This window comes from Sebastes fasciatus, chromosome 19 (assembly GCF_043250625.1).
Source record: "Sebastes fasciatus isolate fSebFas1 chromosome 19, fSebFas1.pri, whole genome shotgun sequence".
Lineage (NCBI taxonomy): Eukaryota > Metazoa > Chordata > Actinopteri > Perciformes > Sebastidae > Sebastes > Sebastes fasciatus.
The window spans coordinates 13429844-13570625 of NC_133813.1; the positions used below are offsets into that span (position 1 = coordinate 13429844).

Here is a 140782-nt window from a genome sequence, read left to right on the forward strand (position 1 = left end):
CGCAAAAACAGACCTACTTTGAATTTGTGGCAAGACTAATCCTGTCCTGACAAGTCTGCCACCGCTTAGGAGTTCATTGTCTTCCCTGTGTGACTTTATCATAGCCTCAGGGAAGGTATTCCACTCCTTCCACTCCTTCCACTCCTTCCACTCCTTCCCCTCCGCCACTCACGCCCACACATTCTCACTAGTGTGCACACAAACACACACAAACGCACATACGGAAAGCACTTCGCACTTGCGCTATGGGTGTGGTTTTTGCTGTGCAAGCAAGAGCACAAGGGAGCAGCCATAATGACAGCCAGTGTAAATATGAACCCTCGATTCCCGAGGCCCGGGTTTGATAACTGATTAAATACAGGTGATGATGAGGTAAGCTGCACAAGGCTGTCTAACAATATGCAATGAACTCCTTATCTCAGTATTTTTAATACATGCCTCTCCTTTCGCGAGCGCTTTGCAAGCGTACAAGCTGACCCAGATCACTCAGAGAATGTAGATCATTTCAGTCAGATCAATTATTCATAAAAAGATGACAGGGCATGCTTGCTTCGTCTTGATATGCCGGAGACATAATCGAGATGGTTGCTCCTTAATGGCCCAGGATAATGTGCAGCGCTGAATAGGCAAAAGCAATAGTCAGCAGTTTACTGAAAATCAGGGTTAAATCAGAAGTCATCCTCCCTCCTCTGTTCTGCTTAACTCCTTTCATTTTCCTGTCATAAGAACAAGTTGTATTAGGGGAGTGGTAGGTAGGAGACTGACTGAAGAGTAAAGGTTCAGTATGCCCAATAGGGGGCTCTGTGCTTCCATTTAAGCTCTATTTGGCCAAAGTCACACTAAACTTAAAAATGAACCACTGTACAGTATTTCCAGAAACTATTATTTTTCATTAAAATATCAATATTTGCAACTAACTTTTTCAACAGCCGATTAGACTGTTGTCAGGCTATTAAATATCAGTCGCTATAAGCCCCATAGATGTGGGTCAATAGGGGCCTATCACCCATTAGTAGGTTTTATCATCTATTCACATGGTAGATCACCGAAAGAAGGTATAAAACAGCATGACACCGACCTCTAGCGACTGTAGTAATTGTGAAAGGAGCAGAAGCAGAAGTCCGGCATGACACTCCCTATGAGGTGGAGGTTAAAGGTGATGGATGTGACACAAAACACAGGGTTTTCACCCAGGAGACTGGGGTTTGCGTCCCATGAGAAACCAAGAAAGTGTAGTTGTCTTTGTGATCACAAGCCTTAAGTTTCACTTTTACGTATAGTTATTTTAAGCCAAAACACAATGTTTTTCCCTAAACTTAACTAAGTGATTTTGTTGCCTAAACCTAAAGAAGCCTTTTTATTTTTATGTTTCATTCAGTTTTACAATATAAGTGTTGCTTCTTAAGATTCGCTTTTACTTTTACAACGTAGTAGGCGTAGTAGGCCCCTAATGACCCACATCTATGGTGCTTATAGCGACTGATAACGCCTATTTAATAGCCTGATAACAGTCTAATCAGGTACCCACAAGTTACAAGATGTGAAAACGTGTGAACAACACAGATATGAACATGTCAGTGACTACAGCTTTAAAACCAGACTATAGTGATGAAATATCAGGAATACATTATTTTGTAGAAGTCTGCCAAGCCTTGGAAACGTACGTTGTTTCAGGAGGAAATGGAGAAGAGATACATTAACAAATATATAGATGAGGCTGTTCAGACTCCCCTAACTACATTAATAGAGAATGTAACCTTGAAAATGGCATCTTTAGAGTTTACTGTGAAGCTTATTATTGATACATATATGCATATTCTTAATTGCTGAATGCAAACCAGTGTTGTTGAGCATTAATCTGTATTTTTAGTCTGTTGTCTCTTTTGGCCATGCCGTGATGGCTGCTACAGTTTAGTTTCTGAACAGTTGAATAGGCTCGGTCATTTAATTAGCCTGGTGCTGCTGAGATCGATGACCACCAGATCAGAAAGGATTGTGTGATGGCAGCTTTTAACTGGGTCATATAACACCCATTCAAGCTGTCCCACAGTGGTTTCTTCTTCTTTATTTATTTATTTTTTTCTTTTATGTGTTATTTATCATCTGTCAGTATGCACTAAAACACTCTGAGATTTGATATTGCTTACTGATGCCTTCTTTGCACCAATGTATAGATAGATAGATAAGTCAAGTCAGTTTATTTATAGCACATTTATTGCTTCAGTACAGGTATACATAATTATAGAAATAAAAATGCATAAAATATTATTATTATTAATAATAATAATAATAATAATAATAATAATAATAAACTTTATTTGTAGAGCACTTTTCTTAACAAAGTGTTTCACAAAAGAAAAGAAAACCAAACAATGCAGGTAAAATGAGAATCAGACCGAAGGACATGAGCCCAGAGGAAGTAAAAACATGACTACGATCAGATAAATAGGAATGAGACAGAAAAGGCAATAATACATAATGCAATACACAATAAAGCAATAGATAGATAGATAGATAGATAGATAGATAGATAGAGATGTATCTATGTGGAAACTATACATTCTGCACAAACTACTCGATTTTAATGTTAAGTGAGTTTCTATAGTTGGAAAGAGAGATAACTGGTTGCTCGGTGTGTTCAATCATAAGGCAAACGTGTCGGGTGCTCTTGGAAAACGGGGGAAAAAATCTGGATAAACAGGAAGGCAATGCAGGCATATCAAAAAAGTAGCAACGAGGAAGAGAATATATTGAAAAGCCTTTATTGTAGTGGCTAAATCATATAAAAAGCCAACATGTTTCGACCACTAAGGTTTGTTTGTAAGCCCTGACGAAGACCTACAGTGGTCGAAACATGTTGGCTTTTTAAATAATTATTTATTATCCTGAGTTTCTATAGTGTCATGCTTGCAAAAGACAGATAATTAAGTGAATCAATGACATTTTAAATCACTTCTCAAAACTTTTTTATTATTAATGTGATTGACTGTATTTATTTTTCTCTTATTCACTTATAGGGGATTTTATAGTTGTTGTTTTTTCTCAATTTCATTTTCCTAATTTTAAGTCCTTAAATGTTTTAATCCTGGTTCTACAATGTAAAGCATTTGGTAACTTTGTTTTGCTGTATAAATAAAGTTAATTATTATTATCTTCCATGGCCCCCCCCACAAATGCACCATACTTTGTATCTATCTATCCCTGCTGAAAAACACAACCAGCTCTCCAAGTGTTTGAATAGAAATAGAAACACGCCCATCCTCTTGTTGACAGATTGATGTGTGTAATTCCTCCCGCAGGAGGTCGCTGCTCTCCTGGATGAGAGGACTCTCTCCCACAGCCCGAGTCTGGCTGGGTTCAACACATTCACCGTGTGGATCCAGAGAAAATCACCACCACGGACAGACACGGACTAGGAGACAGTTTTTTTTTTGTGACCGTGTACCAATGTGTAAATATGTTCTATTGTTAAACCCGGCGGAATCATCTCATGGACACAACAACAGTGGATCGAGAATGAGGGAATAATTTGTTGGAGGAGGAGGAACACTGGCGAGGCTCGTCTAACGTTTTTGTGTTGAACTGCCGAGTGGGATCACACAGCTGCTGCTGCTGGCTACGAAAAATGTCGGGAAAAATAGAGAGCAAGCAAGGTAAGTCCTGCCACACTGCTGCTCCACCTTGGGATATAACGGTACTCCTCACACCGGGAGCTAGTGGATCAAATGTAGGGTGAACAAATACATAAACGTGGCTCCAGATACTGTGGAGGAATATGTTTATGGAGGTTTAATTGGGCCTTTATGGAGTCTTTTCTCTCGGCTATCCAGTTAAAATTAATCAGCTAGCTGGACTAAATGGGTTTTTTATGTACCATTTCAACCTCAACCCCACTATACATAACTAAACATTAAATATTATTAAGTGTATTTACTATAAAGATGTTAAACTAGCTTAGTAAACACATTATAAACGTGCTATCATTGTATAGCTCAACCGGCATATATCACCATTCACTCTAAATATCTCTCTAAAAACCCTGGTTTTATTGCTTTAGTAGCATTGATAACATTAGTGAAGAAATATTTCCACTTTTAAACATTTAAAACAATTATATTAATGAGCAATATGGTGTTTTAAATGATTTATTGTGCTTCTTAGTTGGTCGTTAAGCTGACATTTCAGATGGGTTTCTAACGGTGGCTAGCAACGGTTAGCTTTTCACCAAGGCGTATGGAAGGAGGTAAAGACACTGGTGTTGTTGTTATGGGTACAGCGCATGCGCGGTGTAACTCAATTTCGACGACTAAAGGCGCAGATTTGACTGCGCATGTGCAGTACCCCCCGGAGTTATAACGCGTTGATGACGCATGATCCATCTTCTTTCCACAGGCCGTGCTTTTCTCTAAGCTAACTCTAGCTACGTTGTACCTAGTAGTCTACACTGGAGGAGTTGCGTTCACGCCCAAAGACTTGTCGTGGTTTTTTTTTGTGATGTTGTGTTGATTTTTCAGCATTGTGCACGTGTCATTTTTCGTTGCTTTTATGTCTACGAAATGGGCCAAAATACATTTCTGATCTTCTGCTATGTTATGAACCTTCCAGACCTCTCAGGTCATCTGGATCAGGTCTGCTTAGTGTCCCCAGAGTCAGATCTAAACATGCAGAAGAAGCAGTGTTCAGTTTTTATGCACCAAATATCTGGAACAAGCTCCCAGAAAACTGCAGGACCAACTCCAACTCTGAGTTATTTTAAATCAAAGCTTAAAACTTTCCTGTTTGCTGCTGCTGCCTTTTATTAAACCAGATGATGATCTTATATACTGCACTAGAGCTTTTACTCTGGTGTGTTATACTCTATTTTAGCTTCTATCCTAGCTTTTATTTTTAGCTTCTTTTTTTTTCCTAATCTTTAATGTTTTTATTACTGCTTTAATTATGTCTTAATGTTCTTTTGCACTTTGTTGCAATGTTCTTGAATGTTTATGTAAAGCACTTTGAATTGCCCTGTTGCTGAAATGTGCAATACAGATAAAGCTGCCTTGCCTAGCCTTGCCATACTAGTACTGTTAATTTAGTATGCAGCTTTAAAGACAAAGCAGTGCAATGAGTATGCGAGAGGAAACAGGGTGGTCTCGGGTATGCCTTTTGCAAGGAAACTTTATACCCACTTTGCATCCCACTCCACCAGCTGTCTCCCCTGCTTCGCTCCACATAACAGTCCTGTCCCGGTGATGCCTGCAGTAAATGGACACACCAACCAGCACAGACACACACTCAGCTCCCAGTTATAACAGGCGGGGAGGGGAGTGTCATCCACCACTAGCTCAGTCATTCTTCATAGGCGTAAAAGTTTCCGATTCCTTTCAGTGTCTTGCAGACAGATGACTACATATGGTCACAGCTAAATGAAAACTCAGAGGCAGTGTAGACTAGGGATGTCACGGTACCAGAAATTTAGTAGTCGATACCAATACCAGTGAATTTACACGATTCCCGATACCACGGTAAAAAAAACAATAAATCCCCTGTAATTCAACATGCATTTCTTTTATTAAAACATTTGAACACAAGAAAAACAGAGGCATGTAGCCTTTAAGTAATAAATAAAAAGAAACGTCTATTAACATTGCGAAACAGAACAGTGGCATGTAGCCTTCAAGTATTTAAAACAAACAATATTGTCTGGATGTCTGTCTTTGAGGTGCTTTGCTAAATTTAAAAGTTTCCTCCTTTGGAAAGAAAAGTACGACGGCACCGTTACTGCACCGCATACTAGTTTTTGCGAATCTATTATAACTCCTTGTAAATCCGCCTCGAACGCAAAGTATTTCCATACCATGTCTCGTGTTGTTGTTTTTTTCCGTACTGTTACGGCGTTCTTCTTCTTCCTTCATTTCATGGCAGATGAGAACACTTGTAAGCGTATACTGCCCCCATTAGATCCGGAAGAATCGCATCTCCAGTACCTCGGCTCCGGTACCAAAGAAAACGAGTACCATCAAATTTTTTTTAATTCTGGTACCGAGTTGGTACTGAAGTATCGGTTCTCGTGACATCCCTAGTGTAGACTATGGGGCTGGCACGATACACCTATCTCGATACTTGGGAGCCGATTCAATATGTACTTCGATTTTTAAGTATTGCGATTCTACAAGCACTGCAATTCGATATTACGATTTATTGCGATTAACTTTTTTAACACTAGAAGATGGGAATATCGTATTCACGCGGATCAGAATAAACAGAGCACTACTTTCCTGCTAATGTCCAAATCTTTGCATCAAAATAAGACTGGTTCTTATTCACAGTGCATCTCCTACTTGCAAAATAAAACAGGACCAAAACGTTTTACCCCCAAGAAAAAATCAACAGAGCACTGCTTTCCCTTTCACGTTGTGCTACATTCCTGTTAATTAACAAATCTTTGCATCAAAATAAGATTCAAAATAAGGTTCTTCTTCACCTGAATTCAGTGCATTTTCATTTTGCCCATCTGATTTACAGTATATTACTTTTCTATTCTGGACTGCAGCCGCAACATTCAAGAAGGTTTTTCACAGGCTGTTTGACATGTGGTTTGGGTGAGCTTGAGTTACTACAAAATATCTCGGGTTCGGGCGGGGGAGAAAGTGACAAAGCAGCGTTCTGAGTAAGTTATTAATAACTTACAGAAACATTGCGAACAATAATCCACCTTCTCTTCCCCTCTTTCTGTCCCTCTCAAACAAACACACATTAAACAGGCACATCATTTTTCCGTGCCACCACCACGTAATGCGCTGTCAAGAGGTCGTGGTCATTTCACGTATGTCTGTGAGATCACGTTGTCTAGGAAGCGCTTGATTGGATGAGTAGCAGAGCTTTCTATGAGTGGAGCACACATTTTAAATGTCAATATCGCAGTCGATCATGTACATTTATTTGTGGGAAGCCAAAATCGTGATCACGATTAATATTCAATTAATTGTGCAGCCCTAGTTCCTAGTTGTGTTTTTACCAGGTCATTTGCTGGCCTGCAGTCTGTGCTCTCTTCCACATGTACCCATCGATCCCGAATATTTACCCAGAGACACACTTATGCTGGATGGCAGTGAAATGGAAAGAGGGGGCAAGGCTGGGGGCCACTAAAAAACTGTGCAGCAGGCATAGCTTCAGTGTCAGCTTGTTAAGCCTTTTCCTCTGAGAGAGAGAATGTGTGTAAGGATTGGAGGAAATAGATGGTGTTAAAAGGAGACGGTTGTCTATGTGGGCTTAGGCTGTGGAGATTCGAACAGAAAGGGGACCAGTTTTAGACCTCGACAGAAGGAGATTAATTCACTGGTGCCTCGAGGAGCAAATTAAAAGGGAAAAGATTTGGATAAAGTGAAATAAAGTTCTTGGCTTTAAGTAGGGATTCCTACACATGGGTAATGCTTAAATAGTGATGATGCAAATGGTTACCATAGGACACAGACCATGCAGGACTATCAATGCACACATGGGACACCAAGCTCCAGCAGGAGACTTATGGCCAGCATTTCTTCCAGAGTCACTAGCTGCATCAACGTACTCCCTTATCACCATGGATACTGTGTCCTGCTGTCACCAACTTGTCCTCTCTTGGGCTGTAAACACACTGTTACCTGTTTAGAGCCTCTTCTCCCGCTTTGTGTGGAGCTTTTAGTCAGGATGTCATCACCTAGAGAGTCACGTGGGCGGTTCTTGTGTCTGTTTCAACACCGAACCCCATTCTGTGTAAACGCACCCACATGACTTCATCACTCAGGCAGCCTGAATTGTAATCCATAAACACATTCAGAGTCTGGGGTGGTGTTGCCCAGAAGAGCAGCAGCAGAACTCATCTCCAATGCTTTTTCCTCAGAGAAAATGAACTGGGTGGAGAAGACTAAAAATATGTGCAGTTTTATTTGTAAGTTCCCACTTGTGTACTGTGTTTGGACTTGTTTAAATGGACTCACAAAAGGGGGCCGTCAGGTGAATTAGATTGTAAAATGAAAAGAATAAGGAAGGGTTTTACACATGTACTGTACATAAGGTGTGTTAAAGGTTCTCTATACCAGTGGTTTCCAATCTTTTTTGTAGAGGACCCCTTTTCTATCATTGAGTAAACTGACAACCCCTGACTAAGTGACATTTAATAGATAGTTCATATTATATTCATTGCATAACAATAATGGTACAGAACAACTGATAAACTGTACAATTGACCCAAATAGTGAATGCAATAGGAAGTTTGAGTAAAGCAAGTGACTTGGATGAATTTTGAGCAGATTATTTCCCGTGAATATTGCATCAGAGATTAGTTTTCCTGTTATTTATTATGTATTTTTTATTTATTTTTAACAATCATACAAACTTAATAGGCTTCCTTTTTGACAAATTCAGTGTTTTCTTCTCCCTTACGCTTGGCCATTGTTCTATTAATGGCATACTTTTCTAATTTTTAAGTGTATATTTATAACAACAACAAAAATCGGGGAATCTCTAAAAGTTATATTCGTTATTCTTTTTTTTCTGCTCATCCGATCCGTGACTGAAAACCGCGATACGATCTGAACTGCGAGGTTTGTGATCTGTTGCACCATGCTAACATGCTGCACATGACTCTCCCACTGAGTTATTCAGACTGAAATCAGTAAAATTGCTCATTGTTTATTACGTGTTTTTGTCTAATGCGATGCTTTTAAACAACTAGACACTCTGGAATGATTCCACTGTTGGAGTTCTAGTTGGCAGGGATATTTTGAATGCAACACCCTCGAAACAAGCTGTGACACAGCATTTAAGTAAAGCAAACACTTTTAGCTTCACAGAATAAACCCTGCATGTAGTTTACAGGAAAACATTGCTGTAGAAAACTACAGTAGTGATTAGCGATGCACATCTGTTGTGACTTTACTTTTTTGTGCTGAGACAAGTGTGTGTGTGTCCCGTGTATGAACTCTTCATTCACATGAATAATTCTAAAATTGAATAACTTGACTACAACTTATAACAAGCTGCTCCTCGTTGCCAGAATATGTGCACTTTGCTCATTTTACAGACTATGAAATCTGTTTTATTCTCAAGATAAGTAAAAGCTTTAAAACTCAAATTTCTGGTGCCATCTTCCATGTTGAAAAATATATATTTATAAACCCATGTGTAGGGGCTTATGCATGAATGTTGTGCACATGTTCGTCTCTAAGGCCCTGTCTGCACGTATACAGATATTTTTAAAGACATATTTTCTACATGACCGTTTTACAAAATATCTCCGTCCACACTCAGACGTGAAAAACGACTCCAAACGCTCGCCATAATATTTACATGTCACCACAAGTGAGATCACAAGTTAAGGTTCAAGGAATTAAATAACGCCACCGACAACCCCACACTCACCGCCGCCACACACACACACACGGTCTGTCAGGCACTCAATAAAGTTACGCCAGGCAGACACACAGCGACAACCTGCTAAACTAAACTAAATGTGTGGTGGAGAGTTACTGGGAAAAAGGCTGCATTGGTCTGCTAACTCTCCTGGACGGGTGAACTGGGGACTCAGTTGTCTGCTTTGCTTATACACTGCAGCTGGCGCACCTCTGCATGCGAGGCATTAATCTTGTCGGTTAACGGTTAATAATCGGTCAACGAGGGTCGGTTATCGGTACTTTTTTTCCCTCCAAATTAGCATCCCTACTCTGCTGTCATCAACTGTCTCTTTGCGTGTGGACAGGGCCTTAGTAGGATGCTTGTGTTGCTGTTCACAGTTACATTTCTATCAACGAAAACGTCTTTGAGTGTTGTTTTCTCTGTTTGACCAACTTTACAGCAAGAAACGCACAACTCCTAAAAGAAAAACAAACCATAATTAAGACTTTATGTTTCTATTATTGCAATTTTTGCAGTTGCAAAACCTGTCCTTATTCTCCCCACAGAGACTGGGGTTGTGACATAACAGTTTTGGCGAGTCAGTGTTGGTAACAACGTTGTGGCAGTAGCACAATGTTTTATTATTAGCCTGCAGACTCCTCTCTTACTGGACAGTCAATGGTAGTAGCCAGCCACAGCGGAACTGATCCATCAGTTCCTTATTTTAGACTCCCTGCCCCCCGCCTGCACAGTGTGGGAGTGTGTGTGTCTGCGTATTTGCCTTTGAAAGGGTTCAGCCGTAATGCAAAGAGTTTACTCTCGAGCATTCCTGGAGTTAACACTAAAGTGTAAGTCATTTTGATGGCTTTGTGTTTGCTAAGTGGTTACTGCATCACTTCAGACTGAAATATCTTCTTCTTCTTCTTCTTCTTCTGATGTACAGAAATAGCAACCCCTGCATGCCTTAGTCACCAAAACTTTGAGCAATAGCTGAAGCAGTCGTGATTACAAAAGGGTTCCCCGGGTGATTAGGTTTACGCACATTGCTGATGAGTGATCACCCAGGGCAAAGCTATGGGTCTCGGTTTGACATGCTGCAATTTTGAGGTTTGATGGCAGAAAGCATTTCACCCTCCCTCTCCCACAGAATGAGAGGCTTGCTGTTCCCATATAGGTTTAGCTGTGTTGTAATTAGTTTGTGAGTGTGTGCTGTGTATGGGAAAGCAAAAAAAAGAGGGAGGGAATAGAGCTTAGGGAGAGAAAGAAAGAGGGTGGAGGAAGGTTGATGGGAATCGAGTCTCTGCACAGAAAAAGAAACAGGGAGAGAAATGGATGGATTACATATTTGGTAACGACTGCACCGAGGATATCAATGAGCAATGGAAGGCTTGTGTCTGTGAAGGCAATCGGCTCTTCGTAACATGAATATTTCCAAGGCCGTTCTTCCAAGGAGCTAAAGATGTCATTTTTCTGAGATCTCATATGTAATTCAATACGACATTCCATTTACAGGTCGCACTCTATGCTCTTGAGACTTCTTTCTCAGCGGGGTTCGTCTTATAAGATGACGCTTCACTTGATTTCTCCGCTGTGTGTTGGCCTGCAAGCCAGAGAGCAGGTCATTTATTCCCGCAGGTGGCCTGCTCAGGTCCTTGTGACTCTTCAGCACATCCCCACCTCCAGATAACTGTGGGTTTGGACCCTCTCCAGGCGGCTTAGACGGCCTCGCTCAGACATTCTGTGCAGGATTATGTGATTCTAGACATATTTACAAGAAGAATTATTTAATCGACTCTGGTAAAGCTTTTCAATTCCTCTCGCCTTCTCTCCGTGCTATTTGTGGATCTTTCCTCTGCTGCGTAGAGTGTCTGAGTCAAGACAGGATGATCATGCGGACCAGTCAGTTTGTGACTAACTCTCAGCAGTGCTATTGAGTGATAGCTGTGAAAATGCCAGCCTGACCAGCAAGTCACACAAAACGTATAGCCGTCAGTATCACTCCAGGACCAGTAGCTGTGTGTGGACTCAGGCCTCTTGGATGGGCAATATAAGCTGGAGGAGCCAGGCCTCCTCAGAGGACACAGACTCCTCTCTACAGGGGGATCTAGATGAGGACACAGGTAAAGACACACACACATATATACAGTTCTTCTCCTGAGGCATGCATGGTGGACTGTACTCGCTGTTTTCTCAATAGTGTTGACATTAGTCCATAGCTATAGAGTAAACGGGGTCGGAGCACTGGAGAAACGGCTGACCAAAAAGGTTACATTCCTTGCTTTTTATTTTGGGTATTTAAACGATAAGAATAACAATGAAGAAAATGGATATAGCTTTTTGCAGTGTTAAGTTAGATAACGAAAACTATGACGAAATATGTTCGTCAACGACCTTTTTTTCCATGACTAAGACGAGACGCCACTAACGGTGACGATATCAAACACGCGATATCGTTGACGAAAAAAGACGAGACTAAAATGTAGTTTAAAAACATAAAAAACTTTACCAAAACCTCTCTTTATTTTTGTAACTGAACTGCGCATCATTAACAAGCGCAGTCAGGAGGACCCAAACTAACTGCAAAGCTGCATTCTTCTCAATCATACAACCCGTGTCTGTCATCATGTAATAATAACTAAAGAAAAGTAGTAAACTTAAGTTTTGAGTTGCCGTTGACTAAAACTATGAAGGATAAAAATGACTAAAATGGAACTAACTTACATTTTTGTTTTAGGACTAAGATGCAAGCTAAAATAGCTGCCAAATTGAACACTGACTTTTTGATATTCTCCGTTTTTCCACAATTCCAACGACACAGCGCTGAAATAAGTCAGAAGAATATTTTAAATGTAAATGAACAGACTCTATTCGCTGCTAAAACTCATTCTCAAGCACAGGGTTCTGTCACAGGAGGAGCTGGTTACAGAAGTTTCATCGCATGCACACTGCATTTATTCAGCAGGTTTTTTTTGTGAAATAAATGCATACTTGTATTGTTTTTTTTGGGATGTTCTTTGTTTAAGGCTGCTGTAGCCAGTTTTGGAGCTTTAATGTAAAATCGGCTCGCTGGCAGAATGAAATGCAGGGGACATTCCTCGCTGTGCTTTTTGTGTCGTGTGGCTTTATAGAAGGTGCTCATTTGCCTCGCTGAAGTCTTGGGTGGACCCAGCCCGACGAGGCTGCTCTGCAGGGCCACAGCCTTCCATCACAGGCTGCCTCTCTCCACAGTTTGTAGACAGCGTCTTTAATCTGTTGCTCATCAGGTGAGGATCTGCCAGGTGCTGTGGTCTTAATCCAGTTACACAATATTAAAAATTGGCATTTGGTTACACAGTGGGAGCTGTAATCTTGGCATCTTAAATCCAGCCTGCCTGCCTTGCTTCACCATGGCAGCTGAGCCTGTTTGTTCACCCACATGTTGGGGTTAACACGGTTTGATTTGTTAATGTTCGCAGTGAGTTTGTGTTGCTCCTGTTAAGCTGCGTGAACAGATCCACCCTGGTGAGCCGGTAGCACATAGAGGCTCCATAATTAAGGTAGTTGAGTCCATCATTGTGTAATTGCACAGTGCAGAGTGCCATAATACCTTGTTTTGAAAACACACAGTCTGTAGTGCGCTCAGCCTAATAAATCTGTGCATTTCAGCCCAGCGGGCAGTAAGAATCAGTGTTTGTATAGGTGTGTGTGTCTTGGCTGTCTACCCTGACCTGACCTGCCGGGTCTCTGTCGCTGTGATGGCCCTCTTTGGGGACGGCCAGAGTGAGTGATGTGTTTCAAACTGACGGACTGCATGGTGCTACGGCTGAGGAGGTCTCATTTAAGCCACAGCTGAGTCGGCCCATGCTGCAGGGATGCAACTGATGTTTTGAAGTATACAGTAAGGCTCAGCAAGAGGTAGATTCCACTTTCCAATGTCATATATAAGCGTAATCGGCTGATATCAATCTCAATTAGGGGTGTAAGAATATCTAAGGATGTAGGTGTGTTAAGGTGGTAAGTGGCTCAGAGGGGTAGGGCAGGTCATCCACCAATCGGAAGGTCAGCGGTTTGATCCCCGGCTCCTCCAGTCCAGTCCTTGAGCAAGACACTTAACCCCAAATGCTCCCAAAGGCTGAGCCATCGGTGTATTTAGATTAAATCCCGATGGGCAAAGTTGGCACCTTGCATGACAGCCTCTGCCATCAATGTATGAATGTGTGTGTGAATAAGTGAATGCTGACATGTAGTGTAAAGAGCATCGAGTGGTCGGAAGACTAGAAAAGCGCTATATAAATGCAAGTCCATTTGCCATAACTACACCCTTTCCAATGTCTCTTAATCTAAATATATACTGCTTAGACATCCAGATTGAAGAATCACTTTTCCAACCCAAGGTCTCCGCAGTGTGTGTTCATTCTGATACATTATAAAGTTCAATAAATCTAAGGGACGAACACTGTAACTCAGTGATTCTAAGTCCTGGACATGCTCTGGGTGTTTCTGCCTTTTTTATCCTGCAACATCTTCATTACATCAATTGAATCCAACAAGTTGATAGGTTTAAAAATAATCCTTGATGAGATGCTAGAACTAAAACCAGCAGGACTGAGAACCACTGACACTCATAATGACCTTTCTTTCAGTTCTTGTTTTGCAGTGAGATTTCAAGAATTGAGTTTATGTTTCAGCTTGCTGAGATTTGTGTTTCCCTAACATTTCGTGCAGAGCTACAACTTATGGATACATTATATTTCCATTTTAAACCAGAGCCAGTTACCGGAATGTATTTGTCCAAAGGAGGGCAGACTGTCGCCAGTGATAGCATGTTGATTTGAATGGAAAAACACAGTATATTACATGGTTATTTAATGCACTTGCTGACTATCATGTATACGTCAGATGCAGTATAGCCACCACTAAGTATGGAGAAAAGAAATCCCTGTCTGCATGCCATTTTCTAAGCAGCCAAAGTGAGCAGCAGAGAGAGTCAGAAATAGTGGCCTTGGTGCGACTGAGAACAACAATCTCACTGGCTGAGGGACAATGTGGAGATCCTGAAAAGAGGTTTTGTGTCAAGTTGTGCCTCAGTGTGTGTGCTTGTGTTGAGTGTGTCAAATCATTCAGACCCCAGGGTGGCATGGCTGGGTCAGGGAGCTGGCATACAATGAAGGGGACGTCCCACAGTTGCTGACAGTTTCCGACGCCAGTCTAAATCAGGAATGGAGAGAGAGAGAAGTTGACATTGCTTGCAAGCAAGTCACTGTTGTTGTCAGGGCACATGTGGGCGCGTATTTGCGTGCGTGTGTGTGTGTGTGTGTGTGTGTGCACGCTTGTCTGGGTACATAAATGGTTCTGAATCATTGGTTTGATATCTTTTTATCATACCCAAACAATGTATGACACACTTTCATTCAGACACACGCACTGTTTATTCCATCGGTGACTATTTTCTGTTTGAGTGTGTCTACCTTCACTGACCCACTTTCCCTTGGATGTTCCTCCTCATGCAACCTGAATGAGAGAATTTGTTTTTAGAATAGCAAATAATGCATGCATCACATGCAACACTGTGAATGTATGAGCTTCTAAGGAAGTTGTAAAATACTTTGCTAGAGTGAATACAGTTTGCTGCTGCTATCAGTGAACTTTGGTCTGAGGAAGTCAGACAGAAGACTTCATTCATACATTTTGACCTTTTTGCTCTGCATATATCGTCCAGTTGAAATGAATGAATGAATGAATGAATGAATTAAGCACATGCTCGGGCTGTTTACATCGAAGATTCATTCTTCCTTCTGTTAAGATCCTTGTGTTCTTCTTTTTTCCTCATGCTTCATTATTGTCTCAATATTTTGTATAATTATTATAGCTGTGAGTCGACATCTAGTTTGCACAAGCATAGCCATTATAACAAGCATTCCAACATATTTTATACGGACAAGCTAAAACAAATGAGGAAAAGGAAAAATACACATAAAACAAAACAACAGTCATAAAGGAAACCCCCCACCTCAAACCTTTTTTAGAGTTACCCACAAAAAATGAGGCACTTCCTGAATGTGCCAAGATGAACAAAAACTGTTTGCGTATTGATTTCGTTCTAATTAAGTGAGGAAGGGATAACAAGTTTCCTCCTGTTTATCTTTCAAAGCATATCTGATTCTTTCCACATGAAGTGTACTGGGAAGCTACTGCTTCACTGTAGCCACCCAGCTTGTTTGCACAGTTGGATAAGGAGTTTTTATGTAGGTGTAATTAATCCATAATAAACTATTTGTTTAAATGGATCTCCAGCAGCACCTTATATTGTTCACTTACAGCTGGAGTTAAAGATGTGGATACTTCGCAATTAGCTGATCATCAAAATGCTTTTGTTTATAGACCTTTATAGTCCTTAATGATTCCTCCACCCGTGGCATTGAAAGAAGCATCCCTGTTTTTAGTCATATCTTGCACAATCAGACTTTTTCTTCATGAAAACATAGAAATGAGGCCACTGGAATACACTGAACGGATGATTTTATAGTACCATATTCAGTTGTGTATGTAAATGCACACACGTGTTGGAGTCTTTTAACGTAGACTTTGTGCAGCTGTGATTTAAAAACAAATGTTGTAGTCTCTGTTGTCCAGTCTGTCTGCTGCCGTGTGTCTGCATTCAGAGGAAGACCAGAGGACAAAACGTCGATTGATCAATAAATCACTGGAAGATGATATGCAGTTATGTACACGCAACTTTCTGCTTCATAATTTAATATGTGTAGCCTTTTTTAGACATCATCAAAGTACTACATCTACATTTTTATGCGATTTTCGAAAAATGGTCGACTAGTTCCCAGTGATTATCGAATAGTGTTTTTGCTTGGAATGCATATCCCTAGTGTGAAAATGGTCGGCAGACGCTGCTATATTTCATGTATGTATCATAACAACAGCGTTGTATATCCCCAGTCCTCGGTCTTCCGGTTTCCCTTTTTGAATGACGAATACTGACTACCGCGACCTGCTGGTATGGAGAGTTATTTCATCTCACGCAGGTGCAGAACGAACGTGGTAGTTGGCTCTCGGCTGTAGTCTTTGCAGTGTGTTCGAGTGCAACTTTTTGGCCAAGACAAAGGCAACGTGAGATAGAAATCTGAAAATGGAGAGCACTTGGGAATATTCATATAAACTGCCAGACGTATGTAGGCAGAGAGTGAAAAACGCACATTGTTTTGCTTGTGTGCGTGATGATTAAAAGAATTTAAGCAGAAGCAGTAAAGTTATTTCAGTGCGTGTTGGATTATTCATCGCTGACATAGTTTAAACAAACCACTGCCTAATTATAAGTGGCTGTGCGAGTCTTGTTCTTTGTGGCCGACACATCTGTCATCTGAGCCTATTTTTAAGATGCTGCTGTGAAACAATCCGAATGCAAAGAGTTTGGTTTGCCACAGTTCCCTAGAACTGCAAGATGAATGTGTATTATTTGGCATCTGTCTGTCAGTCCGATACAGTGTGCGTGCACAAAGTGTCAAGAGGATGACAAGTAGGCCGCTGTACAGACAAGATGAGCTTTGTGCAGCACTCTAACGCGGGGCGAATGGTACCACTCCTCGCTGTTTGAGGCCATTTACTCACAAGAGCGCTGTTGCTTATGTTTCTCTGTATCTGTCTCTGTCTTGTACTATGGCAGTGAAGTGATTGGCTCTCTGGTAGCTGTTTGTCTCTGTGTAGGATCAGTCTCGTATCTCGAGTGCTTTATAGTTTGCTGTCTGCATCGTGCTCTCTTGCGAAACAGCTGCCGTTCACTGAGATCTCTGGATTCATCTCAGTAGATCACAGGGTTTTTAGCTGTCGCAGTGTCTGTGTTCTGGTGCTGCTTGATGTTACAGATACTGACAAGCCGGGTATTTATAGCACTTTGTGGTTCTTTAGTCTATTGGTTTCACCCAAGGTGAACCTGCTGCCTGTCTGTCTCCGCCGAAACACTCGGCTCAGAAAGCGAGCTTTAAATGGTATTCTGCAAAACGCAGTAAACCGCTCTAGCCAGAAGGTCATTTGAAGGATCAGCCCGCTTCGAGCGTGTTCCTGTCGGGTGGGTGTGTGGCGCAGTGAGCTTTCTTTGTCTCGTGGGAGTTTCAGGCCTAGTCTGTTTAGGTGAGGTAAGTTGTTGTAGAAGCAGACGTTCGGAGTCCAGGCTGCTCTGGACTGTGAAGCTTGTCCAGAAAAAAGAGGGAGCGGCGCTCAGCGAGGGAGACAAGGGACAGGAAATGGTGCCAGTGGCCTCGGCGTCAGGGGGGAAGGAACAGGAGGGGTACCCAGGATTGTGTGTATGTGTGTGTGTGCTGCGTGATTTCCCGCTTTCAACACCTCGCATGTGCTTACCCTCTCCTCTAATATAACAGTAAATGTACTGTATGTGACTGTCTGTAGCCTCATTCATTCTATGCATCAGTGTAGGGCAGGGTAATATGACGATATAAAAAAAAATGTCTCGTATATATCTGTATTGTTTCAATTGTGATTTAGACTAGGTCTATATTTATTTTCTTTTTATTATTTTATTATTTATTTCACTTTGAACTGTTCTACAACCAGCGTTGAACTGTATGTTGAACTCGCTTCGTAGTACAGGCCTCTGTTCTGGTCCTCATACAGTTTACATTTCCCGAGGTTTATTTGCAGATATTGAGTGATTTCTTCCCGTCCTGCAGCGGGACTCTCAAGTTAATTGTGTTTTTTGAATCTTCCTCGAGGCCAGTAGATTTATAGCCTGTAACTTCTGTGATATAAGTTCCCCTCTGATATTTTCACTTTGTAGTTTCCTCAACCCTTTTGTCACTGTGCCAGTGTGTGTGCAGCTTTTCATTTTACAGTTGGGGGTCATCACAAGCCTCCTGCTCGTGTGGACTGTGGACTGTGGACTATTTTCCATTAGTTGTCGATGCTGTTGAAAACCTAGCCCTGTGGCATACCCTCTGCAACCTTTCACTTTTGGTTCAGCAGTTTAGAGGCACTCTTTGTGTACTCATTTGTTTCTGTCTGTGTGTATGTGTGTGTCTGTTGTACATAGGACAATTGAGTGACCTAGACCTCGGGGCTCCCTCCATAACTTTCAGTACAACCCCACTGAACTGCTGTGCCAAGTGCTCCCATTAACTGGTCCCGTTAGCTCGTCCAGTGTCCACTATGAGACCTCAACCCATATTGAAGCCATACAGAAAGAGTTACTGCCAGGGAGTAGGGATTATTTGAATAGTCATAATAACTTAATAGTCTGTCACAGCCCACAGTCAGTGCAGTGTGGTATGATGCGGTACAGTGTGTGCTCGCTGTAACACTAAAGCTGCCACATGCTGCATCACTAATACATCGCTGTTAATTTAGTTGCAATTACACACATACTGATATAAAAGGGAGGGTGTGAAAGAGTGGCCATCAAAAGCAGTGGAGCGGAGGAATGAATGAGTAATAATAATAAAAGTAGCTTGGGGGGTGGGGGTTAATATGGCAACGAGCCACCAGCAGTTCCAACAGTGGGTTTGGTTAAACTTCTTTTTTTCTTCTCAGAACCGCACAGTGATGTGCAAATGTGGACAAACAATGTGGTCAAAGTAGAAAGAAGGAAATGTGTGGGTTTCCTACCAGCCACGGTGCCAGTAAGAATGAACCACCAGTCAGGTAGGAAGGCACGGAGGAGCATAAAGAACTATTAACTCTGCTCAGAGAGCGCTTTAGAAGAAGGACTTTTGTTGGCTTCATAGTTAAACAGAGGAGGCATTGAGGCTAGAGACTTGTAAATGTTTATGCCACCACACAATACACAGGCCTAATAGTTCCACCCTCTTCCACAACACCATCATCCAAGACTGGCCTACATTTGTCACAGTATAGAGCTCTGCACCTGAGTCATACCATGTGTCGTATTGGATTGAAAATGTACCGATCTGATTGAGCGGTTTTCTGTTCCAGAGAAAATTTTAATTTTCCCCAAGAAATTTCTCCTTAATAATTAACTACTTGACCAGAGCAGTTCACGGAATGACTCACCTTGGATTTAATACTGTGATAATATTTCTAGTTACCTGCTGAAAACATTCTCTTTGTGAGCTTTGAATTAGGGCTGTCAAAGTTAACGCGATAACTCTTCAACGGCACTAATTTCTTTAATGCATTAGCGCAACTGGCGAGGTTGAGGTTGTAGAGGGCTCCGTTTTAAAGCTAGAGTGAAGTTACTGGCATCATATGAAACTAGAAAACCTAAAGAATCCATAGGTACCAACCATGGCATACTAGCGTGTCGTGAAGGAGGCTAAATAACGCTCAAAACTTGCGCAAAATTGTCAAGGGAAAAATGGCATGGCAGTTTTCAATGGGGTCCCTTGACCTCTGATCTCAAGATATGTGAATGAAAATGGGTTTTATGGGTACCCACGAGTCTCCCTTTTACAGACATGCCCACTTTATGATAAAAATGTGTCATTAATTTGCAATTAATTGTGATTAAGTATGGACAATCATGCAATTAATCACAATTAAATAATTGAATCATATGACAGTCTACTTTGAATACAACCGCAGCAGGTAAAGTCAGCTTTCCTGTGTCTTAGTGGAATTCCTTATTCCTCATTGCATCTAATGAGACAGTATAAGGCCTGAGCTGTATATAATAGACACCATTTAAACAAAATGCAAACATTCCAGCATTTCTCCCTGTAAGGAGACATCATTCCTCCTTTTAGAAAAACTTAAATGTTAGTGAACTTACTAACTTCCAGAGGCTCCACATTGACCCACTACCCCCAATATGTACACATCATCCACCACATCCCATCTGCAGGCTGGAACTGTGCATAGTCTGTCCTAACCTCAGTCGCCCTAGTGGTTTATTTTAAGCTATGTTATGAATATAACACAATATATTTGTTTCCCCCTCACTGTTCTGCCATGTTGCTACAGCAAGTATAACCTTGTGACTTTCTGTTTTGCAAAATATTGTTGCAAAACGTAGCTTTAAACCCACGGCTTTATCGCTGACAGAAGATTCAGATAATAGATCGTGCTTCGTCAGATTGCTCTGTTTTGCAAAGCGAGAGACGTGTGTGTCTTGATAAATGGTGGATTTGTCCCCTTAAACTCCTCTGTAGGTGTGATGGAAATATTTGGATGATGTGTCTCTGACTCCAGCCGTTTATCCTGAGTAATAAGAAGACGACACAAATAAACAGACTCAAGAATGCAAGGTGTGTCACCAAGAGATTAGGCTGGATTTTGTTGTTATGTGCCTCTACATGCTGCTTAGTTATTATGTCTTAATGCAACATATTTTCATCACTTTGTAGATGCGTCACAGTATTGAGTGAGGATACTTTTTATGAGAGATTGTACAATCAGGAATCAGAACGCATTTGCATGTTGAATGTTATTCTCCCCCCCTTTCTCACACGGTGAGGGTATTTTAGATATTGTTTTTTATCTCAGAGTGTGATCTCATGACTCATAGAGGTAATGACGTGTTGTTCTCAGAGCAGGAGTTTCCCCGTATAGATGTTTTCTCCATCATCAGCCACTCAGTCTACTGTGTCACCTCTGTGGTTAGATCCGAGAGCAGATGGCACTCTCGGAGAAAGACACTGATCTTTAGTGTCTTTCGTTCACTTTCTCATCTTCATGTCGCACTGCAGGCGGAACATCGGTGACCAAACACCATCTCGCTAAGCAGTTATAGATCTGTTTTTTGTGCTGTTTTGTGATATGGATCTGGGGTTAATATAGATCGCCTGTGTTGTGTGGCTACGCTCTGTTAGCCATGGTTGACCGAGCCGTCTGTTCCCATGCAACCCAGCACGCCTCCATCGCCACATGCTGATCATTGACCCATGGTTGGTGGGGCTGCTTTACAGGTCACTGACACACTGTTTGTGTAAGTTATTAATAGCGTACAATCTAAGGGTGTAACGATTCATCGATCTGGAACGATTCAATGATCCAATATCATCGCAAAGTGAAAACATCGATACGTATCGTCATTTTATAAGTCTTTATTTTGAAATTCTTAACTTGCACTGAAACATGAGAAATGTGGCACTTAATAGTGAACAGTTGAGGTATATTTTTTATTCTTTATTAAAAAGAATAGATTGTAAAAACAAACCATGTATAAATCAGTCTACAGAAAGTTAAATGCGAAAAACACATCTGGGTTTCTAATTTTGAAAAGTAATTGTATGTTTTAATACAAATGAGCTAAGAGTGAGCTATTTTCTATTACTTTAGTGGAGTATTCATTTCAGTCAGTCGTTCCAGTTAGAGATGACTAGTAGTTTATTGTAATCCCTGATGTAATTACACAGATGCCAAGTCACAAATGATTTGCCCATTATGTTTATTTTGGGACTTCCGAAGTCATTGGGAAGTGAGTGGCTGCCGAAATCCAGTATTTGGATGTGTCAGTTTGCATTGATGATTTGATTTGCCTCCTGAAAACCATCTTCTGTGTCTCATTTACTCATTTCTTAAGTGAAATACAATAGATGGTGAGTGTACTGAATACTTAAGCATCCACTGCATCTCATTTAGTTACTCGGTAGGTAGACTGGATGCTCTCAGTCCTCCTGTGGCTCGTTGTTGAACGGCTCAGCAGGAAAACTGTAAAACCTACCGCTGGACTTCTTCCTCCATTGCTTCTGAAATCAACCATTAACCAGGGCCACGTTCCATACCAGGGCTTCCTCTCCTCCCTGCCATCCTGGAGCAGTAGCTCGGCTTGCAGCACACACTCTACCCAGCCTGCTGTGCCCTATAGTGCTGCTTGTAGATAACTGACAACATAAAGAGGAGTCCTATTGAAAATTGAACACAGCCAGCAGGAAGCCAACCACTACAATGGGGAGGATAAATAATTCACCAAGCACTTAACTATTTCCTGTTGAATTTTTCTCCATTTTCTCCCCGCTGTTCGTCTCCCATGCCTTCAGGCTCGCATTCCACACTCTTGCTCCACAGCAGGTCTTGCCTGTGGAGATATGATACTTCTTGGCGCGGCACCTTTGCGGTTTTTGTTTTTACAGTGTTAGCAGACAGTAATTCACTCACTATGTTGTCGTTTTTATAGACATATAAGGCTTCCTTGCAGGCATGCACGGTTGCTTATAAACAATGCGCTGTCTACATTGCACTATTTACACGTATCCCAGGGTGGGGTTTCTCTCATTTTCACAAGTTCTACTTAAGTGTGTCAAGAGTGAATGGATTGTGTGTTTTAAAAGTACAGTTAATAGTGTAGCGCCAGCGGTGAATCGATACAGCATAGTATCGCGATATTATGTGCGGCAATATTGCATCGATAGACAGATGCCAAGTATTTATATTTTATTATATAAACTATTAACCTCTAAACAATCCGAAGGCCCGGTCGCTATTCTGTCTTTCAGAGGTTGTAGCGGTCTCAGCATAGATATAAAACAGTAGATGCGACATTACGTCATAACTAATGGGATACCTGACTACCATTTTACCTGAGTATTGTCTACAATCGACACCTATGGGCAGCAACTGGTTGTCAGCTGTTCAGAACCTAACTGCTTTACTAAAAGGACTAAAGAGACCAGGGAGGCTGGCATCACTTTCCACACGTCAGTATAGAGTAGATGAGAGATATATTTATATACGTCATGTTAGCCTGTCGGGGAGAAACGCTAAATAACACTCCGAAGTTACGCTGAATTTTGGTGAGGAAAAACTGCCATTTCAAAGGAGTGCCTTGACCTCTGACCTCAAGATATGTGAATGAAAACCCTGAGATGAACAGAGTGAAAACTGTATTTTTATTGGACAAAGCAGGTGTTGACAAACTGCATAATTTTCAGTTGCAAAAAAGGTAATAAACCGCAATATATCTTATCGCAAATTGTTTCAAATCGCAATAGGATCGTATCGTGACTTTAGTATCGTGGGGCCTTTGGTGATTCCCACCCCTAAGTTATAGCCAATGCTTAAAAGAGAGGTGGAATCAATCTGCATCCTTGTGTTAATCTCCATCCTACGTGTGTGCGCACACTCATAGATTTTCGTTTTCTCAGTAGAGAGCAGGAGCAGATTACATTTCATCTAGATAGTCCATTCAGTCTCCACGCATCAGTTCAATGAATATTAACTACCCTGTCCCGCGCTGTTGAGAAGATCATTCATACTATCTGCTGTACGCACACTTTGAGATGAGTTTTTCCCCTAGCCCCCTTCCTTCCTTCCTCAACAGCTGGCACGGTGACCTTTCCGACTCTTGCTTCAATCTTCTAGCACGCTCAACAAGTCCGAATACGCAGGACTAGCACACTTTCATTGAGCGGGAGTTCAGTGGGAGGTGACAGCTGTGTCTGTAACCTTACGCACAGCCTCCTCCCCTGTATCCCTCCACCCAGATTTCATCCTATTCCTAGAGTGGGGGGGGGTCAGCAAGGGGCCGACCAGCTGTCCTGTATAGATCACACCTGTACTGAACAAGAACCAAATCAATCTGCCAGCCTGTCAGTTCCTCAGTCAGATCTGAACAAGATCATGTGTCGACGGTCATCAGTTGAGCTTTAGGGATCACTACCAGCAACTGAAGTATTTTACTGTATATCCTCTGACCAGACGTTTGGTCAGGCAACATTGTATTCATTTAAATGGGAAGCTGAATGTGTTGGTCATTGCATTGGTTAGGTACATCCCAAAACACATCATTTAAAGCAAATCCCACAGTAAAAGTAGAACCAAGGCATAAATCCAATATTTTGATGCTAACTGAACTGAATATATGGATATGTGTCAGTGTGTCATGGTCTGTGTTGTCCATTAAACTGTAACCAATCTGGCACCGTTTACATCAACCTTCTCGTGCTCACAGAGACAGTCCTATAAATAGAAAGGAGCACACACTGTTTACACTCATAAAATGTAGTTTATTAGAAGACAGTGTTTCAAAAACCTTCAAGGATGTCTCTGTCAGACAGGTGGGCTGAGCTTTATTTCACGTTTTTGTGAAAACAAAAAATCTAATTTGCCTCACGCCAAAAGACATTTATCAATTTATTTATTAATCTGTTTTAATCTGCAATGAAAATAATCGTTAGTCGCAGCCCTAGGTGAGTCTGTGTTGTGGTTGGGAAAACCCCAGATTGGTTAAATTTCTATGGAAGATACTAGACGTACCATGACGATGAGTATTGATATAAAGCGTTTCTGCAAAACAGAATTAAATGTGGAGGTCTAGGACCCACAGTTAACTCTGCAAATGAGAAAATACGTGAAATATACCCCCTTGGTGTGTGTGCGTGTTTGTATTTACTTATTGTGCAATGAGGCTTTGAGACAATCCAGCAGCTAGGAAGGCTCCTGGGGACTCCACTATACCGCAGAGTTGAGTGTGAACCCTCCCAGGCTTTGTTCAAGAGTCGTTCAGATTGTTTGTTTTAAATGTCCCCAAGGCCTTTCAAAGCAGCACAGTATTTAAGCAATTTAAATGCCTCCAAAGGATATTTACTTGCTAAATCCTTCACTATTTACCATCAACAATCTGATATTAAGGATTTCTTTTTCATATATCCTTCATAGCATCATGAAAAAAATTTCACTGATTTGATAGACTTTTGCCAAATAGAAAGAAAAACGAACATTAATTGTTTATCATGTGTTTTATCGCTATGATATATATGTATATATACATATACGTGAGCCTTAACCGCAGGACTCATCGCACTGTGCTGTGTGAGGTTGCAGTGTAATATAATGAGGCTCAGGGGAGTTGTGTGTGTGTGTTCAGTTCTCTGTGGGCCTGTTGCAGTTTACAACAGAGGAGTCAAACCTCCTCACCCTTTATGGAAGTGTAAGCACACTTTACTGTTTATCAGGCCGGCTCTGCTGCTGTGTTGCAGTGTATTTTAAATTTGGGAGGTACTACCAGGAATCAACAAAGAAAGTGGTGTGAATGAACTGGTCCCTTCTGGGAATTTTGAAGTTTCCACTCCTTCTCTGTTCACTACTTCTCTAAAAGCAGCCTCAAGGCAGTAAAAATCCAAATAATGGCTATAAAGTATATAATGGTGTTTCGCAGGTGTACTAGCAGCCCAGTCCCACAGCAGTTTGTGAAATAGTCACGAAATCTAATGTGTTGATTTGTGTACAATACATAGACACAAATTTCAAATTCTTTTCTTGATGGTCAGCACAAAATCAATTCATATGTAATCCACGTAGTTGTGAACCGGGAAGTATAGAGAGCGGCAAACGCCACGTAGGGAGGAGGTCTGGTGGCTGGGATGGGTCAAAAAATACTGTTTTTTTTCGCCCAGGAGACCAGTGTTTGTGTCTCTTGTGAAACCACAAGTCAAGGCTTTGTCACGTAACTTCCGTACTTAAGTTACAGCACTTCCGGAGTTATTTTAACCCAAACCACGATCTTTTCCTAAAGCTAAGTAGTTTTTGTCACGTAACTTCCGTACTTAAGTTACGCCACTTCCGGAGTTATTTTAACCCAAACTGTGATCTTTACCTAAAGCTAACTAAGTAGTTTTTGTCACATAACTTCCGTACTTAAGTTGCAGCACTTCTGGAGTTATTTTAAACCAACAGCAATCTTTTCCTAAGCCTAACTAAGTAGTTTGTTGCCTAAACCTAACCAAGTCAATCATTTCCTAAGCCTAACTAAGTAGTTTGTTGCCTAAACCTAACCAAGTCAATCATTTCCTAAGCCTAACTAAGTAGTTTGTTGCCTAAACCTAACCAAGTCAATCATTTCCTAAGCCTAACTAAGTAGTTTGTTGCCTAAACCTAACCAAGTCAATCATTTCCTAAGCCTAACTAAGTAGTTTGTTGCCTAAACCTAACCAAGTCTAAATTTTCCTAAGCCTAACTAAGTAGTTTTATTTTGAAAAGACTGGAGCAAAAATGAACACGTGTTGCTGGACATTCTTAGGAAAACGCACAAAAATACATTGTTGAAAGTTGTGCTGAGCATCACGGAAAAAAAGGGAAATTCGTGTCTATGTACACGGATCAAATAGATAAAATTCCGCGACTATTTCACAAACTACCATGTGACTGAGTTGATACTAGAGTACAGAGAGTTTAGGAGGCACACCAGCAGAAAGGCATGTTGAGTCCTGGGCAAAAAATTAAGGAAAAAAAACTGTTTTCACTGTGAGGTTTCTTTCAGTCTTTTATTTAGCCCATGACTAGTGGATTCAGTGTAATAGACATTACAACCAATGACATCATCACCTCATAACTCTGGACAGCAGCGGCAGGCAGGCAGCTGGGGAGAGCGGGAGGGATGGCGGGGCCCGTCTCTGGTGGAGGAGTGGACGATGAGAGGCGTACATGACTGTAACAGAGCACTTCACTGTATTCACTGTATTCTCCCTCTTCTCTCTTTCACCCTGTTCATCTCTTTCTGTTGATGATGTCATTTCCACGCCGAGCCAGACTTCCAGTGAACTCTAGAGGGGGAGGGCCCTCCCTTCTCAGAACTGAAGAGAGCGAGAGGGAGGGAGGTGGGGGTGGTAGAGAAATGAATTGGGAGCAGACAGGAGACGGGGAACCGGCCCAGTGTGCGTGATAAACAGCTGAGCCACGGGGGCTGGGATGGTGTCTGAGGGACCAGCTGTATCGATCATGGCGGTGACTCATTGTGCTGATGTCACTGCTTCTCAACTCTGGGCTGCAGCTGTAAACTCACACGTAGTCCTTCTGGGCCTGTTCAAGCTGGGATTGATCGAGAGGGTCCAGCATATTGTGATGTAGTGTTGCACGGTATACCAATACTAGAAAGGTATCGCAATACCCTGCCGTTAAAAAGGATACCCCGTTTTATAATACAGGTACTTTTAAGAATGACAGTGTTTAAATCAGAGCCATGGGTTGCGTCGATGTGTGACCGCGAGGCCGTGCGTGTGCAGCGCTCTGCTTTAGAGGACGCAATCAGGATTGGGATCCCGCGGGAGCAGGGAGTTAGAACTTCAAGCGGTCAAACACTAAACTGTAGTGATAACCAGAAGGATGGAGTCAATAAGTGAAGATTAAAGCAGGTCATGAACCGCTCAGCGGCTGCACAGTCTCGCTCTGAGCTGGTGTCTGTATCAGCAGAACACCCCTAAAAAAACATAGAAAATAACAGCGCGGCTCTAATTATCGATCAAATGTACTGATAATATTAGATTCACCATCTTTTCTGAATCCGTCCAAGCATCTCCTGTAAATCAGCAAACACATCAACCACCAAAGAGCATGTGTTAAAATATTATATCACCGTGTTTCTCAGTAATGTGATGGACAGAGAGGAAAAGCAGTCCGGTGAGAGGGACTCTTCTCTCTCTTCACGCCACTTCGACACGACACAGCTCTTTCTACAGTTACTGTGGTGTCTTCCCGATTTTAGCAGCTTTTCTCTCATCAACTTCTCACAGAACTTCATCTGAATTTGTTATCAGTTTGTGGGTTTTAGTTTAGGAAGCCTCTCGCCGTCTACCAGTACCACTCTCCGCCTTGACGGACATTTGAAATGCAAATATAAAAGTTAACTATCAAGGAAATCACAAACTGAAGTATAGGGGACATCAGATTACTGTATACCATTTCATTTGTTTAATTAATACATTTTAAAATAATTTAAGTTCCATGTTATGCTACTTATCACTTTCCTAATGTTTTAGATTTTTCCCATGATATTGTTTCTGTATTGGTTTCAAGATATTTAGGCGGGGTTGTCATATCGAAGTCAGAATTTCTGTATCGTGACAACTCTATTGTGATGTCAGCCACATCACCTGCACTCATGCCAGGAATATGGGAGAAACCAGGTCAAACAGGTTTATGTGAGACTAAATTCATATGGAGGCTGCTGTTCGATCAAAGGGCCGCTCTATACTCTGCCATAGAGTGCCAGGATAGCACCCTGGCTTGCGGCAAAACTGGCTAACACACTTATGTACTGTATAGCCTCAGGGTGCAAAAAAACCCTCACACACTGTCAGCTCTAGCTGTGATATTCAGGCTCTATTTAGGTGCACTGATTCAGCACAACATCCCATGTGGCTAAGCTACACAGTATTGATCCAGACAGCTGTGTCGAGATGAGCAGGTTGTCACCCTCTGCAGGGTCTTCAGTGTGCTTAGTCACCAGTCTGTGTCTGATAAACTCAAACACTTTGGCTGTATTCTCAACTGCATACTATACTTTTTGTCCAGTGCTTTAAGAGCTGGTTTAAAGGCAAATCACTTTAACAGTTTCATACTACATACTACTGAGGAGAGCAGTATGTAGTATGTACTGTATACTGCGTTTGTCTGTAGTACGTAGTAGGCGGTTTTGAAGACAGCATTTGTCTTCTTTCTCTCTCCCTCCATCCTGCCTAGATGACTAACTGATGTTTTATCTGTTTCCTCCACTGAATAAAGAGAATGCTATCTCTGTTATATCGTTGTGGTTTTTCCTTTGTAGTGACAGAACTGGGCTACTAATGAAATTCGCAAATGTTCTATATTTGTCTCGTACGTGTCTTCTAATATTTAGAGTTATGTTGTCTTTGAATAAAGCTGACATATTTATGTAGGACAATAAATTTGCCTGTCATGTACATGTGAGTGACTTGTTTGGATGTTAGGAATGAGGTCAAATGCAGATTAAAGGTGACACAACGCCGGTCATGCGATACATTTCCAGTAGTTTATTGAATCAGCCATGCACCATTAGTAACTCACTAACGCCTGCACAACAGCCAGTTTATTTTTGCACAACTTGTTGGAGATAAGATTTTCTTTTAGACGCAGTGTAAATCCTGAGGGGTCACGCATGCCTCTTCACATGCATTTGTATCGGAAGGAAGGAAGGAAGCTCCACTGGAAGCGTTCTCATCAACATTTTTAATGAGACACACAGTCGTCCTCGGCTTGCTCAGCAAACTTTGGCTTTTGCTCGGAGTAAGGGATGATGAGGATTAGGGGTGGGGAGAAAGAACAGTAGGGTGGATATGTGCCGTGGCATGTGGATCGATGGTGCAGATGAAAGCACTGCCCGGCTGGACGTCTAGTTTGTGGTGTTTTCCTGCTGCTGCTCGCTATTCGGCATTCAGCGTTTTTACGCTGATGGCCGTGGAATGTCAGATCCCGCTGTTGTCGAGCTTTGGGGAGATTACGCCAGATAGAGGTGTAATTTTGTCGCTGATAAAAAAAAGCCACCCTTCCTGCCAGCTCCCACCTAGTATTTATCTCCTGATTCAGTTTGGTGGATATAGAAGGATGGGGCAGAAAAGTGAAGGGAGACACCGACTACATTAACATGCACCAAATATCCTTTTTTTTTTTGCCCCTATTCCGAAAAAGTGTGTGTGTGTGTACAGTAGTGCGGCCAAGAAACGGGGGAGATGGAGGAAGGAAGAACATGTCAGCCTGCTGCGCTTCGCTGAAGCAAAGTTTCGAATACCTTCAAATAGTTCTCACCGAAGCTTCGAAGCCCAAAAAATGGTATTCGGGACAATCCTGATTCTTACTAAGCTGTTTACATGGCTAATGGACATGATTATTCCACTAATATTTCCATTTACATGCAGCCGTGCATACTCCGATTAATGTAAAACGTCCTCATGACGTACGTCATGCTGACCTACAAACAACCCATTTAACTAAAAAAAGTCAGCTGGCTACCTAGTTGTGTTCTTCCCTATTCTTACCATCATCATCTGGTCCATTTGAGAAGCTCAGGGCATCCTCAATCCCACGTCGACGCCATTCTCGGCTGTATTTGACAGGGGTCGATGCCCTAACATGTAGTTTATCACGTCAAAATATAGAAAAGTGGAACGGCAGGAGACGCTTGTGCCTTTTAGGGCTGTCCCAAAGTATTATTACAATATACAAAGGTATTTGAAACTTTGCGGTAAAGCAGGCTAACATCTTCTGTCTGTCTGTCTGTCTGTCTCTATCTCCCCCGTTTCTGTGCCACTGCCGCACTACTGTACACATACGCACCTCTACACACAACAAACATTGATATCCATCTGATGATAATTAATAATGAATAATGTTGTGGGATTATTCCTTATTTCATGGGCTATTTTAGGATTTATACTTTATTATTACAAACTTATATAAAAAACAAAGCATTCGAAAACTCATTTGGAGGTTGATTAACATGGCAATGGTCGAAGCTTCGAAGCATTCGGATCAACCCTCGTGCGTTTTTGAGCAGTCAGTTCTCCTGGGATTAACGGAGTGATCCAGTCAGTCCTGTCTGCAGTGAACAAGTGGAATTCTGCCAAATTACACCGCTATTATGAAGCCCCTCTCAATTATGTACCATAAAACAATTTTTATCTCAGCACTAACTGCAGTACTTTATTATAACCACGCTCTTCTGCTCTGTCCTTGTCTCTCTTTGTGCGCACTCACATGTGTGTGCTGTGCTCACATCTGTGCACATAATTGACTGCTGGAAGAGGCTCTATGACTGCGCCTGTCCAGCAGATTTATTGTCGGGAGCCGAGAGAGCAGATGAAATGTGCCTGTTACAAATACTTCTTCCCTTAAGGATACCAGTCTTGTATCTAGTAGGGATGGGCATTTCAAGCAAACATGCTATTCGATAACTCCCTCGCAGCTGCTCCGTGGGGAGAGAGAGACAGACAGTGTGTAGAGCCGCCACGTTTTCAAATATAACTCGAGGAATTAAGGGTTGACTGACTGGCTAAGACATTTTTAGTGAGTTTTATGTTGTTTCTGTCGAGTTTGAGTTAAGTGTGTTTTTACATGGATGAAGGAAGTAAACTGGATAAAGCGTTGGAGGCGGGCTTCCGTTCAGTCCTATGAGAGTTGCTCAGTGGCGTATGAAGCAGAAAAGGTTTGACTACTGAGGGATAAAGTACCAGGATCATCCGGCGATCTTCCGGATCCATTGGGCCCATAGAGCAGGCGCAGTAGCGTTTCCTTTAACCCCGCCTCCCAGTCCTCGTTACAGCTTAGAACTTGGGCTCATTCACATGAACACATGTTTTATTTAGTAGCGTTACTACCAGACGGTGCCTGACGATAAAAACAAGGGATTTTTTTTTTAAGACAAGACAATAGTCACATAAACTATTTGATTTTTTTCTATCATTTCAGGGGCGGCTTAAGGCATAGGGCCTTATAGGCAGTCGCCTAGGGCGCCACCTTCTGGGGGGCAGTGGTCGCCCTCTAAAGAATATGATAATAAAAATTTAAAATTAAAAAAATGCCAGTGGGTGCCCTTCCTCATTTTCTGCATTAACAAATGAACAAATTAATAAAGAAAGAAAGAAAAACACTTTTCACCCCTGTAACTCTCTTCCTCACACTTTTTCATCTTCCCGGCTGCACTTATTTGTTAATGGAGGTGTTAAAGTATAGTGTTTAAGTTAACAATATTGGGGACCAATTGTTTATTTATAATATAATAAATATAGTTGTTTATGAAAATAAAAAATCTTAACTTCTATCTTGAAACCATTGTGATGTCTGATGTGTGTTGCGGCTTCTGGGGGGGTTGAACCCTAACCCTAGGGCACCAAAAGGGCTAGAGCCGGCCCTGTATAATTTAATGACTATTCGGAAATTAAAAAATCATGACCCATCCCTAGTATCTAGCTGGTGTTCAGCTGGTCACTTGAGCATCATTTCAGATGAGGGGCATAGTGTGATCCACACTTCAGTATGCCGTGTGCCATCTGTTTTCATCTCATTTCTATTCCTCCCCTCTGGGAATCTCTCCTCCTCGACTGACCACTCATCTTCCTGTTTCCCCTCTGTCCACAGACTCGCAGCGGTCCCATCTGTCCTCTTTCACCATGAAACTGATGGACAAGTTCCACTCTCCCAAGATCAAGAGGACTCCATCCAAGAAGGGCAAGCAACTGCAGCCCGAGCCAGCAGCCAAGAGTACTGAGAAACCTGCAAACAAGGTGTGTGTGTGTGTGTTTGCTCTATGTGTGTGTGTATTGTGGGAAATGCATCTCTTTCCCACCTTTTCCGTGTTTTTGTTTGCCTATTTGTGAGACGATCGCTTTCCTGTTTAATGTTTTGTGCTCCCATACTCCATTGTGTCTGTGTATGTGCACGAGTTTCCCCGCTGGTTCCCACAGCTTCCCAGTCGCTGTGGCGGCTGGCTGCTCTACAGCAGGTGTCTAAACCTATAAAGGCATGAATGGAACTGGGCCGCTTCCTGAATGAACTCCTCCGCTCCCTCTCAAGGCTTTCGGTGTAATGAGTATATTCCCCAGCAGCCCTGCTGTGAAAGACCAGAGAAAGCTGAAAGAGCCCGTTGCTGTAGTACCACGATGGCTCCAAGCCACATCACTTGATGGATGGTTCTTTGAACTGCAAGCAAACCATGGGAATAATAGAACCACAGCAGGGAGACCGGGCTGTTGTGATGGTTCAAATAATAGTGATGAGTAATTTCGCTGGTGTTTTTAAAAATCATAAGTAGTTTTGTAGCGCAATTCTGAGGTACTGTTGTGTGTTTTTGTCTTGTAGAAGGTTAGTCGGCTGGAGGAGCACGAGAAGGAGGTGGTCAGTGCCCTGCGCTACTTCAAGACAATCGTGGACAAAATGGTCGTGGAGAAGAAGGTACTGGAGATGCTTCCAGGCTCGGCCAGCAAGGTGCTTGAAGCCATCCTGCCTCTGGTTCAGGTGGAGGCCCGGATACAGCACAGGTGAGCCACATGTTTTTATAAAACAATTCAAATATTTGAAGGCCTCCAACCTTTTATTTTCCAGAATGGGCATTTGAATAAACAGCGGAAACAGCTTATATTAATCACGTCTGTCTGGGTCATATTGATTATCATAACCATTGTTGTGCATCATTTATAATGCAGATTACCATCTAATTGACATTTGTATATTTATTACATGAATGAAACGGACTGCTTCACTTTTTACTCACTCGCTGCCAGTGCTTCTGCTTACCCTCACCGAGGGTGAGGCATTGCCGTCATCAATCCACTTGACGAGGGTGGCTTCACCCACAGGTGCTTTCCCCGTGCTCATACGTTTTTTTTATTCAGAGAAAATGAATTTCCTTTTCCCGTCAATAATATCAATGTGCACGTAGCACAGGTATCCAGCCGGAAAGCAGACGGTCTGCGAGGCAAAGTAACACGGGAGTAAAGTAAAAAAACAAAACAAAAATTCAGTTAACGTTAGTCTAATGTAGTTTTAAAATGTTTATCTCATATATTGTCATGTATGAAAAGACCCCAAATGAACACTGTAAGCGGACTACTTCATTACTATTAGAAAATTATTTAAACAGCATTTGTATAGGAGTGATTCTGTCCAAAGCTTTTTGATCCATAAAGGAGGTTGTTCACTGTAATCATGATCACTATAAGCGGTTTCCACTGTAGTCCTTCATTACAGTAAACTTCCTCGCTTCCTGATTGCTGTCCTTTTCCCGCTCTAGATACAGTCATTCACAATGAACCTTTTCTCGAGTGATTCCCATCATTCTTGCCTTTTGACGTAACCCATAACGTAGCTGGTATGCATGCAGGACATGTCGGTACTAGCGGGATGTAGCTCAGCAGCTCGTGAAGATTGATAATATGTTTTGACAGACAACATCCTTCACCTCAAAGCTTCCTGGATTTGATGCTTGAAGCCTTTAAAATTACGCTCATGTGTTACTCACTGTTCATGTGGCATGTTATCCGAAATGTTACCTCTGTGGAAGAAAAAACAAACTTCACCTTTCCGATATATTAATAGATGGAATAGTTGTTTTACTCTCTGTGTAAAGTGTTCTTCCTTTCTGTGAAAGTAACCCTAGCTGCAGTTTTGTTTGGACTGTCAAGACATGTTAGAACTTCTCTGAATATGTCTTTGTGCCTTTTCCCCATCCGTCAGTACAGATGAAGGTATGGAGGTCAGAGGTGACAGATTTTGTATCTCACAGCCCTGTACTTAGAAGCGATTGATGGATTGTTGCTGCTGCATTGAGAATCAGTCGTCTCTGGGGATTTGACCTCAGTGTAGTGGAGTCAAACCCCAGTAGATCACAGTAGAAGTTTAGTAGATGTTTGTTTTTTTTGGCAAATAAGAAACTGTACATCAAGTTACTATTGTGTGACAAAGAAAGAATTTCACCCTCACGTGTTAAATGCTAGTTTTGCCATCTGGTAAACATGCACAGTGTCTGCAGTGATTTAAATCAATATTGGTCAAATAAGTAGGTCAACAGTGGGTGTAACTCCTACCTGCGGTTGTGGCACACAGTGTTAAGTTGATTAGAGTGCTTATTTGCCAAAAGGTTTGTGTATCAGTCTCATATCTGCAAACTCTAGCTGTAGACTTTATTGTAAATCCACTAGTCCTACTTAGTTCCAGTGTAACCTACGGTCCCTAGTCTTTCTGGGTCAAACCTCTCCATCCTCCCCTCATATCCTTCCGCTAACCCCCATAGCTCCAGCCGCCTCCTACTCACCGTAGAGCTCAGCTGCGTAGAGACAGTGGATGGATATTCCAGCCCTGTGCATCATTTGCAGCATGTTGGTACAGGCCTGGGCCACACCTTAGTGTCGGGTCTGAACGCACTGTTCACTACAGGCAGAAACAACACCCCAGCTCCCAGTGTGGTTACACATTCTTCTGTCAGGGCTTGTAGTCAGGCAGACCTGCCGTAATGCCCCCTTAATATGTAGTTTAATAGCTGGTAGATAGATGGAAGTGTATCATATGTGTGATTTATGTCACCTCCAGTCTAACATGTGCTTGTCCCATTGCTTTATCTCCCCACACCCCTCTGTTGTGTTGAATCATTCTCCTTTCTGCACCTCTGGTTTCCATACCGTCTCTCACCTCCTGTACATCATCTCTTCTTTCTCTCTTGACTTCCTCTTGCCTTTACCCCCCCTAATGCTTTGCTCTACTCTTACCCTCGCCCAATCTTATTCTCACATCCCTTTCAACAGTTCGGCGCTGTCTTCCTGCCATAACCGTGTCTACCAGAGTCTGGCCAACCTTATCCGTTGGGCGGACCAGGTGATGCTGGATGGCATCGACTTGGAGGACAAGGAAAATGTGGCGTCGGTCACCAGCGTCATCAAAGCAGTACTGGATGGCGTAAAGGTAGGCTGATAGACTCGCCAACCTTGACACCTTAAATATAGGGAGGATTTCAAAACCAAAGCGGGCGGTCTTAGGATCCTCCCCCAGAAAAATTTGAGTTTGGTGTAGCTCTATTGTCGTCTGGGTGGAAACAGGGGGGTTGACCAAGTAGAGGAAGTGTTATGGATAGTGTTGTCTACGTCCTACCGTTATTGTAGCGGCCACTGACGCCGACTCTTTCTATGAACAGGAGCTGGTGAAGCTGACCATAGAGAAACAGGAGCAGCCGTCACCCACCTCCCCTAACAAACCAGCACCACCTGCTACCACAGCGGAGAGGTGAGTACCAAGTGGGCTCTGCAGAATACAAACAACCAGACACTCAAAGTAGTTCATTCACTCACACAGCTTTTTATGTGTGTAGCAGCGTGTCATCAGAGATGCCCTTGATAGATCGGGAGCAGGAGGTCTCGAATAAGACGGCTCCGGCAGCGACTCCCGCAGAAGCTGCCTCTGACATACCAGATGAGGACGTGGCCCCTCCCAAACCCCCCCTTCCTGAAGCCAAAATGGCAGAGCTCAGGTGAGGACGACAGACACACTTCAACACAGTTGCATCCATTTAATCATGTCTATATAGAGAGGATGCAGAATATTACAACTGTGGTACATTTCTCGCTGAAGCTTTCCAGGTACTGGTACCTCATGTAGCTCCATTTGTTGATGTCATACAGTCTTAAATGTTCAGATTTTTGCCAGGCTGAGTACGAAATTCTTTCTCAGTTCAAGGGTTTCCTTTTTTTTCTGTTTTGTCTCCATCCAATGAGAAGCAAAGACGAGGACTTGGTGGTGATGATGTGGCCACAGAAATGTTGTGACATTTTGCACTGTGGTCACAAAAGCACTCTCCATTCTGGATTTATTCATCACAGTTGTTTTGCTTATTACTTATTTTTAGAATGAAAATGTGAAATGAGGAATGAAGAAGGTTTTTAGGATGTGGGTATGGGAGGGGAAGGGGAGTTCCGTCTTTCATTTTCACTGATTTAGACCTTTTTGAATTTGGAAATCCAAAACATTTTGGTGTATAGTGTATTTTCTTTTCTTTTCCCACGCCCTCCAGCTGCGGCTCCATCGATCAAAAATGCTCAAAATTCCAAACTCCTTAAAATCTCTCATTGCTTTCACACTTTAAATATGGCACACTTTGGTTTGTTTGTTGCTCTGTCTCTTCCTTTCTTACTCTTTTCTGCTGTTTCTCTCAATTTGTTCCATCTTTGGTTTCCCTTTGGATTCTGGGAACAGAGCGCAGTTGAGTGCTGACGCTGGCCAAAGGAGACCCTCTCAGAAGGAGAAGTATGTTTGCCCATAGGATCATCTGTCTCCATTATAACACCCCACCCTCGACCCCCATGAAGCTTCTGGATTGGATGAAAGTGTTTTTTGACTTGCATGGTTGCATCATCCCAAACTTTTGTGTTATCCCGGGCATTTGCTGAAGAATTCATCATCCAATCAGAAGACCATGCCGTGCATGAGAGTGTGTGACTGACCTTTGCCGTGTCTTTTTGCTGGCCTCCATATAATGGTGCCTTGTGTTCTGCTCTCCAACCCCATTTTGACCTGGTATTAACTTTATGTTTGACAAACAGGACAGCTTCATGTCAGAGCTGAGAGAGGCTGACATGAAACACCCTCACTTTCATCTCGCTATTCCACCGGAGGGATGACAATGTGTGTGTTCATGTATTCATACATGGATGTGTGTGTGCATACATGCCTGAGAAAAGCGTGTTTTACGTGCTTGCCTGATTGTCCGTATTGACTTTGCCTCTTGGACTAAAACATCCAACATTCGTGTTATTTTATTCCGCTGTTTCTGTTTGCTGTTCCGTCTGCAGCCCTCCTCCAGCTCTTCCCCCTAAGAAGCGTCAGTCGGCCCCGTCGCCTACACGGGTTGCAGTGGTCGCCCCAATGAGCCGCGGCTCCAGCCTGCCCTGCAGCGTCCACAGACAGGTGAGGGATTACGGTCCAAACTTCAATTTCAATAAACAAACCATTAAGAAAAATGAGTGCTAAAGGTCTTTCTTTGTCTGTGCAGCAGCAGGACTACGAGCAGGAGTTCCTTCAGAGGCGTTTCTCTGGGGGGAGCCAATCCTACGGGGGCGACTCTCCACGCCTGTCGCCGTGCAGCAGCATGGGGAAACTCAGCAAGTCCGACGAACAGCTCTCTTCCATGGAGCAGGACAGTGGTCAGTGTTCCCGTAACACCAGCTGTGAGACGCTTGGTAAGAAGTCAGGGTTGGGGTTTGATTTTTATCAAATCTGAAATCTAGCATCAAATCTGCTCATCTAATCCAAACCCTTTTGAATTTATTTAGGCATTTTTTAACGAAAATGAGAAGCTTACTTATGTTTCCTAAATGTTTTTTCAACACTTCTTTTTGCTAATAAATAAAGAGGGAGGAGAGATAAAAGGTTCGATAAGAGATCTGTTAGTTAAAGAGCTTCATCAAATCCAGTTATTTTGCCAACAGGGAATCAGATCCAAAATGGAACCAACCCTTGACAAATCTTTGCTAATGTGTCATTTCTATTTTTCACCCCACCTGTTGTGTAGGAGTTAAAAGCTACACTCTGGTTGAGGGTTCAATCTAGATATATGATGACTGAAATGTGATTTGTACCTTTCCTTTACCTTTTCAGACAACACAGAGAATTACGACCCGGATTATGACTTCCTCCACCAGGACTTGTCAGTCGGGGAGAACTTGCCCCCGATACCGGTCGGAGGGTGCCTGAGCCCCCTGCCTGAGTCTCACAGCGAGTCCTCGTCCCCGGTCCCCGGACAGCATCCGACACATCCTCGCTTCAGCGCTCCTCCAGCACAGCAGCCAGAATACTGGACCCCACAGCCCAATCAAACCAATCCTTTACATTCCCACCGTGTCAGCGCGCCCCCCGCCCTTCCGCAGAAGAAGCGACGCAGCACCCAGCCCTTCCCCGACGGAGGGTCGCGGGTGCTTTACGAGCGCTACCCCTCCCAGTACGACAACCTGTCAGAAGAGGAGCTGCACCCTACGCCACCATTCCCCCTTTTCACGCCCATCTCGCCCATGCCCCAGACAAATGGGGGGCAGTTTGTCGCCCAGTACATAGCCAGCGAGAACGCAGATGTCCCCTCCAGCCCACCGCCGTTGCCAGAAAAGAAAAGCAGACACAGTAAGTGAGAGAAAAGGAGGGGATGGGAACGTAATGAGAGAGCGATGAAGGCTTTAAATGAGATGACTGAGCAGTGGGCACTGAGGCAAAGGAACAGGGAAGAATCAAGGAAGGGATGAGGTTGATTTAGGAAGGGACAGAGGGACATTGGCTTCACTTTGTCATCTGTTCATTGAGGCATAGCTGATGTCAAGGAAATATTCCACTGTGAATAGAAACAGGAAGTGAAAACCAGGATGTGCTACAATGGGTTCGGCTCCAGGGGCATAGAGGGCAACATTTGGTCACTTCCTGACACACCTGCTACATCACTTCCTCTCTCGCTACTGTATTATGTCATTCCATACAGTCAGCCCTTCCTGCTAGTTGAAGCACTTGTCACAGTTTATGACTACATGCATGTATGATTTCAACAGCCTTGAAGTCACTTTAAAGGGACACTACTGGTGAATACTACTCAGCCTCTGAATTGCTCTGGAGGAGTTTTGTCAATTCCAAGAAAATAAACGATGTCATGACAGGGGTGGGCGATGTATCGAATATACTCGATGTATAGCGGCTTGTTCTACGTGGGATGTAGTAAATTACTATATTGCCAACACCGAGTACAAATACTATTTGTCACGTCATCTTTTTAAGCCAGCAGCGTGAGACTTGATTTGGCGTTTCGCTTCTCCTGCCGCTCTGTCCCTCTCACAGACACACTCTTCTGTGTGTGGCGTATGAACTTAGATGTGCATATGGGGCGTGTGTTTTTGTATCTGGAGGGAGGCAGGAAACAGGGAAAGAGTCTGGAGAGAGGGGAAGAAGTGAAGCGCCAAAGCGAGTTTATACAGGTTGAGGTCTGAAAAGGTGATGGATGACGCCAGCCTCCACTTCGAAAAAGACGGTTAAACCAGCCCCCACGTTGTTTTGCAGTATATGTATATACATGCCTAGTACATACTAGGCTTTACGGTAAGAGCCTGTAAGAACTGGCTTCAAAATAAAAGCGACCAAGAACTGACTTCAGAATAAATGTGACATCAATTCAATAAGTCAGTCATTAACTTAGTCCGTCAATAATAAATAAAGAAATAAAACGAAATGAATGGATATTAAATAATAAATCAAATTTAACAACAGTTAAAGTTTCAGGTTGAGTTTAAAGTCATAGCAAGATAAACAATAAATGTGTATTAATCTAATCCCCCTCCAGTCCTCCAGTACATGCAGTTTGTGGAAGACTACTCCGAGCCGCAGCCCTCCGTGTTCTACCAGATGCCACAGAGCGAGCGCATCTACGAGCAGCGCAACAAGCACTTCCAGGAGGTCTACGGCTTCAACGACTCCTTCAGCAGCACCGACTCCGTCCACGAGCCGCTGCTGCCTCCAGCATTGCCCCCGAAACAAAGGCAACTGGTAAGAAAAACCTCTCCATGTGTGCAAGAATGACCAAAACCAATTTTGATGTTGTGCTGTTTCTTATAAACTACCACGGTTAAAATGTCTTTTCCAAATGGGTAGAAATAAATAGTTGGGTTAACTAATGTGGACTGTGTGAGCAAAGCTGTAATTTAAATTCCTTAAATTGTTCAGTTCATCTTCTTGTGGAGGCTGTGGAGCCTTCATTGATTACACTATTCATTTTTGAGATCATACCTAGAGATCACTGGACAAAGAGTGTTGTGATGATAGCGTCACTGGCACATGTGAACAATACCAGCAGCACTCTGTGGTAGAGCTCTGTGCTGGTCCCACTGTCTTCATGCTTTATGCTGCCTGGGAAAGGAAGAATGCAGATTGCATTCTGGGGCTAAAGTACATTCCAGTGGTAATCCTCATCAATTTTCTCCCCAGCCTCCTCCTATCTTGTTATCTCTCTCTCACCTATTCAGCTCCCCCCTCCTTACTCTCTCCGTCTCCCCTTTCTGTAACCAAAGCAGACATCCGTACGAACACGGAGGTGTTTGGTTGTTAGCGGGAGATAAGACCAACCTCTTATCAGATCCAGTCCACTTATCTTAATCTGGGTCGGCGTCTGGGTTAATTGAGACAACTGTCTGACACTGAGTCAGTGAGGAGAGAGAGAGGAAGAGACACGATTGGATAGATCATAGCAGGAGAGGGCATCCAACCTTTTAAAGGCCCTGACAAATGATTCTTCTTACTACAGTAAGGAGTGATGGGGGTCCCACATGAACACACTATTTTCTGTTAAAGTTAGAACAATTTTGGTTATCGTTATTTCTCATTAGATATTTGTGCTTTTCTTTTTCTCAATGCTCTTCTCACTGGTTTGAAGTGGGTGAAGGGGGATGACACTACTTCTGTGCACCAGTCACAGTTTTGCAGCGAGCATATGAAATTCCATACTAACATTTTATTTAGTACGCTAAAACAGTTTGTGAGATTTTTTAGTATGTTTGAAACCTTGGTATGAAACCAATAGTATGTGAATTGACAGACGTTGACTGACAGCTCTGTCACATCAATAATGCGTCAGTTTAACTTTAAGTATAAGATATCACTTTGCTAGGCGTAATATATATTTAAAAAGTAGACTTTATGATTATCACAAATCATCATTTTGGTCACATGAGGTTGGTATGAGTTACCGTGGCTACGCGTCTCCGACCGGCAAGGAGGCTCTCAGGAAGCGACGATGTAAATTAAAGCTCAGTGCGTCTGAAAAGATACATACTACTGTTTATTCACACAAAAGTTTGTTGAGCGATAGTACACGTATTGGGTATGTAGTGTATAGTGTGCGATTTCAGACACAGCCATAAACATAAATAGTACCTAAAGATGTTTTTTAACTTTAACGTTGCTCATGCAGCCATGAATACTTAATGTTACGGAGAAATACTTTGACTTTAATGTGGTATATTTCAACCTGGCATATTTGCCATAAATGTGACCATTGTGAATCTATGGGTCATGCTAACTTTGCACTCCCCAGTCCCATTGTAGAGATTCAGGGAAACGAGAACTCGCACATAACAACGTATATTCGGGGAAGTTGCGTGCGTAGACTGTATATAAGACGTGGACGTAGTCACCGTGACGTCGGTTTGTGGACTGCTATTCTGAAGCCTCGAGTTCGGCATTTTGGCTGCCACCTTGGTTTTTTGCAACCAGAAGTGACACAAAAAGGTGGAGCTAAGTACAACCAAACACTGAATATAATATTTTTAGGTGACCAAAATGTCATAATTAACTTTCATGAACTGAAAACGCACTGTGAAAGGGTTAAAGTTGAAGACGAAAACGCGGTCAACTCTCAGATCAAACAACGCCGTAGTAGCGACCTGTCAATCACAAGGTTGCCACGCCCTAAAGCATCCCCTGCTTTATGGTCTATTTGACTCTAAATGGGACCATCATTTACTAAATGAACATCATGCTGTATTGAAGAAGACTTGAAACTAGCGATTGAGACCATAAACTCATGTTTAACGCACTTCTGTATTGGCTTCACTTTTCAGACCCCGGAGTTGCCCAATAGTTGTGTGAGCCTCCTGCAGCTTTAAACATGATTTTTAGTAGCCCCCTGGAGTAGCCATGTTGGGGGGGGGTGGGGGTTAACGACCTATAAAGTCACAATAGCCACATTTATGGGAAATACGCCAGGTTAAAATAAACCGTAGAGCTACACAAGCAGCTAAACATTGCATGTTGAGTAGATGGTCTGTGGTTTACCAGATTGTCACATACAGTATGAGACGTGGTGTTCTCACAAAGATACACACTAGTCTATTTTCCTTCACTAATGCCTGGTATACATATTTGAAGATGACAAACTGAAGTGTGGTTGGTTGGCCTAAAAAAGTGTAGTAATGAAGACAGTACATTGTGGACAGTAAACAGATGGCGGTCTTCTCCAGGGTATAGCTGGATGTACAGTATCATAGCCCAGTAAAGAAAATTGACTCAGTGGCTGAGTGGCAGTCTACCCAGGCCACCTCAGAGTCTTTGTCCATTGTCCTCTCTCTGCCACCACAACTGTGTATTTGGAGCCCCGTGCTCAGCTTTTTATTTTTATCATTCTTTTGTCCGAGCGTACAGTCGAACTGCATTCATCTCTGCTCCTGCCGCAGGGCCTAATCTGGCCTCATGTTTTGGACTTGATGAGCTCGTGGCCCAGTGGAATAAGCCGGTTTGCCTCCTCCATAAACCCATGTTCCAGGCTTACACGCTTTGGCGACTTTACACGGCTTTGCAAAAAAAAAAAAAAAAAAAGTCATTTCATCTGCTGGGCGAAAAAAACAAACCCAGAGCGGATCATATTGGCCCTGTTTAGAACGTGTTGTAGTTGGCCTGGTTTCTGGAGAGCCCTTAAAGCTCAGGGTATTAAAAGAAAGTTTAATAGACTACCACAGTAGACGTGTATGTGTGTAACCTGTACGTGTCACATAACTTGATTGAACTTAACTAGGCAATTGGAAATATCATATTGTAATTCTTCATTTAGGTGGTGTTCCCCTTTAAACGTAGTAACATTTCAACAGCGGTAGTCTGTCCAGTATTTACTTCCACAGTCAGTAAGATGATGCTTCTCAGCTGAGCTACCAGAATCCTCCTCAGCTTCCACCACTTGGATTTCACTACTCTGCTGCTCGACTTTGTTTAAATCTGCTCTCATTCGCTCTTTGCTTACTAGTGTAATCAACTGTCCCCTCTTTTCTTTTTTTTCTCCCTTAACACCCCTCTTTGCCTTTCTTAACCCCCCTCACTCACTTTCTTTCCTACCTTTCTTTCTTCCTCTTTGTTTCCTTCTCAGGCCTCCCACTCTTCCTCCCCCTCTTCCTCCTCCTCCTCTTCTCTCTCCTGCCACCTCCAGCCGTCTGTAGCGGCCCTGGAGGAGGCAGGCTCTGGGCTGGGCCTCACCATGTCCGTTTCTAACTCCTACCTGATTGGCCAAGCTTCTTTGACCACACCCACGGTGAGTCAGGTCTTTTAAACCCCATCCCTCCACCTCCATCCCTCTCACGCCGGTGTGGGTGCTGTGTGGTCCTGGACTGGTCTGGGGGCGGCTTGACCTGTGTGTGCTCCATCTGTGATGCAGTCTGTTTATCTACCCCTTGCCCCCCCCTTTGAGGCTTCTGATGGGGCCGACCCCTCAAGGCCCGTGGTTTGGTTGCTGTGTGGTTTTGTTCATCCACCCCATCCATGTGTGCATTTGTTGTTTTGCTGTGTGTTTTTTAGATATGATATTATTAATGTGTGCTTTGCGTGGTTGTGAGTGTGTGCAGTTATTTGTTACCTCTGGCTAGCTATGTGTGTGTGTGTGTGTGTGTTGCACTGAAGCATTCCTCCACATGACAGGTAATTATTTGGCCCTTTCCCTCTTTTCCGTTCGCCTCAGAGATACAGTCAGTGAGTTGTGTGTCTGGAGCATTCAAATATCACAAGAGGCAACAATACATAGCCCTTTTGTTGGTCTGTCTGGAACATTTCAACCATCAACAGTTAATGAATTAGCTTGTGGTTAATCAATTAGAGTTGTTCCGATACCAATACCAGTATCGGAAATGCTTCCAATACTGCCCAAAATTCGGGATTGGGTATCGGCGAGTACGCCAGTCTATGCACCGATTCGATACCATCATTTATTAACCCAGAAAAACTTATATAACTGGAAATCAATTCTCATTTGCTGCTCCAAAACAGTAGCCTTCACTGTGGTGTCGCACTGGATGTATCATGGCTGTCCCTGGCAACTACTGTTTTAGAGCAGCGAAGAAGAACTGACTGCTGATAGTTTGTGACGTGACAATAACAAACAACAACAGTGCGGTGCTAGTGGAGAATGTAACGGTAGTCAGAGGGAGGAAAATATCAGCCATTTGGCAATATTTCACAATAGAAAATCTGTTAATGTTTTACAAAAGGGTTTAACCTGAGCCAGGCCATACGACAAAGATAGTAATCATATCACATCCATACATGGTCAGTAGTAAACAGCTGCTAAATGAAAATAATAATATGACTGTCAATCAATTAAAATATTTAATTGCAATTAATCACATGATTGTCCATTGTTGATCAAGATTAATTGCAAATTAATCACACATTTTTTTATCTATTCAAAATGTAACTTAAAGGGAGATTTGTCAATAATTTAATCCTCTTATCAACATGGGAGTGGGAAAATATTCTTACTTTATGCAAATGTATGTATATATTTATTACTGAAAATCAATTAACAACACAAAACAATGACAAATATTGTCCAGAAACCCTCACAGGTACTGCATTTAGCATAAACAAATATGCTCAAATCATAATATGGCAAACTGCAGCCCAACAGGCAACAACAGCTGTCAGTGTGTCAGTGTGCTGACTTGACTATGACTTGCCCCAAACTGCATGCGTGCCTGTAAAGGGGAGACTCGTGGGTACCCATAGAACCCATTTTCATTCACATATCTTGAGGTCAGAGGTCAAGGGACCCCTTTGAAAATGGACAGTTTTTCCTCGCCAATATTTTGTTAGGAGCGTTATTTAACCTCCTTCCCAACAAGCTAGTATGACATGGTTGGTACCAATGGATTCCTTAGGTTTTCTAGTTTCATATGATGATCTAGCTTTAAAACTGAGCTTGGAAAAAATGATATTGGAACATCTCTATAATCAATGCTATATTCCAGTAACTTAAGGCCTGACCCAGCTGGCAGACCTTGCTATATGTGTCAGTGGTTAGGTCAGTCTTTTTGGGTTGGTTGACCCATGATGACCCCATGGTGTGCGTGGCACCCTAAGGCACGGTATGGATCTCCCTCAGGATATCTCCAGTATGGAATGCAGCCCCAGATGGACCTGATGGAAAACACATTCCGCCTGTTTTCTGCTCCTCTTCTTTCCTCTCCTCCTCGTCTTTTTTTCTTCCTCCAGCGTCAGTCGCTGTCCACACTCTACTCTACTTTTTTCTCCTATCTTCACCGCCATGCTGTAACCTCCTCCCACCCCCAAATGCACACGCACTTCCACACCTCCCATTTGTCTGTTTCTGTGGAATGTTTGCATTCCTCAACTCCTTGGGGCATGATGTTTTGGGGGGTGGGGGGGGGGGGGGGTAGGCAAGGCATGCTGGGAAAGCTGCTTTGCATATGTTGAGTGGAAAAGAAAAGAAATAGCCAGTAGTTTATTTTAATGTAAGTGTCTCCCTTCCTGTGTGTGTGTGTGTGTGTTGCGGATGTTAGTACAGACAGTATTTTTAAGACTGCTGCCACGAAAAAAAGAGGAGAGTGAGAGGCCTTGATTTTTCCCGCTGATCCTGCGTGTCTGTGCATGAACAACATGTGCGCGCATCTGTGTGTATGTGGCCGAGTGTGTGCGGTGTTTATCGGTGATCCGTGTATGCACAGCTCTGTGCTGGTATGCTGAAACGGAGCTGAGATGTGCAACATGTTAAAACAGGTTACCACTACCTCCTCTGCAGACAGGCATCTCCTCAGCTGGCCGCACACTCATGGACATTGTTAAGACATCTCTCGCCTAAAAGCTAGGGCTGACAATCGATTGAAATATTTAATTACGATTAACTGCATGATTGTCCATGATTAATTGTGATTAATCGCAAGTAAATTTTTTTATCAGTTCAAAATGTACCTTAAAGGGAGATTTGTCCAATATTTAATACTCTTATCAACATGGGAGTGGGCAAATTCGGAGCGGTATATAGCGTCCTTCCTGACAAGTTAGTATGACATGGTTAGGTTTTCTAGTTTGGTATGATACTAGTATCTTCACTACCTTTTAAAAATGAGCCTTCTTCAACCTCCGAAAGACCGAATAGTGTTAATGTGTTAAAGAAATTAGTGCCGTTAAAACAAATTTGTGTTAATGAGTTATTATCACGTTAACTTTGACAGCCCTACTAAACACACAAACACACTCAGAGTTGATGCTACTTTGTAGATTTGTTTCCCTGTTAAATATTTCCGTCTTGCCATCTTCCATGTTATCTCTCTGGAGATGTGTCTGTTGCCAGTGGTCCCAGTTTTTGTTGGGTGTATGTGTGTGTGTTGCAGTGCATTTCATGTTCAGGCACATCACTCTCCGGGTCCAGGCTTAATGGAGGTGTTGGAGAATGAAACACTGCTTCCTCTTGTTCAGCTTCTTTTTCCTACCTGCTCTGTCTTCACCTCTCTGATCTCTTAGTCCTGTCTTTTATTTTTATTTCTTCTTTCTTTTCCTTGCTTTCCTTCTTTCCACCAATCACAGAGCTTGGACCAGGTTGCCTTGACCAATGCCACCATTCTGGATGGTAGCGGGGGCGGGCCCAACGGTTCCCTGGCTGGCTCAATGGGCTCTGTGGCTGTCTGTCTTCCTTCTGAGTCTTCTCTCACTGACTCTCTCCACACCTCAGCGGTGAGCTTACACAGGATAGATGTTCGATAGCAGGATGCTTCTATGAAGCGGCTCTCGAAGACGAATGATAAAATGTGACCCTGGCGCCCTTCCCCTTGGCAGATTGGTGTTAGATTACAACAGTTTAGTGTTCAGTTTTGTTGCCCAGATGATAATACAGTGACTCATTCACTTAGCGGCATCTTGTTGTCTTTATCACTGCCCACAATCTGTCTGCTGCAGGGGCGGAGCGGGGGCGGAGCGGGGGCGGTGGCTTCGAGGGTTCCGGCCCCGAATGTTTTCTGAAAAGCCCCGAAACTTTTAGGTTTTTAAGGGCACTTTCACAAGACAACATTTAGTCCGTTTTAATTGAACTCTGGTTCGATTTGTTTGGGCGGGTTGTGAACGCAGTAATTGTACTTTGGTGCGGACCAAAACAATGAGACCACCTCACACTGGAGCGAGGGTGGGGAGGCGGGGTTAAAGGAAACGCTACTGCTGCTGCTCTATGGGCCCAATGGATGCGTAAGATCGCCGGAAGATCCGGGTACTTTTATACTCGTTGTTAAAGTCTAACTGAGCAACTTTCATAGGAATAAACGGGGGCCCGCCTCCAGTTCTCTTTATACATCAATGTTTTTTCCCAACCAGATTTTTACCCATTATATTATCTCAAAAGGCTTGACAAATAGAACATATAGCTGCCATAAATGGGGGGAAAAATCTGAGAGCTGAAATCTCCCCAGTGGAGGAAGATGCCCCCAGAACTCCCTAGGTTTTGGGCTGAGCCCCGAATGTTTACAACAACGTCTTGCTCCGCCCCCGCTCTGCTGTCTGATTACTGGTCTTAAAAGAATCCCAGTAGAGCATGTTGCACTGCATGTTCTTTTTTTGCCAGTCAATACTATTCCCTTTACAAATGATGCACTCCAGTGCCGCCTGGTGGTCATGATGACGCTGAGCTGGAGAACACGCCGCTCGCTGTTCAATACCAAACCTTGGCTCGCCGCTTTCTCTCCTCCTTAGCCACATATTGTCACTTGACGTCTGTTAGCAAAAACACTCTGTGCCCCTCTCCGCTCCCTCACGCCTGGGTTTGTGTACCTCCTCTTTTCCCGTAGAGCGAGAGCGCAAATGACGAGGGTGGGGAGGGGGAGTACGTCAACTTGTACTCATCCAGCCAGGCCAATGGGGAGCTGCCTCTCTCCCTCAGAGTAAGTAGCTGACCGCCTCGGGGTGAAAGGTCAATTCCATTTACACGTCCCATCACTTCAGGAATATGAATCAATTTCAAATGCGGCGAGGGAATTTGAAGTAAAGGAGACCTGTCTGACTGGCAGATATCATTCATCCGTTACAGCGAGCGGCTCCTATTGATTCATCTCTCGAACTGATGGCACTGAAATGGAATGTGAATGTAGCCGAACCTAAGTGAGCATGACTTCAGGTTCACGGGGTTTGCCTGCCAGGGACTTCTGTGCTGTGGTTGGTGTCTGTGGAGAAGATGTCCATGTGTATGTTGTTCTGACTGGCTGGCTGGCGACTGCCGCCTCTCTGGCTGCGCTTCATCTGTAACGAGCATTTAACCCTGTTCCGATCTAACACCTGACATGTCGCTGCTCCAAAGGGACTCTCAATGGTTCAGCGGGTTTCAATTTTCCAATAACATTCCCCCATAACTGCTTATGTGCACCCTGTGCATGTTTTACAGCGTGTGTGGTTGTATTCCTTTGAGCCAGCGTGTACATTGAGGGTGTATTTTAGGTGTGTGCAAATGTAAGCGAGAGCAAAAGATTGATGGGTGTGTGTGATTGTACTTGTCGTTTGGGGGCAGTTTCAGTGTGTATGAGTTCTACCCTCTGGTGTCTTTCTGTTTTGGGTCTCACCTGTTGGGTTTCTCCTCGCTCATATTGAGGAAAAGCTGCATTTTTACCCATCAACATAGCATCAACATAGTGGTACAAACATTTCCTACAAAGCATCCATCCTCCCTTCCACCAAGAGTGTTGCATGCACTGGTGGTCCATACGATCTCATCAATAGCCAGCCCTTCTGTCACTGCATGGAACCATTCCTCCATGTTGTTCCGATGTAACCTACAGCACACATGTTGATTGTTGCTTTTCCCACCGTGATCAGGAAACAATCACAGCTGACGATGTACTACAGGACCCCGCCCCTCAGATGCCATCCACCAACAGCAAAGAGGCTCTGGACAAGGAAAGGTAAGGGTCCGAATGTTAACATCCTAGAAATGATATACACCTGCATGCTACCTGTGTACAGTATGTACCATACTAATAGTGTACTGGTTCTGAAGTTAGTATAGACCTTTTCAAACTTGACAACATCAATATTCTAAATGGGTTCCTTTGTATTTCCTGTTGTAATGTTTGTTAAGCTGACAGGAAGTAAACGTAGACCCAAAGCTGTTGCCCTGCTGTAGCAACAGAGGTCAAAGAAAAGGTCCAAAGATATGACACAGTTGCGATTTCTCTGCATTATCATCATAAAGTTAATGTCTATAACGTTACCTTGAGATGAGAATGAAAGACAACTGAGAGGAGTGGAAGTAGTGTGATGTGTGAAGTGATTTACACAGCAGACATGTATGCTATAGCAGACAAAAATGCAATTTCAGTTAAACTTTAAGAAAAAAAAATAATATATATTTTAAATAGTTTTTTTTTTTTTGTAGTTATTGTTCCTGGAGCTGTTTCACCACCATTCATAATTCTCTTTTTTCCAGCTGTGATCAGCTTCTCCATTCCCTTTGTGCATTGCATTGTGGGAGAATAGTGAGACAGACAGTTTTGGGTCTACTATATGTTGTCACTTTTTACAGTGTGAACACACTACATACTTAAAACTTGCTTAGAATTAGTGCTATGCAGTAGTGCTACAACTAATGATTATTAAATTGATTAAGCTGCAGATTATTTCGTCAATCGTTTTCTCTAAAATGTGTGTAAAACACCCACTTTTATTTTCCTGAGCCCAAGATGATAAATTCAGAAACAGTCCAAAACCCAAAGATATTAAATGTACCATCATACATGACAAATAAAAACATCAAACCTCACATTTGAGGATTTGATGTTTTGAATTTTTGCCATTTTTGCTTGAAAAATGACTGAAACAATGAATCGATTATCAACGTTTCAGCTCCTGAATGCCGTTGGACACAGCTGTAGTCACTGTGCATCTCAGAAAGTTTTGAGTGTTTCTGTGCTGATGACCGTTTTGTGTGTGTGTGTTTGTTTTAGGAGGCAGAAGTCGACAGAGTCGGCTGGGAGCGATGAGGAAGACGTGGACGAGCTCTCCCTCATCGACCACAAGGAGATTATGAGCAGGATAACACTAAAACAAGAGGTAAGACAACCGCCACTGCTGACCCCGTGTACTGCTTTTAGAAATCCGCTGTGACAGAGGTGTGCAGCAGCAGCAGCAGCATACTAAACACATTTTATTCTGTTAGTCCAGCGCAGGCTAAAGGTCACTGTGAGTCACTCAGATATGAAATCAGATCACCGGTAGCCATTGCTGCCCTCTGGAGTGGAGCATCTGAAATTGCAGAGCTGAAATCGACCAACCGCCCTGCTCCTCCGCCTCCTCCTCCTCCTCCTCCTTTATCCTGCGTGGTGCAGTCTGATAGACAGATGTGTGAAAATGCTCCACTCTGCAAGGTTAGGGGCAATGTGACAGCAGTGATTTACAAAATGAGATGGGGAGGGATCAGAGCTGGTAGGAGGGGAGATTCATAGCCTGCCATGACATCTAGAGCTGTTACAGAAGACATATTGCAGTGGTGGGGCTTTTATCATACACAGGTCTGACTTTTTTCTTCGTCATCAGAGGAGCTGGTGCAGGACAGGGAGAGGTGGGGGCTGTTCAGAGGAGGGGAAAAACAGGCAGTAGAAAGGAAAGGTGCAAGCTACATTTTGGGCTAGACTGCATCACCCCTCATCAACCCCGAACCACTCATTTCCTCTCCCCGCTTTCAATCTCTCTCCATCTTTTGTTCATTTTTCTCTAATTCTTTGCGCCTCGTTTGCTCTCTTGAATTTTCTCTCTCTCCAGAGTGACGACGGCCCTGACGTTCGTGCTGGATCGGGAGATATTCTATTAGTCCACGCTACAGAAACAGACCGCAAAGGTACAGTACAGAACACATTAAGACTCACCCCTGCGTGTTTGTTGTGTACAGCTCAGTGTGTTACTGGGCTTCTGGGTCACCGGTGCAACTTTGTTTTGCTGCCGTGAAAGACCTGCAATCATTTTCTATTCAAAGACAGATTTATTTTTATTTGTGTAGTGTGATTCTGTAGTTTGACCGATTTGTAATTACTAGGGCTGTCAATCGATTAAGATATTTAATCGTGATTAATCGCACATTTAATTAGTATTTAATCCTCTTGTCAACATGGGAGTGGGCAAATATGCTGCCTTATGCAAATGTATGTATATATTTATTATTGGAAATCAATTAACAACACAAAACAATGACAAATATTGTCCAGAAACCCTCACAGGTACTGCATTTAGCATAAAAAATATGCTCAAATCATAACATGGCAAACTGCAGCCCAACAGGCAACAACAGCTGTCAGTGTGTCAGTGTGCTGATTTGACTATGACTTGCCCCAAACTGCATGTGATTATCATAAAGTGGGCATGTCTGTAAAGGGGAGACTCGTGGGTACCCATAGAACCCATTTTCATTCACATATCTGGAGGTCAGAGGTCAAGGGACCCCTTTGAAAATGGCTGTGCCAGTTTCTCCTCACCAAAATGTAGTGTAAGTTTGGAGCGTTATTTAACCTCCTTCGCAACGAGCTAGTATGACATGGTTTTCATATCAGTATCTTCACTCTAGCTTTAAAACGGAGCCCGCTACAACCTTAAAAATCACAAGTTAATGCGTTAAAGAAATTGTTGGCGTTAAAAGAAATTTGAACTTTGACAGCTCTGGTAATTACTTTTCTAATCATCTGAGTAGCATTTTAAAAAAGTCTCTCAGTGTGTCAGTATGCATGTCGGGTTCGTAGCCTTCACATTTGATGATGTGTTTTCGGTTAATTGGGAGCTCTGGCTGCACTTCAACTGAAATATGTTGTTTTCTTTTCTTCTGTTTTTTGCTTTGACAGATCTTGTTTTGTACTGTGAAGCCTTTCTGACTACGTATAGGACGTTTATAACCCCCGAGGACCTCATTAAGAAGCTACACTACAGATATCCTTTTCAAATCGCTCAACATGTCACTCTGAGCTTTAATCGCTGTTTAGATGGCAGAAGGCTGTTTTTCTTTTTTAATCCTTATTTACCAAGAAAACTTGTTTGCTCTCATTCAGCTCTTCCAAAACATTCATAGATGGAGACCTCCAGTACAACCCTAATCCTCTCCATTACTACCGGGGCTTTTTGTGATCGTATGTCTTTACAGTAGTGATATATTACAGCTGAATTATTACAGTATTCTACATTATTGTTGTCTTTGTCCCTTGACCACAAAGCACATACACCAGTTTCTGCCACAGTCCGGACACCTTCAAGAAGCGAGTCAGCAAGAACACGTTCTTTGTGCTGGTTCGTGTGGTGGATGAGCTGTGGTGAGTAGTCAGTCTGTGGTTGTACCTCCTCAGGGAAATATGTTTTTCCAAGTACATGGAGAGGAAACTTGGGTCTCTCAGTGAATTCATGAATAAAAGCATGTGTAAGAAGTTTAGAAACACGGATATTGCTAGTGCTTTAACGCCTCAAGGACTACCAACCAAATACCGAAAGAATAAACTACTGTTAGAAACAAACCATCATAGCAAAATGTTAACTTCTCAAAACTTTATTAGTTATGTAATTAATTAGTTCATTTGCATATTGTGTAAAAAGAAAATTGATGGAGCAATAGAACTGTATTGGCAGCAATTGGGTGCTTTTGACTTTGGTCCCCTAAGACGCCAAGTGTTTATTTTTAAAATTTTAAAATTTATTAAAATTATTATTTAAGAAGCACTAATTAAAACAGAAAACAATGATATGAAGTCATTAAGAACAAACTGATTGACAAAGTCATGAAAAAATTGAATGATATAATAAAGCACCTGTGAAATATGGGACCCCAGTTGGTAGGATGAGGGTTAAAAACGGTTTGGTTTTGCATGTAAGCAAGCTTTTTAAAGAAATGTGCACCAAATGTACCGCATGACCAAGAAATATGAGGAAAAATATAATATTTCTGCTGCACAAATTATGATTATTTTTCTGACGTACTGTGAAACACTTGATAATATTACTGTACCTCTGAAACTGCTCGCAACTCAGACTATGGAGGACCACAAGAGTCACGGAAATAGTAACTTATTGTACAATAAAAATAGGAATTCATCTTTTATTTATTTTTTACAAATGTATTTATTAATCTATGAATAAATGGACTAAATTACAAAGTAATTCATTATTTGATATTTTAATGGCCAATAAAAAGAAGAGTTATGAAAGAATTTACAAATGAAATATTAATAATAAAAAAAAGATGAATTCATATTTTTACTGTACAATTACAGTTACTATTTCCGTGACTCTTGTGGTCCTCCATAGTCTGAGTTGCGAGCAGTTTAAGAGGTACAGTAATATTATCAAGTTTTTTCACAGTAAGTCAGAAAAATAATCATAATTTGTGCAGCAGAAATATTATATTGTTCCTCATATTTCTTTGCCGCACATTTCTTTAAAAAGCTTGCTAACCATAATAGACACGATCAACCTGTGAGACGGATCGGCAGTCAGAAATGTTGGCAACCAGTGTGCTACAGTAAGAAAAGCTGGTTATTGACACCTGTTGGCATCGTGTACATCATGAATGATTGATTTGATGCTGGGATATAATGACAAACGCAATTCTTCAGTCCCATTACCCTACAGACAGTGAATCACAGCCTTATAAAATGTTTATTTGAGCTCACTCATCCTAAGAGCTTTCCTTTTATTGTTCCGCCGACAGCTATAAACAGAAAATATGTCCCCATTTCTGCAAGAATATCCGAAGATCTCTCTCTTTTTGTTCCAAATCTCCCTTTTAATTGACGCGTTATGTTCATGAACGTGCACGTCTGATCATCAACAACCCCCCATCGCAAAAATGTAATAATTCCCTTCTCCTCCTCTTCCTCCAGCTTGGTGGAGCTGACGGAGGACATCTTGAAACAGCTGATGGACCTGGTGTTCACGCTGGTGTGCAACGGCGAGCTCAGCCTCGCCCGTGTGCTCCGTAAGAACATCCTGGATAAGGTGGAGCAGAGGAAGCTGCTGCGTTACACTAACTCCCTCAAGCCGCTCGCTGCCCGAGGGGTCTCTGCAAGGTACTGTGGGGGTCAAGGGTTGGCTTTCTCTGAGACTTGGTGAAAGCACTTTTAAAGTTTGACTTAGTATTCATAACAAAATCAAATTCAAACTCTTGGGTTCATTTTTATTTTACAACATGACCAGACTTTCAGTAAAACATTGCACCACAAGGAATCACCACAATGGACTGTAAAGTTGAACGCTTGTGTGTCCCCAACAGGCCCGGAACTCTCCACGACTTCCGCAGTCATGAGATCGCTGATCAGCTCACGCTTCTTGATGCTGAGCTCTTCTATAAGATTGAGGTACAGTGGCTTCTTTCTGTCAGTCCGTCCTCCCGGTGTGTGTTGACATTGATTGTGTTTTGAGCTCCGCGGAGTCGACCCCAACTTGAACTCTTTCCCGTTGTCTTCAGATTCCCGAGGTGCTGCTCTGGGCCAAGGAGCAGAATGAGGAGAAGAGTCCCAACCTGACTCAGTTCACAGAGCACTTTAACAACATGAGCTATTGGTAAGACCAAAAAACGTCATGCTGTCACATCTCACTCTCTGTTCTTTGTATTCCTGGCTGTCTCTTCTTATCTTGTTGACACCATTCTGTTTATTTCTCTCTATCCTGTAGGGTCCGCTCTTTGATAATTCAGCAGGAGAAAGCCCAAGACAGAGAGAAGCTGCTTCTCAAGTTCATCAAGATAATGAAGGTTAGTCACCTTAGACTTAAAGGGATAGTTCTGGTGTTTTGAAGTGGGGTTGTATGAGGTACTTATCCATAATCAGTGTATTATCTACAGTAAATGACGGTCAGCACGCCCCCAGCTTGGAGAAGCAGACAGGAGTTATCGTACGTAACCAAAGCAATGTACTGCCGTGGACGGGGCCGGCAGCAAAACGTATTTTAGCCACCCAAAAGAAAGGCTCACCTAAAAAAAATCAATATCAGGTTAAGTGTACGCTATATTTAGAATATTTTCACTGCTTTACTTTGCTGTTCTGACGGGAAACTGAGGCCGTTGTATCCATCTACTGTATGCTCTCACCAAATCCACCAGACTCCATTGGGAAAAAAACTGTAATTTCCCCTCACAGAACACAGGGGTTGCTGGTCTACCGCTGCCTCAATCGGTTAGTTTGTTTGTGTTATTGTGTGACTTTGGTTAGTTTCGGATTCACCAAAATCACACAATAACAAAAACAAACTAACCGATCGAGACAGTGGTAGACCAGCAACCTCTGTGTTCACTGACTCTGGATAAGTACCTCATACAACCCCACTTCAAAACACCCAAACTATCCCTTTAAAGATCCTAATTGTCATGTTAATTTCCTTGTTGTTTAACGCTGTTAACATTTATACAAATCTCTCATTACAGCACTTAAGAAAGTTGAACAATTTCAACTCCTACCTGGCAATACTGTCCGCCTTGGACTCGGCGCCCATCAGGAGATTAGAGTGGCAGAAACAGACCTCAGAGGTGAGAGGACTGTGAGGTTACCATGATACCAATCAGCATGTATGAAAGGAGAGACATCTAAAGATGGTTTAGCCTCTACACATCTAAGTATCATCACTTTTCTCTCACATCACACCTTCTTCTTTCCTCAGGGATTGGAGGAATATTGCACGTTGATTGACAGCTCCTCCTCCTTCAGAGCGTACAGAGCTGCTCTGTCTGAGGTGGAGCCTCCATGCATCCCGTACCTGTAAGCGAATGAACACTTGAACTCATACTCATAATGCTTTTTTTAGCCAAGAGCCACGACTTAACACGACTCCTCGTTCTTTCAGGGGTCTCATACTACAGGACTTGACCTTCGTCCACCTGGGGAACCCTGACCTCATTGACGGGAAGGTCAATTTCTCCAAACGCTGGCAGCAGTTCAACATCCTGGACAGCATGCGGCGCTTCCAGCAAGTGTAAGATCCATTTAGAGTATGATGAAAAGATGCGCGTGATCTTGATATATCATTAGAAGGCTTTGTGAACATCAATCACAGTCATAAATGTCATCATTTGTTTTGGCAGGAAATACAAGGGGTGCTTACTTTGTTTTTCATTAAATTTTAATATCATAAAGCATCGCTGGCACCTCCACCCGGGCTGTTTGTTTTCCTCGCTATAATGAATTACATGCATTAATCAAAACGTCCGCCTCTTCCCCCGTCTCAGGCATTATGAGCTGAAGCGCAACGAAGACATCGTCTGCTTCTTCAACGACTTCAGCGACCACCTGGCGGAGGAGGCCCTGTGGGAGCTGTCGCTGAAGATCAAGCCCAGGAACATCACCAGGCGCAAGACTGAACGCGAGGAGAAGACCTAGGGCGCCGCGGGGCCTCCGAGACTGACCTCCAACTGTGCTTCATGACACTAACTCCACTTTACTACAGACTGAGAGAATGGAAGCTACGCGCTGGAGCTAATGGGAGACTCATTGTGGGGGACGCAGAACAAACTATAGAGACGACTGAAGCGTGGCCGAGGTTTACAAAGAGCTCTGCCGCTCTGGGAGATTATAATTGGGATTACTGTGGCTCCCGGCGTTGAGACGGGCAGAGATTCAGCGGAAACGAGAGGGTGCCAAGGAGGAGCGAAGAACCACACAGAGCGGACAGGGAGACGCTACGGAAATAACCAAAGTCTGCTCCCTGGGCTCTCTGTTTTAGAGTGGAGCTGTTGCGTGTGTGTGAGATTGAGCTGAATGGTCCATTACTCTCCAAGTTGCTCCTTCCTCTTCCTTCATGTATGTGCCATTTGTTGGTCATCTTCTGCAACCCTCTCTTCGACTCCCCTCAAACAGCAGAACCTCGCCGGCTGGCCTGCCCTGAACTGTGACGTCAACACGCAGGCAAGCACACCCGAGAAATCTGCTTTTGGGGGCGCGAGGGGATCTGAACTCGGAAGAGAGGATGACCATCAGAGACTGGAACCTATGAGTTTGTTTTGAAACATTTTGTGTAAGAATCATGTATGGTTATGACATGTATTATATACAGTGCTCCTTTTGTTCTTAAAAAGGATGTTTATGCTTATGAGAAGAGCTTAGCTTCTCCCAAAGTGCCATACGTATGTGCACTAAAAAAAAGCAAAGCAAAAAACACAAAAAAGATAAATTACTAAAGATGCTGTGATCTATGTATGTCATACTGAATCATTGTGTGCCGTGTTCAAGTGTAGAGAACCATCAGGCAATCACAATCATGTCCCAGTCATGTCGGTGCGTGAAAGAGTGTCTGTGTGCGACTGAAGTCCTCGGTGACTTGTGTGTTTGTCATTCCAAAATGTGCTGTAGTAAATCATTTTGATTCCTTTTTTTGGATAATGGTCAAAACCAACACATCACACTGTGCTCTCAACCTCCAATAAAACAAACAGCTCTGTTTCTATACACACTGTGTTGGTCAGAAGCTTCATTTTCACTGTCAAAACTCAAATAAGACTTAAACGTTATCATTTATTGTTATACAGAATGGTCAGTGGAAAATTAATTTTAAAAACTTAAGGCATGTATTCAACTGTATGTAAGTAGAAGGAAGCACTCTATAACAATCTAGGTGTGACATGAATACACCACGCAGCCATGTGGCCTCATTTTTTATTAAAATAAGTTTAGAGATGTTCCGATACCGACTCCGATACATGTGACAAACAGCTGTGACAAACTACCTGCAATCAGTTCTTCATCACTGCTTTAAAACAGTAGTTGCCAGTGGAAGCCATGATACATCCAGTACCACAGCACAGTGAAGGCTACTGTTTTGGAGCGACGGAGAAGAATTGATTTCCCTTTTTTTTCTGGATTAATAAATTATGGTATGGTATCGGATCAGTGGATAAACTGGCGTACTCACCGATACCAAATTTTGGGCCGTATCGGATGCCTTTCCGATACTGGTATCGGTATCAGAACAACTCTAAATAAGTCAAAACAAACAGGGAAAGTTAGTGCGAATATAATTTAGATAGACTCTCAAAAAACTCAACAAAAAAGCAGATATAAATATAAGGTCAAAGTGCAAAAGCATGACTTAACATAAACATTTAAATAACACTTCCTACCCTCAACTATATTACCCTACATCTCAGTAACACATGGTCATCTGACCACAGTTCACGCTGAAAAGTCAAACACTCATGGAAGACTGTTACATGTGAAAAGCAAAACCTATTTTTGCACCAATAATTACAGTGAAATTATGGAGAGGTTGCAGTACTGAATGTTTGCTCAGTGCAATTGTGGATATTTAAAAATGCTGCAGAAGGGTGAGTCCGGCACCACAGTAGCCGAGCCGTCCCGCACAAATCAGTCGCAGCTCAGAGCTCATATTCACAGTCTGGACACGTCCATCCACCCACAGGGTCTCAGTGAGGCCGACAGCTTGGCTCCAGCAGGACCCTCTTTCCTGAAGGATTAGCGGCTCCGTTCTGCAGGTCGCCAGGCTCCGAAATGGCCCGTTTGAAGCCTCGCGCATGGCTGTTCATGGACGCACGCTGCCACTTGCAGATGTCACCGCTCAGTATGTCCTGGATGTGCTGCACTATGAGGTTGATGGCCACTGGTGAGAGACGGAGATGTCAAGCATTCATGTTGGAGAAATTAGTAATTAATAATAATTAGGAAAAAATACTTACCCATATTGTCAACTCCTCTTGGAATGATGACATCGACATACTTCTTTGTCTGAGAGAGGACAAGATGTCTTAAGGTTTGGTGACACAAGAAAAATAAGCACAGTCAGTGATAACTATCATACTTACAGGCAAACAAAACTCTTCAAAAGCAGGCTTGACAAATGTTGTGTACTGCGTGAGAATCTGCTCCAGGTCTCTCCCTCTGGTCATGTCTCGCAGAACTACAGGAAAGTGAAGTCGAACGATTAATATACTTCGTGGCAACATCTGGAATATTGTGTGCGACGGAGACACTCGTACCTCTGCGAGACAGTCTGACGTCTGAATCGGTGTCCACAAAGAGCTTCATGTGAAACATATCGCGCACTTTCTGGGGGTAGAAGACCAGGATCCCCTCAAAGAGGACCACGTCCGCTGGGTAAACTGTGATCCTGTTGTCCAACCTGGAAATATGAACACAGTGTGCATACAGAGGCAATGTTGATGACAATTATTAGTTCTGGGGAAAAACTGAAAAAGGAGATTTGTCATTAAGGTTGAATCCATGTGAAATACATCCTTCCTACCTGGAATGTGTGACAAAGTCATACGTTGGCACTTCAACCACCTTTCCCTCCGCAATGTCCTTCAAGGTTCTGTACATTAACTCGGTGTCAAACGCCTCTGCAACACATTAAACAGAAACAGTCGAATTTTAAAATGCATGCAGTGCATTCAGCATGTAAACAATATACTGTATAAGAAATAGGGCTTCTATGCAGCATGTGTGTTTTGCAGAATTGCATATCACAACTAGACAGATGTTAGTGCAGAGTCGGTAAAAAGAACAAGTTTTTCTTGAACTGCAGAATCCCCTGTCGTTGTCAAATGTCTTTGTCACTGCAGTTTGACAAATTCCAGAAATTCCAGGTGACATTATATTAATAAAAACATGTTTCATCCACAACAAAATAACCTCTGAAGAAAACAGCATAATTATATTTAACAGCATGCAAAAACAAGTAACTCCTTATTAGGATTGGTGTTGGTTTGATATCACAGGTGGGTCTAATCACACATCAGGTGTGTGCTCTTGTGCAGGGAATAGGATAGGAAATAGACCACTCTGCAGCCATGGCCTACCTGGGTGATCGAAGTTGTACTGGCCCTTCAGTGCTTTGGCCTTTTGCTCCGGTGTCAGGACTCTGTAGAAGCTGTCCTGGCTTATGATCGCCACCTTCCTCTGGCGGTGGTCCACCTTGTTCTGGCCCACCAGCTCCATGATCTTTGCGCAAACTGTTGACTGTGTGCAGAAAACTTCTTTTTACTCAACGTTATTGGTAGGTATGTTTATTTGTTTGGCACAAATTAAGACTATACAACATAACAAAAAAAATAAATAATATACAGTGCAGGAAGAGGCAAAAAAAAACACTGGGCTTATCTGAAGCCTCCACCTAGAGACAAGATTAATATAAAGAAATAATATGACTACAAACAAACAATTAAGACAAGATATATATATAATAACAACACACACTGGCTCCCTGTCTCTCAGAGATTTGATTTCAAAACACTCCTGCTGGTTTACAAAGCACTAAATGGTTTAGCGCCAAAATACATTTCTGATCTTCTGCTACGTTATGAACCATCCAGACCTCTCAGGTTCATCTGGATCAGGTCTGCTTAGTGTCCCCCAGAGTCAAAACTAAACATGCAGAAGAAGTGTTCAGTTTTTATGCACCAAATATCTGGAACAAGCTCCCAGAAACCTGCAGGACCAGCTCCAACTCTCACTTCTTTTAAATCGAAACTTAAAACTTTCCTGTTTGCTGCTGCTGCCTTTTATTAAACCAGATAATGATCTTATATACTGCACTATAGCTTTTAACTCGTGTGTGTTATACTCTATTTTAGCTTCTATTCTAGCTTTTATTTTTAGCTTTTTTTTATTTTCTAATCTTTAATGTTTTTATAACTGTTTTAATTATGTCTTAATGTTCTTTTGCACTTTGTCGCAATGTTATTGGATGTTTATGTAGAGCACTTTGAATTGCCCTGTTGCTGAAATGTGCTCTACAGATAAAGCTACCTTGCCTTAGACAGGCATTGAGGGGATTGCTAAGTCCTTACATCAGCCAGCTGTATGAAGCTCTTTTGGTGCTAAAACGTCACAGAAGTGTTGGTATGATGATAGTAAATATTAGCAGAGCAGATGTGGTATGACTTTTCAAGTCTTTTAATGAGATAAAGTAGAGTAAATGTGATCTGAGTAGAGGGGGGCGTGCCAGCTGCTTTGATAAGTGTTAGCTTAGCTGCTAGCACACTAAGCTAAGCTACTCAGGGATGCTAATTTCCGGAGCTTTCTGTCTGAAGAAGGACTGACCTTGCCGCTGGCGGTTCCTCCGCTGACTCCTATTAGGAAAGGACTATTCCGTGGTCTCTCTGACTCGTCTAGAGCTCCGAAAACCTCCATCTCAGTCCAACAAGTTCAGACAGACTGCAGATATCTAGATATCTGTGAGTGTTAGCTATGCTATCAATAACAACAAGCAGTTCTCGCGAGAACTAACGAGCTCCAAAACTGTCAAAACAGCACTCGCGTGAGATCGCGTTAGTTCTCGCGTTAGTTCACATACAAATAAGATTAATAACTACATTAGGAGCGAAACTGCATTCAATATTTATATAGATTATGATTAAGTATTTCCTATATATATAATATCAGTTATTTGCACATACAATCTGATAATTCTGAATACATTTGGTTATAGTTAGAACATTTTAGTATGAATAGTTTTAAGATAAGATAAAATAAGATATTCCTCTATTAATCCAGCAGTGGGGAAATTAGCAGTGTACAGCAGCAAAGGGGATAATGCAAAAAACAAGATGCATCAGCTAACACAGTAAAAAAAAAAGAGCTAAACAAAGTGTAACAAAATATGAACCATTTAAATAGAAGGAAGTATTAAAAATAGGAGCAGTATATACAGTATTGACAATAAAAAGACTTAACAAAATTGCACAAGTGGAAACTGATATTGCACAGTGAGAATGAATGAAATTCCACCTGAAAATATCAGGTTATTGTCCGTTTTTTGGTGTGTAAGTGCAAGTGGTCTACTGGGAGCAGTGCTGGTTGTGGAGTCTGACAGCTGCAGGAAGGAAGGACCTGTGATAACGCTCCTTCACACACTTTGGGTGGAGCAGCCTGTCGCTGAAGGAGCTCTCCAGTGCTGAGATGGTGTCCTGCATAGGGGTGGGAGTCATTCTCCATCATGGATGATTTATATGAGTACGTGCCTTTGACTGTTTCATTTGCGATCAGTAAATTGGGATTATAGTTATATCCCATGCTATTAAAAAGCTTATCTCAGAATCCATGACAACAAATACATTAGCAATTAAGAAATATTTGTGTTTATTATGGAATTAAATAGAAACATCTTGCAATATACATATGCAGTACAAACGCAGCATTATTTTTTGTCTGGGTCGTTGTCTGATCTCTCTGTGTTTTCCCCACGTTGTGACTCGTCTTTGATAGATTCATCCACCACTATCTCGAAAGCAGCACTTCCTTCAATCCTCTTCACAGTCTCTCCTTTGGCAGCAAGGATTTCCTCGATGTTTCTAAAGGGTAAAGCAACACAGCACATATAAATATACATTACACACAGTTATTGGTAAATAAATTATGTCAATTTCTCTTGTGTGTTTTGGACAGCTTGTGCCCCTTGAGACATGTTGCAGAGGTGTTGCTTGTCAACTTAACCAGTAATTTGTGATTTCCATTTACCTGGAAACGTGCACCCTTAGTCCAAACCAAAATTTCGGATCTGCCTCACCTCACACCGCCCAATAAAGTGTAGGGATGCACTTATACCGGATCGGATATCGAGCCGATACTGACTCAAATAGCTGGATCGGTATCGGTGATAATGGAGCCGATCTATTCAACTTAATTCTATGTTCAATACAATATACATTATATACTGGAATTTTAATTTCTGTTTAAATTTTGATCAATTTGTTGCTACATTAAAAGGGTTTACACTTGAATTGTAATTCCTAATAATTTTGAAGATTGCCAAGTTGCAGGTGTACAAATTATTATTTTAATAATACATAACAATTCAGTAAATGTATTTGTTACATTTTGTTTTACAAAGTTAGTAAAGCAATGTTAAAGTCAAGCCTGATGTTGCCTTACACATAACAGAATGATCCCAGTGACTTCCACACAGTGAAGCATACAGCTTATTACTTAAACACTGGTATCAGATCAGTACTCGGTATCGGCCGATACCCAAAGCCCAGGTATCATTATCGGTATCGAGACTGAAAAAGTCAGATCAGTGCATCCCTATTAAAGTGAATGTTCCACTTTACTTCACCACCTGTCTCACCTTAACTTTTCTTTTAAAAGAGGTGTTAAATTGTAGACCAAAAACTCATATGTTTCAGGTTGCCATTATAGAATTTGTCCACCAGAGTGCACTAACGACTTATAAGTGTTCCGCTCAGTCACCATTCTTCATTAACCGAATTTAAGGGTCTCTTGTTAAAAATGTTTCTTCTTATGTATAAAAAAAAAACACACACAAAAAATAAAAACAGTTGATACATAAGGGTTTTTTAACTCTCAACTACTGATATTTTAATGGTTCTGTTTTAGATGTTGTTATGAATCAATGACATATTCTGGTTTATGTTCAGAAGTCCAACTAACCAACCAACCAACCAACCAACCAAAACCAACCAACCAACCACAACCAACCAACCTACCACAATTAACCTACCAATCAACCACAACCAACCAACCAACCAACCAACCAACCACAACCAACCAACCTACCACAATTAACCTACCAATCAACCACAACCAACCAACCAACCAACCAACCAACCTACCTCTTCCCTTCCAGGTCAGAGAACCAGCTGAGGTTATCAGCTATGATGTGGTGATTCTTACATCCGGAACATGTCACTATGACAACACCTTTGTGATAAGCCTGCTTGGATATCTTCTGCTTGGACCTGGTGGAGCAAACCTGCAGAAATGACACAGCCTGCATGTCAGGTAATGTGACTCAAACAACACAGCAGGACAACAACCAAAATGTTTTGTTTTTTTGGTTTCAAAATGAAAAGCTGAATCAAACACAGCAATAATAGCAATGTTTCTCAACACTGATGGTACCTTGCATGTGTAGACCAGCTGATAATGTGTTGACTGGATCTTTCCAATAGCGTCGCTTCTGATAATAGGTGAAGTGGAGAATCCTCTGTGACTGCTGAGACGAGCTGCACATCTGTCAGCAGGTAACAACATGTGGAAACTACGCCAGTCCTGTGAGGAGGAGGAGAGAAGCCCCGACCTGGAGGAGAGAAGCCCCGACCTGACTGCTGCTGCTGTGGAGCTCTGTGATCCTGGAGGAGGACGACAGCTGAGTCCAACAACACCGAGTCCAGACGGTGCTGAGCGGCTGTGATGACACCGGAACAACCGGCTGACAGTCAGCATGTTCCTCGAAGAACCCGATGAAGGTAAAATATTCAAACATTTATGCAAAACCGACATGACATGTGATGTTTTCAAGGAACGTTACTAACGACTTCATCAACATGTAGTTTGTCTCGGACTGATGACGTCAAACATGCTGGTATTTTCAAAATAAACTTTATATACACATGGTGTGGATAGCATCATTACCTATATCATTCAGCTTCTGATTATTCTTGGTAAATTCCATATCCACAAATCGAAATGGCCTGACTTCGGTTTCTTGTTGAACTCAAGCAGTAGGGCACCTTACTTGAAAATGTCAAAAAAACAAAAAGCTGTAAAGTCTCTCAATATTTTAAAGGAAGTACATTTTCTTGACCTCTGAAAATACTTAAAATGAATGGACATTGAACTCCTCTGGCAACTCCAAAGTTGTTGTTTTTTTGTGCTGTTTCTTTGTATTCACTATACTCTTTTGTACATGTTTCGCGCAATTTGGTTACTAGTCTGTTTATTGTCAATACTGTATATACTGCTCCTATTTTAAAACTTCCTTCTATTTAAATGGTTCATATTTTGTTACACTTTGTTTAGATCTTTTTTTACTGTGTTAGCTGATGCATCTTGTTTTTTTGCACTATCCCCTTTGCTGCTGTACACTGCAAATTTCCCCACTGCGGGACTAATAAAGGAATATCTTATCTAGCTGAGAAATTAGATTCAAATGTTATAAAGATAGTTATAAAGGCCATTGTAATCATGTGACTGTCCCTGCGTGTGTGGAGACAATCTTGCAAAAGAATAATGGAGTTTATTTTCACCAATAAAGATGGCACAAGTTTATCTTCAAAGACAAAATCCAATTTTAAGTTTTTATTAAGTAAACATCCTAGTGTGGAGAAGTCAAGTCATTTCTTTGAACACAACCACCAGAGAGTGACATAAAGACTTTGATAGTACCTCTCACATTCAAATAAATATGTCTGGGACAGCATCCTGTAGTATATTAGTATTATTATTGTACTGAGTTATGCACAGATGGTTATCATCACCTCATTGTCTGCCAATTCTTTAGAGGAAAGGGAAGGTTATGCATTTATAACAAAACAACTTTTACCATTGTCCTCACTGGCTAAGGCCAAGGCTGCTGCAGGAGTGCACAGCTGAGCTGAATGGCAATCAGCACAAATGACACATTTAGGGAGCCGGTGGTGACTGAAGGGTGTTTTGCTTAATCTTGCTCGGAAAGGTGGGCTGAGTTAGTTTAGGGGGGAATTGCAGTCCGTCTGAAACTAGGAGGCCTCCCAGTGCTGACACACTGCCTCTGTGGTGAGTCCACATGCAGTTTTTGTGTGCTGTATTCTTCTATTAGTGGTATGAATTACACCTGAGTAGTATTGATATTGCACAGTCGGTGTACAGTATAGTGCAGTTATTGTCAGTTTTTGGTGTGTATGTATGTGGTCTACTGGGAGCAGTGCTGGTTGTGTAGTCTGACAGCTGCAGGAAGGAAGGCCCTGCGATAGCGCTTCGTCACACACTTCACTATATGATATAATGTAGTACTACTGCTAATCTACCCAGTATACACCCTATGCAGGACACCATCTCAGCACTGGAGAACTCCTTCAGCAACAGGCTGCTCCACCCAAAGAGTGTGAAGGAGCGCTATCGCAGGTCCTTCCTTCCTGCAGCTGTCAGACTCCACAACCAGCACTGCTCCCAGTAGACCACAACCAGCCCTGCTCCCAGCAGACCACTTACACACCAAAAACTGACAATAACCTGATATTTTCAGGTGGAATTTCATTCATTCATTCATTCTAACTCTGCAATATCATTTTCCACTTGTGCAATTTTGTTAATAGTCTGTTTACTGTCAATACTGTATATACTGCTCCTATTTTTATACTTCCTTCTATTTAAATGGTTCATATTTTGTAACACTTTGTTTAGCCCTTTTTAACTGTGTTAGCTGATGCATCTTGTTTTTTGCATTATCCCCTTTGCTGCTGTACACTGCAAATTTCCCCACTGCGGGACTAATAAAGGAATATCTTATCTTATCTGTTTGACAGAATAATATGCTATAAGAATAGAATATAATTCCTTTATTGTCATTGCATAGAGTACAACGAAATTAAAAAGGTATATTATATATATATATATATATATATATATATATATAAGGAATATCTTATCTTATCTTATCTTATACAAAGTACCTAAAATTGGCTCAACCTTCAGGATCTACAACATTAAATTATGTATTTGTTACTGATAAAAACCGAATAATATAATAAAGCAATATCAAAGGAGCCATTCTGCAATAATGAGTCTAATATTACCTATTGGATTTGAATATAATATTTGTCCATAATAATCAAGCAATTATAGAACAAGAGTCCAATTTTGATTCATTTAAATTAGTTTCTTCTGTCACACTACTGCCGTGCTTTTATTTTGACGGCTGCTCTGTGTTGGTACTTCCGCCGTGCAGCAGCAGCAGCAGTTGTCTTCTTCGTGGAGCCGAAGAGGACGAGCTCACTCGGCTTCATGCCTTCGTGTGGTTTTCTCCTCCGTCACTGCTGTACGGAGCTCCGGCCCGGTGTCAGACCAGCCACAACCTGCTGAGAACCGGTTGAGAAATGTGTCACCCGTGTGTGAGGGAGGTGAGAGACACCATCTTTAATAAAACAGGTTGGTCTTTATCTCTTTCTTCTCTAACGTTGTTGAACTGACAGCAGCTGACAGGAGCGGACTGCTTCAGAGCGGTTTCACTGCCGCAGCGGGCTAACCACCACCGGGCATCATCGGTATGAGACACCCAGCACTACTGGGCTGACCGGTGTTGTTGTGGTGGAGAAGAGCCAGCTAGTGAAAGCTGGACAACATGTTATTATATCTCCCTCTTAATGAATAGCTAATGAAACATTCTCCATCATATGGTAACGGTTCGTCCACTGTTGAAGGCCACCAACGTTATTAATGCTGGTATTATTATATGACACAAACAGGGATAGTGAACAGTGGATAAAATGCTTTTTTAAAAAATATAAATTGTGATCTATGTCTCAATAATGTTGTTTTATCTTTCTATTGTGAGTTACAGCGTTTTGTTGAGCTAATTAGTCTTCATTATGACACGAATATTGCAGATACTATAAGATATAGGGGCTGCAACAAACAATTATTTTCATTGTCGATTAATCTGTTGATTATTTTCTCGATTAATCGATTAGTTGTTTGGTCTATAAAATGTCATAAAATGGTGAAAAATGGCGATCAGTGTAAACAAGCAATTTAAAGATGTTTGCAGATATTTTAATCATTTTTTTTTCTATAAAATGTCATATCATAGTGAAAAATGTCCATCCAAATTTCCCAAAGTGGGCTTAGACAGGACATATTTAAATGACTTGTTTTTACCAACACCTGAATTTGATTTACAGTTATATAAAAGAGAAAAACAGCAAATAATCACATTTGAAACCAGAAACCAGTAGGGGTGTAAATCACATGTTGCATCATGATACTAGGGGTGCAACTAAAGATTATTTTCATTGTCGATTAATCTGTTGATTATTTTCTCAATTAATCGATTAGTTGTTTGATCTATAAAATGGGGAAAAATGTCGATCAGTGTTTCCCAAAGCCCAAGATGAATTCCTCAAATGTCTCGGTAGTCCACAACTCAAAGATATTCAGTTTACTGTCAAAGAGGAGTAAAGAAACCAGAAAATATTCACATTTAAGAAGCTGGAAACAGAGAAGAAGAAAAAAATTACTAAACCTGATAATAGAGTGCCAAAATAGTTGGCAATTAATTTAATAGTTTACAATTAATCAATTAATCGTTCTAATAGCTCTAATAAGATATAGTGTCTTTGTATGTATGTAGCGACTACTATCAATTAACAAATTGAAAGGAATTACAAACAATAAGGCTAAGTGGAATAACTAAACGTAAAGTGACGTGACGGTCAACATAAAATATTCAAACCTGTCTAACTCCCGCGGTCCAAGTGAACAGGTGAAAATAGGTGAAACCACACCGCTGTCCCAATTAACGGAAGTGATGTTAACCAAAAGAATGTGTGCAGCCTAAACAAATAATAATAATTATTAAAAACGACAGGCTAAATACACACTTTGGCTCCTACAATGTATGTAAGCATTTATATGGTTTGTGTGATATTTGTATTATGTCCCTGTAAGAACTTTTATAGCATTATTGTAGTCCTTTCTGGTAAATAAATATTGGCTAAATAACTTGTCACATTAGCTAGATTATTGCATTAAAATATGCTTTTGCAAAGGGGTTTTGAACGGCCCTTATCTTAGATGTGTATTGTGAGCATGTCTGTGTGTGTGACTATGACATCATCAGTGCTGGCATGAAAAGGAAAGCAGCTTTTTCTGAGGCAGAACCAGTTAGACCTGGTCAAGACTGAAGCAGTGGCCTGCCTGCTGCCACTGTTAGTGTCACTACTCTACTACTGCATGGGTTGAAATCAGAGATCTAAATTATCATAGCTTCTGTTGTTGTCGAGGAACAGGAAATATTTCAAAGGATATGTGGATCTGTAATTGCCAAGAATGTGATCTTGAATTTATTTTTAATTATACGTTAGTATGCGTTTTAATAACGCCCAGACGTCAAAAAATACACCCAGTCAGAATGGGCTTTAGCTAAACTCAGCAAAGTGTGGAAAGTGTGGAAAGGTTATTTATGCAGAAGAGACGACAATTTTATAGTCAGCAGTTTTTAGTTCATGTCAGATTTTCTAAATCACGTGAGACTGTCTTGTTAGTATTAGGGCTGTCCTGAATTCCCGTTTTTTGGGATTCGAAGCTTCGGTGAGAAATATTTGAAGGTACGCACCTCTACACACAACAAACTGTGATATCAGTCTGAGAATAACTAATAATAATTAATGTTGAATATGAATAACGTTGTGGGATTATTCCTTTTTCATGGGCTATTTTGGGATTTGTACATTATTATTACATACTTCTATATACAAAAGAACAAAGCATTTGAATACTGATTTGAAGGTCGATTACCATGGCAACGGTCGAAGCTTCGAAGCATTCGGGTCAGCCCTATTAGGAATCCTCCGGTTTGATTCACAGAATCTGTATCGATCGGTTCCGACTGCACGATATCAGCCCGATTATAGCCCGACGCGGCCGTCGTAGGTTGTTGACTCAGATCGGAAATGAGTGTCGTGTGCGAAAATCGATGTTTTATCTCGTGTAGTGTGTCACAGTACACGATAACCGACGCCGCGTCTGGGACGCCTCACAACGTCCCGACAGAAAGTCTAGCATGTTTGATTTTTATTATATTTTTTATTTTTTAGAAGAAGTCCTCAGTAAATGTGTGAGGCTCTCTCTGTTGCTGGGACTTTGAATGTCCTTTGTGTGTATTCTAGATACAGAGATATACTAAACACAAAAAGCGCATATCATCTAATGGAAAGTAATAAAAGTTCATGCCAACAGTTAGCGAATGCTGGCTTCCATCCATCCATACATACATACATACATACATCCATCTATTTTCTAAACCACTTATCTTGCAAAGGTCCTGGTGCCTCATTACAGAAAACTACTCTAAGTGCTTGTCTTATCTTAACCTATGGTTCAAAGATAAGGAAAATCCTATCTTCCTGTTACAGAATTAATTCCTAAACTGATGGCTGATGTTTACCATGTACAACGTCTTAGTTGAGGGTGTGCTAGCATTTCTAATTAGCGCTAAACACAAAGTCCAACTGAGGTTGATGGGAGATATTTGGTCATAAACCAAAGTATTGGACAAATTAAATGTGTGACGTAGTGATGGCGCTAGAGTAAAATACATTTTAAATTCAGTGTGTTAATGTTGGTCTCAGGTAGGGCTTTAACTGATGATTAATCGATTGTTTGGTCTATAAAATGATGACAAATGTCGATCAGTGTTTCCCAAAGCCCAAGATGACGTCCTCAAATGTCTTGTTTTGTCCACAACTCATAGATATTCAGTTTACTGTCATAGAGGAGTAAAGAAACCATTTAAGAAGCTGGAATCAGAGAATTTTTACTTTATTTTTTCTTTAAAAATGACTCAAACCGATTGATCGATTATCAAAATACTTGCCGATTAATTTAACAGTTGACAACTAATCGACTTATCGTTGCAGCTCTAGACTCAGGTTTACTTTATTTTATTATCAGAGAGAGATACAGTATAAACTGCAAAGAGAAATCTCAGTCTCTGTCTATTTTCTGTTTGACTGTAGCTTGAGTTGAGACACACTAGTGCCCTTGAGGGAAATAATAGTTGGCTCTGTAATATATTGGCTCTCACAGCGGCCAGGTTCACCTGCACCTCTGTCAGCCCATGTGTCAGAGCCTCATCGACAAAGACATGCCTGCACAAAAGAGGCTCTGTTCAGGGAACAAACTCCGGAGAAATGTACCGGGGGTAAGGCTACAAACAGGAAGCCAAGAGCAGAGTCGCTATATAATCCAGTTTAGATCTTTTTTTCTTTTTTAATCCAGTTTTAATTTTCGGATTAGGACATCACATTCCTCTGGTGGTGGTGGGAGTGATCAGATAGCTTTAGTCCCACAAAGGAGAAGTCTCTCTGGAAGAGTGGTATGGTGTGATGTATAGACAATAATAAGCTGCTTGCCGACTTTATTGTCTCCAATATTATGAAACAAATCTTGGATGTTAAACTAAAGATCCTAGTGACTGTCACACTGTGTTTACTGGAACTGGGTGAATCTGTTGTTGTTATAGTATACTTGACCTTATCAGCGGCGTCTCGTGACAGGCCATTACCTATAGTTTGAATTAGGGAAACACGCCTACTGCTTCAAGTTTCTCTGCTATCTGTATTTGGCAACAGGAAGCAGTAAAAAGTCTGCAGATTTGTGTGTGTTGTAAAACCATGATTTCTGTTAATTAATCTGTTGCCAGATTGCTTGTTGTTGTTGTTTTTAATACCATGTGAATGATCACAATTAGAGGTGTTTTGGCAGCTTGTGTGTGTGCTGTAATTTCTGAGTTGAAGTAAAGCAGCAACCTAACAGAGGAGGCCCACAGCGACTGTACTGCATTTCTGGTTTGAACTGGATAAAACAAGGCTTTTTTTTTTGTGACCAGCTATCTCTTTCATCCCTTTTCCTGTAAGTAAAGGGCTGAGTTGAGTGGACAGGGAGATACAGTGTCAGAGGGTTTCTATAGTTAGTGAGTAAGTCTTTGTATTAAAATAGGAAGCAGAAGTGATACGATCATGATATTTGGATATTCTCAGCGTTAACATTTTAGCTTTGAAACAACCTGAAGAAGGAAAAGAAAACTGCTTGGATTGCTGTATTTCTTGCATTACACACACATTTACTGTGTGAGGATGGAAGTAGCCTAGTTGTGGTTTGACAGTACTCAAGCATAAATGGACACCCAGGAGAGTCTTTTGGTTTTGGGGTTTTTCTTTGTTACGTGGTCGGCAGACAAGTCTCACTTGGTATCGCTTCCATTTTGCGGAGAGTTTTCCAATCAAAGTTCAATTTGTTGTGATAATTTATTCTTTGAAATAGTCATTCATGTTTGTGTCTGTTGAGATTTTTAAGTGTGATTAGACACCTAGCTTCTAAAGATTGCATTTATAACTCTTATCCTAACTTCATCGTGCTGTGAACATGTTTGTGCAGAGACTTTGTTTCACATCAGGAGATAGATGAAGAAATACAGGGACTTGTGTAAACACGTGTCAGTATCTGTGGTCCTTTTACTGCCAGCTTGCTCTGCAGTCTCTGAACTGCAGTGAGCTGTCGGTACATGCAGGGTGATCAGGATATCCCTGATGCACAGTAGAGTCTACGGTAAATGGAATGACTGCCGCACTTTGTGTGCTACCAGTCTGGTAACCTTCACACTTCTGGCCTTAAACATGCTGACTGGGCTGCATGTATGATGATGATAATAACTGAATAGGAGTCCAATCCCTAATTGTATGTAGGATTTAATGATTTGCCTGAACCAGAGCTTGGATCTGTGTGATTCTGTAGGTTCTTGTGAACGCGATATCTCGAGCGCCTGAAGGGAACGTCTTCAAATTTGGCACAGACATCCACCTGGACTCTTAGATTTTGGTGGTCAAAGGTCACTCTCACCTCACGTCCGTCTCATTCTTGTGATATCTAGGGAACACCTTGAGCGGATTTATTGAAATTTGACAATTTTGGAGGTCAAAGGTCAAAAGGCAAGGTCACTGTGACCTCATGTCCGTCCCATTCTCGTGATATCTCTGGATAACAATTTGATTATTTGCTGTTTTATCTCTTTTATATAACTGTAAATTAAATATCTTCAGGTATTGGTAAAAGCAAGTAATTTGAAGATGTCCTATCTTGAAGCCCACCTTGGGCTTTGGGGAATTTTGATAGACATTTTTCACTATAATCTGACATTTTATAGAAAAAAATATTAATTGAAAATTATTCAAATACCTGCGTAAATCTTTAAATTGCTTGTTTTGTGTGACCAACAGTCCAAAACACAAAGATATTCAGTTTACTATCACAGAGGGCTAAAAAACCTGCAAATATTCACATTTGAAGAGCCATATAGGAGGTTCTCCCACTGTTGAATAACATTTTGATATGCTATCCCATCACATTAAGGTTTTAAAAATACAGCCAACTCTAACTAATCAACTATTTCCTTGTTTTCTCTGTCTGTTTAGATAAACCATCATGATTCCCATCACAGAGCTCCGGTACTTCGCTGACACCCAGCCAGCGTACCGTATCCTGAAGCCATGGTGGGACGTTTTCACCGACTACATCTCCGTCGTCATGCTGATGATCGCGGTGTTCGGTGGCACGCTGCAGGTCACGCAGGACAAGATGATCTGCCTGCCTTGCAAGTGGGTGGTCAACAAGTCCTGCGAGACCATGCCCGTCCCAAACGTGAGCGCCGCCAATGCACCGGAACCCAAAGGCATTCAGTATGACCTCGACCGCCATCAGTACAACTACGTCGATGCTGTCTGCTACGAAAACAAACTGCACTGGTTTGCCAAATATTTCCCCTATCTGGTGTTACTCCACACCCTCATCTTCCTGGCCTGCAGCAACTTCTGGTTCAAGTTCCCCCGCACAAGTTCCAAATTGGAGCACTTTGTCTCCATCCTCCTCAAGTGCTTTGACTCCCCGTGGACAACAAGGGCTTTGTCTGAGACCGTGGTGGAGGAGAGCGACCCCAAGCCTCTGGGGAAGATGAACGGCTCGATGGATAAGAAGGCGTCGTTTGTGAGCGAGGATGTTGAGGCCAGCGTGCCCATGCTCCAACGAACAAAGTCCAGAATTGAACAAGGCATTGTAGATCGCTCTGAAACGGGGGTTTTGGATAAAAAGGAAGGGGAGCAGGCCAAGGCTCTTTTTGAGAAGGTGAAAAAGTTCAGGATCCATGTAGAGGAGGGTGATATAGTGTACCGTCTTTACATACGTCAGACCATCATCAAAGTAATCAAGTTTATACTGATAATTAGCTACACGGCCTACTACGTACGCTACATCAGGTTCAGTGTAGTGTGCACAGTGAACATTCAGAAACTAACAGGGTACAGCACCTTCTATTGTGCTCACCCGTTAGCAACTCTTTTCAAGATTTTGGCATGTTTCTACATCAGCTTGGTGGGGGTTTATGGTCTCATCTGCATGTACACTCTTTGTTGGATGCTCACCCGCTCGCTCAAGCGATACTCCTTCGAATCAATCCGCGAGGAGAGCAGCTACAGCGACATCCCTGACTTGAAGAACGACTTCGCCTTCATGCTACACATGATAGATCAGTACGACCCTCTCTACTCCAAGCGCTTTGCCGTATTTCTGTCCGAGGTGAGCGAGAACAAGCTGAGGCAGCTGAACCTGAACAACGAGTGGACGTTGGAGAAGCTGAGGCAGCGCATCACCAAGGAGAAAGAGAAGATGGAGCTGCATCTGTTCATGCTCAGCGGGATCCCAGACACCGTGTTCGATCTGGTTGAGCTGGAAGTGCTCAAGCTGGAGCTTATCCCCGATGTGACCATCCCGCCGATCATCGCCCAGCTCTCCAACCTGAGGGAGATGTGGCTCTATCACACGCCAGCTAAAATTGAGGCTCCCGCTCTCGCTTTCCTGAGAGAGAACCTGAAGTCTCTTCACATCAAGTTCACAGACATCAAGGAGATCCCACTGTGGATCTACAGCCTGAAGAACCTCAGCGAGCTGCACCTAACCGGGAACCTGAGTGCCGAGAACAATCGCTACATCGTCATCGACGGGCTCCGGGAGCTCAAAAGGCTCAAATACCTACGTCTGAAAAGCAACCTGACCAAGCTGCCGCAGGTGGTGACGGACGTGGGCGTGCACCTCCAGAAGCTCTCCATCAACAACGAGGGCACCAAGCTGATGGTGCTCAACAGCCTGAAGAAAATGGTCAACCTGACGGAGCTTGAGCTCCTCCGCTGCGACCTCGAACGCATTCCACACTCCATCTTCAGTTTGCACAACCTGCAGGAGATCGACTTGAAGGACAACAACCTGAAGACGATAGAGGAGATCATCAGCTTCCAGCACCTGCACCGGCTCGTGTGCCTGAAGCTGTGGTACAACCAGATCGCCTACATCCCCATTCAGATCGGGACGCTCACCAACATGGAGAGGCTGTATCTGAACAGGAACAAGATCGAAAAAATCCCCGGCCAGCTTTTCTTCTGTCGCAAGCTGCGCTTCTTAGACCTGAGTCACAACAATCTGACCAGCATCCACGCTGACGTAGGCTTCCTCCAGAACCTGCAGTACTTCGCTGTGACGGCAAACAGGGTGAGATGCTCCCTTAAATTTGTCTAGTGATTGTTATCATTTTAGTGGAAGATTATGCTCATTTCCTAGAGAGGTAATCTGTCGACACCCATCTATTTTACTGTCATGTGTGAATAAGATTAGCTCAAAGGCCAGATAAGGTATTTACAAACTTCAACGCTTACTGAGATCGTCATAGACACATTGGCTGAATGGCTGAATGGCTTTGGCAGTTTCACATTTACTTTCACAAACGTAAACATGTTAAATGTGTCCCAGTTTATTTCCTGTTGCAGTGTATGTGAATGACGTAACCTGACAGGAAGTAAACATGGACCCAAGCTGTTGCCTAGCAATGCAGCTCCGTTGAAACGGTTTATGTTTCCTGATATATATTCTTGGTCTCTTTATCTGCATTGCAGTGCATGAATAAAACAAGACGTGACTCATTAGGCATGTTGTTGTAAACACAGTCCTGTTCTGCATACAGCACTCAAAGCATACTGTAGATATATCTATATCTATGAGTCAAAGTCCTTCTGTCTGGAATGAAGCACAGGTTGTTGTTTTTTTACTACCAAGTCCATTTTCTTTTTTATTCTTTCAGGTTAGTGAAGAGAAACCAACAAACAAATACACATTTTATTCTCTGGGACCACCTGATGATTCTTTGAGCATGATGGAAACCAGTTTCTCTCTGTTCAAATAGTTTAGATGATAATGTTCCTGTCTCCTATAGACTTCCTATTACTCTTTAAATAAACTCTCGCAAATGGGCGTTATTTAGGATGTTGTTTATCTCTCTGACTGGGACCCACATGGACTGTTTTTTGTCATTTTTAGTGGGGGTCAGGGGGTCTTTAGGGGGAAATAGCAGGTTGAAATATGTCAAGTAGAAGTGGTGTACATCACCTGAAAGATGGGAACCTGAAGATTAATTTGAGATGTAGCTCAGTACTGTTTATCAAGTTGTTCTTGTAATAAATCTGTTATAAATAATAATCAATTTATTAATTTAAATAAATTGTGAGAGTGTATAAGGGATTAGAACATTATGATAGAAGTATATGATGGTCATTCCCATGCTCTAGTATGTCTCAGAAGTTGTTGCAGCAATTTTTTGGTCAATGCCATTTGTTACACAAATTTGCTGCTAAATTTAACCATTTCTTTTACCACTCGAGAGTTGAGAAAAAATGATCAATAGTCCCTCCAAAAAACACCAGATTAAGACACCAAGACCTTGAGGAACACCATAGAACAAACTTTTGACATTTGGAGATTTCTGCAAGAATTGCATTTTTCGGCGATTGGATGGCAAGCGCTTCTGTTGTTTAAACTGCTCAGAAACCCCCTTATTGTCAATCCACCTGTCCTCTGAATGCCCTAGGTCTCTCGTTTGTAGCTGTAAAGTTTCATGAGGCTGTGATTATCCTAGTGGTCACCACAGGTCATTTTATACTGTGAGGTGAAGACTTGACATGAATGGTTGTTGTCACCATTGGATTCCTTAGGTTTTCTAGTTTCGTATATATGTACATTCACTACAGCTCTAAAACTGAACCTACTTTAGCCTCTGAAAGAAAGTGAAGTCGGTAGGGATCGCCCATGATCTCGCGGGTCTCAGGGGGTTAACACAATGCTGTTTATTTGATTAGCGATGTAGGAATTTCATTCTGTAGAAATTCTCCTCAGCATCATGTGTTTTCAGTAAACGCCACTATTACTGCCGTTTTACTGTGTTTGCTTGTGCGGTTGCACTCTGAAAATAGGTTCCAGCAGGTTTGTGAGCAGCCAAAAATAGCTCCATTAAACGGGACCCCTCTGGTGTCTCTTGTGTTTTTAAGGCCTCTCTTGCCTAAATCCGACATTATCAGTTCAAATGAGTTGTGTAGGTGGTTTAATAGGATGTGATTTATTTTGGACATCAATGAATGGAGATCAAACACAAAGGCCACGAGAGACTTGTTGTTGGTTTTAAATTATTCGTTGACACCTTTTGAAGTTTTGTTTTTTCTGCGTTTTCTTTTTCCAATATCCTAAAATTTCTAATGAGACTTTTTACCCAACGTCTGACAGCAAAGCTTGAGTTCCCCTTTAATATGATTTGTTTCCTGTGCTGAGGTCTGAGTTGTGTCATGTTTTTTTTAATGGGGAAACATCTGAAATAAACAGGATCTAGAACCGAACCGTTCTCCAGTCACTAGTCCTCGTTTCCTTAATGCTAACATCTCATGCTCCCTGTCTCATCTGCTAATACATATCGATTAAAAATTTTAAATTGACCAACTCAGCCTTTCTGTTCCCTGTTAACTTACACCTCCTCATTATTCTGTCTCTTATTCTCTCCACTTCAGATCGAGACTTTGCCCTCAGAGCTGTTCAAGTGCAAGAAGCTGCGTACTCTGAATCTGGGAAACAACTGCCTGCAGACGCTGCCGTCGCGCTTCGGGGAACTCACCGGGCTGACCCAGCTTGAGCTGAGAGGGAACCGTCTCGAGTGTCTCCCCGTGGAGCTCGGCGAGTGTCGGCTGTTGAAGAGGAGCAGTCTGGTGGTGGAGGAGGACCTGTTCAACACGCTGCCACCAGAAGTCAAAGAGCAGCTTTGGAGGGCCGATAAGGAGCAGATTTAAGAAATAATCGAGCAGTGATTTTGTTAGTAAAGAGGCAGGCAAACCTTGAGACGTTTGCAGCCATGCGGGCTCAGAAAAGCGACGGCTTGGTGTTTGGTTGGTGCTTGGGGCTTCCCTGGCAGGACCTATAAAAGGAAGGGATGTCAAATTTCAAGACCTACAAGGATGTCTTTTTAGAAATACATGGTCGCCAAGGAAAAAATCTCCTCGTTCAGTAATGTGGTTTTTCTGTAATATCGTCCTGAGTATAAGGATGCAAGTAGGTGATGTTGAATATGCATGTCACTGTAGGACCTTGCTGAAGCAAACCTGTTTATTAGAGAGAGACAAAATACACAAAATTGAAGAAAGCAGTGTTTGCCTGACCTTCCTCTGGCCTTGAGACTCAAAGTTTTGAATTTTTTTTACATTTGCCGTTGCGGCGCAGTGTAGCTCAGACTACTGGCAGATGTTAGTAAATGAATTACAGTGCGACTGACAGCCAATTTGTTGAGGCCTGAAGGTTTGGTCCTGTTGTTTCCTTCAGGCCTCTCTCTGTACGCTCAACGTGCTCGGAGGTATCTTTTTTTATGTGAACAAAATGACTCTGCGATGAAGATCGACAGACCGTCCCACAGCTGATCTCACAGCTTTAGGCCTTAACACAGTCAGAGGACTGATGAAACGACTTCAAGGAAAGCAAATGACTCTACAGTACAATGTCTAAATACCCTGCAGTTGTTAATTTATAACTCCGCCTCCTGTGTGGCAGGCGGTTTCTTAGCTGAATGGGAGCTGTGGTGGAGAAATGCAACCATTCTTCTTGGACTCTTTTATTTCACTTTTTCTAAACATCATTTCACATTTAGGCATGTGAAACAGGCTTTACTTTACTTTGCATGACTAAACCTCACACACATTACTGGTGTGTCTTATTACAGTACGTGAGATGGGCTTTGTTTCAGGTGGATTTGGCCTGTTGACACAAAATCAAGAGTTTATTTTGAGTTCAAGATACATAAATTGGTACTTTTAAATGCTACCACACATTGGTATCATGTGGGCCTGTGAAACAGGCTGTATAGTGATTGGTGCGACATTTTATTTATTCGTAACATGCCATTCGTACACAGCCATTGATCTGTTGTTTTGTTGAAGACTTTATGGAACATAATACGTGTAGTCAAAGATCTTAATTGACCTTTGTTCAATTGAAGGCTGATATGTGTTGCTTCACTGGCTAGATTGTTATTACACAAGGTGTGGCGCTGCTGACAGGAAGTTTACTGTCTCTGTCTTAAAGGTGCTATTGATAACATTGATAAGATTCAGCCACTAGATGTCGCATTCTCCCTCGCCTGTTCCATTGAATTTACTTCACAACAAGTCATTGCCAGGCACTTAACCGTCAATCTCAGCCATTTACCCATTTGTTTTCCAAGCCTCCAGGAAGCGCGCCGGGGTTTGAAGCAAATGGTGGTATTAAAACTCCGTTATAGATGTTTTTTTTGTTTTTATTTTTTTATTTGTCTACATGAAAATGTTATCAATACAACCTTTTAACGTTACAGGGTCACAAACATTCATAAATCTCCCTGTCACCGTTGATTACTTTGTCCTTACTAAACATATGACAAGCTTGCACAATGCTTAATCATACAACCATAATATATGTAGACCAATAAAACAAGCAAGAATCACAGTACTTTTGTTATGCTAAGTATGATTTTCAATTATTAGACATTAGATGATTATTACCTCCAAGTGGTTGAACTGCTTCAGACAGACAGGGAGAGTCTTAACTAGCTGCCAGGTACTGCTCGTCTCTAAAAGCAAAGTGTTGGAGATTCAGGCAGCTGTTTGCATCCTAGCTCTACAATTCATCCCACTCCGTTTACTCCGGGGGTAAACTGGACATTTGTTTTGTTTATCTGTTCAAGAGCGAAATGAGGACAAACAGGAAACTACAGAGTGGAGGAAACCAGTTTTGACCGACCTACACAAGGGAAACATTTATTCGCAGAGAGAGAGAGTATGCCGAATATGTGATTTCCACGTTCACGGTCCAAATTAGTGCAACATGCTTTTGTCTGCTTGAAACACTTTTCTTGTTAAGACCCTGGATTTATTAGCATCATTTGGAGTAACCCTGCTTTGTTCACTCCAGCCAGGCATCTCGTTGCTAATACGGCCTTATCTTTTACAAGCCCCGTTAATGAAACAAACAAACTTTCATTCTGTGTGTTGTAAAATGTATAGCTGAAATGTTCTTTGTTTCATACATACCAGTCATATGGTATGTGGTCTTATCGTTACCAGCTGTTTCTTCTTGATTTTAGCTCTTTTTTTTTTTTAAAGGGAAGTTTCACTGTAACAATACAATTGCACCTTTGTTCACAGTGAATTGTGTTTCACTGATGCCCTTCTCGGGGTCATTAGTAAATTGCTCCTGCTCTGAAATCAGTTTTACAGTTGTAAGCAAAGGTCACAGACAAAGTGAAACGGAGCAGATGACACCAGAGAAACGCAGTAATTCAAACGAAATCTCAGCTTTTCGAGCATGCATAAACTTTTTAAAACACAAATGTTGTTTTAAAGTGGCATGTCCACCTTGATACGTCTGCTCTGGTTTCACTTTTGTCACTACGCTCTGCAGATAGTGACCTGTTGGATGCCAAACAAGGAATGCAAATGGATAACTCATTTTCCTAACTAGCACATTAAACTGCAAAATATATATATCTTCTAGTGCAGTAGCTGGCCACAGATATAGGGACAGGTTGTAGGATGATAGTACATCTGATATGGTAACATGGCTCATTTGTAGTGGTGCAGTGCAGATGCAAGTGCTGCTGACACTAAAAATCTCCCTCCTGCAGTGCACCAGAGTGTCAAATTAGGACGTCCAAACAATGCCCGTCAGTTATTGTATCAAGTGTCCCTTGGCATTAACTTGGTGGTCATCAGAGGTTGGATAGTCACAGATTAGTATGCTTTTTCTGACCTTAAATTTGTCCTTGGTACAGCAGTTATAGTATATTTTACTCTTGACGTTTAAGAGTGCCATAGAAATCTTTCTCAGGGCATTACTGGAAAGTTATTCACACCTTAGATTTGCTAAAAATGACTGTACACATATTGATATATTCTGTCCTTTCTCCATTCCAGCTCTATCGTGGTTAGTCTACGTCAGCATCAAGACACATCTGTAGTCAGCCAAATGTCTCTGAGTCTCACTTTGTCCTGCTAACATCAGGATTTGTATCCACTGACCTCCAGAGCTCTGACCGCAGTCACTTCCCTCTGAGTCACAAGATGAGCACATTAAAACCTGCAGCCGGATTCCCTTTTCCTGCACGTCAGCGTCAGTGAATCGGGTGAAGGTCTGGGCTGCGGTCAGTCAAAAAGAGGACGTTTTAGTGACTAATAAACTGCCCCTTGGTCACTTGAAAACTCTTATGCCAGCACTTTAATTAGTATCCTTGTCAGAAGTGGCCCCATTCTCATCTAAACACCTTATTAAAAATCTGAATTATACAAGCTTTATTTCTCATTCTGTGCAAATGCACCCAAAAAAAGGTTTTGTTTTGAACTTTTGTGTTGTATCAAAAATGATCTGTTTTTGTTATGTATGCCTTAAGCAGTGTATTTTGTGTGAAACAGCGTGATTGATCAGTTTGTTCTTACATAGCAGTAACTCCTTTGGATCCACAGAGCAGCAGACGGTGAGATGCCGGTTTCTACGGAAACGTCTCCTTTCCCCAAAAACAAGGATTTCACAATTTAACCCCATGACGACCAAATGACAAGAACCCATGACAATCTAACATATGGAGGCGAGCTCAGCCACACACTGTTAATATCTGTAATATTTCTAAAGTGTGTACATTTTTTTCACTTGAATCCAGAAACAGCATTATTCAAAAGAAGGGAAAAAAAACCTGCCATGATTGCATTGACATCTAATCTCTACCTATATATGAAATATTTCTTTAAATACATGATTGTATTTACTGTGTGCGACTAATTCATCCCTGTATTCTGGTGCCTGTAGATCAGGGATATATGAAAACAGTTCATGTTTTTTCGAGGTTCATATCCATTTACATCCTGCAGCATGAGTTTGTCGACGCTGAAATTGCGTGCGTTATAGCCATACTGAAAGCCACCCACACTACCCCCCTAGCAGCAGTCATTGTTGAACTGTAAGAGCTGGATGGACAGACTCGTTTTAATCAGCACCGTCTGTATCACACGTGACAAGGCCTTTATTAATTAATTGTCGCCAAGTGGACTGAAAACTGGCTTTTTAAGCGAGACGTCTGTAACAATGGACAGCTGAACATTTTATTTCCTAATGTTCAGACCCTACTTTTTGTACGATTCTGACACATGATAATGAAATAAACACTTAACACTAAATCCTGTTGCAAAGAGTGTTTAATTCTTCATCTGGCGGATGGTTCTTCTTTCAGGGGAAAGAGCACTGAGCACTGTTGAACTTGTTGCTGAGAAACATATTTTAAATACCAAGGCAAGGCAAGGCAGCTTTATTTGTATAGCACATTTCAGCAACAGGGCAACTCAAAGTGCTTTATATAAACATTCAAGAACATTGCGACAAAGTGCAAAAGAACATTAAGACATAATTAAAACAGTTATAAAAACATTAAAGATTAGAAAATAAAAACAAGCTAAAAATAAAAGCTATAGGATAGAAGCTAAAATAGAATAAAACACACAAGAGTAAAAGCTCTAGTGCAGTATATAAGATCATTATCTGGTTTAATAAAAGGCAGCAGCAAACAGGAAAGTTTTAAGCTTTGATTTAAAAGAACTAAGAGTTGGAGTTGGTCCTGCAGTTTTCTGGGAGCGTGTTCCAAATATTTGGTGCATAAAAACTGAACGCTACTTCTTCTGCATGTTTAGTTCTGACTCTGGGGACACTAAGCAACTAAGCAACTTAATGTGAAGTAGGTTAACAGACCTTTTGACTTATACTCTGTAGAGTAAATATCTGTAAAAAGGCTGTCTCTGGACTGTAGCTGGCTGTGCCTCTTGGTCAGATACTTATAGAGTCAGTGACAAAATGACCTTTTTTACCTCAAATTTGTACTGAAATAGTCATTTAATTGAGTAAATGTAACTAGTTAAATTCCACCACTGCATCCAGTTTAGTCAATAATCCTGAGTGACCAGGAGATGGCCCTGTAGTTCATTTGTATTTTTTTCCATGTTACAGCAAACAGCCACATCTAGAGGTCATGCTGGGCTACTACAGCTACAGCACCACCCTGGAAAAGTGGGATTTCTGTGGACAAGGGATTGTTCCATTGGGTTTTGGATTATTGCATAAAATAAGATCTGTGGCAAACACACGTTTATGATACTTACACATTTTGTTCAGCAAGATAATCGTCACAAAATGAACATCGCCTTAATGATTTGTGAAGCGTACAGTTTGTGTAATATGCGTCATATTATATTTATTTAATAACTTAAAGCTCTTTTTATTATTAACATTAGGTAAAGACGGTGCTATATTGTTTGAATTCATTAATAAAGTGCATGGAAATTGGCTTGGTTTCTGACCAATTTTCCTTTATGATTATGGAATTTTCCAAAAGCAAGTTATTTTCAATTTTATGACTAAAATATAGCATTACGTCAAACCTCTTTATTTCAACATTCATCTTAAGTTTCTTTTGTAGAAAGTTGGCTACATTAATCCAGAACAGTCTTGTATATATATATATATATATATATATATATATATATATATATATATATATATTAAATATTATATTAATATATATATTAATATGTATTTAATAAACATATATTAAATATATATATATATGTGTATATATATATATACACACACATATATATATATATAGTGCCCCTGGTCTGCAACGAAAGAGTTAAAGTCCAAAATCCTATTAGGACTTACATGTCTGTCACGTGACCTGGTTAGAAAGCAGCGCGTGCTGGACCTCCATGAACAGACAACCATGGATTTTATGACAGATCGAGATGTGCAAAAGGTGAGCATTGAATTAAAATAAATTAAAAAAAAGACAGGCTACAGTGAGCTGTAGCTAACTGCTAACTGCACAGGATCTGCACGTGTATGCTTTAATACTTGCAATTAAATGCTCTTATAAGCTACAATGTCGTTAAGTAACTATCTATATTCATAAATAAACTGTATAAACAACCACTCAACGGTGCTTTAGCTCTACTGTGTCATATTCCTGCAAGATCGTAATTGTTTACATTCGTGTAGGTTAAGACAGCACATTTCAGGCTCATTACATAACCTGCTGCAGCCACATATGTTAAAGGTAAAGAGCAACTACCTGTTTATTCTGGCTCTTTGAAGCACCACATCTGCCATTTAAGAGTACAATTTGCCATTTTGCATACTTGTTCATTCTAACATAACACTGTAATTAGAGACACAACCAGGATAAATACTGAGATCAAGAGACTCTTTCCAGTAAGTTTATCAATAAAGCACCTTTCGAGAGCAGATTTCACAAAGTGCTTCAGTAACAGACATGACATATTATGCAATTGAATTGAGAATGCATATAATGTGTACATTTGACCTCAGATAGGACTTAAAGAGACATCTCTTCTACATGAATTGTATCTTTGTGTGAAATTGTGGTGGTGAGACAAGCATGTTTTTGTTTCATTTGGACATGTTTCTGCAGAAAGAGCCTTTTCAGAGATGTTGGTAGTCAGGAGATATGCATTAGCCCCGTGTAAATATTTCAGTTTAGTCAGGTTTAACAAACTTACGCCCTTTGTACCACAAAAACTGTGTTAGTGTTAAACTTACAACCAAAAAAAAGCCTCTCCTTCTCAAAGTCCTAGGCTGAATTTCAGTCCCAGTCCGATGTGCATCTTTGTTTAAAAGTGGAAACAGATATGAAATATCAGAGTGAAATATTCAAACAAAATACTCATGTTTTTATGGCTGCACTATTCTATCAAATGGAAATATTCTACATTGATTGAGTGTGTAAATGCTCTATGTTTGATGTTGGATGTGGATGGTTGATACTGACCCAGCAGCACTTGTTTCCTGCCTTTTTTATAGTACATGGAGGAAGGATACGTGGTTCTGGACGGGCTGCTGACCTCCCAGGAGTGCGATGAGCTGAGGCAAAGGATGGCAGAGATAGTGGAGCGGACGGACGTCCCAGAGCACTGCCGCACCACCTTCAGCACCTATCACGATGAGCAGCTCAAAACACAGGTGACCCAATGCACCAAAGCACACTGTGAGATCAGTCTTCAAGGTCATATATACGAATAATAAAAAAAAAAAGCTGTATTCTAAGGTAACAAAAACACAACGATTCTTAGTTTCAGGTGATTATACACTAAAGAAAACATACTTATTGATATTATATTCCATTTCTGCCAATAGATCCTCTTAATTGTTACACACTGTGTCCTTTAAACAATGTGAACGACTCACAGTTTTATCCCCCAATATTTCTTTTCCATGCTTTCCGTCATATTGTGCTAAAAGATGCAGGTGAGGTTCCCACTTATGTTCAGTTACAGGTTCAGGTAGGTCGATCCTCAGTGTCCTTCCTTTTAGGCTAATAGCAAACGCTTATGTCAACAGTGTGTTTGTCTGTGTCTGTTTGTCTGCGTGTCCCGTCTGTAATGTAATCATTCCCGGCTGGATCAGATGACTCATGTTAACCTTTTGACCTGCAGGGAAATGCCGACTATTTCATCACCAGTGGAGATAAGATCCGCTTTTTCTTCGAGAAAGGAGTTTTTGACGACAAAGGTGAGCTCTGTTCAAATTATTTCTAGCTTGTCTGTTTGTTTGTTTTATATAAATATATCGCCAAAGCATTTCTTGTCTTGCAGGTGAATTCATCGTACCAAAACAGCGGTCTCTAAATAAAGTGGGACATGGTGAGATTTCTGATCAATGTTTTCCGAAACATCTTTCCAAAAGTTCGTAACTAATCCCAGTTTTCGTCTTTAAGCGCTACATGCTTATGAGCCGTTGTACAAAAAGGTTACACATTCACCCAAAATCCAGGTGAGTGAGCTGTTGAATATCAGAGAATGATGTACTGAGTCACAGAATAACTAACACTCACATTAAATGTTCCCTTTTAGGGCTTAGCGAAGAAGCTGGGTCTTATAAGTCCTGTGATACTGCAAAGCATGTTCATCTTTAAGGTAAAGCATTAAAGTCAATCTGTATAAGAAATGCCTTGTAGTGTCATTATCACATCATTTGTCTTTCTCTCTCCTCCAGCAACCAGGGATTGGTGGAGAAGGTAAGACAAACTATACATATATAAAACTCATGCAATAAACATTCTTTCCATAAAATATCTTTTTTATAGCAGATTGTTTTGTCTGTTTGTTTTAGTGACCCCACATCAAGATGCCACATTTCTGTACACGGAGCCTCTGGGCAGAGTCATGGGGCTGTGGATCGCCCTGGAAGACGCCACTGTTAACAATGGCTGCCTGTGGTTTATCCCAGGGTCACAAAACAGTAAGCTCACTATCAGTGGTGGACTTTGATTTATATTTAGTCTCTAGTGTACTTACTGTGTGTAAGTACAATTTTGAGGTACTTGTACTTTACTTGAATTTAATGCGACTTTATACTTCTACTCCACTGCATTTCAGAGGGAAGTATTGTACCTTTTACTTCACTACATTTAATTGACAGGTCACATTAATAATACAAAATAAAATCAACAAATAAATGTAGTTGTATTATTATTGGGGGTGTCAATTGCTTTAAAACTGAGCTTGCTACGATCTAAAAATCGCAAGTTGCATTAATGTTTTAAAGAAATTGGTGGCGTTAAAAACAAATTTGCGTTAACTTTGACAGCCCTAATTATTATAGATGAAGCTACCTACTAAATTAACTATTAGACATTAAAGTGGTGCTTACGCTTGAACGCATCAATAATTATTGCAATGATATAATGCAATTATAGGATATACTGTATATTATTCTGCAATGAGTACTTTAACTTTTGGCACTTTAGTACATTTTACTGCTAATACTTTTGTACTTTTACTCAAGTAACATTTTGAATGCAGGACTTTTACTTATAACAGAGTATTTCTACACTGTTGTATTGGTACTTTTACTTAAGCAAAAAGGTTTGAGTACTTCTTCCACCACTACTCACTATATGCTTCCAGAGGCTATTTTGTTTCTCCACCATACTGTGTGATTTGTCAAATGATTTTTGTCCAGGTGGTATTTCTCGGCGTATGGTGCGTACCCCGAAGGGCACCTTTCCCCTGACAGATTTCGCCGGTCGAGAGCAGACCTATGATGACGAGAAGTTTGTCGTTGCACCTGTTAAAAAAGGTAATTCACTTGTCTTTAAATTTAAGAGGGCAAATGACAGGTGATTGAGGAATTGTAGTGTTTTCAAGCACTTTCTAACAGAGGTTGTATCGGAGATAATATACTGTACAGTGTGAAAGCACAGGCATTTGTTGTGCATCCAGAGAGTTTGTGCCAATTTTGGTAAAGTATCACTAAGCATTATATGCACATTGTGCATTTTATAGTGCTGAAACAAGTAGTAATTTAAAGGAATAGTTCCACGGTTTTGGAAATACGCTCATTAGGCTCGTTCGAGATGAGCCAAGCCTGCTCAGAATCGATCAACAGCCATTGCCGCACAATGCCGGTTAGATTTGTGTCTGACTTGATCCCGACTTGCTCTGACGTGATGCACACGTGGGCAACGATAACCTCACGAGATCGATGCGGCCGCAGTTTTTAGAGCCAGGCACAGCAGTTGCTCTCCACCGACTGCAAGACCCAGGGCATGATGGGAAACGCCTGGCTGTCGCTTGGTCAAGGAGCTGATTGGCTCCTAGTTTTGACAAAAAAACGCCACTTTTTGCAGAAAATCCTAACTTTATGTATAATTGAAATATTTTACACTAGATTGTAGGCTATTAGTCTCATGTTGTGTAAAAAACACTTTCATTTTTACACTTTGGTTTTTGTACAAATTAAACAAATGCAATATAACATGTTAATTAGTGAGCTTTAGAGGTGCTGATATGCTGATTTGGTTACCTTTGGACAGAGCCAGGCTAGCTGTTTCCCCCCGTTTCCAGTCTTTATGCTAAGCTAAGCTAACCGGCTGCTGGCTGTAGCTTCATATTTACCGTACAGACATAAGAGAGGTATCAATCTTCTCATCTAATTCTCAGCAAAAAAAGAAAAACAAATGTATTTCCCAAAATATAAAATATTCATTTAATGAATCTACTTAATCTGCAACTGTTTTGATAATTAATTAAATATTTAAGGAATTAATCCAGAAGAAACGCCAAACAATTGCTGTTTGAAATGTGAGGATTTGCTAGTTTTTATGTAATTGTAAATTGATTATTGACGGGTTTTTGACAGTTTGTCAGAAAAAAAACAAGTCATTATTTTCTGACATTTAATAGACTTAAACGGTTAAATTGATTAATTGATAACAAAAACAGCATTAGTACTCCGCAGCACCAAACAAAGCTGTGAGAGTTGGTCAGATGTTGCACATTTGCAAACCTATCCATCAACCGCTCTGTGTTCAGGTGGTGTCGTCCTGATCCACGGGGAGGTGGTGCATCGCAGTGCTCAAAACACCTCCGAGGACTCTCGTCACGTCTACACCTTCCACCTCATGGAAACCCAGGACAGCCGCTGGAGCCCTGACAACTGGTGAGAGTTTATTAGAGTTGGGTGGCTTTGTGGCGTTTCTTTCATTCCTATTTTATATGTTTTAATTGTATGTAAAAATCTGGTTGTGTCACAATCCTATATTATGAAAAGTTGAAGTCATAAGCATAAAAAACACTAGGGCTGTCAATCAATTAAAATATTTAATCGCATGGTTGTCCATAGTTAATCGTGATTGACCACAAATTAATTACACATTTTTGTATCTGTTCAAAATGTACCTTAAAGGGAGATTTGTCACGTATTTAATACTCTTTTCAACATGGGATTGGACAAATATTCTTGCTTTATGCAAATGTATGTATATATTAATACTGGAAATCAATTAATTAACACAAAACAATGACAAATATTGTCCAGAAACCCTCACAGGTACTGCATTTAGCATAAAAAAATATGCTCAAATCACAACATGGCAAACTATAGCTGCGGCAGCATGTGTGCGTTTTAGTGCTTATAAATTCAACTTTTATTTTGTAGAAGGAAAATTGTGTTATGTCTCACTAAGACTCAAGTTATCATGTTTCCATCTGTTTGGTCCTTAAAGGTTGCAACCCACTGAAGAGCTCCCTTTCCCGCCTCTCTACACTAAGTGAAGGATGTTTTTTGGGGAATTTGGTGCTGCAGTTTATTGAAAGACACAAGCTCCTCTCTTTCCTGAAGAAGGACCAACATGTTTGTATCCTATGCGACATCTGTTTCTCTGAGCTATTTGTAGACTGGTAATGTAGCCTGTTAAACAGCAATGTCAACACTGAATTAATGGGGACCAACCCACGTTTTTGATGAATGTATCAATGTTTGTAAATGAGAAGTTTTTAATACATTGGAAAATTAATTTGAGTAAACATTTTATAACTTCCCATGGAGACTGCGCAGTAATTTAGGTTTACTTTTATTCAACCAACTCCTCATCAACATTGTCACCAACCAGCTTTATTCTTCTTCAAGGTCTTTTTGTTTTTTTTCAAATTTGTGTGAAGACGAGATGGAAGATTCCTATTTTTCTTTTTTTTTTATAGACAACACTGAGCATTTCTATTTTCAAGTATGTTCATGTTAAGACGCAACTTAAATGGAAGAACTAAAATTCATGTATGAATGATTATCAAACACTACATCCGAACCTCTTATGTTCATTTTAAAATCAAAACCAAAGGATTAACATTTGTTTTCAATCACTCAGGCCCTGTTCAGACCTGGTATTAACATGCGGCCTGTGTGATCCAATGGAAACGGCTTCCGTGCTTTACTGTATCCTGTCGGTACAACTGTATTTTATTAAAATATACCTTATCCATAGGCTACATATCTAGCATTATTATCATGCTGTCGGAGATGTGTCTGTGCTCTGCACTAAGCTGACACCCGCCCGTCCGCACGCCTGTTCTCTCTCATCTCCGGCTATCTGGAGCTCTGTACCCCGCTGTTACCTGGCAAAGGCAGCAGTGTTGGAGGCACGAATCGCTGGTACAATAACCTTATATTTTGATGTTAATAAAATGTACCCGAATTCACGAATATGTAGGATATTACTACTGACATTCATGTAATATTACACCACAACGTCTGCTGTATTAGCCGTGTGTTTACTGCGTGATTATTTGCATATAGAGCGGGGAAGTGAGATCCGATCACAAGTTGTCAGGTGTGAACAGACGTATTTAAAAGTGTCCATTTGTGATCGGATCACTCGGGATGCATGTTATTTCCAGGTCTGAACAGGGCCCTCAGTCAGTCACACAAGTCCTGCTTCTCAATCCTCCAATGAATATTAAACAAATGGACTAAAATAGGAGACATATCATTTTTATCTTTCTTCTCCGATGCACTCAACATGCAATATTACATTTTTCTTTTTAAATGTAAGCATGATTGCAAAAAACAACATACCAGTGGGATCATGCTAATAATTGTTACAACATAATAAATTAAAAAAAAAAAAAACACCAAAGAACTTTTACAGATGAACATAAGGCTGTTAATTAATTCATGCTGAAAACAAGTTTCAGGTTATAAAACTGTAGCGTCCTCATCCAAGAATGATGAGATGAAACATGATGTTTGAGGATATTTCAATGAAGTAATTTGTACATAAAAATGATGCAAAACAAAGTTGCTAAAAAAAGGAAAAGGGCTCATGTCCATCATTTTGGCCCAAAGCATCTACAGACTCCAAAAATATGCATGGTTTGAAGGCTCAGTATCACAAGGAAATGTATATATTAAGTGTACCGTTAAGGGGTCCCATCAAACCTCAAACAAAAATATACTGTAGGATACCTTTGTACATGTTACAGTACTTCATTTCACATTAGTGTCATGCAAGAGCATATTGAGTTTCTGCCATATTGAAGTATAAATCAGCCCTTATAAAGAAGAGTTGAGAGGGCCTGTCATGCTTTCATCTACAATAGTAGGTAATGTATGATAGAAAACATACTTCTTAAGGCAAATATTTTCAGTAGTAAGTCCTTCATATTGCCATCGGGGAGGTAAAACAATCTAATAACAAAAATGTTGATTAAGAAAAAGACATATCACTAAGCTAACTTTAAATCATGTTCTTCAAAAGGCAATACAAAGGTCAAGATAGGAAAACCTTCTCATTGGTGATCATAACCGTGCCATTTAGCAGCGTCTGTACCATCCAGAAGTGTTTAAGGGACATCTTTCCACTTTGCTCTCTCCTGTTGCATAATTCAGGAGTTGTTGGTGTCAGCAGGTCGAGAGCCTCGCGGTCAGAGACGGTGACGCGCGAAGAAACCGTACACCGCCGCTGTCACTAAAGACGCAGCTCTCAAAGAATATTTAGCAACTCGCATTTCTTGGTAACTTATTCTGAAACGACGTCTCATTTCTCAAAGCAACTGATACTGAAATGACTTGTGATCTGAGGGCTCTAATGTCATGCTAACATCACGTCTGCTTGCCACATAAAGGACGGAGTTTCTTTAGTGCCTCATTGGTTTACTGACATAACGATTACCCGGCTTGATTAACTTCTTGTGCTGATCAGCCCACGGATTCCTAAAAGAACTTCTGTTACCTCTACTATCATTTTTTTATATTTCTAAATTCATTATTCTTCCTTCCCCCTAGAAGGAGCTGAGGACAGTTTTGGTTTGTGCCATCTGTCCAGTCAAAGCAACAGCAGGATGAAGAGGTAGAGTGGGAGTAGGAGGTTGTCTATTTGGGAGGTGTAGGCTTCCAGCATGGCCACCAGAGTGATGGAGCCAACGATCCACGAGTAGGTGGAGTTCAGATTGATGCTCCCATCAAAGATGAGAAACACTGCCACGGCGATGATCTGGGCGAACACCGACGTCGCGGTGCCCTCCATGGTTTTCTTTGTGCCGGGCCAGCGGATCTCCCCCATGGTGCTGCCGAACACAGACGCCACGGTGTCTCCGACCCCCACGGCCAGCACGCCCGCGTAAGGCACCAGGCCGCCTGCACCGGGAAGTATCCCCTTCGGAGCGCAGGGCCCGGGGAACAGCCATATGGGTAGGGACATGCCTAGCAGCAGGTAAACGTGGGTCAGGATAAGAGGCCCAGAGTCCCGCTCATCCAGGAACAAGGTGAGCAGCTGCCTGAGCAGCTGACCCAGCGGCCTGATCCGAAAGTAACGCACGTACTCCAAGAACAAGAAAATCGCCAAGGCACCCACGGACGCCACGTGAAGCAGCTGCCTGTCGTATATCAGTCCTGGAACATATGTGGCCGCGACAATCAGATGGAAGTACTTCCTGACAACAGTGGAGGCCTGGTACTTCTTGGAGCCGGACTGGCGCTGGTAGTTCTGGTGTAACACAACACAAGTGGCCACAACAGCCAGAAACGCCCAGTACCCCAGCAGACAAAGTCTCCTGTTATTTAGTGTTACAAAATCCAACAGCCACATGATGGGGTGCCGGCCAATGAACAGGGAGAGCCACGGCATGAGGATTCCCAGACCCAGAACGGCCGTCATCATGTGAAAGAAAAGTGACGACACCCAGGTCTCGGACTCCATGAAGCAGAAGAGCAGGGCAAAGAAAACACCCAGCAACAGAGAGCCCACCACTACGACCGGCAGGAAATAGTTCACCGGATCACCTTTGACCTCTGCCAGGTTCAGGGAGCGCTTGATGAGCTGGTTGACGATGAAACTGATTCCGCCGACGATGAGGAGCGCCTCTCCGGGTGTGAAGCAGCGTGGCAGCAGGTAAAGCACAATCAGGCTGAGATAAACGAAGATCAACAGTACCTCCAAGACCTCGATGACCTCAGACACCGTCAGCGTCTGTTTGGTCGTGTAGAGAATAGCGCTGCCGGCCAGGCCTGCGATGACGCAAGTGTTGGTGGGTACGGGTCTCGTGATGCCCAGCGCGATCAACGAGAGAAACAGAGCCAGCATCATGCCCGTGACGGTGACCACCATGGAGAAGCGCTCAAAGAAGACATTCCCTGAGGCAGAGCACTTTTCTTTCAGCACCAGGCCCAGCAGAGGCATCACCATGGAGGCCGAGACGATGCCGCTGTTCGCCGCGGGACGGAACTGGAACACGGCGCCCCCCGACCTGAGCAGACGGTCCCATTTGTGCTGCACGTAGAACGCCTGGATGAAGAGGGCTATGCTGCCCCACGAGTGCTGGTTCCACACCACCATGTGGACGCACAGCAACACAGCCAACACCACGGAGGACTCCACGAGCACGGGGTCGATCAGCATGGCTGCAGGGTGGAGGCTCGCAGGGAGGGAGAGGATGCTTGATCTCATGACCAGATGGTCTGCAACAATGAAGGCACTTCTTCTGTCACTTCCTCTCTCTGGCACACTTCATCATTTGGCAGCCACTTTTCACTTGCTAAGGGTGTCTAGAAAAGAGGGGGGGGGAATTAATCAGCGAGTTTACAATTCAAGAATAAATCACCACAAAATAGAAGAATGAAAATTACTGAATCCAGTAGTAATAATAACAACTTGGATTTATATAGCGCCTTTCAAGAAACCCAAGGACAATTAACATAGACATAAATAGACAAAACAAACGGAACATAGCAGCAGCTAGAGGCCATAGGTCTTGTTGAAGAGGTGGGTTTTAAGAAGTCTTTTGAAGCTGTCCAGAGATGGAGAGCTGACCCGTGCCTGAGGATCTCAGGCTCCGGGACTGTGTGTGTATGGGTGGAGGATGTCAGATAGGTACTGAGGAGCCGGGGCATTGAGGGATTTATAGGTGAGGAGGAGGATTTTGTAGGGGATGCGGGACTTGACCGGGAGCCAATGGAGGTGGGGGTGGGTGAGGGTGGGGGCGAGACTGGGTGCACTAAGTCCATGAGTCATCTTCTCTTTTCTTTTTTCTAAACTTTGAAATCTATTTTGCATTTTCAGCTCCGAGTTGAACATCATGAGCATCCATACAGAATTCAACAAAGATAATACAACACTTAACAAATTGAGCGAACAGTACAATATGTATATATTCTCCAACAACACATGCATCATGTTTTATGTTCCATGTAAATTATCCATTTTCCACAGTTCTTGTCATAGATATTGCTTTTAATTTTTAGTTGGTTGCATCAGTTTTTCCATTGAAAAAAAAATATCATGGACAATCTCAAACCAGGGATCTTTCCCTGGAGGTTCTGCTTTATACCAGTTTCTTGCTATAGCTTTTTTTTGCTGGCTAGAATTTCTATCTGCTCTATGCACAACCTCTTCAATGTTCCCTAGGTACATAACAGCCATGAGTCATCTTTAGTGAACCTTGCTCATGTTTTATCTGCTTTCTGTCATGAACTATGGCCACACTGAACATTCACCCAGTCAACTATCTACACAAGTGAATGGGACCACAGAGAAATGCAGATTTCTACATCAGCTGCAACCTTTTGTTCTGTGTGTGTGTGTGTGTGTGGTGGGGGTTGTTGGAGGTTACACTGACTTTCTACTCAGCTGTGAAGGTTGTGTTAACACATGGCCATCACATCTGACGGATAAAAGAATAAAAAATGATGCAGTCATTTGTTACATCCATGCAAATGATAATAATAGAAACGCATCCCCTCTCTGCAAAGCCAAGGATGCTGCAACCTCAGAGAGCATCGAGCTAGCGGCCGGATACAGCTGAGGTATCATAATAAAACTGCAGGCAGAATGGAGATAAAACCCAGTTTGACAAAGACAAGCTTACGTACCACATAAGTGCAGTGTTATCTGGACGACGGTGCAGTGTTCAATGAATCGGCGCTGTCCTTTTTTCCTTATTTGACAGATTCCTTTCCTTTGTCAGCTGTCGCTTCTCTCTCTCTCTCACACCCAGAAGGAGGGGGCCATATTTGACAGCCGCACCACGTGATATAAACCTCATAAAGGCGTGGTTTTCGTTGTTTTTTATTTTTTATTTTTTTTTAATTAAATACATTCTTAAGTTACTGTGTCCTTAAGGAAGCACATATTGTGTGTTTTTAAATTAAAAAAAAATTGCTACACCCTTATTTGTATTATAACAAATTAATCACACGTATTACTTTATACAAAATACATAATTATACTTATAGGTGTATAGGAGGAAATTCAGAAGTTGATGATTTAATTTTTATTTAAAATATGTTTATGGAAGAATTAATGCTTTTTCTTTTTTTTATATCGGCGGACACAATAGAGTGCTACACGAATGAGTCTCCGGAAATGAGTTTTTAGCACTTCCGTGTTTTTTTTAATGTTTTTTTTTAGTTAGATGCCTGAAATAAGATCTGTGGTTTACACAAGCTTAAGGGATTTTGACGTTTTGTTCTACAACATAAAATACATAAATTAAATACAACACTCGGGATTTTTGAAGCCGTTATGTGTGTTAAAAAAGGCTGGTTGCTTTAGTGAGTGGCTAAATTAAGGGTAGCAGTTAGTGACGTGTCGGTCGCGAACGAGCCGGTTCAAAGAGCCGGCTCGTTCAAGTGAACGATAAGAGCCGGCTCCCGTCCGAGAGTCGTTTTTTTAAATTTTTAAATTTTTTAATTTATTAATTCAAGGCAGTATGATAGGATGATCTTCTCCGCGCCACGGGCACTCCATGCACTGACTGGCTGTTTTCGAAACCGCATACTATACTAGTAGTACGTACTGATTTGGCCAAAATGTAGTATGTAGTATGCAGTGTGCGAACAAAAGCAAAATCTACAGTATGCCAAAAATACCCGGATGACGTACTGATTTGGAAAAATTCTCCAGTATGCATCAGACCAGTCTATCTCGCCTACTGTATCCCACAATGCAAAGCGCCGGAACAGTACAGGCTATGGGTACAAAAACAGCAGCCAAAAGCTGCTCTTTTTTTACGTTTTCTGTAGCCATTTCAACACTAAATTCACTTCTGAAAGTTTTTGAGGCGAGAAATCAACTGTGTAGATTATTAATATCGGCAGTTTTACGAAGTTAGATGGCGAATCGAACATTTGTTCCACCGTTGTCGGAGTTTAGAAGCTCCACAGAATACCGTGACAGCCAGCGAGCGCCTGCCCGGGTCGCTGCCAGCAAGCCGGGTAGTCACGCTCAGAGACCGCTATGAGCTGCTGGAGCTCACTCCGGTCTCGTAGACAAGAGGCTTTTATTTCCTTGTTGACGGATAGTTTGTTTAAATATCACAACACAGATGTCCATTATAAATTAACAGGAACCTGTGTTTATTTGCCTTTTTTCGAGTTAAAAAGCTCCACAATCACCCGCGGGCATAGCTCGCTGGAGAGCCGGCCAGCGACGCTCACAGAGCGGCTGTAGAGCAGCAGAGTGGCGAGAGAAGATGAGAGGAGAGGAAGAGGAGAGAGAAGAGGAGAGGGAAAGAGCAGCTTCTGACGGGGCAGAGAGATTCCTGATGAGACAACATGACACTTTTTTTAACATTTCTCTAATATCTGGAGGGAGATCAGTCCTTTTGCTGTAACTGAAAAAGCAGTTTGAGTAAAGTAAACGTTGTGGATGAATGTTTTATATTTCCCGTCTCTCCTCGTTGATGATCCTGTTTGTCGGACTTCTTTATGAGCTGTCAGAATAAATAGTTTAAACCTGCAGTATCTTATAAAGTAAACAAACATAACATAAACAACAAAATCAAAGTTGTATTTTTTGATAATATTGTAATAGTGGTACAAGTTAGTTTTTTTGTCCTGTGCTTTAAGAGCTGGTTTGAAGGTTTAAGCCTCGTCTAGCATACTGCTAAATACATCACTTTAACTGTCACATACTGCATACTACTGAGGAACGCAGTATACAGTATGTACTGCATACTGCATACTGCGCTCCTCAGTAGTATGCAGTATGCGGTTTCGAAAACAGCCAAGGATCATAATACCATCAAGCAGGGAGGGGCGGGGGGTGCGTGGCGCGCTGACGGTCTACAGGTACAGAGCAGGAGGGAGAGGAAGAGAGAAAGAAGAGAAAGAGAGAGAGGAGTGTGGTGTGCGAATAGCAGAAAAGATGAGTGCAGTCGGAAACTAAGCAGCATGTAAAATTATGGTATTCTGGAAATTATAAGGTAAAGTCAAATTAAATTGAATAATTTAAGTGATATATGTGCACACATACTAATTCAAGATTCAAGATTCAAGATGTTTATTGTCACGCCGGTTGTACAGGTACAAACGTGTGAAATACTTTTCGCTAGGAAGCTCCATTAAATAATAATAAATTATATTACATTTACATTTACATTACATTTACATTTACATTACAATTATAAAAGGAAATACTTTATACAAGGGCATATTAAGAACATATACAGGCATATTAAGAACATATGTATTAACAATATATACAGTATATACAGTATAAGATATATTTTTGTGTAATCATAGGTCAAAACAGCTAAAGCTAAATTTGGCTGAATTATAAAAAGGCAGAAGTGGTAAAAACGAAGAGCCGTTTGGGAGCCGAAAGAGCCGGCTCTTCTTGGTGAGCTGAGCCAAATGATCTGGCTCACTAAAAAGAGCCTGAATTCCCATCACTAGTGGCAGTAATTTAACAATCAGAATACCAGCGAAGAAGAAAAGTGCTACGTCAGCGGTGACAACGCAGAATAACAACCAATCAGATCGCAGGAACGAAGATGGCGGAATCGGAGATGAGCGTCAGGTAGGAGCCGTTAGAAGCAAACTTTAACTAACATTCACGTTGTTTTAATAGTTTTTAAGTATTTACCAACGAGGAAACATTTCTACACAACGTGTCTGTTTGTTAAGCCCCGTTGGCGGTAAACATTTCTGTTTGACATGGTGTCTTTTGAGCTGTTTAGCGACAAGCTAAGTTAGCTTAGCATGTGCTAGCAGTTTGAATTACTGTTGAACAGCGCGTGTGTGTTAGCCGCATGACAACAACAGCGTGACTGTGTGGAGTTCACTCCTCAGCTAGAACCGGCTTATTCAACTAGAAGAGGAGCGGCCGGGCTTCGCTTCTAGTTAAAATGCATCACAATGAACCCCCAAAGAGCGACACTGGTTAGTTGTGACACAGGAGAAGAGGCCAACGCTGGTGTTTTGTCATGGAGAGGACAATGACACATTATTTGAAAAGAAAATATTTCCTTTTGTATTTGCACAGTTTGAAAATGGACCACTACTGAAAAAGCCACTCAATTAGCATCACAATATATGAGATATTAAATACACAGCAACACAAAAAGACAAGTTTATTAAAGGTTTCAAACTACTAGGTGCCTTTGTAACGAGATAATCAATGTTATTCACTTCACCTGTCAGTGGTCTTGATTTCATGGCTGATCGGTGTATGTCGTCACCCCTAAACTGCCTATTAGATAAACTTGTACTTTCACATGCAGATGAATTGACAGCTACTCCTGTGTAATATACATTCATGTATTTGCTAAAATATACCCATTATTCTCTTAGGAGCAATCGAGAATTATGGACCATACTGCTGGGAAGATCTGCGTTACGAGAGCCGGTATGTCTTCTTGCCACACGTCCTTATCTTCCATATATGCAAAAGTGTGTCGCAGCTACAACTGTGTGGAGGTTGAATCTGGGATTGTTTTAAGGGGGTTAAATGGTCCCATCAGTACTTTAATTCTTGTAATTAGTGGAATCATCTTTTATTGAGTGAGTTTGGATGTACCAAAATCACAGAAATATTAACATTACTTTATCATACTTGTGAAGAAAACATATTTGTTGTCCACTCACAGCATATTGTTATTTATACAGTACAGAAAATGACAGTGATTCTCCCTCTTCTTATCATGAATTGTTTGACGGGCACAGGCTCAGATAGAGGCAGAGCTCGACAGACACTGGGACAGACTGCATCAAGGACTCACTTACTTTAAGCCACCCAGGTATGGTAACAGTTATTTTAATCCTAACATCAAATCCACTACTACTCATAACAACTTAAAGAGTAATTGTCAGCGTCCCTTTTCTAGCTCATCCTCTGCTGTGAAAGTGAAGGAAAACAAAGATGTTGCACAACCATTGAAGGATTTTGGTCTGAGGATCAGTAAACTATTGGTAAGAGTTTAAAATGTCTGTTTTACTTCAAAGATGTGATTCATTTGGTGGTGCATTCCATGACGATTTGCTAATGATATCATGCTTCAATAATGTTACAGGGTCTTGATGAGCGACAGAGTGTGCAGCTTTTACAGTGCTACCTACAAGAGGACTACAGGGGAACCCGTGATTTGTTAAAGGTGGGGTTTGTAATGCTGAGAAAATAGCAAGAGTACACTAGATTTTAAAAATGATTCAACTGAAAAAAAACACTGAACAGTCAGTGTATGTATTAGTGTGACTGCTGACATGTAGTGTAAAGTGCTTTGAGTCGTCGGAAGACTAGAAAAGCACTATATAAACGCAACTCCATTTACCATTAAGGTTACCATATTTCATGAGGAACAAAGATTGTAAGAAGATATTATGATTGGTATTCAAATGGTGGCTAACAGAGTCTTCCATACAGGTTGTTCTCAAGGATGAGCGACAAAGCCAGGCGCTGCTGCTGAAGGTCAGTACAGAGATCTGCAGCTATTTACACTTGCTGTATAGTTACACTTGAGTCAGCATGATAGTTATACTTCCATATTTAATCCAATAAGTATGATTGTGTATGTGCATTCACAGGTTGCTGACTATTACTACGAGGAGCGCATGTGCCTGCTCAGATGTGTCCTGCTATTGCTGACATACTTTCAGGATGAGCGACATCCCTATAGGGTGAGTAGCAGCTAGATCTGGATCACATCGTGTATTTCTCTTTATTTGTTGTTGCTTATGTAAAACAACTCTGGATGTGTTTGTTTTTGTCCAGGCTGAGTACAGTAACTGTGTCAATAAACTGGAGAAGGACCTTGTGAGCAAGTACCAGTCGCAGTTTGAGAACCTCTTCAAGGCAGAAGCACCAACATGGGAAACTCACGGAAACCTCATGGTGATAATTTGGTTCATATGTTTTGTTTATATCTGGTCAATACCATAATACTTATATTGTAACCTAGATCTAATTTAAATATCACATATTACTTGGTGACATTTGTCCACCAAAAGATGTTAATAGTTTTTATTATCATTTCAAGACGGAGAGGAACGTGTCGCTATGGTTCCTGCAGTGTCTGAGAGAACAGTCTCTGCTGCTGGAGATCATCTTTCTGTATTACGCTTACTTTGAGATGAGCCCGACCGACCTGCTGAGCTTCACCAAAATGTTCAAAGAACAAGGCTTTGGTTTGCGGCAGACCAACAGACACCTAGTGGACAAGAACATGGACTCGCTTGTTGACCGCATCGGGTAAGAGCACATATGAAGCATATATGAGCATATGAAATTCATATGTTTAAAGTGAGCTGTCTCCCAGCATAGCGTAAATAGTGTGTTGGTTTTGTGGTATGCGACTTTGATTAAAATCTAAAAATGTACTTCAGTTCACTGCAAATGAATCAGACAGAAGGTACTGTTGGTGAAAGCTAACCAAATGCTTAGCTACTACTAAGGTATCTTTTTTAAAGAGTTAGATTATAAATACATTAACACATAACATAAGCCAATGTTCTTTATAGAGATTCCTTAAATTTGTTCTTAAAGAATTGTGACCGATATATGTACTGAATGGGCCAATCACTATTGGAAAATAAACTGGTCAGTATTGGTGTTATGGCATCACCGTTTCTAAATCATCTCAAACATATCTTTGAGATTTCTGTACAATTTCTTGTTACTTATTGGCTGACATATACACAGACACAATACATCTGCAATAAGCATTTATCGGACCATATATTTAGTACATTGCTTAATATTTGATTCCTTGTGTAGTCTTTAATGTCTTGTATATTTCTTTGGCCTGCAGATATTTGAGCTCTCTCATCCTGGTTGAGGGAATGGACATAGACTTCCTGCACAAGTGTGCCCTGGAAGACTGTACAGAGCAGCATCAGTTCTCCAATGCTCCTGATGTCATCAAGGTTTGACCCCAGACTCTAAACGCAGCACACTTAAATATTTTGTAATGTAACTGGAGCAATCATACTCAACCGTACAGTGTGTGAACTGATTTAGGCACATGGAATAAACCAGGGATTCTCAACCTTTTTAGCGCTTTTTCCAATTTGCAAGCATAACCAATGTATTCCTTATGTTTTTTTAGTTCAATATGATACCAGTACTCTTGCTGTAAAACTGAGCCCGCTACAACCTCCGAAAGATAGAATAGGCCCAGTGGTTGAGAAAAGCTGGAATAAACCATACAGGCATATCAACAACCTCTACTTTTCCTCTGTTTGTTCCAGGAGATGGATCAGCTGCTGTTGACATTTGGTGACATCCCTCATCAGGGGCCGGTGCTGCTGGCCTGGGTCCTGCTGAGACACACTCTGCGACCAGAGGAGTCCAGCCCCGTGGTCAGGAGGATAGGCAACACCGCCCTGCAGTTGGGAGTGTTCAAGTACATTTCAACCATGCTGAAAGGCCTTGGAGTCTCAGGGAATAATGTAAGATAACATAGATACACGGGTCAAACTTAAAATTCTTAAGAAGGTGGAAAAACATTTATAACCTTTTGTTAAAGGAAACCTTTAATTGTTACTGTCTCATCACAGCTACTAAAAGGGTTCAGAGCGCTTCTGGTTTTCTCTACCAGGTAGTTAAATGTAATCACATGGGGCCTCAGACCTAAATCAGCCTCTAATGAGATGGCTAGAATGAAAAACACCTGGCAGTAGGGAAAAAGCGGATTCGTTTTATAGTCAGAATCTGAGCTAAATCAGACTTCAGGTTTTATAATCATACCCATCAAGCTGTGGTTTTATACAGACACTGAAGTGAAGACAATGCACTGTGAAAAAGTACTTTTCTAAATGTTGTTTGTGTGATCGCTGAAAATAACAAGTTCTACTAACACATTTGTGCATCATAAACTCACATTTCCCCTGTTAAAATATATGACACAGCAACACAAACGACACCGACGTCTTTTCTCAGAAATGTATTTGTATTGTTAGACGACATAAAATTGTCTGTCACTCCTTTTATCTCCAGTGCACAGCAAGCACAGCAAAGATGTGCATCTACGGCCTCCTCTCATTTGTGATCACTTCCTTTGAAGAGGAAAGCCTACAGGTATTCATCCAGATTTTACATGCATATATGTTAAATGTTCCTTACTCACAATCATATTTGTAACTTGCTCTTTATCATCATGCGTGCGACAGACCGATGGTGTGGCGACACAGTGCTCCCACCTGATCGATGCTGCCTGTGAGGTCCTCTCTGCTCCCAGTCTGGCTGAAGTCTTTTGGGAAATGGTGAGAAAAAACAAAGAAAGAAGACTTCTTTAACGATCAAATTGGATAAAAAAACTGTTCATAATCTGTTTTGTTCGTCAAATCTTTAATCCAGAAGCCGAACATGGGATTGGGAATGATCCTGGACAGTGCAGTCGGGATGTTCCCCCACAAGATCGGACCACTGTTACAGCTTCTAACTGCACTTCTGTCAAACAAGTCGACTGTTAAAAAGGTAGATTTCACACATGCACACACTCAACTTTTCCCTATGTAAATGGTTTAACGATATATTTTATTACCTCTATGTGACAGGTGTACAACTTTTTGGATAAGATGTCCTTCTACACGCAAGTTTACAAACATAAGCCCAATGATATTGTCTCCAAGGATGATGAGACACTGTGGAGAAGACAAACACCAAAACTCCTCTACCCTCTTGGTTAGTTTTTCTGGTTACAAAATGTTGTGCCCAGACCAGTGTCTGAATTTTTAAAGCTTATTTGTAGCAGGCATAATAATAGAAGGTCATGTCTCTCTTGTGTGAGGTACCTCCACTCTAACATTTCGTCCCAACCATCAGGCTCAGGGCAGACTAACCTGTGGATGCCACAGGGAGTGCTGGGCCAGGTGATGATTGGAGGCGAGCAGGGCTACGTGGTCCGCTGGGACCACTCCTACAGCTCCTGGACTCTCTTCACCTGTGAGGTGGAGATGCTTCTTCATGTTGTTTCAACTGCAGGTACACAGCGGGATCTGTCAAATATTCTCACAAAGCAGATTGGTGTATCTTTTAAAGGATAAGGTTGTCTATTTTGTATTTTTGTTATTGTCAACAAATCCCATGAAGGAGGGCAAAATAACGCTCCAAACTTATGCAAAATTTTGGTGAGGAAAAACTGTGATCCAGCAAATGTTTCAGCATAATTCATTTATCCGTACCTTTTTTTTGTACTAGATGTTATATCTCACTGTGCACGTGTGAAGCCCATCCTGGATCTGGTCCATAAGATCATCAGCACAGACTGGACTGTGTCGGATTGTCTGTTGCCTCTCACGTCACGCATCTACATGTTGCTGCAGAGGTAAACTCACTTTACAGAGACACTTATCAAACTCCTTATCAAAGTGTGTTTGTTATTTTCTACTTCCTATTTAAAAAGGTCTTGATTAGAAACCTAGAATGAATTTGTGTGTTTACCGTCTGTTAGGTTAACGTCAGTCATCAACCCTCCAGTGGACGTGATCGCCTCCTGTGTGAACTGCCTCTCCGTGCTGGCTGCAAGGATGCCTGGGAAGGTGGGTATGCTGGGTACTTCCAGTGTGAAAAGTAGGGGTGGGAAAAAAATTAATTTACCTATGTATTGCAATATATATTTATTTTACAAGACTATACGGAGGTAGAAGGAAGTTACCGCTTTTATTGTTGTAGTCTGAGTAACGTAACGTCACATCCCTTTCAAAAAACAAAACAAAGCCGTAGTGAATAGGAGGTAAAATTAAGGATTTAAAGTCCCTGAATCCTTCTCACACATCTCATATCTTTTGTTTTTATCTTCAGGTGTGGTCCAGTCTGCACCACACAGGTTTCCTCCCCTTTGCCTCCAACCCTTTGACCAGCATGGCTCAGTGTGTAAGGTACTGTGTGCTGCCTAATCTTGAATATTTTGAATTTGCCTGGCAAATAACAGACTTTTATTTTTTTGGGGAAATAAAAGGCATTGAACAAGTATTGTTTTTTTTTCTTTCTAGTGCTGAAGGGATGAAGGCCGGTAACTATGGCAACCTGCTGGTCCAGATTGAGCAGCCCAGGGGGGAGTATGCTGTGACCATCGCCTTCCTTCGTCTCATTACAACCCTGGTCAAGGTAACAACAGTTTTTTACCAAAAGAGATGTACTGAACATTTGTCATTGTTTTGTGTTGTGAATGAATTTCCAATAATAAATATATACATACATTTGCATAAAGCAAGCATATTTGTCCACTCCCATGTTGATAAGAGTATTAAATACTTGACAAATCTCCCTTTAAGGTACATTTTGAACAGATAAAAAAAAGTGTGACTAATTGCGATTAACTGTAGATCATGCGATTAATCGCAATTACATATTTTAATCGATTGACACAGCCCAAAATTAAATCTATAAATCTTGTGTCCGGCCACTATAATGTACATTATTTAACTCTTCTTCCAGGGTCAGCTTGGCAGCACTCAGAACAAAGGCCTGATGCCCTGTGTGCTGCTGGTGTTAAAGGAGATGCTGCCCACGTACCATAAGTGGCGTTACAACACCTATGGAGTCAGGGAGAGGATAGGTAAGGGCGCTTGTATGAAATGACAGTTGTGGCAAGTATCTTTCTTCAAGACTGGAAAATGAAAGTAAAAAGTGAATAAACACCTGCTGCTCTTTGTTGCTGCAGGCTGTCTTATTTTGGAGCTGATCCATGCCATTCTCAATCTGAGTCCAGAGGGAGAGGACCAGGGCAGGTAAGGAGAAGTCTGTTGGGATTCAAGTGTCTTGACTCAATTACCTGCACATTGTTCTGTAAATCCAGTCAGGTGAACATTCAAACAGGCCTAACTTTACTTTAATGTTATCCCACTTCTATTGGGTCATAGGTGATGATTTAAAAGGGATTATTTTTCTATAAGTTTATACATTGTTTTTAGGAAAATCCTACTCATTGTGCTTTTAATGTATTTGTAAAATTGTTGATGAATTCTTTTCTTCTTTGCTGCAGCACTCCCACCCTGCAGTCTCTGTGTATCTACAGCCTGGCAAACACCGAGGCTGGACAGGCAGTCGTCAATATCATGGGAGTTGGAGTGGACACCATAGATATGGTCCTGGCTGCACAGCCCAGCAGGTGAACGGACAAAACCTCCCATATTTTTGACTAATTATATTGTCATGTTGAAAACTCAATAGTTATATCTTCTTGCTTCTCTCTGACTGTCTAGCTATGGCGCCGAGGGTCCCGGTCAGATCCTGATCCAGACAGTCAAACTGGCTTTCTCTGTTACCAACAACGTCATCCGCCTGAAGCCGCCGTCTGACGTTGTGTCCCCTCTGGAGCAAGCCCTGACGCAGCATGGTGGCCATGGCAACAATCTCATAGTTGTCTTGGCCAAGTATATTTACCACAAACATGACCCAGCGCTGCCTCGCCTGGCAATCCAGCTGCTCAAAAGGCTCGCCACAGTAAGGGACTTATAATATATACGACACATGCAGTATTTGTTGTACGTGATGGGTTTGTTTTGGACTTGGATGTTGAGCTGTTCTTTTGTACAACAGTAAATATTCATGATGTTCAACTTATGTTTTGTCTGTAGGTGGCTCCCATGTCAGTCTACGCTTGCCTCGGCAGCGACGCAGCGGCCATACGGGATGCGTTCCTCACTCGGCTGCAGAGCAAGACAGAAGACATGAGGATCAAGGTCATGATCCTTGAGTTCCTCACCGTTGCTGTAGAGACCCAGCCCGGCCTCATTGAGCTTTTCCTCAACCTGGAAGTCAAAGATGGGAAAGAGGGGTCAAAGGTAAGAACAGCAGGGATACTGTATGTGTAGTAGGGCTGTCCTTGACAAAGAAATTCTTAGTCGACTCATGATTTTGATGATTTAGTTGACGATTAATCGAATAATCGTTGCAGCTCAAAGTGTTTTTTGTTTTTACTTTTAGTATTGCTGCATCTGGATTCAAAATACCTTTATTTTAACCTGTAGGAGTTTCTGCTTGGCGAGTGGAGCTGTCTTCATGTGGTGTTGGACCTGATTGACTCCAAACAGCAGGGGAAATATTGGTGTCCCCCGCTGCTCCACCGAGCGGCCCTGGCCTTCCTCCTCGCACTCTGGCAGGATCGCAGGGATAGTGCCATCTCTGTCTTACGTACCAAGTAAGCACATCAGACAAAATTACTGGCTTTGACCTGGAAGAAAAATGTGCAACTGGATGTTTTGAATCACTGAATAGTGGAGTTTGATGAGTATATCGCTGCTTTTTGTACACAGAGAAAGGTTTTGGGAAAATTTGACAACGCCTCTCTTTGGAACCCTCACCCCACCTTCAGATACCACAGAGGTATTCTGCTCTTTTTTTTACACTGCTTTCATGATTACATGAGTAAGATGTCAAGTGTGTCAACTCAAGAATTGTATTTTACCTTCAGCCTTGTGTTCTGGAGACGTGTGCTTTTGTCATGAAAATCATCAGCCTTGAGATCTACTATGTCGTCAGGTAAATTCAGTGTTCCCATATTTACCGCTTTAATTTAACTCATAGCTCAGGTAATTTATATTAATTGTCTGTTCTGTTACAGTGGTTCCTTGGAGCAGTCTCTGAAGGATGGGCTTCAGAAGTTTTCCAATGCACGAAGATATGAGTACTGGTCCCAGTATGTCAAGTCGCTAGTGTGCCACGTGGCGGACATGGAGGAAGAAGGCATATCATCCTTCCCTGAGACCCAGATGTTGATCTCTGCCTGGAGGATGCTGCTAATTCTTTCCACGACCCACGTATGTTACTGCAAACGCAATCATGGTTATAGTGTTTTAGGTGATGATGTAAGGGCCCGGGTATACTCGATCAGAACTAGTTCTTACAACATTTTGTCTGCCCACATCGGAAATGAAGTGTTTATAGTTGTTCAGAACAGCTATACTTGAAGGCAGAGTGGAAAATGCATGATTAAACCTCATATTTACTTGAAAGATACGAAGGAGGTATCGGTCTGATCTAACTCTGCAATAAAGCGCATTTCAAGCGATTGATTGGTTTAGTGTCCTGCACTTTTTAAGTGGCCTGAGATTTGAGTAGTTTTTGCTCTAAACCTCATCTGCAGATGCACCACATGAAAATGTGATTGGTATATTTTGTGTTTACAGTCAGATGTGATGCAGCTGACAGAGGACTCGACCAAACTGAAGCTTTTCATGGACGTCCTGGACGGGACTAAAGCTGCTGTAAGTCATCATGACTTAAGATATCTTTGTGTAGTTTATGTCTTCAATTTTTTTATTTAGCTCCTTTTTGTATTTCTCCTCCTTTTATCACTGTTTTACTTTCTAACTCTTTCTGTCTCTTTCAGTTGACTACACCGATGTCTGTGTCTTGTCTTCGTCTTGGATCCATGATGGCTACTCTACTACTCATCCTCCTCAAGCAGTGGAGGAGGTGTGTATTCATGCATGTGACAGAGAGAGTTTATAAGTTTTCTTAATGTCGTAGTCAACAGTGCACACTTGTATCCAAACTTCTTTATCTCTGATAACACTCTGTTACTGCTCTCCTCTTGTCTCCAGTGTTGTAGCAACAGCTCCTGACATCCTGTCTCCCCTCTCCCTGATTCTGGAGAGTGTCCTGCAAGCTGACCAGCAGATGATGGAGAGGACCAAAGCCAAAATCTTCTCTGCACTCATTTCTGTGCTGCAGATTCAGGGACTCAACGGTAAGAGGCATGTTTGTCTACTGTTGTCTGTTTTTCAATCGAATGTTGCAGTGGTCTGTAGTTCAATCTTTTTGTTGATTAATTTCTTTGTCAACTAGGTGGAGATATTTCCCAGCTGCCCCAGCTGTTGCTGTCTGTGTGTGAGACTGTGAAAGACGAGGCACTGGCGCTCATTGACAATACTCGTCACATGAGCCAGATGGGAGACACGGTGGAGGACGAGGACAGCATGGAGACGGACTCTTTCCGCGGCCCACAGAAGGACCAGAGAGATGGGGTGAGCTGAGGCGGGAATGATGGACACAAGTTTTGGTGTTTTTCATACTTGAAATGCCAATTTTGGTTCCATGTCTCCCCTTTTATAGAGGAGTCAAAAAGTCAGTCTCACATCCAATGATTCAACATTTAGGTTTGAACTTTCAAGATGTCAAGTGTTTCTTAGGTTATTAATGCTGAGGCAGGAGAAAGGCTCTGGATAACATTTATTAGTTATTATTAACGTCTTAAAATTTCATTGTAGTGAGATCATTTTTTCTGCTGTACGATAAGATGAGTAACAGTTTGATGTTACATAGACAAATAACATTTTTGCCAGACAGTTCATCAACCACTTTCATAACTGTAATATGAGCAAAACAGTTTCTGGTATCTTCACCAGCATTGGCCATATTTATGATCCTATTCATGGTTAACAATGAGTCTACACAGTAACAGAGTAAATCCAACATAAAGTTAATTTTTCACTCTGTTTTTTTATCAGGTGTGTGTTCTAGCACTGCACTTAGCGAAGGAGCTGTGTCGCACCGACGAGGATGGCGAGCACTGGGTCTCGGTGATGAGGAAGGTTCCAGTTCTCCCCTCGGTGCTCAGCGCTGTTGAGCTCAGCTTGCGATCCAAACACAACCTCTACTTCACCGAGGCTGCACTTCACCTGCTGCTCACACTGGCCCGCACTCCTCAGGTAAACACATTCTTCCACTTGAAATTTAAAGGATAAGGCTGTTTTTGTATTTTTCTTTTTGCCAATATAGAGTTAATGTCCCAAAACAGCTGGACTCAAACAGGAGCAAGTACTGCATTTGTTGGGGACTTTTTGCAGCTACGGACTAATACACTTTTTCTATGGCACAGAGCAAAAAGCTGCATCAGGCTTTGGACACAGACAATACTTGCCTCATCCTTTACTGTTTTTAAATCAATACTTTACATCAATTGAAGATGTGAAATGTTAAAGGTGTCCTCCTTTCTCCTCCAGGGCGCCGCAGCTGTTGCTGGAGCAGGAGTCATCCAGACTATCTGCCTCCCTCTTCTGAGTGTCTACGAGGTGTCATCAAACGGAGCGTCACAGGTGATATAAATTAAATTATAGCAATCCCTTTACAGAAACATTTTTCCTGCCTTGCTCATCACATAGTTTAATCATACAGACACAGCACTGCATTAACATGATGTAATAACATTGTATGTTTCTGAGCAGAGTTTCTCCCGGAAGTCCCAGGACTCCGCCTGTTGGCCGGGGGTATACCGCCTCTGCATGTCTTTAATGGAGAGCCTGCTCAAGACGCTACGCTACAACTTCATCAACGAAGCTCTGGACTTTGTCGGAGTACATCAAGAACGCATACTACAGGTATGACTGTAATGAGTCGTCTTATTGCATAAATTGACCGACCGAGAAAATGTAGAGAATGGTGAAAAATGCTAAATCCCATATATATACAATGTCACACGCACAGTAAACAAAGTTAAAGATGATATTGAGAAAGATAATATAATTATCGTGAATTCTTTTGGCCACGATAATCATGATATAGTAACAGCCCTAACTGATTTGCATTCATGCCGGTAAAGTTAACACACGTGCATTCATAACATTCAGGTACTGTTGTATGCTGGTAATGTGGGTGTTGTTGTTTTACTTGATGACAATAGTATTACTAATCTTAACGTTAACCTTCTCTCTCCCGTTCAGTGTCTGAATGCAGTGCGAACAGTTCAGAGCCTGGCATGTTTGGACGAGGCGGATCACACGGTCGGTTTCCTGCTGCAGCTCTCGAGCTTCTGTAAGGAATGGCAGTTTCACCTGCCCAAATTGCTAAGAGATGTACAGGCAAGTCCAGAGGAAAGCACCGCATCAGCAAAGATAACACCACCAGCTCCATTGGTGCAGTGGCACTGCAGTATTCTGTTAGTCAGTATTTTTCGTTCTGTCTCCTCCCTGCAGGTTAACCTGTGTTATCTGTGCCAGACCTGCACGTATTTGCTCCACAGCAAGAAGATGCTTCACCACTACCTCCAGGTCAGAAATCAGGACATTTTCTACCTTTTTTATATGATACTATACTATGACTTTTTAATGTTTTCGACATGCTATACTGTGACTTTTTTTCATGAAACGTTTGGACATGCTATACTATGACTTTTTTTCATACAATTTTTGACATGCTTTACTATGACTTTTCTTTCATGAAAATTTTTGAAATGCTATACTATGACAATTCTTTCGACATACTATACCATGACTTTTTTTTTCATAAAATTTTCGACATACTATGACTTTTTTTCATGAAAATTTTCGTGAAAAAAAGTCATAGTATAGTATGTCGAAAAAAGCCATAGTATGATGGAAAAAAAAAAGTCATAGTATTACATGTCAAAAAAAAAAAAAAAAGTCATAGTAAAGTATGTCGAAAATTTCATAGTATAGTATGTAGAAAAATGTTAAAAAAAAGAAGTCAGTATAGTATGTTGAAAAAAGGTTATAGTATGTCGAATAAAATAAAAAGAAGTCATAGTATAATGTCGAAAAATAAATAAATAATTTAGTCATATGTCAAAAAAATAAAGAAGTCATAGTATGTTGAGTCCCCAGTTCACCCGTTCAGGACAGTTAGCAGCCACGGGGCTGCATGTATTGTCGTGGACACATGCAGCCACTTTCCCAGTAAGTCTGCACGGCACCATTTAGTTTAGTTTAGCAGGTTGTCAGCTGTGTGTCTGCCCGGCGTAACACGGCGTGTGTTTTGGTTTGTGCTGTGCTCGCGCTCGCCGTTGCCGCACACATGCGGTCTTTCAGCGTGGCGTAACGTTAGCGAATGTCCAATAGACCGTTATTTATTCAGGTTTTGTTTGCTTTTTTTTTTAAGGCTAAAAACGGTGAAGCGTTGCCTCCTGGTCCCCTTCCCAGGACACAGCGGGCCCCCCAAACCCCGTCTAAAGAAGCACCAGGTGGAGGGGAGAGAGAAGAAGCCGAGCAGAAGGCCCTACTGGCTGTCCAGTGCAGTCTTCTGAAGATCCTCAGCAAAACCTTGGCAACTCTGCAGCACTTCACTCCAGACTGCTGCCAGATCCTCCTGGACCAGGTCAGCCTACTTATTTTGCTCCAAAATTAGTATGTTTCTGTGTTCACGTCATTGCATAAAAGACAATAAGATGCTGATTTGTGTCTCTGCCTGTGCGCCAGAGTATGGACTTGGCGGAGTATCGAACCCTGTTTGTGCTCAGCTTCACAACTCCGGCGTTTGACCCAGATGTGGCTCCTTCGTTTGGAACCCTGCTGGCTACCATCAACGTGGCCCTGAGCATGTTGAGCGAGGTAGATGTTCAATGTAATGGTGAACAACTTCAGCTATAGTCAGCCCACAGCAGATCCCTGATTGTTTTTGTGCCCTTTGTTCATAGATGGAGAAGAAGAAGGAGCCAGTTTCCTTGAGTATAGCCTCACTGGCCTCATCAGAGGAGATCCAAGCTTTGAAGTGAGTAAATCTTTCCCGCTACTTGAAGTTGAACTTTTAAGAAAATAGTTTAATGAAAAGTGATGCTGACCGATAAATAGAATTTCCATCGTCATTGCAATATGAACATGCGCGATAGGCCTGCAAAGTATGAGGAAAATCTGCAACGAGTCTTTATGCTAACTGGCTGTAGCTTCATCTAACTTTTGGAAAGAAAGTGAAAAAAATTGAGATGAACTTATCTTTTTTTGGTCAGGTCATTGCTGATGTTCACCATGGAGAACTGTTTCTACGTGCTGATCTCTCAGGCTGTTCGATGTCTCAAAGATCCCTCCATCCTCCCTCGAGACAAACAGAGGCTCAAACAGGAGCTCAGCTCTGAACTGGTGAGACTTCACATATCTCTTACTCGTCTTTGTTTTAAGTCGTCTGTATGCTTTTAAAAGAGAAGTATTACAGGTGGGAAATAAAATCGATTCACATTTACCTAATCTTAACTTTTCTTCACCACCAGAGCACTCTTCTCTCGAGCCTTTCCCGCCACTTCCGCAGGGGCTCTCCGTCGTCTCCGGCCAGCAGCATCCTCCCCTCCACCCAATCCAAACCCCTCACGCCGGGCTCCAAAGCAAGCCATGAAGGTCAGGAGCCATTCATCCAACTTGTTCAGGCCTTCGTCAGACTTGTGCAGCGATAGGTTTCCACAAGTTGTTGCAGTTGTTGAAAGAGCACAAATGTGTGACCCGGAGTAAGTGTATTTAATGTTTGATAATGATTGGAGCCATAATTTGTTGGAACATTTCATCTTGCCAAAACTGCTGTTATAACTAGATTTGACATGACCACAACCAAAGTGTTTACTTCAAAAGGCCAATGAGGAGATTGTCCTAACAAACATGTATTATATGAAGAGATCTTGGTGCTACTAAACATCAGTCACTGACTGTGGTTTATCTTTCCAAGGCCTAGTTGTATAGGTCACTTTGATGCTATGTAATGACCAGACATGTTTCTAGTGCTACTTAAAACTTTAGACCTTTCAAATATAATCTTCTCGTGTATAATGACTAAATGTAGTAGAAAAGCTTGTTGTGTAAAGCTCATTATACCCTTTTCTAATTCTTTTCATTTTCACTCTCTTGATCTGAACTTTGCTATTTTCTTATCTGTGCTTATCCATGTACACATTTTGAAGCATCTACCAAGATTTGTACTTAAAAAAAATGTATATGCTAATAAAAGGGACTTTTGTACAACAATTGGGTTTCATCTTTAAATTCTTTTCTTTACTGCATTTGCACATAATTCTTTGAACACACTGTAGTCCTGAACCATCATATACATAAACTGACCAATAAAAACAAAAAGGTAAAAATAAAGTCCGTAATAAAATACACTTTCATGGTCTTATACGCATCATGTAAAAACAATAAAGGAACATATTTAAATTGCAGTAATAATTATTTACAAAGGCATTTTTTCTTTTAAAAGAAAGACACTTTTACAACTTCAGTACCTAAAATATATCAAATTATATGCAGGTTGTGCAATTATAATACAAAAAGGCTTTGATATCGGGAGAGTAAGGTGACCGTTTTACAGCAGGACAGAAAAGCAGGATAGGACCTGATGGACATTAGGTAGCTACATTATCAAGAGCAGTGTAGGGCATTGAAACAGCAGATTTAGTAGGTGCAGTTTAAAGAGGCATCACTATTGTGATCCTCTGAGGATTCAGAGTGTGTACCTGCAGGTCTTCTGGAAACGGGAACACTTATCTGCCCAGGCTGAGGGTCTGGAGTGCCCCCTACTGGCCATTGACTGGGACCTCCTGAAACAGGAAATAGAAGTACTGTAACATCAGACTGAAAACAGACAGGCACTTTACATATTTGGCATTAGACATGCATGGTAAAACATGTTGGTGCTGAAGGCATAAAAGACAATTTACAACGACACATGCATCTGAGCTCTTGTTTTAAAGGAACAGTTCAACATTTTGGGAAACACGCTTCTGAGTTTCTAGCTTTCGTGTATTACTGACATTACTCTTTCTAATAAACCTTGTCAGTCACTCAATTCCTTCTCTTGTTCTTTGTTCCCACCCCGTCTATCTATCTATCTATCTAGTTATCACAAACTAAGACTGTTTAGTTGCGCTACCTTACAATCAATGTATAGTAAATATTACGGCTGTCAAAGTTAACGCGATAATACGTTAACGCACATTCAGCTAGAGTGAAGATACTGGTGTCATGAAACTAGAATCCATTGGTACCAACCATGTTATACTAACTAAGGAGGTTAAATAACTCCAAACTTGCGCTAAATTCTGGCGAGGAAAAAGTGGCATGGCCATTTTCAAAGGGGTCTCCTGACCTCAAGACATGTGAACGAAAATGGGTTCTATGGGTACCCACGAGTCTCCCCTTTACAGACATGCCCACTTTATAGTCACATGCAGTTATGGGCAAGTCATAGACAAGTCAAGTCAGCACACTGACAGCTGTTGGGCATATTTTTTATGCATGTATGCAGTACCTGTGAGGGTTTCTGGACAATATTTCCAATTATTTTCCAATAATAAATATATATTTACATACATTTGCATAAAGCAGTATATTTGCCCAGTCCCACGTTGATAAGAGTATCAAATACTAGGGATGTGCATTCCAAGCAAAAATACTATTTGAAAATCACTGGGTATTATTCGATTATTATTCGAATAATATCTATCTGCTTCATGCAACAGATAAAACCAAGTCAACGGCCTCTCATGCATCAGGTCACTCTCAAAGCCTGGACCTCAACCACACTGACCTTCGTCTGGTCCTCCAGACGGGCCTTTCAGGCCAAAGAGGGTGCAGTAATTTGTCTATTATTATTTCACACAAGAAGGGAATGAGAAGGAAAAGAAGAGTGATTCACTGAAGGAGACTTTACCACTGCGGACAAGATCATTAGTTTGACATTTTAGAACTGGGGCATGTTTGTTTTTTGGTAAACTCACCTCTAAATTCCCCCTGGCTTTCTTCAACACTCCGTGGGTTAGATACACTAGATTGGGGAAAGAAAAATAATTCACATCAAATGAAGCCACATATCCCAATTTATTTACACACCGGTAAACACAAGAGCTAAAACTGGTGATTATTTTCATTATTGACTAATCTGGAGATTATTTCCCCTACCCCTAGTATACAGTACAGTAACTGTCTAAGTAAAACAGATAAAAAAAGATAATCTTACGCTGATCAATGATGACTCGTTCCATTCCCTCCTTGAGGTGGTTGGTTGTTCGGAGGCGTTTAACGGCTCCACTCAGCATCCTCTCCTGCTGTGACAGCCTGCTCTTCAGTCTGGCTATCTCATTTTTCAGCAGCTCATCCTGATACGGAGGATAAAGAGATTAAGATTTGGTTGCATAGATACTTAATCGGATAGGGTAGATACAGTATATGTGTTTGTGTACGTCTACCTGCTGGTTGTTGCCGCCGTCCCCTCCTGTGTTACCGGCTGGCAAAGAGACTCTCCACACCAGTTTGAGCAGTCGACCAGCCTCCTCCAACACATGCTGCATGGTGTCCACGCTGCTGGACAAACTCTTCAGGTGCTGCTGTTCATTGACCTATGAAGATGGACAAATAATGGAAATAATTACCAGTATTAAAACCTTTGCATTTGTTTTATACACCACAAACTGCAACTGTAAACATCTTAAATATGATAGTTTGTCTGTACCTTGTTGTCAGAGCCCTGCTGTTTGAGTGTGTGCAGACTCTCCTGCAGTTGTGTGTCCATGCTGCGCGACAGCTTACGGCCGTCTGTGATCTGCTTGCGGAGGGCGTTGTAGTCCTCAATCAGACCCAAAATATGGCGGCCGTTGCGATTGGCCCACATCCGGTGGCCCGGCACCAGGCGGGAGGGAGCGCCGGAGACGCTTTCACCAGAGCTGCTGCTGAATGACCCACCGTCCACCTCTGAGTGAGCACGACGTTTCTCATCTGAAAAGATGTTTTGAAATACCGTCAGTCATTCTCTGAAATGCACAACACTGGATAACAATAAGGGATTTTATTTACGGATATAAATTAACATGGTGCCAATTCTGAGGAGGTTTTCTTACCGTGGAGGACACTGGTGTGTTTGTTGTGACTCTGAAATGAGTGACGGGCAGGGTCGCAGCCTTCACGACCTGGAGACCTGCCTCCTTCTTCTAAAACAAATGTAAAACCAACACTGACGTGACCTGACAGATACCTGTGTGTGTGTTTAAATGCATCTGTATAGCTGTCACAGGTGATTAGCATGTGAGACTGCGTTGTGTTTACCTGGAGAGGACAGCAGGTAGTTGATGTTGATGGTGTCGGAGCGGTTGGTTCCTCTGAGCAGCTGCTCCTCCAGTCTCTGTCGCAGTGCCGTGTTGGTCTGGATGCTCCTCTCCAGCTGCAGCCTCAGTTGTCTGATCTCCAGCAGCAGCTCGCTCAGGTCCAATGAGCCAGAGGACGGGACAGAGACGGGCTCCCGGGTCGCCTCGCTGGATTCTGCTAAGAGGAGGCATGAAGGAGAGGGAAACGCAATAGTCTCTCATTAGTGTTACAGGAAACCAACAGGAAACAGAAGCAAACTGAACCAGAATGTCATGTAGCATCCACAGATATGTCTATCTATCTCCATCTTCTATTTATTTATTATCATTGACTCTCAATCAAAATAATAATAAAAAAAAAAACTTAGTCATGTGGTGATGTCACCAAGTAACACATTTGCATAATACCTGCCTAGCGGCTAGTTTAGCAGCGGCTCAAACTGAGCGTTTCAGACAGAGGGTGAAAAAAAGTGCTGCAGCACAGCTGCTATGAGAAAAGCAAAGTGTTTTACATTACATTAATATAAAAAAAATGAAATTACCGTTGTGTTTGTGAGCTTCAGTCTTGATCTTTTCGTAAACCTGCAGCTCAACCCGAAGTGACTGCAGAAGATGCTGGGAGTCAGACAGCTGCTGCCTATGAAGCTTCACCTCACACTGCAACCTGGAAACACACACACACACACATACAAAAATACACACCAAATTCAATTAAGATTCATATTTATCTACTAAGAGGGAACAGAGAGGATCATCTTCTACATCCACATCTATAAACTGTAGTATAGTTTGCCATAAAAATGTCATAAAACGTTTTAAATATAGTATGATGTGTGATTAATGCTGTGTGTTTTATATTTCTATGATGTCCTTGTTTTATGATTATTTTATATGTCTTTGAGTTTCCAGAAAAGCGCTATATGAATAAAATGTATTATTATTAGTAGTAGCATAGTATGCCATGAAAAATATCCTATTATAGTATGCCATAAAAAATATATTATAGTATGCCATAAAAAAGATCATAGTATAACATGCCATAAAAATGTTTTTAAATATCATATTATAGTATGTGATAAAAATGCCATAGTATAATATGCAATAGATAAAATAGTCCTAAGAAATAAAAAACAAAAACGTAGTATAGTTACCATAAAAATTATCATATATAATGCCATAAAAATGTCCTAAGAAATAAAATATCATAGTATAGTATGCGATAGAAATATAGTATATTATGTCATAAAAAATTAAAACTATAGTATAGTATACCATAAAATATATCATTGTATAGTATACCATAAAAATATCATAGTAAATATGCCATAAAAAATATCATGGTATAATATGCCATAAAAATGTCATAAGAAATAAAATATAGTATAGTATGTGATAAAAAATAAGTATATTATTTCATAAAAAATTAAAAATATAGTATACTATACCATAAAATATATCATTGTATGGTATGCCATAAAAAATATCATAGTATAGTATGCGATAAAATAGTATAGTATAGTATGTCATAAAAAATAAAAACAGTAGTTACCATAAAAATGATCATATAGAATGCCATCAAAATGTCTTAAGAAATAAAATATCATAGTATAGTATGCGATAAAAATATAGTATATTAGGTCATAAAAAATATAGCATAGTATACCATAAAATATATCATTGTATGGTATGCCATAAAAATATCATAGTATAATATGCCATGAAAAATATCACAGTATAGTATTGTCACGGTCAAACCAGCTTTGCCTCAATAATGGTCTATCAATATTCACACAGCTCTCTAGGGGGAACTACAAAGCTAGTCAGTCGTGACGTATGAAGAAGGAGTGGGCTATTCGTTAGCATACCTGCTGCAGCGTGTACCTCTAGCTGTTCCAAGTTGCGAGACATAGACGATACACGACGAACTATTAACAAACTTGACGGCACAAAAATGTAAGGGGACGTTGTTCAGTAGTCAGTCTTCTCAGGATTGGCATTCAACTCTCACGACCGACCACACCACGCCAAAGTCCTCTGTGTGTAGCGTTACACTCGTTTTCCCGCGAGTTGTTCGAATCACTTCCTGCTCACCAACTAGGCCCGCCCATAAACCTCAACAGCCAATCGTAATAGCCCATCCTTATGACGTAACTTATGACAGACAGTTAGACCGTGACAGTATAGTATGTGATAAAAAATATCATAGTATAATATGCTATTAAAAATATCGTAGTATAGTATGCAATAAAAATATCACATTATAGTATGCCAAAAAAGTGTCATACAAATGTTTAAATATCAGTTTAGTATAAAATAAAAATTTCATAGTATAGTTTGCCATAAAAATGTCATAATTTATAAATTATTACATTATTATGTGATAAAAATATAGTAAAGTATGCCATAAAAAATATCATAGTATAGTATGCCATAAAAAAGATCATAGTATAATAGGCCATGAAGAGTATTGTAGTATAGTATGCCATAAAAAGATCACAGTATAGTATGACATAAAAATGTTGTACAAATGTTTAAATATCATAGTTTAGTATGAAATAAAAAAGATCATAGAATAGTTTGCCATAAAAATGTCAGAATTTTTTTAAATATCATACTATAGAATGCGATAAAATTATCGTAGTACAGTATGCCATAAAAATATCGTACAAATGTTTAAATATCATATTATAGTATGCGATAAAAATATCATAGTATAGTATGCCATGAAAAAGATCATAGTATATAATGTGCCATAAAAAATATCACAGTATAATATACAATAAAAATATCATAGTAGTGAATATAGTATCACAAAACCTCACACAGTAAAGAGACGAAGTAAGGAAAGGGAGAGGAGAAGTGATCTGACAGTAAACTAGACTCCAGGTTTCAGGTGTCAGCCTCGCTCATCTGTGTCAGTAGGACCCGGGGCAAGAGGTCACATACCATAATAATGCATGCGTGTTCAAAGATGAGCCTACAAATGACGGACTATCATGTTTCTGAGTCGTACTGCTAGTATAGAATAATGGTAATAGTAATGACTCTTTAGAATGGTAATTAGCAACCTTGTGTAGTTTCAGGTTGCATGAAGGAGAGTAGTAATGATAGTGTGCGTGTACTGCGAGTGGTAGTGAGTGTTACCTGTGTGTGTGTGTGTACGTGCGTGCGTGTGTGTGTGTACCTGTGCAGCTCCTCCTTGCTGTAGTGCACTGACTCCTGCAGCTGGGAGTTTTCCTGGCTGCTGTGCTCCAGCCTCTCCTGCAGTCGGCTGTTTTCTTGCCTCATAGCTTCACAGTCCCTCCTGCTCTGCTCCAGTTTGGCCGTCCGCCTGGCCAGAGTCTCCCGTAGCTTCTCGTTCTCCTTCTGTTTGTCTGGAGGAAGTAAACATATTTTTAAGTTACTGTTGAGCACTGTAACTGTGCATGTGTCTTTTTCATATGATGGCCATTCTCATGCTCTATTATGTCTCATAAATTGTTGCAATAATTTTTGGGTTGATACCATTTGTTACACAGATTTAAGGCTAAATGTAACCATTTTTTACCACTCGAGAATTGATAAAAATGATCAATAATCCCACCAAAATACCACATCAAGACACCAAGACCTTGAGGAACACCATAGAAAAAGCTATGCCGTTATTTGGGATCAAAAACTTTTGACATTTGGAGATTTCTGCAAGAATTGCATTTTTCGGTGATTGAATGGCGAGCACTTCCGTTGTGTAAACTGCTCAGAAACCCCCTTATTGTCAATCTACCCAGGAAAGCTATCCATCCTCTGAATGCTCTAGGTCTGTAGTTTGTGGCTGTAAAGTTTCATGAGGCTGTGATTATCCTAGAGGTCACTACAGGTCATTTTATTAAAACAACAACAACTACAATGAAATGGCTACTATGGGGACTAACATCATCACACATGAATACAGTTGGGCTCATTGGATCCACAGGAGTCTCAGCTTTACAGTGATACCCAATTTATGTAATTCAAGACTGTTTAGGGACCCCATTATGCAGAAATATTCAAACACACCATTTTAGAATAGGAGACAATAACAAATTTGTACTGCATTCAAAAAGCTACATGGTTGTTTTTTGCCCCAAACTTCATGTGATTATCATAAAGTAGGCATGTCTCTAAAGGGGAGACTCGTGGGTACCTGGTTGGTACCAATGGATTCCTTAGGCTTTCTAGTTTCATTTGATACCAGCGTCTTCACTCTAGCTGGCAGGACAAACTGGCAAATGGGTATTGGGAAAAGTATTTTCTCTCTACGTCTACTGGTAAGGAGTGTATGAATTCCTGATTATAGGTTAAAGTGAGCTTGAATGAAAGTGTGTTTTTTACCTCTAGAGCCCAGGCTGAGCTGTTCCTTCAGGACTTGGTTTTGTCCCCAGAGGAATCGCACCTCATTGGCCAGCTGACCCTGCTCCTCGCTGCCATGGATGAAGATGTTGGTGGCTGCTGAACATAGGCACATACACACTTGTCACTCAACAACAAATAAATACTTTCACTAAAGGAGAGTATTTTTCTTTGCCGATGATTTCATGTATGTACCTGGGTCTTTCTCCACCTCCGCTAGTCTCTTCTCCAGCTGTTCCCTGAGACGGTCGTTGGTACGGATGCTCTCCTCCAGGCGGTGCCGCAAAGCACGGATCTCCTGCAGATGTTCTGCCAGCAAGTCTGACAGACACAAACACGTGCACAAAGCTAAATTAAAGCGGAACTTTAAGGAGATTTAGTATTGCACTTAAAAACATAAAACATAAACTGCATTTACAAGAGACAGATGAAAAGGGAATCGTCAAAATATCCTGACTTTTAGTTCTCAGCATGGGTCAAAACTACAAAAAAAACTAGACCCTACATTTACTATAAAGCAACTTGATAACCTCTATTATTAAACCCTCCCAGCATGGTAAATCACCATATCTTTCAAACACCACACCCCAAGTTTGTAAGACAGACTTCCTGGTAAAAGTTCGTATTCTCCAGCCCAGAAAAAACATAACCCTAATGATGTCGTAGTGATGTCATCATGATTATTATTCTCCAGACTTTGAGAAGCTCCTCCAGAGCCAAAAAGACAAAATTCAACCGTTTTCATGTGCTGAAAACCCATTATGAGTAAACTGAACTATTATTGTAAAATCGGTGGAGTGTCTCAAATTCCCCAAATTGTTGCTGAACAATGAGATTAAGAGAGCATTTCGCTGTCTAAACTTGACCTTCACCATTGATGTGTAAAGTGTCTTATAAAATGAACTAGCTAACATGATGATCAACCTACCTACTCCCCATGTTTACCTGAATTCATCGTGCGAGGCTGTTCGGCAGCATTCTTCTGTGAGCCGATGTCTCTGTCTCCTTTATGAGACTGAGTCTGAGGCCCTGATCCGTCCTGGTCCTGGTTGTGGCTTTGGTCCTGGTCCTGATGGTGGGAGCTGGTTTGGGCCATAATTGAGAGATGCAGGTCCAGTTCACTGCGCAGGGTGACGTTGAGGTCCTCGGTGCCCCTCAGCTGATCCTGTAGTCGCCCGTTCTCCCTCTGCAGGCCCTGCAGTCTGCTGGCAGCGTCCCTGTGAGGAGACACACCGTCCTCCTGAGCTCCTCCTACAGGAGGAACAGCCGCTCCTGTCCAATCAGAGGGGTGTCGCTGGCCTAAACATGTACAGGGAGAGAACAATGGGTAAATACAATAATAATAGATATAAAATAGATATCCTTTATTTTTTTGTGGTCTAAAGGGCTTTTTTTTTTTTACATCATCATTTTGTGTGAAAAACCTTTCTGTTACCACTCATCACTCATTATTAAATCCATAATTTAATACTTGGCCATATTCCACCTTCTACAGTTGGAGTTGGTAAACCAAAATGTCATCCACTTCTATATCCTCCACGCTACGAGTAGCAACAGAACAAGATGAACCACTGAAACGCAAGTAAAGTGTTTGGCAACGCTACAGTGTTGTAGCAGTAAGAGAGATGTGAGTTTAGGTCTACAGGCCCCTCTGCAGGACCTCTCACATAACCACATGCTTCACTTGTCTCCGTAATCGCCTTCACTGTCTCTTTTCCCGAGGGAAACACAATTTGAAGATTGAACCGGATAGGTGCCACTGAATAATGCAACTTTAAATGGAGGTGGATTGAAACTGGACACCTGCTCTGTCCTTGGCCGGCGTGCTTTGTCCTGCGGGACGCCTCACTGCAACAGAATGGATCTGAGTGGAAAATAAGTGCCATTACAGGCTGGGACTAGACTGGCCGGGACTCAGGTAATCTCAATGATATACCAAAATATATTTTTTTTAATTTGGTCTAAAATAACCAAAAAAAACAGTCTAGTATCTGGCTTTTATTAAGACTATGTTTAAAGGATAACTTCGGTATTTTTCAACCTGGACCCTATTTATTTTCTCACGTTTTTGTGTCTAAGTGACTAATGAGGAAAACAATTTTTGAAATTGGTTCAGTGTTGAGGGAGAAAGCTGCAGATGGCAGCCGCTAAACAGGCTTTAATGCAATCATTTGGGCAACCTTGCACCTTCATTTTTTGCCAATGACAGGCTCAGATTGTTAATATAAGTATCTGACAACATTATGGAAAGGACCCTACAGAGAAATGAAACGCTTTTCTTCTGCGTTTTTCATTGTGTCATGTGAAGAGACAACGCTGGAAACGTGAGTGAGTGGAGAGAGGAGTGCCACGGGACACCCGTGTTGTCAGAATTTGTTGTGTTGGAGTACAGAAAGCGTAGCTTAGTGTTCTCTAAAAGATTTTCAAAGTCATTGCTGAATATTTAGATGATTACGACAATGTGGATGCGACGTGAGATTTCAGAGGGAGACTTCTCCGAGCGAGACACACAATAACAGACAGACCGGATCAAGTGAAAGGTAAGAAAAATGTCTTATTTCTCTATAATGTTGTCAGACACTGATAATAACAATCTGAACCTGTCAGGGGCAAAAACAAGAACTTTTAGCTAACATAAACTGACGGTGACAGGTTGCCCCAAATTACTTTACAGCTCATTTAGCGGCTGGCGGCGGCAGCGTTGTCCCTCAATATTGGACCAATTTCAAAAAGTGTTGTCCCCATTGATCACTTAGGCACAAAAAAAATGGGAAAATAGGGTCTGGGTTGAAAAGTACCAAAGTATTAAGTAGTAAATCTGCAGCTTATATGAACCTATCTTTGTGCTTAGGGCGGCACAGTGGTGCAGTGGCTAGCACTGTCGCTTCACAGCAAGAGGTTCAAACGCAGCTTGGGGCCCTTCTGTGTGGAGTTTGCATGTTCTCCCTGTGTTAGTGTGGGTTTTCTCATGGTTCTCCGGTTTCCTCCCACAGTCCAAAGACATGCAGGTTAGGTTCATTGTTTGTAAATTGTTAACTCTAAATGTCCTGTAGGTGTGAATGTGAGTGTGAATGGTTGTCTGTCTCTATGTGGCAGCCCTGTGATAGTCTGGCGACCTGTTCAGGGTGTACCTCGCCTTCGCCCAATGTCAGCTGGGATCGGCTCCAGTCCCCCCCACGACCCTGAATAGGATAAGCGGTTACAGATAATGGATGGATGGATCTTTGTGCTTACCGTGGGCTCGATTGCCACTCTGTGTGGTCGAGCTGCTGTGGCAGGAGGAGGCGGTCCTGTCTGAGTGGTACATATCAGAGTGAGAGCTCTGGTGGCTGCTGGGACTTTGGACTCTGCATTGGCTCTGCAGGCTCTGGATCAGACGGTTCTTCTCCTGCAGCTCTTTCGCCAATCTGGAAGGGGAAGGAGGAGGAGGAGGAGAAGGAGGAGGAGGAGGAGGAGGAGGAGGAGGAGGAGGAGGAGGAGGGGAATTAGTCATGTTTGTCACTTGGTTTCCCAGACGACGTAACAGCTGCATTTTATCCATCACATCATCTCGCTGGGCGTTGGAGAGCAAAACAATTTAAAACAGGGAAGATTTGTACACTGCAAAAGGAACAGCACCCAAAAAAGAGGCACAACTTAAGACAGAAGATGTCAAAAAGATGTCACTTGCAACTTTCAGCAGAAACACACAGCTGGAAAATACAAAAGAGGAGTTCACAACAAACGTCATGCTATCTGTCTGGATCAAACCCGCTCACAGGTCCAGCTGCTCCGTGGTGCATTCAGCCAGCGTGAGGTTTTGCTGGACGAGGAGGCTGACGTGCTGCTGCAGCAGCTCTCTCTCGCCCTCTAGCTCCAGACGCAGATTATCTATCTCCTGCTGGATTCTAGCCGGGCTGTCAGGAAGATCTCTCATGCTCTCCTCATAGGACAGCAGTGACTGTGATCCCTGCTGAAGCTCCCCAACACTGCCCACATCAGTAATAATATAGATTAACATCTGTCACTATGAGCAACTTTCATTTCTAATCTAAAGATTTAAGAGTGCTGTTGGAAAATTCAAATGTTCATGTCATCATGTAACATCAGGGAAAGTCAATAGTCGTGTTTCCATTCAACTGTCAAGCAAATAGTAAATGCAAAAAGAAATGCAAATTAGGCGTGTTTCCATCAACTGGTTTGGAGGGAATAAACTCGGCTACAGCGTACTTTAGTTTAGAGGCTACACATGGCTGTAATCCTCCAGTAAACAGAGTAGAAGTAGAGGTTGCGAACTGGAAACAAAACAAGTCGGCTTGGCCACGCATCTAACCATCTACGAGAGAAAAATGGAGAGGGATCTTCAGGGATTTGTTTCATTTGGGCAAGTTTTAATTTCATGTCAGCGAGTATTGGCCATGTGTCATGTTGTCCGGAGACGAAGACAAGCATTCACCCATTATGGGAATTTCCGAGAAGACCACGACCTCGGAAACAGCTGATACAAAAGTGTGTTCAAAGGGTTAAACTGTACATATATACTCATATTAGTATTTTATGCAAAGCTTAATTGGCTTTCTGGATGTTCATGACATAGATGGGTGAACATGACATGACATGTGGTGTTAGTGTGTGTGTGTGTGTGTGTGTGTGTGTGTGTGCCCCTCTAATTTCTCAGAGACACCGGCGACCCAGTTAGGGGGCAGTGTAACCTTAATGTTTTGGCTGTCATAGAAAAAATTAGGTCAACAACAGGACGCTATTCAAAACCAACAACACACGCACAGCCCGGGGTCATAAGGCAATTGGCTGGGTGAAGGTGGGGGGAGGTCTTTAAAAGGGGCATGAGACAAAACACCAAGACAGCACAGCTAACGACCCTCAAATAAATAGTAACATGTACGATATGACCTAAAAAAACACAGAACCAGTCAAGAGAAAGACACAAAACTTTTAAAATAAGTCTTGTCAAATTTAAAACGTGCTTACTCAGAACACACAACTGATGACAAACTAACTCATAAGCGTAGTTCCCAAAATGTCAAACTATTCCCTTTAAGCATGTCATTAAAGCATCATGACAAGTATCCCTGTTATCTAACATTAAGATGGATTGGATGTTTCTAAATATTACAGATTACTTGTTTTCCACCACGAATAAACATGCTCCAAATTGAGTACAAGCAAATTAATCAAAACATTAAAGGGATAGTTTGGGTGTTTTGAAGTGGGGTTGTATGAGGTACTTATCCATAGTCAGTGTATTATCTACAGTAGATGAAGGTCAGCGTGCCACCAGTTTGTAGAAGCAGACAGATGTTACCGCACGTAACCAAAGCAATGTACTGCTGTGGACAGAGCCGGCAGAAAAACTTAATTTTTGCCACCTTAAAGAGAGGCGCACCTAAAAAAAACCAATATCTGTGTAAGTCTATATTTAGAATATTTTCATCGCTTTACCTTGTTGTCAGACAGCCCTTTCTGACGGGGAACTGAACTGAAAGTGAATCTTGTCTATGCTTATTCAAAGCCAGCCAGATTCCTTTGACAAAAACACTATTGAAAAGTTAAATATTCTAAATATGTAATATTTAGCGTACACTCAAACAGATATAGATTTTTTTAGGTGGGCCTTTCTTTCTTTTTGGTGGCTAAAATACATTTAGATACTGGCCCCGACCACAGCAGTTCATTGCTTTGCTCCAGTGTCGATAACTCCTGTCTGCTTCTCCAAACTGGGGGCGTGCCGACCGTCATCTACTCTAAGTAATACACTGACCTCACTCAAAAACACCAGAACTATCCCATTAAAGACATAGCAAGTGCAGTGTGAGAGTTTGAGACGCACCTGCGAGACAGTTCCAGGGCCACCACGTCCTCATTATCCAGACGAGACTCCAGACGAGACTCTCCTAGCAGACAGAAGAAGAAGATGCTGTCAAGGACCTGTCTGTAAAAATCAGTTACGGATGACTGCTCTTTTGTGTTCATCTCTCTCTGCTGGTGGTTAGTGCTTTCTCTTTGTTAAAGCATCGAGACATTTCTGCACAATAGAGGAGTACTGTTTTCATACGACTCAAACTTAGTACCTGCCTTTAATATTATTAAATGTTCAGATTAAGTATCAAGTTAGAGAGCCTATTTTCATTGTGTTGGCTGGAGATTTGGCACAGTGCTGTATCATAAATCAAATATCAAAACAGTGTCTGTGCAGTGTGGTTCTGATAAGCAGTATTTCTCAAAACACAACAGATGCAATTAGCAGCGGCTACCTTTGTCCAGCCATCCCTCCAGTCTGTCCAGAATGCTCAGGCTCTTGTCTAGCTGCTCTTTGACCGCCTCCCCCATGTAGTAGTCGACTTCGCCGGCTTGCAGCAGCTCCTTGAAGGCCTTGCTCAGCTCATCCAGCTGCCGGCGCTGCAGGGCTCCCAGCCTGGGGCTCTCCTTGATCTGCTGCCTCAGTTGTGACAGCTCCCTGGCCTGCGACTGCACCAGGGAGTCCAGTCTGTGGAGACGACAGAATGAGGGCAAGCGTGAGTCAAGATTTAATTTTCAAAATGACTGTGCAGCTTTCATTCACTCGAAGTAAAATTGTATAATATTGATAATACACTGAGAAAGACTATAGACCTGGCAGGTGATGTAGAGCGGCTGCGGCTCTGCTGCAACTGTTCATTCATGCTTCTGTTCAGTGTCCTTTCTCTTTCCAGTTCCATATTCAGACAGATGGTTTTATCCTTCATCGTCTGGTTCTCCCCCTCATTTTTCTCCCTTAGCTGCCCACTTCTGTAGCTCCTATCCTGGCTGTGGTCCTCTCGCTGTGTCCCTTCTTGATCCCTGACGGTTGAGGGATCAGAGGTGTTGGCAACTAGGTCACTGGAGAGAGAGCTCCTGTGCAGAAGACTTTGCATTTGGAGGATGAGTTTGGTCTGGTTTTCCAGCTGGACCTTCAGCTCTCTGACTTGTCCCTGAAGCTGCAGAGGGTCCTTAGAAACACCGTACTCGTCATAGACCTGCAGGCTCTTCAGACTGACCTGAAAACAGACAGGAAACGGTTAATAAAATTATTTTTGGGTTGCACAATTATCATTCTTCGTTCTTGTAACATTATTGCCGTGTAGAGCTAGTTAGCCCTCGTATTTACAAGTATGATAAAGAAAAATGTAAGATCAGACTGTTCTAACATAACCTTGCTTGAGTGCTTAGCTTAAATACTTGTTTCTATTTTCAAACGGTATGTTTTCACTTTTAACTCGGGCTGTCGTGTTAACGCAAATTAGTTTTAATGCCCCTAATTTCTTTAACGCATTAACGCAATGGGATGGGGAAGGGGATTAGCGTAAATTAGTTGAATACCTTGGCTGAGCTGAGAGCTGGGGAACTAGGGTACGGGGTGCTGGAGGTTGAGTCCAGGTTCTCAGTGGAGGAGAAGGTGGCCTGCTCGTGTTGGTAAGGCAGGCTAGAGACGCTGCAACTAGGGATCGCACCAGCCTCTAGATCTGGCAACACAATGGACACAGACACAATCAACTAGGGGACAGAAAAACATTGCAAGTTGTGGAAAACGAACGGTGAGGAAATAAATCATTTGAGATACAGCTGGACTGTGAAATAAGACAAGAAACAAAAGTGAAAGGTTAATGAGTGCTCGAAAGACATTCCCAAACTTCAGAGTGGAAACATGCAAGAGTTTGTCAATGTAAAATATTGACAGCCCATTCAGATTTGGGAATAGTGCAGACCAGAGAAATACCAAATTCAAACCAGTAGTAGAGAGTGTGGTTATGAGACCCAAACAGAAAACTTTTCTCGAGATAAGAGACAGAGTGTTACGGTTGCCTTTGTTCATTCCTCATGCAGACAGTGAGAGAATCTATCCACATTTGAGATTAGTGTCCACTCAGCAGACAGACATGCAATGTCTGTCTAAAAGCCGTCTACCTGTGCTACTGCTCTCTTCCCTATCGTTCTCACTCTTGCCACTGGTTTCGTAACCCAGGTCCTGCAAATCCACCTGCACGCCTTTGTCATCCTGCTCCAGAGCTGGCATTGGAGGCAATATATGTTGGGTTAGGAAGAAATCATTGTCATCATAAATAACATGTCTCTCTCCTTCATGGTGTTCATGATCAACTTGGATTAGCATAAACTTTACACATACATGTCTTTGCACAATCACAAAATGATTACAAATTTGAATTTGTTCATGCACAATTCAAATAATTGACGCAAACAGCTCAGCATGTGTTATCTTACCTCTATGTGCAGTTTCAGGGGAGGTAAGAGCAGTGGCCAGTTTCTCCTCCAGGCTTTTACATGCTTTCTTTTTCTCCCTCAGTGCTTTATGGAGAGTCTCCAGTTGGACCTGAACACTCGGCGGTAATCCCTTAACATCCTGCGGCGTCCTGTGGACGTCGCTCTCCTCTCTACGGCCCCTCTCTTCTTGTAGGGAAGCCTTCAGTTCAGAGATCCTCTGACAGTGATCACTGAAGGCCTTGTAGAGGCGGCAGAGGTTGTTATGGAGCTCTTGGTGGAGCTGTCCCTTTGTTCCAGGTGAAGCAGTGGGCTGATTGCCGCTGGATTTGGTGGTTGGTTGGGTGGGTTCTCCCAGCTCCTTCCTCTCTTGCAGGGCTCTCTGAAGTTTGTCTAAATTCATCTGCAGGTCAGAGCTGATCTGTGATGATCTACCAGAAGCCAAGGAGCTGGTGTTTGTACAGTGTGCTGCCAGAGAGGCAACGGCAGACTCGGCTGCAGTAAGGCAATTCATCAGAACTTTGGTCAACTCCTGATTTAAACTGACGTTATCAGAACTTCCCATTCCCCACTGATGCTCCTTTGACTCCTTTTCCTTAAGTGCTGCTATCTGCGTCGAACATTTACCATTCTGGTCACTGTTGCAGCCATGTCGAGCGGCAGCATCTGCAGCTCTCAGTTTTTCCTGCAGCTCTGCATTGAGCCTATTCTGCTGCCATAGTGCCTCCTGCAAAGAGTCTGAGTGGCGTTGCAACTCCTGCATAGAGTCCTCTGTGCCTCCAGAAATACCTCTTGGGCTCTGTCTATTTGAAGATGCGTTCACCTGCTGCAAGGCCGTCTCTATCTTCAAACACAAACCACTGATTTCTGGAATCTTTTCTTGGCTGTCAGTGGAGGTGATGGCGTTCTCTGCCATGTTCAGAAGCTCTATAAGCTGGTTGTTGAGCTCCTCTTTCTCCTGTAGGGCTTTTTGCAGCTCCATGCATCTGCTGTAAAGGGCAGAATCTGAACCCACTGAGCCAGAACCTGTACACGGACTGGTGTGTGACCCAAATCCTCCCTGGCTGTCCAGACTGCAGGCAGTCAGGTAAGCAATGGTGGATTCTGCAGCCTGTAAGGCCTCCACATACTGGCGATTGAGCCGCTCCTTTTCCTGGAGTTGAGCGTGGAGCTCTTCCCAATCAGCCAGCTGCTCACTTAGCTTGTTGATCAGGGACTCTTTCTCCTGACACTCCTGGTGGAGAAGCTCCAGCTGAATGAAATGAGCAGTGTCGTCCTGGTTGTGATCCAGAGTTGGTCCGGTTTCAGAGCCCTTGTCCGACCCTGCTGGACCGCCGGTACGATGTGCATATCTGAGCGTGGAAGAGGGGGAAGTGCTGTGCTGGGGTGACATGGGGGAGTCCGAGTCTGCATTCAGTTGCTGGTCAGAACCATATACACCATCCAAATGAAGGTGCAGAAGTGCATCAGTTTTGAGATGGTCAGAGCTCACAGACTGCCTGCTGCTGCTAGCCTCCACTCTCAGCCTCACAGGGACCGGGAGGCGAGATTTGGCACCATCCTATAATTGACACAACAGATTGGAACAGATATTCAAAACACTGACAATTACCTCGGGTTCACACAGGCCGCAAAAGTGCAACGATTTTTGGAGAAGCGCTGCCCGCATCCTTTCGGTGCCTATGTCAATCAATTTGGCTGTTCACGTAGGGCGCGACGAGCCATGGAGCTCTGTGGCCGACTCGTGATCTGGTCTATTTTCTCTGCGTGCCGCGAGCGAATCTTGCAAGATAACAAACTGACAATCTACTATAAATGATATAAATGATATATTATATGTGATATAAATGATCTGATTCTGATAAGATGATAAAATATGCATTCTTGCTGTTCTCCCAGAGTTTTGATTCCTCTGATTCCCTCCCAGTCCCTCCACCCAATCACATTTCAAAATCCATCTACAAAATTTATTAGAAATAGCCGAGTGTTACTGCTGTTTGTGATCGTGGGTTTTAAATTAGGTACTTATTCCACATGTTATTATTCCAGAGAGCAAGAAAGATGCCTATGTGAACCCGGGGTTAGACTTCTTGCAGAAAGCAATGTAGGGTTTCTTTACACTCAATACAAAACTTACCCCATGCCTTGCAACATTCTGCTTTGCACTCTTGCTGTGTGACTGGCCTTCAGTTTGTGGACCCTCCATCCCCTCTGTGGTGCTGGCAATTAGCTCAGTGGTGACAGGGGTCTCCTCGTTAGAGTTCTTCTCTCCCTTTTCCTTCAACAGATTGATGACCTTAGGTGGACCTTTTGAGCCGGCCTGCAGTGTTTCCAAACTCTTTCTTAATTCGGCCTGTCCATCGCTGCTGTTCCCTGAGGCGTCTGTGCTCTCTTTCTCTTTACACTCAGTCGATTTTTGTTCTTTCAGGAGACCCCGCAGCTCCACATTTTCTGATCGAAGTCTGAGCAGCTCCTCTCTGCAAAAAGGGAAATTTGATTAGTTTACTGTTAAAGCAACCGACTTTTACAAGGGAAAATAAGGAGCAGGATCTGGACACTGCTGAAAAAAAAAGACCAACCTAAGGTGCGAGACTGACGTGGCCCCACAATGAGTCAGCAGGGATTTAAGTGCCGTTCCATCTGTTTTCCTCTGCCTAGAATCTCTCTCTCCAGTGTCCAAGGTGTCGTTGCCAGACTGAGCATGCTCTCTACTCTGGCCAAGGCCACTGTCCAAACTCATATCTCCCAACAGCTTTCCAGACACCATCTAAAAAAAGGACAGTTTAGAAATATTGGTTAAAGTTACTTGAAAAAGTTACAATTTCAAAAGCTCTTCATTTAATAAACAATCATCTATTCATACCTGTCCTAGTGTGATGTCTGTCTGACTCTCTTTATCCTGACCAGAGGGATGCGTCCTGTTACTGTGAGCCACAGGATGCACCTCCTGCGTCTTCTCAAGCTGCTAGAGCAATGGAATGGGAGGCGAGTATATGACACACATGGCTCGGTAAAAGAAAACTTAATGAGGGAACAGAATCCATAAAACACTGCACAGCAACAGCAGAATGGTATGACGTGTCTAATGTGGCATGGTGAAGAGAGAGCATTTCATGGGACACACAGAGATAAAAAAAACAAAACAGGGACTGATTAGGAAAGGTGAAGGAGAAGAACAGGATCTTCTACTACAGACAAGAAACACAGAGACATTAGTAACAGGCTAGACAGAGCAAAGGTTAAGATGTAGGTTCAAAAGTTAGAAAGGAGCTAATACAGGTGGGTGTTAGACAATGACTCAGACATGATTCATCTAGTATTTCTGGACAAACATTTGCTGATAGATGATAGAAAGGGGCCCGTTATTGTAAGATTTAGGAAATAAACTTTGACGCTGCAGCTTCAAATACAACTTCCTCCATTTGCAGCTGTCTTTTGTGGCCTCTAACCTGTTTCAAGGGGCTACTGCTGGCCACGTCTTTGTCTTCGTTGTCGTAAGCGTCATGGTCCGACTTCTCCAAGAATGACAGCCGGTTCTGCAGCTCGTTGTTTAAAGTCTGCAGACTGCTGACACAATCCTGCAGCTCCCGCACCTAAGGCCCAGACGGACTCATTTTAACCATTTGATTTTCTTCCTGTTTTACGTATTTTGGTGACATGATTGTAAAGGTATTGGAAAGGTAGATGTAATCATTTCCAAAATTCACAACATATTTTTGTCTAATGAAATATCCATATTTGTTGGCGTTTAGAAGTATGTAATACTCTTATCAACATGGGAGTATGCAAATAGGCTTGCCTTGTGCAAATGTATGTATATATTTATTATTAGAAATTAATTATATTTGATATATATTATACAAAAATATTGTCCAGGAACCCTCACAGGTACTGCATTTAGTATAAAAAATATAGTCAAATTATAACATGGCAAACTGCAGCCCAACAGGCAACAACAGCTGTCAGTGTGTCAGTGTGCTGACTTGACTATGACTTGCCCCAAACTGCATGTGATTATCATAAAGTGGGCATGTCTGTAAAGGGGACTCGTGGGTACCCATAGAACCCATTTTCATTCACATATCTGGAGGTCAGAGGTCAAGGGGACAAAATTTAGCGTAGGTTTGGAGTGTTATTTAGCCTCCTTTGTGAGAAGCTAGTATGCTATTAGGTTTTCTAGTTTCATATGATGTCAGTATCTTCACTCTAGCTTTAAAACTGAGCCCGCTACAACCTAAAAATTGTAAGTTGCGTTAATGCGTGAAAGAAATCAGTGGCGTTAAAATGAATTTACATTAACGCGTTATTATTGCGTAATTATAATAATATAGCTTTTTAGCGAGGAAAATCGGTTGGGAACCACTGCATTACAGAGACAATGCTTTTGCCCAAACAGTTTATTTAGTTTGAAAAGGAATTCACCTTCTGTCTGAGCTCCTGGTCAGAGAGTAGAGACAAGCTGTCATCTTGCCCCTCCCCCACACAGATACTCATGTAGGAAGTCTGATCTCCAATGAAGCTCAAAGTGTCACCTGAAAAACAGCAGAGTCACATGTAACAAAAAGACTCCCATCTGCCAAAACTGTGAAATAAAAGTGGATTTTTCTTTCTACGCTTACCGGCATCGTTGGTCCCACCAACCCCTCCTCCACGGTTCTGTATGGCTCCTAAGCGAGCCTGCAGAGAGGCATTCCAGCGCTGAGCGTCTTCAAGCTGGTGTCTCATGCTCTCCAGTTCTTTAGGATCGATCAGGTCCAAACCTGAACACATACACAGAGGATTACCCACAGCTATGTCTCTGATGTGACAGGAAAGTACATTTCTGCGTAGGCAAGTGCTCTACTGGCAGAATGTTCACAATGATTCACATGCTGCATCATTAGTAGTTAAGACTTTGTGTGACCTTATGTGAAAGAGGTCATTAAGATACTGTATTTTCACACCTATAAAAAACACTGACGTCATGTATGCATATGCACCAGATTTTATACAGGATGACATGCAGCTCTGGAGAAAAATAAAAGACTAAATTGAAATTTAAAATTCATAGTTTATATATGTATCGGTGCAAATCTAACTTTTAGTAGTAGTAATACTAAATTTAATGCAAATTCCAACAAAAAAAAAAAACATTCACATAAAGCATTTATTTTCAGAAAGTAAAAACTGGTACAAATCCCCAAAATTTTACTTATACAGTATCTATGTTTTATTAATGTAAACTAAACCAGCTAATATTCTTGGTTGAAAAAAACTTTTTTTTATAATGCATTTGATGCATCTTGGTATGCTTGTTCAATTCATATATAGAGTAAGTTGAATAAGGTAAGCTAGTGGTGGAATTTAACAAAAAGCTGCAGTGTGTAAAGAGAAGTCTGCAGCCACAGAAAAATACATATAAAAATATATATATATAAATGTAACCACCATGTTTGTTGTGTGTGTTTGTCTACATGTGGCATGTATGCACTGTATATTATAAAGACTATATAACCAAAACAAGAAATGTGGAAATGCACTCAGTGGTAATTACTGTAGCTACATCTATCTTGTATTCAGTGTGAATATGAGCCATGGGCCTGTTACTTACAGATGACCTATTTATACACCTGGCTCTCTGCAGACGGGGGCGGGGGATGAGCATGCACTGGACAAACACACACATGCATGTGGACAGATGCCAAAGTAATTTGGCTTAGATGACTACCGTACAGTGACACTTTTTATCAGTCTCAAGGCTGTGCCCTGATGTGACTAAATTACATTAACTATGTGATGTCGTAAGATATCTTTTTTATTATTAGGATCTATTTCAGGGGAGCCCCTCTGCAGTAGGACACCCTGTGATTCTATAGCAGTATAACAACCTTTATTACCTTTCGTAACATTGTTATATAATGACATGCTTATGCAATGAAACTAAGGCATGTGACAGATGGTTGGATGGATAAGCGGTGTTAGAGAGGTGATGCAAGCAACAGACAACCAAGGTTTTAATGGGAAAGTGAAAACAAGCAGACAGCATGTTAAAAGTGAAAGACAGGAAGACCTGCCAACAGCAGCCTTTATTGACTTTTTTTTTTTTTTTAAATAAAAGGACAAACGGAGAAACAGTGTGGAGCCATTACATTTAAGAGTGACAGAGAAAACAGGTAGCAACTCTACTATAGACAGAACATGCAGATGAGGAGGTGATGATGAAGAACAGTGAACATAAAATGCACAAAGATGATGAGTGGAGGGACCAGGTGTGCATGCCGAATAAAGTGACAGATAAAGAAGAGGAGATGTGAGCTTGTCAGCAGGAGATATTATTAGAGTAAACAGTGGACAGAGAAGACAGGTGTGTTTGTATGTTTCCCCAAGGATCTATGGATTTATGTCTCCCTGAGCTATAGTTTCCTAACACTTCTAACAACTTAAACGAAGGGCTGTCAATCGATTAAAATATTTAATCGCGATCAATCAATCTCAAATTAATTGCACATTTTTATCTGTTCAAAATGTAGCTTAAAGGGGAGATTTGTCAAGTATTTAATACTCTAATTTACGTGGGAGTGGGCAAATATGCTTGCTTTATGCAAATGTATGCATATATTTATTACTGGAAATCAATTAACAACACAAAACAATGACAAATAATAAAGTGGGCTGTAAAGGGGAGACTCGTGGGTACCCATTGAACCCATTTTCATTCACATATCTTTGGGTCAGAGGTCAAGAGACGTTTGGAGAAGTTTGGAGCATTATTTAGCCTCCTTTGCGACGACCTAGTATGACATTTTCATATGATGCCAGTATCTCCGCTCTATCTTTAAAACTGAGCCCGCTACGTCCTAAAAATCATAAGATGCGTTAATGTGTGAAAGAAATTAGTGGCGTTAAAACTAATTTGTGGTAACGCGTTATCGCATTGACTTTGACAACCCTACTTAAATGATAAACATGCTCTTTCCTTTCATGGTTTTTCTTTGTTTCTTATCTTTCATTCAGTTCCCCTCGTCATTTACCACCCAGTGTGTTTGCACTGCACCTTCTCTGAGTTTGGCTCTGTGCATCTCTCTCTCCAAGTCGTCCCTTAGCTCCTCGTTAGTTTTGATGTTCCCCTCTAGCTGCTGCCTGAGCAGCTGCACTGCTGTCAGCTCCAGCTGCAGAGCGTGGAGACGCTGGGCGCTGCAAAACACACAGAGTAAGGTTTATTCATGGAATTAATTAATTAATTAAGCTACTCAGAATAATCTATTCATTTTCACTAATTGCAATGATTGTATTGTAACAGTGACCATTGTCCCTACCTGTCCTGCTCCTTTACAGTCCTGACCAGGCTGGAGTAGAGCTGCTGTTCGGCTCTCAGTGCTCTGTTCAGAGCATCATGCTCCTGTTGCAAGGCTATAAGGTTGGGCAGAGCCTTGAGGGAGACAGAAATGAAAGGGCAGTGGTCTTAATGTCAGAGCATTATGTGTAAAATATTATTTTTACTAGTAGAAATGCGTTTAGTTTACTTCTTGCTGGCTATCTCCACCAATCACGGTTCTCTCTCTCTGAGGGAGCCCCGGGAGTGATCTCTCCATGCTGGAGCCAATGACCTGATCCTGGGTGTGATCGGCCCGACTGTCCCTTCTCTGACCGAGGCGCTGGTGGAGAACCTGCTCACAGACATAAACAAAACATGAGAACTGCTAGACGAGAGGCTGTGGAGTTTAAATGCAATCAGAAGAAAAGCTCCTTATCCAAAGCTGCTGTGTGTTTCATCGAGTGACAGGAGTTTGACTGTGTGAATGGGGGAACTCTTACATCGATAATCTCATCCTTGGTCTTTAGAGTGGCACTCAGAGACTCAATATTAGCAGCCTGACCTTCACTGCGACCCTCCAGCTCGGATAGCAACGACTGTAGCTCTGCCAAAGAAATCTGGACATGGAGAAAATAAAGTAAAGCACCGGCAAACAGTTAGCAAGTGTCCCGATTATGGACAAAGTAAAATGCTTATAACCGACTGACCTTTAGTTCATTCTCCCTCTTCAGTGCTTTATTCAGTGCCTCGGTTTCCTGTGCTAGCTCCTTCTTCAGGACGACAACAGTCTTCTTAGAGAGCAGAATGTTCTCCACATTATCCTCACTGTTCCTCCTGGACAGCTCAGCTTCAGAGCAGACAAAATAGAATCAAATGTAGGACAGACAATGTGCGTCGACTGTCATCTACTGTAAGTAATACACCTACTATGGAGAAGTACCTGATACAATCTCACTTCAAAACACCTGAACTATCCCTTTAAAGCTCTAAAGGCCTCACCTTCCTTCTCGTCCAACTCCTCCTGCATGATTTGGATAGTTTGTCTGAGCTCCAACACGTGATGTGGCCCCTCCTTCTGCCTCATCTCTGCCAGAAACTGGTCCCTCTCCTGACCACGCTGCAGAAGCTTCTACACATTTACAAAGATGACAAGTTAGCATACCCAGTACAGCATGTACAACTGATACCTTAAACTTTGTCAAAATAAGCCACCAAGTCATTTGAAGTCAGATAGGAGGATATGAGTATAATCCTCCCCGGGAGATTTGATTTCCTCTCCTTGTTAGTCTTGTAAGTCAAGCACATTTTACGGCTGAGTGACTGTGTTGTATCCCAGAGGAACTTACGTTGATGACGCTGTCTTTTTCAGCAAGCAGGGCTCGGAGCTCTGCAGTCTCTAAATAACCCTCCTGGGCTGTTGTGGAGCTTTGCTTCTCAGCAGTGGCAAGCTGCTGCTGTCTGTCAGACAGCTGCTTTCTCAGCTCCTGAATCTCCTGGGTGCGCTCAGACAGCATGCGGTTGTGGTGCTCTGCAGACTCCTGGAGAGATGAAAGAACAGATGAAAGTAATGAGAGTTAGTGATGTTTGACCACATCCTGTGCATACGAATGGCTCATTGTATGTCTGTTTAATGTGTAAATTCACTTTTCTAAAAGTGTAAAGAATTTGTAATTCCTTTTAATTTGCTGCACAAATCACCAGCTGTCCTCGAACCAAAGAAATTCTCAGTAGACTAATAAATAATAATAAATAATAAATGATGCATACCCTGCATGAAATGTTGTAATTCATTTTAAAAATATATTTTAATCCATATGTTCACAATTAATTCCCTCATTTCCTTTATTCAAAATTACTACTTACTAGTCTATTCTCATTACTATTCTGTTTTATTTGCTATACTTTAACACTATTTGTTGCTACAACGCACAAAGTTTCCCTGCGGTAATCCCTGAAACCATTGAAAATGTTTTCATAGTTAAATGTTGACCTTGATGAGCTGGTCCTTGCTGCTGATTGTAGCCAGCAGTCCTTCCACAGCACTCTCATTGTCAGAAACCAGCCTTTCCCTGGCCTTCATAGCCTCAGCCAACATAGCCTCTGTGACCTTTAACCTCTGGCCCATCTGTTCAGCAAGGTCACGTGCATGAGTCTGCGACTGGCTCAGCAGTGATTCGGCCATTTCCTACAAACAAAGGTTGACAAAGTTAGAAAAATAAAACTACCTCAGAAGTATCGAAGGATAAAGTGTTTGTTTATGTAAAATTCCTGGGTCAGAATACAACTAACCTCCATATCCTTTGTCTTGCCCTCCAGGGAGAGCTGTAGCTGGCTGATGATGGAGTCCTTCTCCCTCAGTGATCTGTTCAGGTTATCTTCTACATCTTGCTTGGCTCTCTGCAGGTTCTTTAGTGTGTTTGCAAGATGCTGCAGCTCCACATCCTTCTCCTTGATCAGACAGTCAAAACTCTGGTAGGAGAGGAAAGAGCAGAAAGATGCATCGGATTGAAGTATGACCTCCCAAAAAACAATTTCCTTACTGATTACTGGAAAAGGCAAAAATCTGGCCTCAGTTTCTGATCATTTTTTAAATTGTATTTATTTATTTAATTAATATATATTTTAATTATTATTATTATTAGTAGTAGTAGTAGTAGTATTTTATTCATTTACTTTTTTTTTCCTATGCTATTTATCAATTTTCTATTTCCTTTATCTCTCAACTTACTTTTTCTGTTACTATTAAGGTGTACAGTATTATAGATATTCTTTCTGTATTGTCTATAATTTTAACTTTATTTATCCATAATTTAGAATACATTTTCTGTGGTTGACTGTGGTTGCTTGCGTGTTTGTTTTTTGTGTGAGTAGATGGATGTGTTGTTGAGTGTTGTACAGTTACTGTTTAATTCATTATTGATAATCAATTAAAAAGACCTTTGAAGAAAAAAACATTGCTTCTTACGTTGATGGTTTCCTCGTTGTGAGAGAGCAAGTTACTGAGCCTTTCCAGGTCTCTCTCCTTCTCCCTTAGAGACAGCTGCAGCTGGTGGATCTCATTGTCTTTCTCCTCAATGGCAGCAAACTTCTCATCCAGCGCTTGCTGTGGGAGAGCAAACAGAATGATGTCAGAATCAAATTATACTCTTTTGTGGTAAGAAGATTACACAGAAGGAACGCTCACCTCCAGAGCCTTCTCCTTTTCCTTCAGCCTTTGCCGCAGCTTGGAAAGCACATTATCGTTTCCTCCTGGACTTTTGCTTTGCTCAAAGTCTCTGACCATGTTTATGTACTCCTGATGAACACAGAAAAAACACTTTATAATAACCATCATTTATACATTTTAATTAACTATCCATTTACCATTTATAAATGAGGGTTATTTTGGTGGAATCTGTCTGTAAATGAATGGTAAATGGACTTGCATTTATATAACGCTTTTCTAGTCTGCTGACCACTCAAAGCGCTTTACACTATATGTCAGCATTCACCCATTCACACACTGATAGCAGAGGCTGTCATGTAAGGTGCCAACTTTGCCCATCAGGATCTAATGTAAATACTCATTCAAACACCAATGGCTATGCCTTTGGGAGCAATTTGGGGTTAAGTGTCTTGCTCAAGGACACACCTGCTCTACCCTCTGAGCCACAGCCGCCCACATTATATTATCAATGTTGTTGCGTCACCTGTAGCTGCTGCTCTTTGTCGGCCAGAGTGGATGTGAGCCGCTGGATGGTGACCTCATGGGACTGCACTTTTCTTTTGGTTTGATCCAGCAGCTCCAGGTACTGCTGCTCCAGAGCGCTCTCCCTGTCGCCAATCTCACCACTCAGCTTTTTGTGCTGATTGTGCAGATCCTGAAGGGGGAAGTGATAATACTGTCACACAAAATCCCATATTTTGAATGGTGACAGATAACAGAAAAGAGGATTTAAAATGCCCGATGGCTTGGTTCTGGAGACAATAATACAGTTTTATTAAAAAGATATTTACTAGACAACCGGTGTCTTACATTCAGGGCCTTGTCTCCCTTCTTCTTCTGCTGTTGCACGTCCTCCAGTTCCACCTCCAGCTGGTCCTTCGCCTGCTGCAAGTCAGCCAGCTCTTGCTCCTTCCTGTCCAAGCCGCGCTGGAGCTTCTGGGCTTCAAGCACCTTGGCATGGTGTTCCCCCTGGAGTTGGGCCAGCTCGGTTTGCTTTGTCATTAATAGATTTTGGTGCTCCTCTACTCCCTGGGGGATATATGCAAGAAATGTTTGTCTTTACACATGCTGCAACATGTCAATGAGATGGAGATTAAAAGTACTTCACTTTTCTGCTTCTTTAACATTCTATGAGTTACTGACATCTTAATATAATGTGTGAATGCACGGGCACACACAGAACAAGGAGCCATTAACATTATCATATAGAGTCAATGGTTGGCTCGCTATAAAAAGTGCAGGACTTGCCTGGTATTTCTGCAGTTGTGCTTTATGTGCTGCCTCTCTGGCCTTGGCCAAAGCATCGTCCCTGTCCTCAATCTCATGACACAGCTCTGCAATCTGTGCAAACAAGAATAAGACAGACAGGTTGGTTGCTAGATCATTGCATAATACAGAGCAGTGAGAGCAAATACAGGTGAAGTCTTGTCACCGTTAACAACAACTGCTATGACCCCCGTAATGAATAAAATGTGTTAATAATAGTATGGACCTTACCTCTTTTTCCTTTTCTTTGAAGACCTGAGTGAGCCCCTGGATTGTTTTGTCTCGCTTTAGAGCATTTTTCTTCTCAGAGTTGAGTTCATTCTCCTTCTCCTCCAGCTTCCCTAACAGGGTCTGTTTGCACAAAGAAGTGATCTCACACAAAGAAACCTCTCAATCTAATTAAAAAAAAATGTAATAGAGTAAAATGACGTCTCCGTGTACC

The 140782-nt window shown here is 41.7% G+C and overlaps 8 protein-coding genes across 38 annotated transcripts in view; 4 read left to right on the top strand and 4 right to left on the bottom strand.

Annotated features, from left to right (window-relative positions):
• The first annotated feature begins 3333 nt into the window (after window positions 1–3333).
• On the top strand, window positions 3334–57693 carry rapgef1b (Rap guanine nucleotide exchange factor (GEF) 1b). 17 transcript variants are annotated; one of them, XM_074616779.1, is made up of 27 exons: window positions 3334–3653; window positions 32122–32267; window positions 32842–33020; window positions 35280–35436; window positions 35666–35754; window positions 35840–35998; window positions 36721–36771; window positions 37317–37431; window positions 37517–37703; window positions 38122–38637; window positions 39836–40038; window positions 43403–43564; window positions 46849–46995; window positions 48096–48188; window positions 49114–49199; window positions 50241–50346; window positions 51055–51130; window positions 52122–52206; window positions 52491–52583; window positions 54144–54329; window positions 54533–54617; window positions 54728–54822; window positions 54934–55012; window positions 55682–55783; window positions 55915–56012; window positions 56098–56226; window positions 56480–57693. In XM_074616779.1, exons 1-27 carry the CDS (start codon window positions 3626–3628, stop codon window positions 56628–56630), a joined length of 3603 nt encoding a protein of 1200 aa, XP_074472880.1. In that variant the 5' UTR covers window positions 3334–3625; the 3' UTR covers window positions 56631–57693. The 17 variants fall into 17 exon arrangements, with proteins under 17 accessions (XP_074472880.1, XP_074472884.1, XP_074472890.1 ...); XM_074616777.1 differs by lacking the exon at window positions 3334–3653 and adding an exon at window positions 11329–11477 and having other exon boundaries at window positions 37517–37667; XM_074616775.1 differs by lacking the exon at window positions 3334–3653 and adding an exon at window positions 11329–11477 and having other exon boundaries at window positions 37520–37703.
• Window positions 57694–57751: 58 nt separating this feature from the next.
• uck1 (uridine-cytidine kinase 1) lies at window positions 57752–61502 on the bottom strand. The gene is made up of 7 exons (XM_074616798.1): window positions 61305–61502; window positions 60062–60221; window positions 59506–59602; window positions 59240–59382; window positions 59066–59160; window positions 58940–58988; window positions 57752–58863 (listed from the first exon to the last, which is right to left on the bottom strand). The coding sequence occupies exons 1-7, from the start codon at window positions 61392–61394 to the stop codon at window positions 58670–58672; spliced, it is 828 nt and encodes a 275-aa protein (XP_074472899.1). The 5' UTR covers window positions 61395–61502; the 3' UTR covers window positions 57752–58669.
• An 823-nt stretch (window positions 61503–62325) lies between these two features.
• dnlz (DNL-type zinc finger) lies at window positions 62326–64584 on the bottom strand. Its single transcript, XM_074616799.1, has 3 exons — window positions 64125–64584; window positions 63836–63975; window positions 62326–62554 (listed from the first exon to the last, which is right to left on the bottom strand). Exons 1-3 carry the CDS (start codon window positions 64503–64505, stop codon window positions 62401–62403), a joined length of 675 nt encoding a protein of 224 aa, XP_074472900.1. The 5' UTR covers window positions 64506–64584; the 3' UTR covers window positions 62326–62400.
• Window positions 64585–66953: 2369 nt separating this feature from the next.
• lrrc8aa (leucine rich repeat containing 8 VRAC subunit Aa) lies at window positions 66954–78237 on the top strand. Its single transcript, XM_074616793.1, has 3 exons — window positions 66954–67130; window positions 73172–75293; window positions 77630–78237. The coding sequence occupies exons 2-3, from the start codon at window positions 73182–73184 to the stop codon at window positions 77903–77905; spliced, it is 2388 nt and encodes a 795-aa protein (XP_074472894.1). The 5' UTR covers window positions 66954–67130; window positions 73172–73181; the 3' UTR covers window positions 77906–78237.
• Window positions 78238–83807: 5570 nt separating this feature from the next.
• On the top strand, window positions 83808–89515 carry phyhd1 (phytanoyl-CoA dioxygenase domain containing 1). The gene is made up of 11 exons (XM_074616797.1): window positions 83808–83931; window positions 84996–85154; window positions 85628–85703; window positions 85787–85834; window positions 85909–85964; window positions 86045–86107; window positions 86187–86208; window positions 86304–86432; window positions 87156–87272; window positions 88508–88634; window positions 89200–89515. Exons 1-11 carry the CDS (start codon window positions 83899–83901, stop codon window positions 89246–89248), a joined length of 879 nt encoding a protein of 292 aa, XP_074472898.1. The 5' UTR covers window positions 83808–83898; the 3' UTR covers window positions 89249–89515.
• Window positions 89516–90445: 930 nt separating this feature from the next.
• dolk (dolichol kinase) lies at window positions 90446–94975 on the bottom strand. Of its 2 annotated transcripts, XM_074616795.1 has the most exons (3): window positions 94836–94966; window positions 94583–94627; window positions 90446–93512 (listed from the first exon to the last, which is right to left on the bottom strand). In XM_074616795.1, the coding sequence occupies exon 3, from the start codon at window positions 93412–93414 to the stop codon at window positions 91795–91797; it is 1620 nt and encodes a 539-aa protein (XP_074472896.1). In that variant the 5' UTR covers window positions 93415–93512; window positions 94583–94627; window positions 94836–94966; the 3' UTR covers window positions 90446–91794. The 2 variants fall into 2 exon arrangements, with proteins under 2 accessions (XP_074472896.1, XP_074472895.1); XM_074616794.1 differs by lacking the exon at window positions 94583–94627 and having other exon boundaries at window positions 94836–94975.
• Window positions 94976–97669: 2694 nt separating this feature from the next.
• Window positions 97670–112865, top strand: nup188 (nucleoporin 188). 2 transcript variants are annotated; one of them, XM_074616815.1, is made up of 43 exons: window positions 97670–97764; window positions 98538–98592; window positions 98910–98983; window positions 99071–99155; window positions 99257–99337; window positions 99607–99651; window positions 99768–99860; window positions 99955–100074; window positions 100220–100431; window positions 100991–101105; window positions 101430–101630; window positions 102178–102258; window positions 102351–102443; window positions 102538–102657; window positions 102738–102864; window positions 103006–103164; window positions 103381–103507; window positions 103634–103721; window positions 103984–104060; window positions 104175–104289; window positions 104620–104740; window positions 104846–104912; window positions 105167–105292; window positions 105387–105627; window positions 105762–105968; window positions 106155–106324; window positions 106440–106509; window positions 106598–106665; window positions 106748–106943; window positions 107313–107390; window positions 107516–107601; window positions 107730–107875; window positions 107974–108152; window positions 108636–108836; window positions 109131–109223; window positions 109353–109505; window positions 109848–109985; window positions 110100–110174; window positions 111022–111237; window positions 111339–111470; window positions 111557–111630; window positions 111866–111995; window positions 112124–112865. In XM_074616815.1, the coding sequence occupies exons 1-43, from the start codon at window positions 97739–97741 to the stop codon at window positions 112301–112303; spliced, it is 5241 nt and encodes a 1746-aa protein (XP_074472916.1). In that variant the 5' UTR covers window positions 97670–97738; the 3' UTR covers window positions 112304–112865. The 2 variants fall into 2 exon arrangements, with proteins under 2 accessions (XP_074472916.1, XP_074472915.1); XM_074616814.1 differs by having other exon boundaries at window positions 109848–110174.
• Window positions 112866–140782, bottom strand: part of cdk5rap2 (CDK5 regulatory subunit associated protein 2) — a 41766-nt gene continuing 13849 nt past the window's right edge. For 3 of the 13 annotated variants that reach the window (XM_074616800.1, XM_074616807.1, XM_074616808.1), the window contains exons 10-51: window position 140782; window positions 140572–140691; window positions 140323–140415; window positions 139885–140103; window positions 139559–139729; window positions 139054–139164; window positions 138835–138972; window positions 138159–138338; window positions 137860–138054; window positions 137216–137407; window positions 136869–136998; window positions 136577–136716; window positions 136370–136486; window positions 136078–136221; window positions 135871–135983; window positions 135609–135748; window positions 133195–133335; window positions 132998–133107; window positions 132025–132168; window positions 131439–131540; window positions 131155–131342; window positions 130713–131052; window positions 128579–130136; window positions 128264–128365; window positions 127679–127821; window positions 126953–127356; window positions 126595–126827; window positions 126171–126234; window positions 123578–123750; window positions 121289–121642; window positions 120539–120664; window positions 120326–120442; window positions 119160–119349; window positions 116518–116639; window positions 115938–116153; window positions 115733–115822; window positions 115348–115610; window positions 115085–115234; window positions 114856–114994; window positions 114617–114663; window positions 114427–114481; window positions 113055–113437 (exon numbers count right to left, since the gene is read on the bottom strand). The exon at window position 140782 is cut by the window's right edge and continues 116 nt beyond it. In XM_074616800.1, coding sequence (XP_074472901.1) covers window positions 113292–113437; window positions 114427–114481; window positions 114617–114663; window positions 114856–114994; window positions 115085–115234; window positions 115348–115610; window positions 115733–115822; window positions 115938–116153; window positions 116518–116639; window positions 119160–119349; window positions 120326–120442; window positions 120539–120664; window positions 121289–121642; window positions 123578–123750; window positions 126171–126234; window positions 126595–126827; window positions 126953–127356; window positions 127679–127821; window positions 128264–128365; window positions 128579–130136; window positions 130713–131052; window positions 131155–131342; window positions 131439–131540; window positions 132025–132168; window positions 132998–133107; window positions 133195–133335; window positions 135609–135748; window positions 135871–135983; window positions 136078–136221; window positions 136370–136486; window positions 136577–136716; window positions 136869–136998; window positions 137216–137407; window positions 137860–138054; window positions 138159–138338; window positions 138835–138972; window positions 139054–139164; window positions 139559–139729; window positions 139885–140103; window positions 140323–140415; window positions 140572–140691; window position 140782 — 7921 coding nt within the window. In that variant the 3' untranslated portion in view covers window positions 113055–113291. Of the gene's footprint in view, window positions 113438–114426; window positions 114482–114616; window positions 114664–114855; window positions 114995–115084; window positions 115235–115347; window positions 115611–115732; window positions 115823–115937; window positions 116154–116517; window positions 116640–119159; window positions 119350–120325; window positions 120443–120538; window positions 120665–121288; window positions 121643–123577; window positions 123751–126170; window positions 126235–126594; window positions 126828–126952; window positions 127357–127678; window positions 127822–128263; window positions 128366–128578; window positions 130137–130712; window positions 131053–131154; window positions 131343–131438; window positions 131541–132024; window positions 132169–132997; window positions 133108–133194; window positions 133336–135608; window positions 135749–135870; window positions 135984–136077; window positions 136222–136369; window positions 136487–136576; window positions 136717–136868; window positions 136999–137215; window positions 137408–137859; window positions 138055–138158; window positions 138339–138834; window positions 138973–139053; window positions 139165–139558; window positions 139730–139884; window positions 140104–140318; window positions 140416–140571; window positions 140692–140781 lie in introns of all 13 variants that reach the window. The other 10 variants (XM_074616803.1, XM_074616809.1, XM_074616804.1 and 7 more) reach the window with 9 other exon arrangements.

Bases quoted from the DNA above. Each gene is read 5' to 3' on its own strand.
- rapgef1b (XM_074616773.1), top strand. From the start codon at position 11,396: ATGGGCAATATAAGCTGGAGGAGCCAGGCCTCCTCAGAGGACACAGAC. The intron at 35,999-36,720 runs GTGAGGACGACA...TTCTGGGAACAG, and splicing joins GCCAAAATGGCAGAGCTCAG to AGCGCAGTTGAGTGCTGACG. The intron at 46,996-48,095 runs GTGAGCTTACAC...CTTTTCCCGTAG, and splicing joins ACTCTCTCCACACCTCAGCG to AGCGAGAGCGCAAATGACGA.
- phyhd1 (XM_074616797.1), top strand. From the start codon at position 83,899: ATGGATTTTATGACAGATCGAGATGTGCAAAAG. The intron at 85,155-85,627 runs GTGACCCAATGC...TTTGACCTGCAG, and splicing joins ATGAGCAGCTCAAAACACAG to GGAAATGCCGACTATTTCAT. The intron at 86,108-86,186 runs GTAAAGCATTAA...TCTCTCCTCCAG, and splicing joins AAAGCATGTTCATCTTTAAG to CAACCAGGGATTGGTGGAGA.
- nup188 (XM_074616814.1), top strand. From the start codon at position 97,739: ATGGCGGAATCGGAGATGAGCGTCAG. The intron at 111,238-111,338 runs GTCAGCCTACTT...CCTGTGCGCCAG, and splicing joins GCCAGATCCTCCTGGACCAG to AGTATGGACTTGGCGGAGTA. The intron at 111,996-112,123 runs GTGAGACTTCAC...CTTCACCACCAG, and splicing joins AGGAGCTCAGCTCTGAACTG to AGCACTCTTCTCTCGAGCCT.
- lrrc8aa (XM_074616793.1), top strand. From the start codon at position 73,182: ATGATTCCCATCACAGAGCTCCGGTACTTCGCTGACACCCAGCCAGCG. The intron at 75,294-77,629 runs GTGAGATGCTCC...TCTCCACTTCAG, and splicing joins TCGCTGTGACGGCAAACAGG to ATCGAGACTTTGCCCTCAGA.
- dolk (XM_074616794.1), bottom strand. From the start codon at position 93,414: ATGAGATCAAGCATCCTCTCCCTCCCTGCGAGCCTCCACCCTGCAGCC.
- uck1 (XM_074616798.1), bottom strand. From the start codon at position 61,394: ATGGAGGTTTTCGGAGCTCTAGACGAGTCAGAGAGACCACGGAATAGT. The intron at 59,161-59,239 runs GTACGAGTGTCT...ACTTTCCTGTAG, and splicing joins CGTCAGACTGTCTCGCAGAG to TTCTGCGAGACATGACCAGA. The intron at 58,864-58,939 runs GTAAGTATTTTT...GTCTCTCACCAG, and splicing joins AAGAGGAGTTGACAATATGG to TGGCCATCAACCTCATAGTG.
- dnlz (XM_074616799.1), bottom strand. From the start codon at position 64,505: ATGTCGGTTTTGCATAAATGTTTGAATATTTTACCTTCATCGGGTTCT. The intron at 63,976-64,124 runs GTACCATCAGTG...TCATTTCTGCAG, and splicing joins AGCTGGTCTACACATGCAAG to GTTTGCTCCACCAGGTCCAA. The intron at 62,555-63,835 runs GTAGGTTGGTTG...TTTACCCTTTAG, and splicing joins TCTGACCTGGAAGGGAAGAG to AAACATCGAGGAAATCCTTG.